Source organism: Benincasa hispida, chromosome 1, assembly GCF_027475165.1.
Source record: "Benincasa hispida cultivar pf3 chromosome 1, pf3_genome.v1.1, whole genome shotgun sequence".
NCBI classification, from domain to species: Eukaryota; Viridiplantae; Streptophyta; class Magnoliopsida; order Cucurbitales; family Cucurbitaceae; genus Benincasa; species Benincasa hispida.
This window is the reverse complement of record NC_143478.1, coordinates 70,036,684-70,180,862: the sequence shown is the minus strand read 5'-3', so window position 1 is coordinate 70,180,862 and position 144,179 is coordinate 70,036,684. Positions and strand designations below refer to the sequence as shown.

Here is a 144,179-nt window from a genome sequence, read left to right as displayed (position 1 = left end):
ATTGCTCACATACTTTCCCAAACTCGAAAACCTTGTGGACACCACCACAAGAAGCCTTCTGTATTCTCTGAGATGAGAATCCAATGAGTTGTGGGCTCTTGGAAAAATTGGAAGAGAGGGAGAGATTGAGAGGAGAGATCTTTTTGGGAAATTTTTTATAAAACTATCTCATTCAATCTTTTGTGAATAAGATGAAGACATGAAAAATTTAAAAACTGACTCCTCACGTTCTTCCATCAGAGAGAGAAAAAATGGGAGAGAATTACAACTCCCTCCCATAAATTAATTTAATAAAAAAAGTAACAAATTATTTTAATAAATTAAAATATATATATGATAACCACCTTATCATATAATATATCTTAAACTATATGTTACATCAATATAACACATAACATATAGATTTAATATTGTATCAAATACAATATAACCTATAGTTTTATTTCTCTCAATAATGGTATTTAATATAAATCACATTTATATTAAATTTAATTATATGAATCTAATTCATATAATTAATATTTGAATCATATTCAAATATTTATTTCCTCTCAAATAAATTTTAATATTATAATGTATCATATACATTATAGTAATTATACATATATATATATATAATTAAGTAAAATTAATTATATTACCTATAATTAATTTTCTCTATTAATTTAAACAATTTAAATTAATCCAAAATTGATTCTCATTTAATCCCTGTTGAGCTACAAAAGGGATCTCATGGACTTGTAGATTAAAGCTCAAGTGGTACTTGAATAATTAATTAAACTCTTTTAATTAAATTATTCATCCATTAACTGTCGAACACTCCACTAAAGACCGACAGCTGCACTGTTTACACTACAGATATATTTCTGTGTCTATTGGATATAACCAATCAATAGTGTAATGACCTTACAATAATTGCTCATAAATGCAGCTGAGCCAAAATTATCGTTTTACCCCTATAGTTATCTAACTCCTTAAGTACCACTTATCATTTTAATGAACAACAAGTCATAGTCCAACTATGATTAAACTCCTTTCGGGCCATGAAAGAGTGTGGTGTCACGTTGTTCAAGCCTCGGAATCAGTCCTTAAGGAAACAATTTATCTACTTACCCCGACGTCAGGGAAGGAGTGAATTTCGTCTTGTGTAACTGTGTTCTCAACTCCCCAATCAAACGAATCCCCAAAATAGTAGGCTTATTGAGTTGGCGATCTGGCCACTCTCACCCATACAAATCAAAGGACCGCCTTCATAGGCAGGACTTCACAACTCACTCAAGATTCAGGTCATGTCACCTATAGTCATTCTGCTGAAATATAAGTCTCTATTATGAATGGTGTTATTGACGGAGTTAGCTGCAATTAGTGGATGCAATTATAATCACTAAACACTCTAATTCAATTAATTTTAGCATCTAAGCAAGCATGTTCAAGAACTAAAATAAGGTTTCAAAAAACCAACCTTTGAAGAACTATTCAATCTTCAAATTCAACTTGATTCTTCATTCCAAATGTTGGTAGACCACCATTTGACCTTCCCTATATTCTCTTGGACCATAGATTGGAAGGTGGATTCCAAAATGAGCTGAAATTTGAGGAAATTTTGGAGAGGAAGGTTGAGTTTTTTTTTTTTTTTTTTTTCTTCCTTTCTTTCTTAAAAAACCAGCAAAGATTTACTTTTACATGAACTCCTTCTCAGCAATTTCCGCTCAAGTTTATTCAACCTGATCATGCAAAGTAAATTTATAATCTCTTGACATGAAATAGGTCAATATTCAGATGGGAATTGAGTGGTCAAAGTGGGATAAATCCACTAAAATGTATTTTATCATTTTTAAATTAAAATTCAATTTTCTTTAATTTAAATTTTCAGAAAATTAAAATAAGATAAAATTGAATTTGATATTTGAATTTTCATAAAATTCAAATTTCTAATTTTAAATAAAAATCAATTCAAATAATCAATTTAAAATAAAATTAATTTAATTTAAATAATTTAATTAATCAAAATAATTTAATATCCACTATTGAATTATTTACACCACCAATTCCATAATCATGAATCCCTATTCATATAATTTAATATTAAAATCATATTTAAGTATTATTCAATTCTCCAATTTTGTTTAATCCGATAATTAAACGTGCAGTTATATCGTACATAATTATTGCCTTAAATCGAATTTGAACGTTTCAAATTTACTCATCACGCTATTCTTAGTCTTAGTCTGTTTGTGAGCTAGTAGGGAACCTAATGGACTTACAAATCATGGGCTTCAACAATCCGAGATTAACCGACTAAACTCTTTAACCTAATTAACCAACATTTGTTAACTACCGGGTCATTCCACTAAAGTCCAGTAGTTACACTCCACTCGCTGTAGATATATTCGTGTCCACTCAATATAACCATAATCAATAAGTCAACCCTTTACCAATTGTTCGTAATCGACTGGGTCAAAAGCTATTTTACCCCCGAGATTAAATTTTGTTCCTTAAGTCTCACTGATCATCTAATGAACAATTGGTTTGTGATCCAATCACCAAACCGAGTCCCTCTCAGGTTAAAGAGAGGATGGGCCCCTTGTTCAAGACCCTAAGTCAGCACTTAAGGGAATAACCTTTCTACTATCCCTAAAAGTGGGTAGGAGTCAATTCCGTCTTACACCCTATGTTCCCAGCTATCTATCCAATCTTACCCCTGAAATGGAATGCTTATTGAGCTGGTGCTGTTGAGCCAACCCTCACCCATGCAAATCTAAAGATAATCCCGAATAAACAAGAGTTCATAGTTAGCTCAGGATTAAGGGGTCAAGTTACCTAGGTCATCACTATGAAATAGTCAATCTTAAGCAGTAAACAACGTTATAAAATAAGAGTGACTTATTTCTTGGTCCTGGTCTTATACAAATTCTTTGCATAGGACACTCCCACTCGCATGTCTCCACATGAACGAATCAGGAACATATCGTTTGTACTAAATACAAAGTGGACCACATCCGATAGTGTTCCCATAATAAGGTACCCAGCCTTATCCGTATACTTATATACTATTTTGGCTATTTATTCGAACTTGATCAACTTTTATGTCTCCACATAAAGTCCAAGTACTTATGTAATAGCCATGAATCTTAGTTTATTAGTGAAGTTTATATATTCTATAACAGTTTTATTTAACAAAACCTTAATAACATCTTCATTGCAAATAGAATATATTTAATCTTACAAACTGCAAGTTTTAAGACATACAATCCAATAGTTATATATGAGACTAATCATTTCCGGATCCAGTCTTATACAAACTCTTTGTATAGGATACACCCGCTCACATGTCTCCACATGAATGATCAGGATTAGATCATTTGTAGCACTTTACAATACTTGTAACATCTACAAAGCGAGTCGTATTCGTAGTTTTATAGGATAAGGTACTCAACATTATCCATCTACTACAGACCGTTTAGGTTATCAGTTAAACATGATCCATCTGTAAGAGTATAATAGCATGCTGCGGAAGTAACAAGGATTAATAAGTATTCTAATTCATTAATTTTGGTATAAACTAAAGCATGCTCATCAAATATAAGAGGGTTTGTAGTCATACCTTTGTAGACTATTCAAGATCTTGATCCTCGGCAGTTGTCTTCTCCAAAACTTGCCATGAACTCCCTCAAGATCTTCCCCACTATCCTTTGGAAGCTTTAGAACGAGTTGTGGGACTCAAGAACAACTTGAATGAACGGAAAACTTGGGAGAAGCTCATTGCATCAGTTTGTTTGAAGAACTCTTTCTTTAACACGAATTCTTCTAAAAAGCCTCTTTGAATTTATGCCTCAAATCCACTCCAATCTTCTTTATTTATTGCAGATCAACATGCAAAAAAGATGGTTGAATGAGATGTAGCTCATGCTTGGAGTGATTGAAGAAAATGTGAATGGTTTTTGAGTGAGCTAGTTGAAAATGGTAATGGAAAAACCCATTTTTCTATTTTTTTTGTAATTTTCCAATTTTTCTATTTTCATCAAAAAATGATTTCAAAATCAATTTGATTTTAAAACTGAAAAATATTATTAATTTTATAAAATTAATTTCATAAATTATTTTTCTAATAAAATTAATAAATAATTATTTAAATAATTATAATTAATTTAATATCAAATATTAAATAAATTTTTACACAAATCCATCTTCATATATTTAAATCATATTTAAATATAAATTCTCCTATTCCGTTTAATTCTAGTTTGAATGTTTCAAATTAACTTATCATGCTACTTTAAAGCTTATCCATTTACGAGCTAGTAGGGGGACCTCACAGACCTACAGATCATAGGCTCCAACGTTCCAGATTAATTGGCTAAACTCATTATACCGAATTAATCCTCATTCGTTAACTAATGGGTCACTCCACTATAGCCCATAGTTGAACTCCTCTCACTGTAGATATATTATATCCACTTGATATAATCATAATCAGTAAGTCGATCCTTCACAGGTTGTTCGTAATCACAGCTGAGTCAAGATCACCATTTTACCCCTGTGAATACATCTTGTTCCTTAAGTTCCTACTGACCCTCTAATGAACAATTTTGATTCATAATACCTATGAATCAAGTCTTTTCTCTATCATGAGAAGGCGGGGCCCCGATTGTTCAAGACCTGGAATCAGTACTTAAGAGAACAACCTATCTGCTAACCTTAAATCGGGTAGGAGTGAATTCCATCTTGCAGGGCTATGTCCCCAGCTATTCATCTGGTCTTATCCCCAAAACGGAAGGCTTATTGAGCAGTGTTGTTGGACTACTCTCACCCATGCAGATCAAAGGATAATCTCGAACAAACAAGAGTTCATAGCTAGCTCAGGATTAAGATCGAGTTAACCTAGTTTACTTTATAAATGAAATAGTTTGTTTTAACAGTAAACGGTCGTTATAAAGAAAAGTGACTATTTTCGTGGTCCAGTCTATATGCAAACTCATTGCATAGGATGCCCCCACTCACATGTCTCAACACAAATGATCTGTGGATCACATCATTTGTAGCATTTTACAACTTCTTGTAACAACTATAGAGTGGGCCACATCCAATAGTGTTATCAGGACGAGATACCCAATTTCATCCATGTACTTATTGAAGGAAATCGAGACGATGATTTCCATGAGCAGCGGAAGCAAGACTATTCCAAATTACAATCATGAATCAAAAATACATTTACAGTCGACTTCAATACCAACGGTTATGCAAATATACAGAGAAATTACAGCATGAAACAACATAAAGAACAGAGAGCAAACTGAATGCATATAAGAGGACGCGTCTCCACACTCCGATGCACGACTCTGATCGAACAACTGTAATCACGAGCGCTCGATCTACACGACCGCAACACCGTATGGACACAGCACGAACTCTCCGCGCTCGTTCTTAACAAACTCCTCAGTCACGAACTCCTCCACAACAGTGAATGGCCACCACAGCACCACGAACAGCCTCCAGAAAACCTCGAGGGTGTCGAATTGAGTATGACACCACCAACAAGGCGACCTTGGTATTCTCGGTGTGAGAATCCAGAGGGTGGGCTCTGTTCAGACTTGGTGTGAGGCAGACAAACGGAGGAAAGACAGTTCGTGTATACGACTGAGTAAGTGGGAATCGGAGACCTATCGTATAGGTTGATGCCCAATGGGCATCGTTTAGATATAACTATGCGATCGTCTAGCAAAAGCCATGCGATCGTTTAGCTCGGTCGATTCTACACGATCGTTTACCTTGGGCCAACGATCGTCTAGCAAAGCTATACGATCGCTTAGTAAATACTGCACGATCGTTTAGCTAGCACCTGCACGATCGTTTACCTAACCCAGCCGTCGTTTAGTAAATCTATATTTACTTGACGACTTCCGTGAGTTTCTTTTCACCAGAGAGAAAACTCAAAACTTTTCAAACTTTGCAAAAACCTTTTTTTTTTCAAAATAGGAAACCGATTTCCTTTTAAAACCTCACGGTTACCATGATCAATAACCACAAACTACATTTGGTTATTTAAAAGAAAAAGTATTAATTATCTAATAATCAATATTATTATAAATATAAATGATAACCAACTTATCATACTATATTTATAACCCATAATTTTAATATTTCATCTCATGAAACATATAAACCATAGTTCTTTTTCTATTCTATGGTACTTAATGTAAATCTCATTTACATCAATCCTCCACTAGATGTATCTCATACATCATACCGATTATATCACATATAATTAAAATACCTCTTGTCAATTTGAACATTTCAAATCAACACAAAGAACCGATCCTTCACATGAATCCAAGCTACCAAGGGGACCTCATGGACTTGTAGATCCAAAGCTCCAACGATACGTGAATAACTGACTAAACTCTTTAGTCACGGGATCCACCATCCGTTAACTGCCAAGCACTCCACTAAAGACCGACAACTGAACTCTCCTCACTACAGATATATTATGTGTCCATCTTAACCAATGAGCAGTGTGACAACCCTTCACAGATCGCTCGTAAGTACAGCTGGGCCAATAGCCGTTATACCCCTATAGTTACATCTGTCTCCTTAAGTACCACTGATCCTTCTAATGAACATAAATCATAGTCCTACTATGACCGAGTCTTCTCTTCCAAAGAGAAGTTGTGGCCACTATGTTCAAGTCCCAGAATTAGCCCTTAAAGGAGCAATCTCTCTACTTATTCCTGCTTCGGAAAAGGAGTGAATTTCATATTGTGGATTGAGTTCCCAGCTCCCAGATCAGACAAGTCCTAAAAAAGGTAGGCATGTTGAGTTGGCAATCTGGCCACTCTCACCCATACTAATCAAAGGACCGCGCTCAAAGGCAGAAGTTCACAAAAAACTCATGATTGAGGTCGTGTCACCTATGGTCGTTTAAGTGAGATGCAAGTCTCTAGTATCAACGACGTTATATACAAAATCTAGTCATCTCGTGGTTCAGGTCTTATATAAACTCTTTATATAGGACACCCCCGCTCCACGTCTCCACATGAATGGTCAGGATCAACCATCTGTAGTAGTTTACAACACTTGCAAACCTCTACAAAACGGGCTGTATCCGTAGTGTCACAAGGATCAGGTATCCCACCTTAATCCTTATACTACAAACCGATTTAGATTATCACTTAAGGCATGATCCACTTGTATATCACATATACATGCTTAAGTTCACATAAGATAACCAAGGAGCTTTGTTTATTGGATATGAGTAAATGTCAGAATTAAATAACACTTATTTTATTCATTTAACAATGTGCATCTTTACAAAACAACGAGACTCCAGGAGAATTAGGATACCATCCCAATACTTATTAGATCATTTAGGCTATATACTGTTAACTTGATCCAGTTTATGTCACCACATAAAGTTAAAGTATTCAAACTATAGCCATGGATATGTTTATTGGATTGTCACAATAGAATGCAAAAACAACAACTTATTATTTTTTATAAATAAAATGTTAACACAAACTGCGAGTTCTAGGATATTCTCAACACCACTTGTATGTCTCTACATACATGTTTAAATTACATAAAATAACCTAGGATCTTAGTTTATTGGATTGTGTATATGCTCATAAAATAATTATTATTTTATCAATAACAATTTTTTGTACAATATTTACAAACTACGAGAATACAAGAGAGATTTAAGACACCAATCCCAACACCCCATTCACCTAGTATGGTAATAGAAACAAGAACCTTATAAGGGAACGACTATACAGGTTTTTATGTAACAATATATTATGGGATATTTTTTGCCAAATCCGGGTTAATCACAAGGGCTGGCTTTTCTCTAACCATAGGCCCATTCAGATTTCTCTTGATACACAGTCTGGAAGGAAGGGGAAAAGAAAGAGAGTTTTTATGTTTGAAGAAACATGGACTAAAAATGATGATTGTCATAAAACTATAATTAATTCTGGTGGCAAGGATGAATCTTCTGTCACAATCCTACTTGAGGAAAGCCTTAAATGGTGCTTTAACTCTTTATTAAAATGGGGAAATGGGACCTTTAAAAAATTAGCATCAAGAATTGAGAAGTGTAAAAAAACCCTTCAAACTACTTAGATAATCCCCTAAATATAAACTTTGATCAAGTTCATCTTGTTGAGTTTGAATTAGAAAGGCTTCTAGAGGAAGAGGAAATTTATTGGCACCAAAGATTTAGAGAAAATTGGTTAAAATGGAGAGATCGAAACACTAAATTGTTCCATAAAAAAGCATCTTTGAGGAGGAAAAAGAATGAAATGCAAGGCATTGAAACAGAAGAATGCTCTTGGTCTGAAGATGATTTGGTTATCAAAAACACTTTTCTTAACTGTTATAAAAATATGTTTTCCTCTTCATTCCTCAGTAATGACAAAATGAAAATTGTCTTAGATCATATCAAATCTAAAGTTATTCCTGAAATGAATTATTACATTACTGCTCCTTTTATAGGTGAAGAAGTAGAATATGCAATAAAACAAATGTTTCCCACAAAATCTCTTAGCCCAGATGATTTTTCTGCCACATTTTTTCAAACTTATTGGGATGTTGTTGGTAAAAAAACAATTGAAAGCTGCCTTGAGGTTTTAAACCAGAATAAAACCATTGAGAATTTGGAATTCTACTGACTTAGTTTTAATTCCCAAAATTCAGAACCCTAGAATAGTAAATGATTTCAGACTTATTAGCCTTTGCAATGTTATTTACAAAATAGTGACAAAATCCATTGCTAACTGGCTCAAAATTGTTTTAAATAAGATCATTTCTTAATTCCAGTAAGCTTTTGTCCTTAGAAGAACTATCATTGTGAAGGAATCTCGACATGAGGAGATCCTTGAATAGAAGCGGATCGTCCAAATTTCATTAATCATTGAATACAAAATTTACAGTAAATAAACAAATAGATATGCATTCAAGGTTAAATTACAACATGCTTTTACAAGGAAAATTAGGTTTTAAGAAACCTCACCTTTGAAGAACTTTTCTTAAAGTAATCCCTCGTACTAACCACGAACAGAACCTTTTCTTTGTGGATCTCCTTCTTTAGAAGTAGACACTACCAAGCGAGAATCCCCTGTATTCTCTTTTGGGATTAAAGGATTCAAGCAGGAGTTGTGGACTTTGCTTGAATCTTGGAAGAGAGAAGGAGAAGGAGAGGATAAGAGGGAAGTTTTCTTTAGAGAACCTTTCTCTTTCAGATAAAATTTCTCTATATGTTAATTCCTCTAGAAGAAGATGATCTCTCAACTTCTTTTATCCCAAGTTAGTTATTGAGAGAATAATGGGAGTGAGTTATAACTTATTCCCTTTTATTAATTTAAAATAAATTAATAAAATAGAATATGTAATAACTACTTTATTATATATACACTATATGTTATATTAAATATAACATATAGCCTATAATTTTATATTGCATTACAATATAAACTATAAAATAAAATTTATTCTCTCTCAACTATACATGACATTTAATATAAATCACATTTATATTAAATCTATTTATATGAATCTCATCCATATAAATGGTATTTGGATCATATTCAAATATTTTAATTCCTCTCAATATAAATCATATTTATATTTAATTACATGAATCTCATTCATATAATTGATATTTTAATCATATTCAAATTCCTCTCATAATGTATCAAATACATTATAATTAATTATATCATATATAATTAATTCTCTCAATTAATTTGAACACTTCAAATTAATCAATAACTAAATTCATGTTGAGCTACAGTGGGGACCTTATGGACCTGTAGATTAAAGCTCCAACGGTACTCGGATAGTTAATTAAACTCTTTAATTAAATTATCCAACATTCGGTAACTGTCGGTCACTCCACTAAACACCGACAGTTGCACTCTTCGCACTACATATGTATTTATGTGTCCATTGGATATAACCAATCAACAGTGTGATAACCCTTCACAAATTTCTCGTAAGTACAATTGCACCAAAATACCATTTTGCCCCTATAGTTACATCTAACTCCTTAAGTACCACTGATTCCTCTAATGAACAATAAGTCATAGTTCTACTATGATTGAGTCTTCTCTTCCAAAGAGAGGGTGTGACCACTATGTTCAAAACCCGGATTCAGCCTTTAAGGGAGCAATTTATCTATTCGGCCTGGGGAAGAAGTGAATTCCGTCTCGTGGAGCTGAGTTCCCAACTCTCAAGTCAGACAAATCTCTAAAATGGTAGGCTTGTTGAGTTGGTATTCTGGCCACTCTCACCCATACAAATCAAAGGATCACCTTCATGAGCAGGAGTTCACAACTCACTCAGGATTAAGAACATGTCACCTATGGTCATCCTAATGAAATTTAAGTATCTATTATTAAGGGTGTTATATAAAGGGACTAATCATTTCGTGGTCCGATCTTATACAAACTCTTTGTATAGGATATCCCCGCTCGCATGTCTCCACATGAATGATTAGGATCAGATCATTTGTAGCACCTTACAACACTTATAACACCTACAAAGTGGGTCGTATCCGTAGTGTCACCAGGATAAGGTACCCAACCTTATCCATCTACAACTGACTATTTAGGTTATCATTTAAACAAGATCTATTTATATGTCTCCATATACTTGTTTAAATTACATGAAATAATCTTGGATCTTAGTTTATTAGATTGAGTATATTCTAAAGCTTAAGGAGACTAATGTACAAGGAGATTTAGGACACCATTCCCAAAAATCTCCCACTTATTCTAAAGCTTAAGAAGACTAATGTACAATAAAAATAAAGTACAAAATACAATAAACAAGCGCATACACTATACCCCAGTAACATCTCCCACTTGCCTTAAACAATGATCCTCGATGCACAATCTCCTGAATCAAATGATATTTTCGTTCTATGTGCTTGCCTCTTCGGTGACTCCTAGGTTTCTTAGAATTTTTCACAGCACCACTATTATCACAATAAAGTGTGATGGGCAAATACATATTTGGAACAACTTCCCAATCAGTAAGGAACTTCTTAAGGCAAACAGCCTCTTTAGCAGCTTCACAAGCAGCTACGTATTCGTCTTCCATAGTAGAGTCCGTGATGCATCCTTGCTTGATGCTTCGCCATACTATAGCTCTTCCATTTAGAGTGAACACTGACCTTGATGTGGATTTCCTAGAATCCCGATCAGTCTGGAAGTCAGAGTTTGTATATCTTATAAGGATCAAATCCTTATCTCTATACACGAACATATAGTCCCTCATTCTCCTAAGATCCTTGAGGATCGTTTTGACCGTCATCTAGTGATCTAATCCTGGATTGGACTGATATCGACTGACAATCCCTACTGCATAGCAAATGTCAGGTCTAGTTCATAACATTGCATATATAAGGCTACCAATAGCTGATGCATAGGAAATCTGTCTCATTTCCTCAACCTCTTGAGAAGTCTTAGGACATTGTTTCTTAGACAATATAATTCCATGCCTAAAAGGTAATAAACCTTTCTTGGAATTGTGCATCAAATATCTGACAAGCATCTTCTCAATAGAGATGTCCAATTTCCCACCGGGGCGGGGATTCCCTGATTAGGCGGGGAATGGGGGAGGGAGTGAGGGAAAAAAATCCCGTGAGCTAAACGGGGATGGGGACGTTTCCCGTCCTCACTTCGATTAGCTTTTACATATTTATTTAGTATAGTTCTCTAACGTTATGTTATTATTATTATTATTATATAAATATTACATTTAAATTTCAAATTTGATTATTTATTGGGAAAAATAATGAATATGTTTAAATTGAATGTTTAAATTTAGTTTATATATGTGAATAATTTGATTTATGTTTATTTCTTTCTACTAAAAAAAATTAATTAGCTTTTTTAGGCCAAATTTTGAGTAACTTATATTTAAATTTAAATTGTCATATAAGACTAACCATAATAAACAATTTAGTGATAAAATTAATTATTTAATTAAAATTTTCTCACATTAGTGAATTAAATTAATTGGCTTTTTACAAAAAAAAAAAAAAAAAGATAACGGGGAAAAATTACCCGTAGGGAATCCCCGCCCCGATCCTTGGGGAATTTCACGGGGATGGGGAATGAAATGGGAAGCGGGGACGGGATGGGGAATGACATCCCCGGCCCCGCCCCGCCCATGGACATCTCTACTTGTCAATATACGATGCTTGAGACAAGACTAACCTTTTGTTCTTACGATCCCTTATAATCTAGATCCCTAGAACAAACTGTGCCTCTCCCAAATTTTTCATTTGGAATTGGGTGGCTAGCCATTTCTTAACATCAGTCAGAAAACCTACATCATTCCCAATGAGTAGGATATCATCCACATACAGCACGAGGAAAGCTACTGAGCTATTGATGAATTTCTTGTAAATACAAGACTCATCAACATTCTAATCAAATCCATAAGATTTGATCGGAGTATCAAATCTTATATTCCAAGATCAAGATGCGTGTTCCAGTCCATAAATGGACCGATTAATCTTGCAAACTTTTTACTCTTGATCTTGTTCAATGAATCCTTCTAGTTGAATCATGTAGATGGTCTCTTCAAGATTACCATTCAAAAAGGTAACATTCACGTCCATTTGTCATATCTCATAGTCATAATATGTGGCTATGGACAAGAAAATCTTGATAGACTTTAACATGACAATAGGTGAGAAAGTTTCTTCATAGTTCACTCCCTCAACCTGGGTATAACCTTTTTCCACAAGCGCAACTCTAAAAGTCTGTACCTTTCCATCTACACCTCTTTTCCTCTTGTAGATCTATTTACAACCTATAGTTTTTACCCCATCAGGTCTACAATCTCCCAGACAAAATTGAAGTACATAGACTCCATTTCTTGATTCATGACTTTAATCCATTCATCCTTGTCAACATCTTCCATTGCTTACTTATAAGACAATGGATCCTCAACACCATCACCAGATATGATGTTTTGGGCTTCTGTTAAACCCATATAGTGTATAGATAGGTTCATAACCCTCCCACTACGTCGAGGCAATCTCAACTCTTGAGATGGATGACTAGATGAACTGACATCAACAACCCTTGTTGATTTATCAGCTTGTTCAACAACTCTTGATGAAGTCTCAACAATCTCATTAGAAATCTCATTTAAAATAAGTTTAATTCGTGGTTTATGATCCCTCATGTGGTCTTCTTCCAAAAAAGTAGCATTTGTTGATACAAACATTTTATTCTCACTTGGATCATAGAAGTATCCACCTCTCGTTTCCTTGGGGTAACCTATAAATAGGCACACTTTTGAACGAGGTTTCAACTTTTTGGGGTTCGCCATAAGCACATGGGCTGAACATCCCCAAATCCTGAAGTGGTATAAACTACCATTACGACCTCTCCATAACTCAAAAGGTGTTTTAGAAACACTCTTTAAAGGAACATTGTTCAAAATTTAAACTGCAATCTCTACTGCATATCCCTAAAACGAGTCTGGAAAATGAGCATAACTCATCATAGACCGAACCATGTCGAACAGGGTTCTGTTTCTCCTTTCTGATACACCATTCTGTTGAGGTGTACCTGGGCTAAGAATTAGGACGTGATTCCATGTTCTATCATATAATTATGGAATCTTAAGCCCATATACTCTCTACCATGATCAGATCGTAGTGTTTTTATCTTCTTACCTAACAAGTTTTCAACTTCAGTTTTGTAGACCTTGAACATTTCAAGAGCTTCATACTTATGTTGTATTAGGTATAGATACCCAAATCTAGAATAATCATCTATGAAAGAGATGAAATATTCATACCTACCTCGTGCTCTTACATTCATCGAACCACAAAGGTTGAATATATAAGTTCCAAGGTTTCCTTGGCTCTATAACCTTTTCCAATAAAAGGTCGTTTGGTTATTTTACCCTCAAGGCATGACTCATATACTGGTAAATAGTTTTCTTCTAAATCATTTAGAAGTTCACTTTTCATCAACTTCTCAATCCTATTGAGATTGATATGACCTGACCTTAGATGCCAAAGATGGGCATTTTCTTTTGGAGAAATTCTTGGTCTTTTTACAGTTGTTGTTGTTTTGAACATTTTAGTACTGAGCACAACTTTTATGACTAACGACCTTAGTACATACAAGTTATTTTCCATTGAACTAAAACCTAACTCCATTCCATTCTTAAAAATACACTTTCATCTCAGAGAAAGAAATGGAATAATTTTGTTCAATCAGACAGGAAACAGAAATTAAGTTCCTCTTGATATGAGGAACTATATATACATTATCTAATAGCATATATTGTTTCTTGTCCAAAAATCACCTAAGCCTGCTTATAACAACCGTTGAAATAGTCTCACCAGTACCGACTCTAAGAGTCATCTCTCCGGCTTCCAACTATTTCCAGGAACTAAATCCTTGATGAGAAGAACATATGTGATTAGTAGCCCTATAATCATCTATCCAGGTAGAATCATCATTCTCTACTAAGCACGTCTCCAAGACAAATAAATCATATTTATTGTTTTTGGAGTTCTTTCTTTTCTGGAGAGTAGTGGGATCAGTACTAGAACCCAAATCATGAACTCCAAGTTTCATTTCAGAGGACAATCCTTGTCGATGAACTTCATTAGAGTTAGCAACAATTTCTTTCTATATAATCCCTTGACATTCAATATGAACTGGAGATTATCTTGTGAACTGAAACTACTGGTTTCATTGTTATCAATCTTGTTTTGCTTGAATTATGAGAACTTTCGTTCAAACAATTCTTGCATTCATTCCATGATCTCATGTGCAATGACCATGTTCTCAAACCTTTTGGTCAACGCATCTGGTATGCTTGCCAAAATGTGAACTCGTGCCTTCAAATTAGCCTTCATCCACATCTCATATGCATTACGAACATTTTGTGGTGCATCAGGGGTTAGGACTTGAGGACAATCCCTATTCATGACAACTTCAAGGTCGTTTACCATGAATTTTTTTTAATGGATTCTTTCCACGTCATGTAATTAAAACCAATCAAACTTGAAAAAGCAACTAACGGAAAATCACTATTTGACATATTGCTGAAAAACCAAACATATTGATATACATTAGATTTTAACATAATCTTTTGAAAAAAATCCAATCAATTTTAGCAAAATCTAAATGAACCCCATTTAGTATCTAATTTTGCAATGACGCTCAAGTGATTTAGGACAAAAGCCACTGAAGGGTAGTCAGTTTCTCCCTTCACTGAATTTAGACATCTCAACTAATCATTACACTAGAATAACTCTTATTCCCATAATGATCAATCATAATTTATTTAGTCAAGAAATCATTAACTTGCTTAATAATTTCTTGTAAGTGTGACCCTTCATTTTAGATCCTAGAGTTCCACCCCAATGAGTCAACCAAAGAGAAAAACTGATTGGGGCAAAAACTAAAACGACCCTATCCATTTTTGGAGTTCGTCTTGATATTGACCAGCTGCACAAACCATCCAAAGAAGAATGCTCCCAGGGCGCCTCGAGGTTGTGCAAGAAGGTCTCACGATGCAAACTAATGAAAGAGACCGTAGGACATGTTGATACACATCCTTCTCCCACTTACTATAAATACTATCATCACCTTGATATTGACCCATGCAAACATCATCTGAAAGGGGACACTTCCAGGGTGCTTTAAGGCCAAACATGTGTCTCACGGTGTGAATATTAAGGGAGAAACATGAATGGAAAAATGACATATCATATATATCTTTTCCTCCCACAGAGTATTTTAACAATCTAGGGTTTAATTTACTTAAGAAAAGTACGACTAATTATTTTTACTAAGTGATCATTTAAGTTTGCCCAGAAGTAACACTTATTTTGGAAAGTTAAACAATTTTGATTAATATTCATTAAACACTGTAACAAATGTTAATTGACACTTGCATGCTTGTAGCAAATCTATCTAATTCACATTTCCAGGTAGATTCCCAGGTAGGGGTGTTCTATTTCTGTCAGCTTAAATACCCTAACCTAGCCAGAACCCGCCTTAGACAAAAGGTCCCTTATAGATATATTTATTACAAATTTAATCTTTTATTGAAATCAATTTAATCATATTAAACCGGTTTAAAAGATTAATCTAATTTCTAATCTCATTAGAAATTTGTGAACTTAGGTCTATCTCAATCATATTTTAAAACTATTTGAAAAAATGATTTTACCAAAGTTTGCATGCAACTCTTGGTTATTGATTTTAGTTTCTAATTTCATTTATTTATAACTCTTATAAAGTAAATGAAACAAATTAAAACCTACATTGCAAGCATTGACATACTTTATAAAATTATAACGTTTATAAGATTACCTAAAGTAATGTGATGCATAATGCAATGTTCATTCATTACTAATATATAACAATTATAGAACTAAGTAATGAACCATGCTATAGCATACATTCCATACAACCATTCAACCTTATATTATAACTGTAACGACCCGACCCCCTAAGATTCAAGCTAGGCCATTACCAAATACATGCATGCATGGAACTTAAAACGACACATTTTTATGGTGAAATAAATGCTAAATAAATAAGGTAAGTTCAAAAGCCCTTCATTAAATTCAAATATTAAAAACAACAATAGGGTACCCGTAAATTATAATTGTTAATAAATAAGTCTGAAAACAATTCTTACTAGTAAGTTTCAAACATTAAAACTGAAAGTTAAGCAAAACATGAAAAGAAATCTAAATCTCATGAGCGGAAGCATAAAATTGGTCCCAATGGCTCGATCACGAATTCCGCTTGTCAATCGTCGGTGCGACTCTACCTTTACCTGAAACAACAGCATGAGAAAGGATGAGTATAAAATACTTAGTTAGTAACCCCACTACTGGGGTCAGGCTAGGCACCTATGTTCCCTAGATGCCTACCTCTGGTGGAACATATAAACTGCTCTAGTCCTCATGGGACACATACATACATGAAAAACTGATTTCTATCCTACTGTAGTTAACTATGCCTACTACCTCTGGTGAATCCCGAAGGAAACATAACCCCTGGTGAATCCCGAAGTAAACACAACCCCTAGTGCATCCCGAAGGAAACATAACCCCTGGTGAATCTTGAAGGAAACACAATATCTAGTGAATCCCGAAGGAAACACAATCTGGTGAATCCCGAAGGAAACACAATATCTGGTGAATCCTAAAGGGAACACAATATCAGGTGAGCATTTAACTAATCAGTGAGGACACTATCACAATCTCAACATCACAAGTATCACAACATGGTTCTATAACATACATATAGATCTCATCATCATGATTCTACAACGTACATATACCTCTTGTCATCCTAGTCTCATAAGATACATATACATCTCATCATCATGGTTCTATAACATACATATAAATTTCTTCATCATAGCTCTATAACACACATATGCATCTCATCATCATGGTTCTATAACACACATATGAATTTCTTCATCATAGCTCTATAACATACATATGCATCTCATCATCCTCAAATTCAGCAGGATCTCCAATAACAATAATATACTCAAATCATACTAGTATTCAAACATCTCTGTGCGCAACTAGTCTTTTAAACCCTCATGTCAGCAAGGCATACATAAACATCAAACTATCAATATATCCTCAATAAATCATAATTATCATTGCCTGGCACTAGGGCAGTTCCTGTAGTAAGATTACTTACCTCGATACTAGATTCAGATATCGATCCAAGCGGCAGTCTTCAATAATAAATCTTTGAATTCAATTCCCCAATGAAGCCTGAGCAACAACCACCCTCAAGATTCCAATCTCCAAATTCTTCCTTCAATTAGACCCTGATTTCAACTTTTAATCCCTTTCTCCCTTAAAATTTTCAATTCACAAAGAATTTAACTAACCCTCTTCCAAAATGAAATTAATTATTGACATTAATTTAAAACTATATTTGTGTGATATAACCCCCTTCCAAAACGAAATTAATTCCTGCCATTAATTTCCAAATTGAATAATTCTACGTCAATAGTTAAATTCCTGTAATTACACTTAAGTCTAAAAATTCCAAAAATGCCCTCAATTAATAATAATTACTAAATTTACATAAATAATAAAAATTTGGGATGTAACAATAACATTTATAATATAAATGATGCATGGATATGCTATAATGCATGCATACATATACTATAACTCTTATATTATATGATGCATGAGCATGCTTTATGTAATTTAAATCATGCATACTAGTATATTATAATACTTATAATATAAAATGATGCATGAAAATAAATGCATAACCTATGGTGAGTTATAAAGCTATATGACATATAATATAAACATACATCACATGTATATTAATATTAAAGTTGATGATTTTTGGGATTGGTGTCCTAATTCTCCTGGTAGTCTCGTAGTTTGTAAATATTTTGTACACACATTGTTATCAATAAAATAAATGTTATTTTGTAAGCATTTACTCAAATCCAATAAACTAAGATCCGTGGTTATTTCATGTAACTTAAGCATGTGTGTGAGACATACAAGTGGATCATGCTTTAAGTAATAAACTAAATGGTCTGTAGTAGATGGATAAAGGAGGGATACCTTATTTTGGTGATACTATGGATATGGCCCACTTTGTAGATGATACAAGTGTTGTAAAGTGCTACAAATGGTTTGATCTTAACCATTCATATGGAGATATGCAAGTGGGGGTATCCTATACAAAGAGTTTGTATAAGACCAAACCACGAGATGATTAGTCTCTTTATATAACGCTGTTGATAATTGATATTACATTTCACTAAAATTTCCATAAGTGACATGACCTTAATCCTGAGAGACTTGGAAACTTCTGCCTATGACAGTGGTCCTTTGATTAGTATGGGTGTGAGTGGCCAGATTGCCAACTCAACAAGCCTACCTTTTTGGGGTAAGCAGATAAATTGCTCCCTTAAGGGCTGATTTTAGGTCTTGAACATAGTGGTCACACCTTCTCGTTGGAAGAGAGGACTTAGTCATAGTAGGACTATGACTTATTGTTTGTTAGAGGAATCAATGGTATTTAAGGAGTTAGAAGTAACTATAGAGGCAAAACGGTAAATTGGCCCAACTATACTTACGAGCGATTTGTGAAGAGTCATCGCACTATTGATTGGTCATATGACATAGAAATATATCTGTAGTGCGAAGAGTGCAACTGTCGGTCTTTAGTGGAGTGACCAACAGTTAACGTATGGTGGATCTCGTGTTTAAAGAGTTTAATCAGTTATTCACGTACTATTGGAGCTTTAAACTACAGGTCTATGAGGTCCCCTTGGTAGCTCAATTGGTTCAAGTTGAGAATCAGATTTTGGGTTAATTTGAAGTGTTCAAATTAACTAGAGGAAATTCAATATAAATATGATCCCATAAAATAGAAAAAGAACTATGATTTATATGTTTCATATGATGAAATAATAAAACTATAGGTTATAAATATAATATGATAAGTTGCTAATTATATTTATTTATAACATATTAATTATTCTTTTTCTCTAATAACCGAATTGAGTGGGAGGATATTGGAAGTTTTATGGTAACTGTGAGATAAAAGGAAACTGTTTTCCAAAATTAGTAGATGATTTATTCGGAATAATCTCATTTAAAAATCTATAAAGTAAAAAGGTTTTACTAAGCGATAACATTGAAAGCATACACGATCGAGCTACAAGTTGACTATACGATAGTTACGCGCTTGATCGTTGCTACACAATCGAGTAGCAAAGTCTATACGATAAGCTTCATCTTTTAAACGGTCGAGTATATCATCTATACGATAGACAATATTTATCTCCCACTTACTCAATCGTCTACCTCCTGTTTTCTTCAATCCAAGATCATACAGAGCCCACAACTCCTGGATTCTCACATTGAGAATACCAAGGTAACCATTTTGGTGGTGTTCTAAATCCGTTCGTGTATCGAGTTGGACTCAATTGGGATTAAGGCTCATTCAGATGTTCGTTGAGACCGTGTTCTGTTCGTTGCGTTCGAGTGCTTTTATGAACGCATTGGAAATTGATCGAGGGATCCTTAAAGAAAGGTTCTTCAAAGGTTTGCATACTCCATCCTTTGTATTTCCTTTATAAGTAGCATGCTGTAATTTCTAATTATGTATAATTTGTTCGTTTCTGTTTAGATTCTAAATGTTTGTGTTCATTCTCAATGAAATTTGGAACGATCCACTTCCACTGCTCAAAAGATCTCTATTTAGATTTCCTTCAATTGGTATCAGAGCCAGGTTGTTCTGATATTCCAAATTCCATTGCTGTATTGAACTTCTTTTACAGTCTTAGTGGGTTTTAAGTTTTCTACAATGCGTTTAAGAATTAAATGTGTTTGTGGATGTGTTGATGGATGTTTAGGGGATGATTGCCTTGGTTTAAAGCTTTCTTCAAGTTTACAAAGTGTTAATTTGTAAGGGCCCCTGTGTTTTTGGGCATAGTTAACAAGAAATCGAGTGTGTATTCAAAGTGTTTGAAGTTTTTTGAGTCTTTCGTGATGGAGTTTCGAAGCATGGAGATGTTGTTCTCATCGAGGAAAAAGGCCAAAGGTTGGTCGCATCGTGTAGCCCAGGCTAATGTTCAGATTTGGTCAAATGATCACGTCGAAAAGTTCTACCCGATCGTGTAGTATTTACTAAACGATCATATAGATGATTCTACATTATTGAGTAAAGAGTTTACTCTATCGTGTAGTGTTGGCTGCTCAATCGCGTGGACGCTTGGGGTAAACAACGCTTAGAGTTGTTGACACTCGTCGTTTAGAAGACGTGCGCACTAAACGTTCGTGTAGTTCTACATGCTTCATTGCATAGTCACTGACTACATGATCACCCGGTATACGACACTTAACGCTTGCTCAGCGATCGTTCAGACAATCATGCTTTACCGCATAGTTGTCGTCTACTTGATCGTTTAAGGCATGTGTTACACGATGTGCGTTGCACGATCGCGTGACCTTCATGCTTCATTGCATAGTCAAATGTACTCAATCGTAGCTAAATGATCGTTTACGCTCACATAACATTGCTAGACGATCACAAGGAGCTATTACACGATCAGGGAGACGCAACTTCACTCGAACGATTTAAGACCCGGTTTTCCTGTTTGAACCGGTGGACTCAATGCTCTTTGTAATAGTTAGCTTTAGTTTTTTAGGATTTGAGGCTAATTATCCCGGTTCATCAACTTTTATCTAATATACATGAGATGTATGTTTGTTTATATGCCATAGTGTATGACATATAGATTTAAAACCCACCTTAGGTTATGCATTTTAATCATGCATCATATATTATAAGTGTTATAATATAGTAAATGACATGATGAAATTACAAGAAAGCATGCTTATGCATCATAAAATATAAGAGTTATATTTATGCGTGCATTAAGCATATTCATGCACCATCTTTATATTATAAGAGTTATAGTATAAGGGTGTATGAGAGCATGTATGCTTGTTTCATTACTTTGTTATATAAGAGTTATATAAAACAATAGGATTAAATATATAGGGTTTTAAAATTTGATTGAGATAGACCTAAGTTCATGGTTCTAATGAGATTAGAAACCTAAGTTTAATCTTTTAAATCGATTTAATAGGATTAAATTTATTTCCATAAAAGAACAAATTTGTATTAAATCTATCTATAAGGGACCTTTTGTCTAAGGCTGGTTCTGGCTAGGCTGGGGTATTTAAGCTGACAGAAATGGAACACCGCTACCTGAGAACCTACCTAAAAAGGTGAATTAGATAGATTTACTACAAGCATGCAACAGTTGATCAAAGACTTCATTAAAGTGTTTAATGAATGATGATCAAAAGTTGTTTAACTTTCCCAAGTAAGAGTTACTTTTGGGCAAACCTAAAAAGTCACTTAGTTAAAATCATTAGCCGTGCTTTTTTTCTAAGTAAACTAAATCCTAGGTTTTAAAATACTCAGTGGGAGGAAAAGATATTTATGATATGTCAATTCCACTCACGTTTCTCCCTAAATGTTCATACTGTGAGATTCATGCTTGGCCTCGTGGTGCCCTGAGAGCATCCCCCTTCGGATGGTATTTGCATGAGTTAATATCAAGGTGGATGGAGAGAGTATTTATAGTAAGTGGGTGAAGAATGTGTGTCAACATGTCATGCGGTCCTTCATTGGTTTTCACCGTGAGATATTCTTGCACGGCCTCGTGGTGCCCTGGGAGTGTCCCCCTTCGGATGGTTTGTATGGTTGGTCAATATCAAGGTGAACTCCATAGATGGATAGGGTCGCTTTAGTTTTTGCCCCAATCGATTTTTTTCCCTTCGGGTTGGCTGCTTGGGGCGGAACTCTAGGATCTAAAATGAAGGGTCAACACTTACGAAAAATTGTAAAGCAAGTTAATAATTTCTTGACCAAATCAATGATGGCTAGTCGTTATAGGAACAAGAGTTCTAGTGTTAATGAGTGGTTGAGAGTGTCTCAATTCAGAGGAGGGATAAATTGACTACCCTTCAGTGGCTTTTGTCCTAAACCATTGAAGCATCATTGCAAAATTAGATGTCATATGGGGTTCATTTAGATTTTGCTAAACCAGATTGGATTTTTTTTCATGAGTATTTGCTAAAATCTAATATAGATCAATGTGTTTGTTTTTCAGCAACATGATTTTTCATTTGTTGCCTATTTTATTTTGACCAATTACATACATTGGAAAGAGTCTCTTAAAACATATTTCGTGGTAAACAACCTCGATTTTGTCGTGGTTGAGGAGTGTCCTCAAGTCCCAACCCTTGATGCACCACGAAATTTTCATAATGCATATGAGGTGTGGATGAAGGATTATTCGATGGCCCGACTTCACATTTTGGCTAACATATCTGATGCATTAGCCACAAGGGTTGAGAACATGGTCATTACACGTAAGATCATGAACTCGTTACAAGAATTGTTTGAACGTCAGTTCTCACTTTTTGAGCAAAAAGGGATGGATGATAAAGAAACCAGTAGTGTCAGATCCCAAGATAATCTACAGTCTTTCTTGAATGTCAAGGGACTAAAGGAGAAAGCAATTATTGCTGACTCTGAAAAAGTTCATCGACGAGAATTGTTCTCTGAAATGGAACTTGGAGCTTATTTAGGTTCTAATACTGATCCCACTACTCTCCAGAAGAGGTTGAAGTCTAAAGACAGTTAATGTGATTTATTTTTCTTGGAGACGTGTTTGGTAGAGAATGATGATTCTGCATGGATACTTGATTCAGGTGCTACTAATCACGTAAGTTCTTCTTACCAAGGATTTAGTTCCTGGAAAAAGTTGGAAGATGGGGAGTTGACTCTTCGAGTCGGTACTAGTGAGGTTATTTCAGTTGTTGCTGTAGGCAGATTGAAGTTATTTTTGGACAAGAAACGTTATCTAGGATAATGTTTATGTAGTTCCTCATATCAAAAGGAACTTAATATCAGTTTCTTGTCTAATTGAACAAGGTTATACCGTCTCCTTTTCTGAGAATAAGTGTTTATTTTCAAGAATGGTATGAAGATTGGTTTTAGTTCAATGGAAAATAACTTGCATGTACTAAGATTGTTAGTCATAAAAGCTTTGCTTAATATTGAAATGTTTAAAACAGCGACAACTGCAAAAAGACCAAAGGTTTCTCCTAAGGAAAACGCCCATCTTTGGCTTCTAAGGTTAGGTCACATCAACCTTAATAGGATTGAGAAGTTGGTGAAATGCAGACTTCTAAATGGTTTAGAAGAAAAATCCTTGTCGGTATGTGAATCATGCATTGAAGGTAAAATGACCAAACGACCTTTTACTGGAAAAGGTTATAGAGACAAGGAAACCTTGGAGCTTATACATTTAGACCTTTGTGGTTTGATGAGTGTTAAAGCACAAGGTGGGTATGAATATTTCATCTCTTTCATAGATGATTATTCAAGATACGGGTATTTATACCTAATGTAACATAAGTCTAATGCTCTTTAAAAGTTCAAGGAGTATAAGGCAGAAGTTAAAAACTTGTTAGGAAAGAAGATAAAAATACTACGATCTGATCGTGGTGGATAGTATATGGACTTAGAGTTCCAGAACTATACGATAGAACATGGAATCACATCTCAACTCTCGGCCCAAGTACACCTCAGCAGAATGGCGTATCAGAAAGGAGAAATAGAACCCTATTGGACATGGTTCGGTCCATGATGAGTTATGCTCATCTTCCAGACTTGTCTTGGGGATTTGCAGTGGAGACTACATGTTACATTTTAAACAATGTTCCCTCAAACAATGTTTCTGAAACATCTTTTGAGCTATGGAGAAACCGTAAAGGTAGTTTACGCCACTTCAAGATTTAGGGATGTCCGATCCACGTGCTTGTGGCTAACCCTAAAAAGTTCAAATCGCATTCGAGATTTTGCCTCTTTGTAAGCTACCCTAAATAAATGAGGGGTGGATACTTCTATGATCCAAGTGAGAACAAGGTGTTTGTATTGACAAATGTTATCTTCTTGGAAGAAGACCACATAAGGGATCACAAACCACGAAGTAAGCTTGTTTTAAATGAGATTTCTAATGAGACTATTGAGAGTTCAACAAGAGTTGTTGAACAGACTGACAGATTAATAAGAGTTGTTGATGTCAGTTCATCTAGTCAACCATCTCAAAAGTTGAGACTGCTTCGACATATTAGAAGGGTTGCAAACACACCAGAACGCTATATGGGTTTGACTGAAGCCTAAAACATTATTGGGAATGTCTTAGAACTCGCAGTTCGTGTTAAACATTATATTTTTATCAATAACAATGACTTGTTAATTTTGCATCTTATTATGAAAATCCAATAAACGCATCCTCAACTATAGACTGAATGCTGTAACTTTATGTAGTGACATAAATAGGATCAAGTTGACAGTATATAGCCTAAATGGTCTAATAAGTATATGAATGAAATTGGGTATCTCATCCTGGTAACACTATTGGATGCGACCCACTCTGTAGTTGTTACAAGAAGTTGTAAAGTGCTACAAATGATGTGATCCACAAATCGTTCATGTTGAGTCATGAGAGTGAGAGCATCTTATGCAATGAGTTTGCATATAGACTGGACCAAGAAAATAGTCACTTTTCTTTATAATGATCGTTTACTATTAAGACTGACTATTTCATTTATTATATAACCTAAGTTAACTCGATCTTAATCCTAAGCTAGCTATGAACTTCTGTTTGTTCGGGACTATCCTTTGATCTGCAAACGGTGAGAGTAGTCCAACAACACTGCTCAATAATCTTACCATTTTAGGGATAAGACCGGATGAATAGCTAGGAACATAGCCTTGCAAGATGGAATTCACTCCTACCCTATTTAGGGTTACCTGATAGGTTGTTCTCTTAAGTACTGACTCCAGGTCTTGAACAATCGGGGCCCCGCCTTCTCATGATAGAGAAAGGATTTGATTCATAGAGATTATGAATCAAAATTGTTCATTAGAGGATCAGTAGGAACTTAAAGAACAAGATGTAGTCACAGGGGTAAAACGGTACTTTTGACCTAGCTATGATTACGAACAACCTGTGAAGGATCGACTTACTGGTTATGGTTATTAAGTGGACATAATATATCTACAATGAGGGGAGTTCAAGTATGGGCTATAGTGGAGTGTCTCATTAGTTAACTTATAGGGGTTAGATTGGATTAATGAGTTTAGCCGATTAATCTCGAATCGTTGGAGCCCATGATCTGTAGGTCCGCGAGGTCCCCCTACTAGCTCGTAAATGGATAAGCTTTAGGGTAGCTTGAGAAATTAATTTAAAATGTTCAAATTAAACGGAACAAGAGAATAAATATTTAAATATGATCTAAATAAATAAAGGTGATTATTGTGCAAAAATTAATTTAATATTTGATATTAAATTAATTAATTTTTAAAATTAATTTATGAAATTAATTTAAGAAAATCAATTTTTGAATTAAAATGATTTTAAATCATTTTATGTTTTAAAAAGAAAATGGAAATTCGTTTGCATGTTGCACAAAAATGGAAAATGGGTTTTCTCCATTACCATCATCTTTATGCTAACACAAAATGCATTATCTTCTCTACTATGATTCTCTAAGCATGAGCTGCAAGCCATGCACTCTATCTCTTTACATGTTCATCCTTTTTATATAAAGAAGAGTGGAGTTGTTGGAAAAAAGAGAGTACGGAATTTAAGAGAAAATTTTCTGAATAAGAAGTTGTCTTCTTCAGTTGGGCCGCTATGAGTATTTTTTTATTTATTCACATCTTCAAGCTGTTCTTGAGTCCCACAACTCTACCTAAAGCTCCAAGAGCATAGTAAGGAAGGCTTTGAGATGGTTCACGTTGATAACAAGTGAAGACAGCAGCTGAACAAACGTTTTCTTGGAGAGTTCATCAAAGGTATGTTCTGAAAATCCACTTTTTGAGAAGAACATGCTTTAGTTTTTTCCAAAATTAGTGAATTAGAATGCTTATGGATCCTTGATACTTCCGCTGCATATTGTTTAACTCTTTCAATTGGTATCAGAGCATCTTTTAAGCTTTCAATTCGGTTTAATTTTGGCAAGGTAGGTGTTTTTTCATGAGATATATGAAACTGATGCACTGTTATAGTTTTATCTGTTTTGTCATTTTAATTCTCTTTAGTTTCTCAATTAAATTTGTAATTGGCTCTTGTTTGATGAGCATTTATGTGTTAGCAAGAGTGTAATTTATTTGGAGTCATTAGAGTTGAAATTTAGATGTAATTAAAGAAACAAGCGAAGAAGGTAGAGCTGCTGTTCGAGATTTTTTAGCTTATGCTTAAATTTGTTGTTGAGGTCCAGTTGTTAAACGATTGTTTAACTCCAGACATTACACAATGAGAAGAAAAGCTAGACGATCGTTTAGTAATATGCGCTGGTCGTTGTGATATTGAACGCTAAACGATCGTGTACCTGTGGGAGCTAAGCGATGCGTTCATTTGCTATACGATAGAATTACGCGATCGTTTAGTTTTTTCGTGGGAACTAGACGATATGTTGATTTTACTAAACGATGGCGCTATATGATCGTTTAGCAACAATGCACGTTAAACGGTGCGATGAAGTGCTATGTGATAGTACTGAGCGTTCGTTTGGTCGCGGAGCTAAGCAATCGTGTAAATAAATGCTATACGACGCGATGATGTTCTATACAATGGAGCTATGCGATCGTTTAGCTGCGGCGGATACTAAACAATGACTTGAATGTGCTAGGCGATGGTGTTATGCGATCGTTTAGTTATATGGGATGGAGCTAAGTGATTGCACTGCGATGGAACTAAACGATCGTCTAGTCCTATGCGATAGAGCTAAACGATCGTTCAGGTTTCAAGAAACACTATGCGATCATGTACTTCCTCTCAACCCCAGGCAATGATAGTAGACGATTACATCCAGGTGTTATACGATCGGCCTTAGTAGCATATTGAGGTTGGATTGAGAGCAACCAGTTCGATCGATTTACTCAAGGTTCAATCCAGTTCAGCCTCAAATGGTTGTGGTTGGTCCGGTTCAGATTCGTCAAGCCCGGTTCAAGTTGTTTTGGGTTTAGTTTAGAGTAGTTCGATCAGTTCCAAGATGGTTATGAAGCTTTTTGTAATAGTTAACTATTTGTTTGCTTGTTTATGCCAAAACGAAAACCATAATAGTTAGTATTTAATTGTTTATGCATGAGATGTATGTGATAATTAAATAAATTCATGTATATGCATACAATATGCCATGTAGATTTAAAACACCACTATAGGAAGCATGTTACATGCATTGACATTATGTTATAATTTTTATAATATATAGTATGCATGCTAGGGTTATGTTTAATATAATAGTTATATTAGATACCTTTGTTGAATGTTGTGGATGTTAAGCATGTCTAAATTTTATATGTTGTTAGAAAATTGGTTAGACGTTTAAAATCCATAACAAAGAACAGCTACATGCTCAATTAGGTTAACAACTAATTTTAATCGTTAAAATAGATTGTTGCCTTATAAAATACGGTCACAAACTCATATCGATTCATAAACCTGTCTAAAGCTAGGGGTACTTAAGTTGACAGTTTATGGAACACCTCTTACCTGGGGATTATGACCGAACAATTGAGAGTTGTTAACTAATTTTATGAGCTTGCGTGAGTGATATGAGGTAATAAAATGGTTTATCACCTAGACATTGTAGGTTAAATCCACTTATAAGAGTTATATTTGGATAAACCACTTAGACTTAGGTTGTATGAAATTAGCCGTCATGCCTAAGCAAAATTACCCTATCATTTAGAACACTTCAGTGGGAGATTAACAATATATTTGATATATAGTTATTAGCTCTCATGTCCTCAAAAGTTCACACCGTGAGATTTATGCTCAGCTTCTTGTCGATTTTACCTTGACCGCTTCAGACAGAAATTGTTTGCATGGGTCAATAACAAGGTGAATGAGGGAAGTGGTTCATAGTAAGTGGGTGAAGGAAATGTGTCAACATTATCCTACGGTCTCCTCTATTAGTTTAAACTGTGAGATTCCTATGTTGCGCCTGCTGTCGTTTTTATGCGGCACTAGCTAGTCGTTAACCGCAACGATCCCTACGGAGGGTTGAAACATAGGATTCAGAACAACCCAAGCTATTCTGTTGACACTATGGATATGGACCTCTTTATAGATGATACAAGTGTTGTAAAATGCTACAAATGGTCTGATCCTGACCATTCATATGGAAACATGCAAACGGGGGTATCCTATACAAAGAGTTTGTATAAGACCAGACCACGAGATGATTAGTCTCTTTATATAACGCTGTTGATAATTGATATTACATTTTACTAAAATGACCATAGGTGACATGATCTTAATCCTGAGTGAGTTGGAAACTCATGCCTATGACGGCGGTTCTTTGATTAGTATGGGTGAGAGTAGCCAGATTGTCAACTCAACAAGCCTACCTTTTTGGGGATTCATCTGATTAGGGAGCTGGGAACTCAGCTACACAAGACGGAATTCACTCCTTCCCCGAAGAAAGGGTAAGCAGATAAATTGCTCCCTTAAGAGCTGATTTTGGGTCTTGAATATAGTGGTCACACATTCTCTTTGGAAGACAAGACTTAGTCATAGTAGGACTATGACTTATTGTTCGTTAGAGGAATCAATGGTAATTAAGGAGTTAGATGTAACTATAGGGGCAAAACGATAAATTGGCACAACTATACTTACGAGCGATTTGTGAAGGGTCATCGCACTATTGATTGGTCATATGGACACAGAAATATATCTATAGTGCGAAGAGTGCAACTGTCGGTCTTTAGTGGAGTGACCAACAGTTAAAGGGTGGTGGATCTCGTGATTAAAGAGTTTAATCAGTTATTCACGTACCGTTGGAGCTTTAAGCTACAAGTCTATGAGGACCCCTTGGTAGCTCAATTGGTTCAAGTTGAGAATCAGATTTTGGGTTAATTTGAAGTGTTCAAATTAACTAGAGGAAATTCAATTATATGTTATATAATTGATATGATGTATTAGATACATTAATTGGAGGATTTAATATAAATATGATTTATATTAAATACCAAAAATAGAAAAAGAACTATGGTTTATATGTTTCATATGATGAAATATTAAAACTATAGGTTATAAATATAATATGATAAGTTGCTTATTATATTTATTTATAACATATTAATTATATGATAATTAATTATTCTTTTTCTCTAATAACCGAATTGAGTGGGAGGTTATTGGAAGTTTTATGGTAACTGTGAGATAAAAGGAAACTGTTTTCCAAAATTAGTAGATGATTCATTCGGAATAATCTCACGAAAAAATTTATCAAATAAAAATGTTTTACTAAGTGATAACATTGAGAGCATACACGATCGAGCTACGAATTACTATACGATAGTTACTCGTTTGATCGTTGCTACACAATTGAGAAACAAAGTCTATACAATAAGCTTCATCTTTTAAACGGTCGAGTATATCGTCTATACGATATACGATAGACTGTAAATGTTTGTGTTCATTCTCAATGAGATTTGGAACGATCCACTTCCGCTACTCAAAGGATCTTTGTTTAAATTTCCTTCAGATGGATCGGGATAGAATATCTCTAAAATGGAAATAAAAGGCTAATCTATTACAAATATGAGTCCACCAGTTCGGAACAAAATGAACTGGGTCTTGAACCGCTCGCCTCGAACTACTCCACTAAGAACCCATGCAGTTGATCGTGTAGCAAACGCCTGATCTTCGAGTAGCAAGTAGACTATCGTTTATATGCGATCGCGTAGCTTAGGACTATGTGATGAGCATGAAAGTCTACGTGATCGTGTAGTGAACATCAATGCATCGAGTATCATATACTATGCGATCGTGTAACTAATGACTATGCGATGAGCATGATAGTCTACATGATCGTGTAGCAAAGATCCATGCGACGAGTATCATATACTACGCGATCATGTAGCTAATGACTATGCGATGAGCATGATAGTCTACACTATCGTTTAGCACGCAAGGATGTGTCAAGTATCCAATACCGCGTGATCGTCTAGCAAGTGAGCGCCTACGCGATCATGCAGCCAACGCAATACAATCGTTTAGCAAATGCTACACAATCATGCAATAAACTCTACATGATCACATAACAAAATCTAAACGATCATTTAGCTTTAGCTACACGATACACCCTCCGTTTCATGCCCAAAAATGCAGGGGCCCTTACAAATTAACTTTGTAAAATTTAAAGAAAGCCTTAAAACTGAGACTTCTATCCTATAACATCCATCAATAATACATCCACAAACATTTATCACATAAACGCAATGCAGATTATAAAACCCACTAGAACTGTAAACGATTTAAATACAAGAATGGAATTCGGAATCAGAAACCAACTACCCTGCTCTGATACAAATTGAAGGAATCTCGACATGAAATGATCCTTGAACGGAAGCGGATCGTCCAAATTTTATTGATTATTGAATACAAAATTTACAGTAAATATACAAGTATACATGCATTCAAGGTTAAATTACAACATATTTTTACAAGGAAAAAAAGGTTTCAAGAAATCTCACATTTGAAGAACTTTTCTTCAAGTAATCCCTCGTACTAGCCATGAACAGAACTTCTTCTTCGTGAATCTCCTTCTTCAGAAGCGAACACTACCAAATGAGAACCTCTGTATTCTTTTTTTAGATTAAAGGATTCAAGTAGGAGTTGTGGGCTTTGCTTGAATCCTTGGAAGAGGGAAGGGAAGGAGAGGATGAGAGGGAAGTTTTCTTCAGATAACCTTTCTCTTTCAGATAAAACTTCTTTGTATGTTAATTCCTCTAGAAGAAGATGATATCTCAACTTCTTTTATCCCAAGTTAGTTATTGAGAGAATAATGGGAGGGAGTTATAACTCCTTCCCTTTTATTATTTCAAATAAATTAATAACATAGAATATATAATAACTACTTTATTATATATACACTATATGTTATATCAAATATAATATATGACCTATAGTTTTATATTGCATAAATATAGAATTTATTCTCTCTCAACTATACATGACATTTAATATAAATCACATTTACATTAAATCCATTTATATGAATCTCATCCATATAAATGATATTTGGATTATATCCAAATATTTTAATTCCTCTCAATATAAATCATATTTATATTTGATTACATGAATCTCATTTATATAATTGGTATTTGAATCATATTCAAATTCTTCTTATAATGTATCAAATACATTATAATTAATTATATCATATATAATTAATTTCCTTAATTAATTTGAACACTTCAAATTAATCCAAAAATTAAATCTCTGTTGAGTAACAGAGGGGGACTTTATGGACTTGTAGATTGAAGCTCCACTGATACTCGGATAATTAATTAAACTTTTTAATTAAAGTACCCAACATCCATTAATTGTCAGTCACTCCACTAAAGGTCGACAGCTGCATTGTTCGTACTACAAATATATTTATGTGTCCATTGGATATAACCAATCAACAATGCGATGACCTTTCACAAATTGCTCGTAAGTACAGCTGGACCAAAATACCGTTTTGCCCCTGTAGTTACATCTAACTTCTTATGTACCACTAGTTCCTCTAATGAACAATAAGTCATGGTCCCACTATGTCCAAGTCCTCTCGGGCCAGGAGAAGGTGTGGCCACTATGTTCAAGAACCAGAATCAGCCCTTAAGGGAGCAATTTATCTACTTGCCCCTGCATTAGGGAAGGAGTGAATTCCGTCTTGTGTAGCTAAGTTCCCAGCTCCCCAGTCAGATGAATCCCCAAAATGGTAAGCTTGTTAAGTTGGCAATCTGGCCACTCTCACCCATACAAATCAAAGGACCGCCTTCATGAGCAGGAGTTCACAACTCACTCAAGATTAAGGTCATGTCACCTATGGTCATCCTAGTGAAATGTAAGTCTTTATTATTAACGGTGTTATATAAAGGGACTAATCATTTCGTGGTCCAGTCTTATAGAAACTCTTTATACTGCCCCCGCTCGCATGTCTCCACATGAAATGACTAGGTTCAGATCATTTGTAGCACTTTACAACACTTGTAACATCTACAAAGCAGGTTGTATTCGTAGTTTCACAAGGATAAGGTACTCAACCTTATTCATATAGTACAGACCATTTAGGATATCATTTAAACAAGATCCATTTATATGTCTCTACATACTTGTTTAAATTACATGAAATAACCTCAGATCTTAGTTTATTGGATTGAGTATATGCTTATAAAATAACACTTATTTTATTAACAACAATATGTTTATACTACGAGATTACAAGAAGATTTAGGACACTATTCCCAACACATTGGTAACATAATGATTGGACATGAATGTTTTCACTTTCTTAAGAATAAGAAAAAAGGAAATATATGAATTGCAGCTATTAAACTTGATTTTAGTAAAGCTTATGATAGGGTTGAATTGTTCTTCTTAAAAGATATTATGATTAAGCTTGGGTTTTATTCAAACTTTGTATCTCTAATATGTAATTGTATTTCCTCTGCTAAATTTTCTAATCATAAATGTTGATTCAACAGGTTTCTTTTATCCAAATAGGGGTATCCGTCAGGAGGATCCTCTTTCTTCTTACTTTTATCTTTTATTCATAAAAGGTTTAGCATTTTTTCTACAATCTCATCATCCTTTGGGTTATCTTTCAAGTCTTTATCTAAAACCTTCAAACCCTGTGATCCCCTTCCTACTTTTTGCCGATGATAGTCTTATCTTCTGTAAAGCTTCGAAGTAGGAATGTTTATTTTTAAAATATATTCTCAAGTGCTTTCAAGATGCTTCCGGAGCCAAAATTAGCTTTTCAAAATCTGCAATTTTATTTTCACCTAATGTGAATCATGACAGAGGCAATTTTCTCAGTAATATTCTTGGCATTCAAAAAGTGGAAGATCTACACCATTACCTTGGTTTTTCTTCTTTCATTCCAGAAGCAAAAGTAAAGATTTCATATTCATTGTTGAAAAATTTTGAGGGTGATGTAAGGCTGGAAATCCTCATTTTTTTCGTTTGGAGGAAAGGAAATTTTAATCAAGAGTGTCGGGCAAGATATACCAACTTATGGAATGAGTTTATTTAAGTTTCCGAAACAACTTTGTGTTGAATTAACTAGGATTTTCTCAAGATTATGGTGGGGCTCTTCTTTTTCTAAAAAAAAAAATACATTGGATCAAGCAGGTTGGTTTGTGTCTTTCTAAAGTATTGGGAGGTCTCAATTTTCGAGATCTTGAAGGATTCAACCAAGCATTGGTGGCAAAACAAGTTCGGAATCTCATCTCATAACCAAATTCTTTGAAGGCTAAATTTTTTAAAAGTATCTACTATAATAATTGTAGTTTACTGGATGTTGGGATAAATAGAAAAGCTTCCTGTTTGTGGTATAGCTTGGTCTGAGGTAGTTCTCTTCTTAAAGAAGGTCTAAGAAATAGAGTGGTTGATGGGAAATCTATTAAAAGGTTTCTAGATCCAAGGCTTCCTAAAAAGATCTCTTTCAAACCAACTTGTACTGATAACAGTTGTCTAAATTGTTTTCTAGCAGATTTTATAATAGAGGAAGACACATGGAGTATCAATCCCCTAAAAAAGAGTTACCTCATCAGAAGTTATTAAAATTATGAAAAGGATTCCAATAAATTTCAGCATGAAGGATAAGTTGATTTGGCATTTTGATAAGTATGGTGATTACTCTGTAAAATTGGGGTACAAATGGTTTTAACATTTTCATCTTTATTCAAGTTCATCAAGTGAAAATTATATGGAAAAGATCTAGAAAAATGTATGAAATTGGTCACTCCCTTCAAAAATTAAATATTTTTTATGGAGAGCCATTGAAAACATTATTCCAACAAGGGTCAATCTATGGAACAAGACTTAAAGCAAGTACCTCTTTGATAAATGAATGCATTGTCAATGAAGGAATATAACAGATTTTATTCAGTTTTTCTGCATTTTTCTTTCTCTGCTTCATGTTCCACTAATATGCAATTTCTCTTTCATGGTTGTTATTGTAAACCATTAATACTCTGCCATGTGGCACTGTTATGCTAATAAATATCGCTACACGACGATCGTTATCAATCGTGAAGGCCGATCATCTTACTCAAATTCTTCTGTCGTTTATGCTCTCTACCAATCGTGTAGTAATTTTCCTCTATCGTCAAAGTCCTATCGTGTACTCTCCTTCGTGTACATTTCAACCCAATCGTCTACTTTCAATCGTGTACTTTCTGTCGCCTACATGATCAACCTAATCGTGCAGTTTTCTACCTATCGTCTACACGCTTTCCCTTATCCTGTAGACGCTTGTTCTATCGTCCACTATTTTCTCAACGATCTTCTAGATATTTGACCACGATCATTTAGCCTTCTTCACCACGATCGTTTAGCTTTTCTCTCCACGATCGTCTAGTCTTTCTTCCAACGATCGTTTAGCCTTCACCTCTCATGATCGTTTGGTCTTTGACTACGATCGTTTACCTGCTCTTTATTCTTCAACCTTACACTGTTTACCCTGTATGTGCTTCGCTTGTGGAGAATACGGATCATATTCTGTTCACTTGTAATAGAGCAAGAGATGTATGGAACCAGTTGTTAATTGATCCTCTATTATCAGTTGATTTTTAATGGCAACTTTGTTGACAGATGGTATTCACTCATGGAAATCTATTCACCAGAGAAACTTGAAATTATATCCATCACTTGTTGGTCACAAACGATCAAATTCTGTTATTAATGGGAAGAACATTCTTCCTCCTCCAATAAAAAGCAAATGGATTATCAATTATGTGAAGGAAATCAATAGTTATGCTTCAAAAATAAAATTTAATACCTCGTTAAATCTTAGTAAATTAGGTTTAGAAAAAAAGAATTGGTCTTCTCCTCCTCCTCTGGGTTTTTTTTTTTTTTTTTTTAATGCAGATGTTGCATGGTTATCTTGTCTAGCATCAATAGGATTGGCTTCTATCATTAGAGATTCTAATGGTTTAATCATCGTCATTTCTGCCTCTCAGCTCAATATTGATTTCCCTTTTCCATTAGTTGAAACTCTTGTCATTCTTGAAGGGATGAAGTTAGCTTTATCATTGCAGATATCTCGTATTCACGTTCAATCAGATTGTCTTCGAACCATTTTGCTAATCAATGGAAAAAATCCCGCCCTAAACGAATTAAGAAGCTAGGTCGAAGTAATTAAATCTCTCGTAAATGCTTTTGAATGCATAAAATTTTCTCATATTCCTAGAGATTGTAATAGGATTGCAGATGTTTAACAAAAAACACAAGAGATGGACTTTGTTGTGGTGTTTGTTTGGACGATTTCCCTCCTCATATCATTAAATTGGCTAGGAAAGATAAATGTACTAATTTTAGCTCTTGAGGCGTTAATAGTAGTATTTAAAAAAAATATATCAACTTAAATCTCAATCTGAATCTTGACTGTAGAATTATTTTTCTTTGATTTAGGATTACTTTTTATATCATTGGTTGTAAATTGAATGTAGAAAGGTACTTGTTCACTTGTTCAAACAATGACTTGTTGTTGTAAATTTTCTTTTTTTTAAAAATTTAGAAAGGATTCTTGAAAGTTAAATTGTTGGTATTTTGTTCCTATAACATTTGATCTATCCATTTGAAAAAAAAAAAAAAAATCTATCAATGATAAATACAGATAGAAATCTATCATGCATAGTTTTTAAGTTTTTAGGTGTAGTTAGAGTTTCACTAATGAAGTTTTTTGGGCACGTGTATAGAATTTTTGGATGCATGAAATCTATCAAGTGTGAAGTTCTTGGCCACAGGTGTAGAATTTTTGTACACGTTGTGATAGAAAAGGATAGACTTCAATCAGTTTCTATTATGAATTTGTATGGCACACTGATAGAATTTACGAATTTGTTTTATATATGTCGTGATAGACACTGATAGAGTTCTATTAGTGTTTATCAATGATGGAAACAGATAGATTTCTATCAGTGTTTATCATTGATAGACACAGATAGACTTTTATCAGCGTCTATCAACGATAGACATAGATAGATTTATATCTGATATACATAGCTAGAATTTCTATCAGATAGAGTCTTTTACCTTTATTGTTGATACATAGTGGATAATATACTAGTATATAAGTGATTGATATAGTCTATAGTTGTTGCTTGGGTAGCTTTCCCACCATTCTTACTCTTCTTGCATGCAGGTAGATCAACATGTACCAATGCTATAACTAAACGAGTCTATCATTGTCTATCACGATACATACTGGTAGATATTTATTGATGTCTATCACTGATAGGATACTATCACTTTCAATCAGTGATAGACATTGATAGACTTCTATCAGTGATCTATGAGAATTTTTATATTCATTGATGGAGTTTTCTATCAAGTGCCTATCACTGGTAGTTACTTCGTTGTGCTTCTTCTAATTTAAATAAAAGATGAATATAAACAAAGATATTCAAGTATTGTATTGATTTAAAGATATTGTTCCATTTGTTTACAATTCAAGAAGAAACTAAATCAAAAAATAACTTTGATAATCTCCAATATCGATCCATTTAACAAATATAAGTAAAAAAGCAACAAACATGATTGCATCATTGATTAATTGGCAAGTTTTGAAGTCCTACAATTGTGACTTTTTCGATTACATTGACTACCTCTTGATGAACTTTTAGATTCAACTATAGATAGGATACTTTATTTTCTTGATCGTCCAACTTGACGTTTAATGATAGGAGGTAATGTTTTAATTTGGTCATCTACAACCTTCCAATCTGAATGAATTCCAACAAGTTGAACAAAAATACTGCAAAATGGAAAAATATTGTATAAGAAATTAATAGTAAAAATATCAATCACAGATAGAAAGAGATAAAAGCCTATCACTGTCTATCACTGATAGACAGAGATAGAACTTTACCACTAGTAGACAGTGATAAGACTTTTATCTTTGTCTATCACTCATAGACAAAGATAAAGTTGTTATGAAGAATATTGTAAATAAATTTAATCAATAGGAAGAAGAACGAGAACATTATACAAACATAAACACAAACAATACAAACAAACCTAAAATAGAAATTTAAAAAAAAAACACACACACACAATAAATCCATGGTACAAATTAACATACAAGGTCTATCTTTAACTTATATCACTGTCTATGGTTGATAGACAATGATAGAACTCTACCATAGTCTATTAGCCATATATAGTGATAGAGCTCTATCAATATCTATTAGAATTAGACAGTGATAGAACTCTTCTTGCTTTTCAATCTTATTGAGTCTTCAAACCACAACAAAAAAGGAAAAAAAAATAAGAAGAAGAGTTTTATCACTGTCTATCAATGAAAGAAAGTAATAGAACTCTATCACATACTATCCAATTTTAATTCCAACAATTGATAGAATTTTCTCACTGTCTATTAGTGATAGATAGTGATAGAATTTTATCACAGCCTATCCGATTGGAATTCCAATAAGAAAGAAGAATAATTCTATCGGTGCCTATCGGGGATAGACAATGATAGAGCTCCATCATTGTCTATCCTATTGGAATTTCAACTGGAAAGAAGAAGAATTCTATTACTATCTAGAATTATTCTTCTGATAGACGGTGATAGGTCTATTCCATTTGAATTTGAATCAGCCATTTCGATCTCTCCAATTTGAATTACAATAAGCCAAATTTTTATCAATCCAATTAATTGAATTGAGATGAAACAAATCGAATTCTTACCGATTAAAGAAGAGGAAGAAGATCAAGTAATTAAAAAGAAGAAGAAGAAGATCATAAAAGAACAAAAAGGAATACAGAAGAAGAGGAAAAAGAAGAAGAAGAAGAAGAAGAAGACGAGTTATTCAAAACTGATTATATTTTGATCGATTGAAGAAGAAAAGAAATTATTGAGGAGGAGGCCTCCTCCTGTTTTTTTGCTATTATGCGTACATACTTTGATATTTTTACCATTTATGACCATTTATTTATAATTTTTTTTCATTTCTTTAACATTATTTTAAAATTATATAGTTTAATCCTTAAGTCTTAAAAATTACGACTAATAAATATCTAAACTTTCAATTTTATCTCTAACAAGTTTCTTAAAAATGTTTAATATATATATAAATTTTCAATTTAGTATCTAAAAATTTCATAAAATATTAAAAATGCTTAAAATTAATCATCGTATTAGACATAAGACAAAATTTTGTCTGAAATTGAACCTCAAATTTTCAATTTTGTAGCCAATAGTTACATTCTTTTTTTTTCTAAAAAAAAAAAGTAGGTACTACTTATTAGATACATAAATCAAGATTTTAATGATTTATATATATTTTTTCAAGTTCAAGAACTATATACGACACAAATTTAGAAGTTAAATGGGCTAAAATTTTATTTAAAGTTGTGCATCCTAACATGAAATTTTAGATATGTTATTGTTGGTTTGTCTTAGTTATGCTCACTTTGGCAGTATTATATGATTTGAATATTATATCAATGCATCTAAAATTTAATGTATAGAAACTTGTACCCCTTAGATAAAGTTGTAGATCCATCATTATACACATCTCTACCAAATCCACAAAATGACCTCTCGAATATGTGGCACATTTGGACGCTAAGTTTATGTAGTCATACGATATATGATTAATATGCACTAATACGCATGAGGTAAGGGAAGAATGTCATTTGGTACTCGAATACGAAGTATGAGCATCTATATTATACCTATATTATAAAAAATCTAAAAATTGAACAAATACCAAAATATCATAACTTGACATTACATAGCCTACATTGATGAAGTAATATAAAAAACATCAACAATCTCTCTCTCTATCTGTTTTTAGTTGAAGTAGAATGTCAACAACATTAACCCATTCAAATTATACTTGATAGATATAAAGGTGAAAATTTGAACATTCCATACAAACTTTCATAAGGTAACCTAATAGTCATTAGAATATATATACACATATAGCACCATTACAAAAAAAATATAAAAAGACGGTGATTCAAACATTTTGCATAATAAAAACCACTACGAATTGATCTAGTGGTCATCATACTAGTAAAAGTGTAAACTATTTAAACTCCACGATATTAAAATCTTAGGGGACATTTGAGATATTGAATTGGTTATTATAGTCCGTCTATAAGTTATAATAATTTGCGTGCAACCTATTTTAGTATGAGTTAGTGAGGATGAGAGAGAATAGGTAATAAATTATAAACATTAGTGTATGCAAATTAGTGTTGTTCTTGTATAGAAGAACTTTGATTTAATGATGCTAGTGTAAAGTTCACTACTGACAAGAAGTAAATCAAAATAATGATCACTGGTGAATTTAGTAGGCTTAGGGAGGGCTCAAACCCCTCCTCCAACTTGTTCTTTATATAACATATATATGTATATGTATATATATAATTGATACAGTATTAAAATTATTAGTTAGTCTAGTGGTAAGTTTATCTTCTTTCATTTCTTATATTTATTTTTACTATAGGCTCATCAATTATGTTCCCGTGAACAGTATATTTGACACATGAATTTTTTTTTGTGGTTGTTGGTGAATATCGTATAAAATGCAAAGAGAAAAAGAATAATAATATTGACAATTGTAGAAAAAGATTGGGACCCAAATTTTAAAAGAGAAAAATATGAGATTGATATGAACTGTCCAAACATCAAATTATTCATTAAATTTTATTTAATAATTTGATGTCTCAACCCAGAGATGATCTAGATATGGATTCCCTCATTAATTCCTTTATTAATTAATTAAAAAGAAATAATATTCAATTTTCAACATTAAAAAAAATAATATCTAGCGAAAAAAAAAAAGGATATCTAAATATATATTCCCCATATAAATCGGGCATATGGTGCGTATAGAGTACATGGAGGGGTAAAAACGAAATATACGGTATAATTGTTAGGCCCCACTTATCCACCTATAAACATTTTTCAAAAAATAAAAGAACAATCTAGCAAAATCAACTCCCATATTCCACAATTTATCACATGGAGTAATATATAATAATTCATTTTACCAATTTGAAGTTGCGGCTTAAACAATCTTTTATAACTATTATGTGATATTACTAAAAATGCGCACAAATTCGTAGAAAAAAATAATAACAATCTATACTATCTAAAATGAGCTATAGAGGAGAAACATTTGATTTCACCTTTTGCCCCTTTTAGTAATTGGTTATAAGGTTATATAATATAATTTTGCATTAAAATCATTAAAAAATAGTTTATAATTCACCTAAATTAAATTTATTGATTCTAAAATTTATCATTAAAAGAAAACATATTATTCACGTAAAATTAATCTCATTCACCTAGATTTCAAAAAAATTATCATTCATATGGATTTTATTGGTTTAAAATTTGATTTAAGATCCAAAATTTGTCATTAAAATAAAAATTACATGTAAATTTAATTGATTTAAAATTTGGTTATCTCTCAAATTTGATTTAAGATCAAAATTTATTATTAAAGAAAGTTATCTCATACACGTGGGTTCCAAAAAAAAAATTCACATTTAATTTTTTTTTTAAAAAAAATACTCTAAATCATAACAAACTCTATATATCATCACGATAAAATAAAATAAAATAATTAAAAAACAAACTCTACATCACGTTGAAAGGAATATACATATAGTATATAACACCATTTAAACCTAAAAGGGTTTTTGAAAAAAAAAAAAAAAAAAAAAAAAAAAAAAACTATAGTTTTGATATCTAAATTTTCTCTATAAATAACTAAATTAGACCTTTCATTATTGATTAGGTAACTCTCTATCTTTTCTTCTACTATTATTTTTTTCGTTCTCTCCAATTTATTTGCTTTATTATTGTTGTTTTGCTTTATTATTATTGTGATAGAAAATTTGTTTGCAGTATTATGGTACGTTATTTTTTAATTTAATTAATAGCGACATTGTTCCTATGTGTTGAAGATTTTTTTTTTCCAATTTGTTTCTAGTATTAGGTCTAGAGGGAGATATCTATATTTTTTTTTTATTAACATAAGTTCTATCATTTTTTCTATACACGTTTGATTCACCTATTGAATAAGGTGGATGTTTAGGGAAGACTCTTGCTTTTAATCAATCAAGAGGTTGATGGATAAAAAAGAGACGACGTTTTATGTTTTTTTTTAGTTTTTTTTTTTTTTAAATTTTGTAAACTCACACCAATGAATTTAAAGGTTTATAATAATTTATTATTATTATTATTTAATTTTCGCTTTTAAATTTTGTTGTAATTATACACTAACTCTGTGTCTTTATAATTTTGAAATAGTTTAAAATCACAATCATTGTAAAATAAGTTTATGTTAATGTTTGCATAAAAGAATAGTAATATTTTGGTTTAAATTAAATTTTGAAAAAAACTTAAACTATGAGCATAATCAAAAAATATTTTTATAATCTTTTTTCAGCGAATAAATTTTTATATAAAAATAGAAAAAGAAAACAATAATTTTGTTAAGAGAATAATCAAACCATTCAATTCAAAATAAACAAAATATAGAAAAATATTAGTGTGATCAAATCATATAATAATTTCTTTTAAATAAAGAAGGATTATCACGATTTTTTCTAATATTGGTTTAAATGAAATTTAAAAATTAAGAAGTTAATCAAATCTAAACTAATCAACTAAGAGACAATTATCATAAATTTTTGACAAGATAGAGAAGATATTTTTGTTTCATTTAAGGTTTAAATCTAATAGGGTAATCAAAAGTCCTCTAATAATATATATATGTTTTTTAAATAAGAAAGGATTATGGAAATTAAAAAAAAATGGTTTAAATAAATAAGAAAATAATCAAATAAATGAAGTAAGGGACAATTATCTATAAAATGATTTTTTTTATCAAGATTTTTTTTTTTTTTTTTGGCAAAGGATCACAATTCTTTTAAATTAGTTCATAAAAAAGTTTGAAATTAAATTATATGAAATCATTCAAATAAAAATAGGATATGAGTTATATTCGTAGGTTTAAATTCTAAAAATGAATCATCTTCAGATCTCTCATAATTGAATTTATTTCCTAATTTGAATAATTTTAAAATTTAAATAAAAATATCTCCATGATTTTAATTATTTGGGTGACATCTATAGCTTCACAATAAATTATATATAGAAAAAAAATCTATCGATACTTACGTAGTATTTTTGTATATTCAAATATTTATTTTATTTAGTATATAATAATGTACAAATATTTTTCTTCAAATTTTGTGGATATATAGATATATGTCATAATTTTATTTATTATACCAATTAAATAATTTGTAACCACATTTAATTTATCTTTGATTTTAAAATATTAATTACTATTGTTTTTAATCACTTCTAGATTTATTTTTTTAATTTTCAAATCAATTTTTTAATTTTATCAACCATCATATTAACCAATTCAAAAGATTTTCTCCTTAAATTTATATTTGATTTTAAAATCTTCATTTTTATATTTTTTTTATGATTAATTTTTTATTCATTTTTATTCATCACGTTCATTCATATGAATTTCTATTTTTTTTTCAAACTCTCCTATTTATAAATGAAAATTGTATTATTAAAGCTTATCTGGTATCCATTTTATTTTTTGTTTTTAAAAATTAAGCCAATGAACACCATTTCCAAATTTCTTCCTCCGGATATTGGTGCTCCACTAACACCGAAGCAAGAGAATGGACCTGAATTGTCCCTCATTGAACGCTCATTGAACTAATAAAAGGAATGAATAAAACAACCATAGAGAGTTTGCTTAGCTTATAATAATGTGGATGAAATAAGCTTAATTTTAAAAAAATGAAAACAAAAATCCAAGTCCCTGTTTGGTAACCATTTGATTTATTGCTTTCGTCCACATTTCTTGAGGATAAGAGTTGAATTCTTAGCCAAATTCTAAAAACAAAAGCAACTTTTTACTTTTTTTTTTTTTTTATAGTTCTCAACATTTGAATTGATTTTTTAAGCCATTGATGGAAGAAATTTGAGAGTTTAATAGTGTTCATATGCTTAATTTTAAAAAACAAAAACAAGATTACCGAATGGGGTCAAATAATTATCAAACTACATCTAAACTTATAATTCAATTCTCAATTTAAGCCTCACATAACACAACAACGTACGTAATTACAAACTAGTGATATTTAAAAAAAAAAAAAATAGAAAGAGAAAGAGAGTTGGTTAGGTGTATTGAAAGATTAGAATGGACCGAACCGCGGCCTAAACGAAACTAAACCACTTGAAAAATCCAAACAGTAACTCCACGAAAGAGGTCCACCAAAGCGGATAACGTGTCATAATATGATAGGTCCATTCCCGAACGTTGACTTTTTGGTTTGAAACCGACCCAATCAGCTAATGACACGTCGTTCAAAGCCGAACCCCCATCTTTACATCCTGAACCCGACCACGGCCACCACCGTCTCTTCCCCTCCTCCTCTCCGTTTCGAATCCCTCTCTCCTTCTCTCTCTCTGCCACTTCGATCAAATACCCTCCTGATTTCCTTTTCAGTAAGTCTCTGTTTTGTTATCTTAGAGTGATTAATTAATTAACTTTTAACTCCCGTTTGTGAACTCCACCGGGTTTTTGTATTTGCAATCGACATTTTTGTCTTCGTTTTGATTTTGGGTCTTTTTGGTTTGATTGATGGTTTATGGGATTTGGGAGTGAGTTTCTTTTTTTTGGTGGGTAATCGTGAAATTTTGTTGCCGTTTTGTGTGCTTTCTTTGTTTGGAAGATTGGGGGAAAAAATTAGGGATGTTGTTTAAATGGAAGGAATATGTGTTTGTAATTTGTTTCTTGAAATTAATGATTGTCTCTTTGCTGAAAAACGTGGATGGGAATTGAATGAATGTTATGGACGTTTGAGAATTTTCTTTTCTTTTTCTTTTTCTTTTTTTTTTTTAAATTATTTGAATCGCTTCTGGATTTGGTGACCTGGGTCCTGTTGCTTTCCCTTTTTGAGTTACTTTTGTTTATGGAGATTGCATTGAACTTTTTAAGGATTTATAGTTTGTTGGCATTTATTGGAGGAATAAACTCATCAATCAATCAAGTAGAGATATTTTCTTGGTTTAACCATTTAGACAGGGCATATACTGTCTTAGTTACCGTATTAACTTGTGTCATGTCTAGCTTCTCACCCCCGAGTGAACAGAATATGCTTGTATACATGTTTTTTTTTTTGGTAACTTTTTTGTTTCTTGCAAGATCAGTCTTCATTGGTTCTTTTATTTTCAATTTGGTTATGGCATTTTCTGAAAATGGTTTTGATTGTTGATTGTAGTGGAGTTTGGGGTTGATGGTGATAGTGAGGTGGTGGGAAACTCGACTCTGGTGGAGGATAGTAAACCTCTTGATGAAAATGAAACAGGTGTAAGTTCTATTGAAAGGATTTTCGATCAGGACCAGGATGAGAAAATAATACAAGATTCATCTGGAAGGAATGCAATTTTGGATTCAGTTCCTGGATTGCCTGTAGTTCAAGCAGATGAACCGTATGTTGGTCAGGAATTTGAAAATGAGGCAGCAGCTCATGCATTTTATAATTCTTATGCTACACGCGTGGGATTTGTAATTCGTGTTAGCAAGCTCTCCCGATCAAGACGTGATGGGACAGCTATTGGTCGTGCACTAGTTTGCAACAAGGAAGGGTATAGAATGCCGGATAAGCGGGAAAAGATTGTGAGGCAGAGGGCAGAGACGAGGGTAGGTTGCAGGGCAATGATTTTGGTGAGAAAAGTAAATTCTGGTAAATGGGTTGTCACTAAATTTGTAAAAGAGCATACTCATCCTTTATCACCTGGGAAAGGTCGAAGAGATTGCATATATGACCAATATCCGGTAAGTTCTTCTTCCATATACCAACGTTTGCAATGCATATTCATTTCTTGACACGGTGGCACATGTTCTGATCGTAATCATCTGGCTATTTACTATTTAAGCTTTCTTCAGTAATTGTTAAGTGAAAATAGAAGTAAAATGGTCAATGCAGCTATTTGAAACCAGTATTTTGTTTATCATTGTTACTTTACCTGAGGCAGGTATAGTTACCAGACATCCTCTATCCTCCATCTTCAACTCCCCCATCCTCCATAGAGGTGTCGACACAGATAAAGAAAAACTTAGTGTGTCGCATTTTATAAGATTTGAAGTATTTCATTAAATAGAATTCGGAGAGGCAGGACTCTTAGTTCCAGAAATTGGTCTACCATAATGAACGAAAATCACATAGCGCCTCTTGTATGGATGATAGATCAATGGCACGGTTTCCTTTTTAAAAAAAAAAAAAAAAAAAATGTTGTGCTTTTTATCATTGTTATCCTAATTCCTATCAAATATCTAGAACTTCTTATTAAAAATGTAGAACTTAGTGACGCGGTTGAGTGGACTTGTTGTTCCCTATTCTGGCCTGCTCAAGTCTCCTTGGACCTTCTCAAGATTTCACAATCTAAATTTGGAAGCTTCAGGGGAATTATTTTCTGGTTTGGCGTTTAGTTATCTGTTGCAAGCCTGCGAGTAACTAGAGTCATGAATCATGATTTGACTATGTTAAGGTTTTAATGGTAATCAGAAACTCTCATGAAAAGATGATAGAAAGGAGACAGAAACTCTCAAAGATGATTAGGTCTACAAAAATCTCCCCAATCAACAGAATTGAAGAGACATCATAATCACAATAAGAGAAATGATATATGAATTTGACACCAAGAAAAAGCTGCCTAAATATAGTTTTTAAGGCCCATCAGAGTTTCTATAAATCCCCCAGGGATGATTTTTTTTTTTAATAGTAAACAAAAATTTCATTGATGGGATGAAACTCCAAAGAGAGGGTCCTATCGTGGATTACAAAAAGAAATTCTCCAATTGGCCATAAGATTAGTTAAACTAAAGTTACAATAACGGGAGCGTGATTTACATCAAGAGAAAGAAAAGTAGTAGAAGTGAGAGTTGTATAGAAGCCTTGTTCCTTATCTAGAAAGACTCAGGGATTCTATAAATCCCCAGGAATGATGTTCTGCACTTTTCTAACTATATTTCCGAAAAGAAGCCTTCAGGGAATGAACCATTGGTGCTTTGGAGGTCAATATCCTCAAAAATGATCCAGTTTTCGTGTGGATAGTGGAGATAATTTTACTCTAGAACGTTTAAACTATTTCCCTCTTTAATCATTGCTTCTTGAGCCTCCAATTTGTGCATTTGGTGGAAAAGCATGTGAATTTTTTAATCCTATGTTTGTATATTATCTAAGGAAATGCTGGGAGATAAAGGGAAATGCTTAAACGCTTGTCAATTTCTTGGAAGTAGAAGATTTAGTAAGCTAGTGGCCACGGTCCATTTCTCAAGGAGACACCTAGTATCTCTATTATTGAATTTTATCTTTGCCACACAGTTGGAATTGAAAATTTAGGGATTGGGAAGCTTGTGAAGATTTTGGCGGGGATGGGGGATATACAGGTGGGGTTTGGCATCATGTGTATTTTAGAATGTCTCTTTGGATTTCATCACCCAAAAAATAAAAAAAGTTCTAGGCATTTAGGTTGAAGTTGACTTCTCAGGTGCTTGAGTTGAAAAATGTAAAAGCTATAACTATTACTTCTCTGATTGAATGATATTTTCTAGTCAAAGAGTAAACTTGAAGTGGTTACGATTTTCTATTCGAATGTGGTTCCTCTGCAAACTTTTATGTTAATGTAATAACTATTATGATGACCTTAGCATTATCAATTAGGTTGCACATTTCTCATTAATATACTAAAAGTATGGTTCATGTCGTCTCTTCCCTGTTGAAGCTGATTTGTACATCTTTCTTTCAATTTGAACATATAGTTTTTTAATAAAGAAAATGGTGGTGGCCATAGTTGGTTCTTCCACCTTTTCTTCATAACCGTGCCTTAGATAACGAGGTTTTATTTTTGGTAACCATAGACTTGGTTTAATCCTTCAGGATTGGAAGGCGGTGCTTCACTAGTTTTTCTTTGGGAGGGACCGCATCCCCCTGCCCCAGACTGTTTTTGTCCTCCTTTTTGTGATCAACTCCATATTTCTGTTGTTTCATATCAAACTAATAATAATCATAATAATAATAGTAGTAGTAGTTAAGAAAATATATAAAATTTGTTGTCTTATATCTGTTGCATGTCTTGCCATAAAGATTACACTCTTGATCTTATCTTATGTCTGACTAGTTCTTTAGCTTGTGTTATGCCATATGTGCATTCTAATCTGTGGGATTTTTGCTAGTGCGTTTAAAATGGCTAGAAACTGAGCTTTTGAATAGTGATACTCAAGAGGAGGATAGAGCTTGGTTGATGTAACCAACTTCCTTGCTCGGAATCCACTTCCCATTTGAGATCCTTGGCTTTGGTTTCTTTGTTTTAGCTTAAGCTTTTGGCTCATAGAATATCGCATAATAGGAAGTGGAGGGATTTGAAACTTGAACCCCCTAGAGGAAGTTGGAATACCTTAACCGTTGTGCTAAGCTCGTGATGACACACTTGATTTTTCTTGTTAATAAATATTAGTTATATTCTAACCATTTTTTCATAGTAAACAGAGCTTTTAAATCATAAAACAATGCATACTTCCCTTGACTAACATGAAGCACCATGTAGAGGGTGTTATTAGATAGCTCAATTATATGACTGGTTTTTTTCCAGTCTCCTATATTGTAATTGTAAATGGCATTCAACAGGCATACATTGTATTATTCTTTAACTCCAACTTTTGCCATCCCTGTGTTGCAGAATGAACATGATAAGATACGCGAACTGTCTCAACAGCTTGCAATTGAGAAAAAGCGATGTGCAACATATAAAAGGCATCTAGAAGTAATATTTGAATACATTGAGGAGCATAACGATAACTTGTCGAGAAAGATCCAACATATAGTAGACAATGTGAAGGAGATGGAAAGCATAGAACAGCAGAATCATAGATAGTATTTGGCTATACTTTTATACTCCCAGTTTCAGATTCCAAAATGAAGATGATGGTATAGTTGCTGGATGAGTGAAGAAATTTAGTTCTGAATTATTATGATATGTTCCAGCATTTAGATGTCAATTCAGTTTCACAAAAATGGAGTATATTTCCCATGGTATTCATTGCATGTAAATCGCAATGTATGTCATGTTTTGTACAGCATTCGAACAATTTGTATCCTATTTTCATTAGTCTCAGTTTTTTTTCCCTTAATAATTTTCACGTTATTCATGAACTTGTCTTTGTAGACATCATAGGAAGAAAAATGATTTTTGGCATTCACATCACTTCCATTTATCTTCGAAAAGAAACAAGAAATGAGACATGAAAGGAAAAAAAAAGCTTATCGTGTTTTAAATTGCTTGCTGCAAAATCATTTGACAGGTAATGCAACAAAATGATATGGATGTTGACTCATGTTGATGATTTCATTACACGAGTCTTTAATCTAACCTCGTAAGATGTTTTGATAGGACCTATACTCGTCTTTATGAAGGTTCATTAGTTATTTATGAATGATTTTTATATGATGGTGTTATGATAAGGAGGTCCTTTTGTAGCTTTAATTCTAAAATAAGAGTTAGTTACTCTTGGTCACTTTAAAAATGTAAATTGCACATCCAATCCTTACAAAGTATGTCATACTAGAGTTAGACCAGTAGAAGTGAAATATAATATATAGTATTTATCTTTTTCATTACATCAAAAGAATGAAAAAGAATCCCTCACTTGATTAGGATTGTTACAGTGCTAATTGTATTATTATTGTAAATATTTATATCATATTATTCTTTATTGTCTTCTTACCTTCTCCTACTTAAAGTTAACCCTTGTACACTTGTAATATACATCTCTTCGGTAAATGGAATAGGTTATTTTGGCTCTTTTGAATCTTAGTGTTTACAAAGATAAAATGCATATTCTAGAGCACTAAAAAACGTGCTAGCAAGCTCAATGGATACAAATAAGATATCGATGATATCTCAAAAGTCAATGGTTTGATCTTCTGTCCCTACAATCGTTGAACTAAAATAACAAAAAAGAAAGTGATTCCACAACAGTTCAATAGACCATGTCCAAAGAAAAATAATTTAGTAATGAGCATAAATCTTAAAAATGAATAGTTATAATCACCGTTGAGTTCTTACTTCTCTTCTTAAAGAGTCACCTATTCTCGAGTCAAATCTTTCTATTTCATCCCTTCATAAATATCCACTTTTGTCATATCCATCTACTTTAGTAGATTCAAAGCTTGCTTAAGGAAGATACTAATCGTAGGGAAAATGGAATTTCCACGATGACTGCAAACCCTTTGAGAATAAAAGGAATTATGCCTTGCTTAAGATCCAAGAGTTTTGAGATTTTGCTCTTATCTCATAAGATTCTACTATCTAGAATATTTGGAATAATGGTAAATCCCATGAAAGTTTGCCCTTTAGTTGGGTTGTTCTTCCCCTTTTTAACCAAGATCGCAATATCACTTTATGTGATGAAATGTGCTATCAAATGAAAATTTAGATCCCCATATCGTTTTAGGTTGTCGCCATATATTTTTAAGTTCTAATTTCTATTTAAAATTCAACGAAATTTATACTTCAAAAATAGTTTTGAAATGTTTATAAAAGTTGAGAGGTAATATTACAACTTTTGAAAGTATATTTTTGAAACAAATAGTAATGTTAAGGGGAAATTATAGTTTAACCTTTAATTTAAAACTCTCAAAGCATACCAACCTTTTTCTGCAGAATTTTGATCGCATAATTAATATACAAGATAAAAACTAGAATAGTGTCGGAAGTAATCTATCATAAAAACTTGAACACTGTCACAACATTTTATATTACTGTAATCTATTTTAGTCCCAATTTCCAATATAAAATTTATTCTCTAACGAATTTATTCTTCAAAGCTACGTAAGAATTCAATATTTCCATTTGTTTCATTCCTATGTTATTGGCAACTTGTTACAAATTGTCGCTCAAAATACATATTTTAGTCTATAAAGTTGGAAGTTTCTTCTCATTTAATATTTTTTTTTAAAATAAAAAAAAAAGGATCCATTTTATCCCACGAATTAATCTTTTCAACCATGATGTTAAAGGAATGACAATACAAAAATCCTCCATATTTTGATTTAATAAAATACGTATACTAAATTTCTTTAAAGAAAATTAGGAAATATTTTACCCATTAAAATTCTATAAAATGAAATTGAAGCCTTTTAAAAAAAACAAAAACAAAACAAATGAAAACTATTTCATTACACTCCGACCTAGGGAGGTTCATGGATTGAGTTAAAGATTTTTTAGACCAAACTCAAATATTTAGGTTGTAATTGAATCCAACCCAACCTAACCATAAAATATTTGGGTTGAGTTGATTCGGGATAGTTGAATCATTTGTTTAAAATTTTATTCTAAAAAGAAACAAAATGTAAATACATAAAAAAAATTAATTTAATTATTTCCATATGTAGAAGAAAGACTAATTACTCAATTTTAATTTATATAATGAAAATTTTCTTTTTAAAGTACAAAGAAACTATCTTTAAAAGTTATTGAATAATAAATTATTCAAAAAAATATTAAAATTAAATAAAATTTATGTATAAATAATTATGTTATAAATCAAAAAAAAAAAAAAAAAAAACTAAATTAATAATAAATTCAGGAACCAACTCAACCTATAAAATTTTCATTTTTTTTTTAATCCAACCCAACTCAAACCTCATGGATTGGGTTAGGTTGATCGATTTTTTCAGATAAAAAAACCAACCACACAGAGGAGGGTAGAACAGAAAAATCATCATTAATAACGTTTAAAACCCAACCAAGGAAACAGAATTCCCACGAGCTTTCGAATTGGAAAAAGAAAAACCTAAATGGGATAAAAACTCAACTGCATAATGAATTTCGCTACACAGTGAGTTGCCCGATTACAAACACAAGGGCAAAAAGAATCTCCTAACCACCTCGTTAAAACAAACCATCTTTACCTCAATAAAATCTGACGAGTAGTTGTTAATTAGATTGACTACCTCCAAAAATCCAAAACAGTGAGCTAAAACATATTTAGATTAATCCAGCCCTAAAATAGGGAGCCACTAATATTTCCAAATAATATATATAGGTCATTCAAGAAAAGAAACTATGAACACAATTTAAATTAGAAGAAAAAAATAAATAAAATAAATAAAAACCATTTTTTTTCACTCATAATACTTTTTAAAATGGCTCCAAAACCAGTTCAGACCTCTGTTTCTTGGCAACGTGATAGTTTGTACTTTGCAAGTGTCCTAAGCTAACTTAAGAGTAGTCTTTTTCTTTTCTCCAAAAATAAAGAAAATAATGATAATAAACAAATCTTGTTCCCCATCCCAGAAGAAGCAAAAAATTTCTTTCATTCTACATGTTACAAGGCATAGAAGAAGACTGTGAAGGATTTTGTCTCAACTGCATTACTTTCCCATATGTGATAGTATCCTGCTTATCAAGGCTTCCTTCTTTCCAGACACAGGAAGATCATGTGCTGTCAAATAATACTTCAACTCGACAACCGACAATTCCTTCAACTGCAAAACACAAACCACATTTTTTTCATATCGTCGATACTGCAGGATCATGAGAACATCACATTCATCCTAACTATGCATATAAGTTTCAACCAAACCTGAAGTCATGGAGAAAACATTTAAAGAGGTCGAAATAATGTGGTGGGTGGTTTTGTACCATGCAACGAGAGAAACAAAAAGTTCTGGTTTAACCATGCAGTAGGCAACCACGACGTGGCGTGGCGGCTACATTGAAAAATTTCCAAGGTTATAAATCTGTGGACCCTACCCATTCCCCTTCCTACAGAGACGAAAAGAAGACAGGTATGGGGAAGAAGAGATGGAGTTGTTTCACCTTTCCATTGTCTGCAAGGTCAGCCCAGTCATATTCCTTACACTTTTGAGAAGCAGTCTCAGATACTGCTTTTCTCTTTTTTGAAGCTTCACTCACTTTTTCTTTTTCAGCTTCCTCCTCGTAATTTTCCCCATAAACCGATAGTTTGAATTCTTCTAATGCCTTTACCACCCCAGGTCTACAACAAAAACATGTTATTAAATCACTGATTGACCCAAACTCATTGATGAAGGCAAGTTTAATATTATATCATCTAACACTCTCCCCACTCTCCTCACTTGTGGGTTTGAAATATATTTAAAGATCCACCAAGTGGAAATCAATATTAATTGAGGAGGAAATAACATTTCTGGGGTTGAACACAGGACCTCTTGGACCACCTGCTCTAATACTACGTTAAATCACCAATGATCCAAAAGCTTAAACCTATGGGTGAAGGAAAATGTAATATTATATCATCTAACACATGCAGAAACAGAATGCCTTAAAAGCAGATAAGATTAGCAATAGCAATATATTATACAATTAAGCAGTAGTTAAAAGAAAAGAGGTAGACAAACCGATACATCATACCTAGACATTCCTTCTTCATCAGGGACTGTTTCGTCATTAACCTCAGGCATCTCATCTTCTTCCAGGGCTAAAGCCTGCAATACTGCATAATGTCTCTGCAAGGCTGAAAGTTGTCTTCCATTAAAGATGTCTCGCAACATAAAAGCGAAAAGGCTAACATCAAAACCAATTTCACTAGGCCTGGACTAAACTGGCGATACCTTCAAGCAACGAGAATCCAAATTTTGAAAGGGGTAAAAAAGCATTTAAATTAGGGGACCATGCATTCTATAAGAGTTATGTTGCAGCATGACAACATAAAATTCTACCTTCCCTGTTTGGTAGGGAAGGATAAATTCCATCAATAAAAATTGAAATTAATTATTGTCGCCTCTATAAGAAAAGGAGAATATGATTATCATAATTTATAATATTTAGCTAAGTGCTTGAGAAACTTGAAAATTTCCCCTTTTTTTTCACATTAATAATATTTTCTATCCATTTCCAGTTCAATTTCTGGTTCGTATGAAATTACAAGATTCATCTGTAACCATACCAGGATTGGCAAACTGGCAAACTGAAAAGTCTTTCAAGTCGATGCGTTTCATTAAAGCAGCAGCCTTTTTTACTTGATCATCAGTCGCTCTAGGTGCAATGTCTGGATCCGGATGAAGCTGCAGCATATTACAGTATATAATTAGCATAGCAGCAACTTCAAGAAAACTACTCTAACTAAAACATTTTTCTTGCCTCCTCAACATGTCGGATGTCATCAGCATAAGGCAGATATAACATGTTCATTCCTGGTGGCTCAACCTGTCCCCCAGCAGTAATGATCTCATCCTGTGATGTTTCAAGTAGACAAGGGCATTGAACTGAGAAGTTAGAACAAGAGACAATTGATAATACCGAATATTCAATCTTTTTTCCATTAAGTTTGGTGCAGCTTCTGCCGTTGGTTGGATAGTTAGTTCCTCTAAATAGTTGAATGGTTTCTAGGCTCTTATAATTTTTGGAGTTTTGTTGTTTCTTTTGGGTTCCCCCTCCATTCCCTTGGGGAGATTGTTTCCTTGTGAAAACTAAAATTTCAAAATGCAACAATAACAAATTCCATTCTGGAGCTTGAAAACAACTTCTCAACTTCAGTGATCTGACTGACGTCCATTAAATCAATAACACAAATAAAAAGTGGTAGCCTAGATGAGCAAGCAGAAAGAAGAGTAACATAAGATGAAAGAGATGCATTAGATTGCTGACGGCTTTACAGAAAACGCTACTACAAAATGAAATATAGCTGTTAAAATATCGTGCACAAAAGTCCTAAAAATCATGAATTCAACAATCTGTCCCAGTGCATTTATTTACGACAGTGCTAGTCATTTTGTGATTGACATCCCAAGGAAAATCGTACATATTATCACAACTATTATTTCCTGTAATCCAATGTTCTTATCAATGAAGTTTTTATATAAAACATAATAATAAGGACCAGCACTTTATATGAGGCATTCCTCATTGTAAGAACTTTTGAGTAAGGTAGGATAGTTTCATCTTACTTGGGCCACAAGAGCAACTAGCTGGGGGCGAGATGGACTACCAAAAAACGCAACTGCAAAACTGGGAAAAAGAAAGGATATAATTTTCACAGACCCACATCAATTACAAAATTAAAAAATCTGCCATTTATCAATAACAAATGAGAATTAAACGTTCACTTCAGTGACAGAAGCCAACACTTAATGGACAAGGTACATCTCTGGTTGGATACATGGCAAACCACATATCACAACAGATGGATGTGTAAATAAATCATTCCTAGTTTTTCCAGAGAATGTTAGGCATGGAACATTACAAGGAATTTCAAACTTAAAATTTATTCATAAAGGATAAAGAAGAAACAAGAGATGAGAAAAAAATGTCAATAAGCTGCACCCACATACAAACTTGCAATAGCTTGAATCAATGTTCTAAAAAGGTTTGTTCTCATTAACTACTCTTTCATCAATCGGGAAGAACATAACAGAAGATCTTTTTTCTTTGACTAGGAAACAAAACTTTTGAATGATTTTGTGAAGAGTTACAAGTGAGAATATAAATTGCAAGCTTATTGATAATCCGGGTCAACTTCCATCCGTAGTACAAGTACCTAACTCCACGGGGGAAGTAGTAAACCCATGGGATACAGTTTCATCCAATTTCTCTGAGTCTTAGGGTAACGGGCCATTTCATCTTTTTAGCCCTAAAAGTTTTCAACAAACAAGATCCATTCTGTTTACTATCTAAGTGTTCAGTCTGGAAATGTAGAAATGTAGAATCATGATAGAAATGTAGAATCATGATAGAAATGTAGAATCAAAAGAATCAAAAAGCGAAATCAATTCTTTACTTCAAGATAGAAATGTAGAATCAAAAGAATTTTGAATCTCTCAAAACTGAGACTTTGCAGCTACTACTTTCTTCATTAATCTTCTATCCCTAGTCCCTACTGGCCTTCCCTCATGAATCATGATATCCAACATGAAACTGGTTGTTATTAGTATAAACCTTATCAAACTTGCCTCAGCGCGACCTCTCAAATAATCCAGTACATTTCCCTGTTTTGTGCTGGACTCTTACATGTGCAGAAATTCATACAAGTTTGCCACAGCAATCTTGCCGCATCTATGTTGTAGTGTCTTGAAAAAGCATGCTCAATGCACATGTACTCAGCACCTAAACTCCTCTTTTTCATTTTTCTTTTAAAAAGAAAGCCATTATTTATAAACTATGAAAGTCTCTTAACAAATGCTCATTTTATGTACAATAAATTTTCTAAAATTTACATTATCTTGTGGGCTGATTCATAATATTATTATTTTTTTCATATCTACAGAAGTGTTCACATTTTTCTATGCATTTCTCAAACATAAAATACCCTCATTTTTCTTTGTGCTTTGCACTGAAGCCTCAAAGGACTATTGCAGGCACACAAAAACATTTGTATGTTGTACGTGTTGACAATCATACAACTATAATTACTGTGAGAGGGAAAAAACAAGGAAGAAAAAAAAAAAAAAAAATTTTACTACTATAAAAGATGAATGACAGAACGATTTTTGGAACAATGGAGAAAAAGTATGGCATCAATTAGATAAGGTAAGGATGGGGTTATATGTACAAACCGATTGAGCTTCACCATGGACCTGTGGAGGGCAATGAAGATGCAAGTGCTACCACCCAGTTCCTACATTACCGTCAAATTCCAAATAAATATTTTTTTAGGTAGTGATGATATGGCACATTTGAACAGATCACCTTTCAATCAGTATAAAAAAATATTGAGGATCATGGAAACCATCACATGTAATATCCGTTGCATTGTTTATGCATGTGAGTGGTTGTCATAAGGAAGGAAAGTGGCCAACGGCATTCATTGTAAGAGAAACAAACATGTGAGAAATATCAAGAATGGTATGCAGACAGCACCTAAATTCACAGTTTTGAAAAACCTACGAATATAAATAAAAGCACAACAAATGTGATGCAAGGGGAAGAGAAAAAGACAGAGTAACCTCATCACTAGGATATAAGAATGTTGATGGACGTAAATTGTGATGATCTTTTAAGCAACTCAATGGCTTGAAACCTAGAAGCCGAAGATGTCCAGCAGATACTCTCTTGATTTCAGATAACTCCTCCCCAGAGAATTTAATTACCTGACTAGATATTGAGCAAAATTATTATACAGAAATTCACCAAGTAATATACAATGTATTGGGCATGCAATAAAAGCAAAAATATTTTCCACTTTCAATATATGTCGTTGCTTCAATAATTTGAAATTTTGCATAGTCCCAACCCCTTTAAAGTAACATGCAATATAATTTGCCAATAATTAGCAATTTCTACAAAAAGCTTCTCTCATTTTATTTTATTTTTTTCATTTTGCTTATATATATGCAAGATAATTTGCCAATAATTATATTTCTTACTTCGATCAAATCAAAGGAAAAAAAATAATTAGCAATGAGAGAATTAATTTCCGGAAGAAACTTTATGTTTAATAATAAGGAAGGCTAATGTATATAAGACTTACTTTCTATAAAGCTGAAATCGCTTTGAAGGTTCCAGAAATAATGCACCTGTATCCGCACAAATGAATGACATCTCTGTCTGCATAATTCCAACAAAAACAAAATTTGACTTGTTAATAGTGCTCAGTGTAACGGTCATGCTTGTCCAGGGCCTGTTGCCCATGGCCGCATGCCCAATCCAATCCCCTTCTAGCATACTTTCATATCCTGTATTGTATTAGTTTAGTTAGCTTGCTTTCTTTACATTTTCATTGTAAGTGACCACTCGCCCTTTTGCATATGCAAGGGCGCCAGTTGGCTTTTTGTTCAGAATGCACTATATGGGGATAAGACTAACCATCACTTTCTCATACCCGGAGTAGTACTCTATAAAGCCGTTGTTGTTGCTTATTGCTTTCTAGTCTACTACAATCTTTCTTTCTTTATTCACACTCACAAATCTTCTTACGAAAACCTTTTCTATAAACCCGTTTTCTAAAACCGTTTTCCCTCAAACGGGGGTAGAGGTTGCAAGAGGCACTCGGTGTGCCATCGGCAGTCCGTATTCGAGTTGGCTGGCTTGTTCGTGAGCGGGAACAAGTGCCGCACAATCGCTAAGAGAAGCTTCCGAAAGAGCGATTGTGACAGTTGGTATCAGAGCCAGGGTTGGCTTATAGAGGGAAGATCAGTGATCATGTCGGCGACGAAGAACCTGAACAAGTCCCATGTGGACAGATTGGTAGAGATGGAAGAACAAATGCTCTACCTGAGAGAGGTCCCAGATAATGTTCGTTTCCTTGAGACTCGGCTACAAGAAGTTGCCGAGAAAGCCGATGGAATTGATGCGGTGGTAGGCCGCCTAGACGGATTACCCGTCAGAGAATTGATGATGAGGGTAGAGACCCTCGAGACCAAAACAGTACGGTCCGGCAGCTTTGAACGAGGCGATAGCTCCTCGGGCTCTGTTGCCCACATAGAGGAGCGTGTCGAAGAGCTGGACAGCTCCCAAAAAGCAATACTTCAGATGGTAACCGACTTATCTGAAGACTTTCGATCGGCCCTGGATGTCGTCAGAGCCGAGATAGCGGATGTGAGTGCTAGGGTGAATCTCACCATCCGAGCGGTAGGGAACCAAGCCCCACCTGGGGGAGCAATGGCAGTAAGCCGAATAAAAATCCCAGAACCGAAACCCTTCTGTGGGGTGCGAGAAGCGAAAGCCCTGGAAAATTTTATCTTCGACCTTGAGCAATACTTCAAGGCGACGAACACAGTGACTGAAGAGTCGAAAGTCACAATAGCAACGATGCATCTAATTGAAGATGCAAAACTGTGGTGGAGATCACGATTTACAGACATACAGGAAGGACGCTGCACTATTGATACTTGGGATAGATTGAAACAAGAACTTCGTTCGCAGTTCTTCCCTGAAAATGTCGAGATCTTGGCTCGACGAAAACTCCGAGAGCTAAAGCAAACAGGTAACATCAGGGACTACGTAAAACAGTTTGCAGGACTCATGTTGGACATACGAGATATGTCTGAAAAAGACAAGGTCTTTTGCTTTGTGGAGGGGCTGAAACCGTGGGCGAAATCAAAACTATATGAACAGAGAGTACAGATCTCCCCTCTGCCTATGCGGCAGCTGAACGGCTATACGACCTTAGCACTGACTCACAAGATGTGAGGAAGCAATCAACTTCCTCAATGAGGAAACAGAAACAGCCGTTCCAGTCCTCCCAGACCTGGGGGAGGAGACAAGAACACAGGGGGGGACCGTAAATCATCCCAACCGAGATCAGGAAACAACTGGCGGGGGCCGCCACAACAGCATAACAATTACAATCGCCCCCTGTCTTGTTTCATATGTAGAGGGCCACACAGGGCGCGTGAATGTCCAAATCAAACTGCGTTCAATGCTTTTCAAGCCACATTAGCCTCTACCTCCGGAGACGAGGCCGAACTAGAGGAGACGGTAACCGAGCCAGCGGCAGAAATTGAGAATCCCAGGATGGGGGCATTGAAATTTCTGTCTGCACTCCAGAAGAATATGGGAAAGGCGACGGAGCCACTAGAGAAAGGTCTCATGTATGTGGACGCTTGGGTCAACCAAAGATCTGCCAAAACCACTATGGTTGACTCTGGGGCTACCCATAACTTCATGGCGGAAACGGAAGCTCGCCGCCTGAACTTGAATTGGGAAAGAGATGCAGGGAAGATGAAAGCTGTGAATTCCGCAGCCCTACCGATTACGGGGATAGCGAAGAGAACTCCGGTAAAGTTAGGAGACTGGAAGGGCCTCGTTGACTTCGTGATTGTCAAGATGGATGATTTCGATGTGGTACTGGGGATGGAATTCCTACTTGAACATAAAGTCATACCAGTGCCCCTCGCCAAATGCTTAGTCATTACCGGATCTACACCGACCGTAGTCCAAGCCAGTATCAAGCGGCCAAATGGGGTGAGAATGATCTCAGCCCTCCAATTGAAAAGGGGCCTGGCCCACGACGAACCCACGTTCATGGCCATCCCGATAGAATCGGTTGAGTCCACTGAAGAGGAGATCCCCCAAAACGTTCTATTTGTCTTGGAAGAGTATCGGGACGTCATGCCGAAAAGCTTGCCCAAGTCCTTACCCCCACGAAGGGGGATTGACCATGAGATTGAGTTGTTGCCAGGGGCAAAGCCGCCGGCCAAGAATGCATATCAGATGGCCCCGCCAGAATTGGCTGAGCGTCGGAAACAGTCAGACGAGTTGTTAGATATGGCTCAGCTCAGCTTCAATAGCCAGCAGAGTTCCGCGACCGGAAAAACGCCCTTCGAAGTGTGCGGTAGACAGCCACTCAGGCCACACTTGGTGGACCACCCTTATGCAGGCAAAAGTCCTCAGGCACATAACTTCACTAAAGAGTGGAGCAAAACCTCTGAGATAGCTCGCGCCTACCTAGAAAGAGCTTCAAGGAGGATGAAGAAATGGGCTGGTAAGAAGCGGAGGGCCCTTGAGTTTCAAGCTGGGGACAAGGTCCTGATCAAGCTACGACCGGAACAGTTTCGTTTCCGAGGCCGGAGAGACCAACGGCTAGTAAGGAAATATGAAGGTCCAGTGGAGGTAATTGAGAAGGTCGGGAGAACCTCATATAGGGTTCAGTTACCCTCATGGATGAAGATTCATCCTGTCATCCGTGTGAGTCTCCTGAAGCCCTATCACCCCGAACCCGAGGATGAACAGCGAAACATGCTAAGGCGCCCACCGGTCACGATGAAGAGTTCTGCTGAGAAAGAAGTGGCACAAATCCTAGGTAAACGTACGCGCCGTAGTGGAAGACCCAGACGAGAACTGACAGAGTTCTTAGTGAAATGGAAGGATCTCCCCGACGAAGAGATCAGTTGGGAGCGGGCCGAAGACTTGAAGAATGCAGCTCCAGCCATCGCAGGTTTTGAACAAGGTCGGTTGACGGGGACGTCAACCAATTAAGTGGGGGAGAATGTAACGGTCATGTTTGTCCAGGGCCTGTTGCCCATGGCCGCATGCCCAATCCAATCCCCTTCTAGCATACTTTCATATCCTGTATTGTATTAGTTTAGTTAGCTTGCTTTCTTTACATTTTCATTGTAAGTGACCACTCGCCCTTTTGCATATGCAAGGGCGCCAGTTGGCTTTTTGTTCAGAATGCACTATATGGGGATAAGACTAACCATCACTTCCTCATACCCGGAGTAGTACTCTATAAAGCCGTTGTTGTTGCTTGTTGCTTTCTAGTCTACTACAATCTTTCTTTCTTTATTCACACTCACAAATCTTCTTACGAAAACCTTTTCTATAAACCCGTTTTCTAAAACCGTTTTCCCTCAAACGGGGGTAGAGGTTGCAAGAGGCACTCGGTGTGCCATCGGCAGTCCGTATTCGAGTTGGCTAGCTTGTTCGTGAGCGGGAACAAGTGCCGCACAATCGCTAAGAGAAGCTTCTGAAAGAGCGATTGTGACACTCAGCATCACCAGCATTAAAAAAGTCAGGCTAGCAAAAAAACTGAAAGCAATCTATTTATTGAGAGGCAGAGAATATAGCAGGAATAGCATTAATTTTACAGCAAGTCACATTTTTAAACAGCTAAACCTTAATTTTGGTACTAGTGCAGAACTCCTATAGAAGTATATCCTTCTAATTTCAAAGAGAGTAGCTTTCATCGTTACTATTACGAGGCATGACTAACCTGCCCAAGTATTAGAGAAAATGATGGGATAGCAGTTTTATCCCAAAACTAAGAGGGGAAATGTATGGAAAAAGACATTATTCATTTTTTCAGGGACCTAGTGTAATACTTCAATGGAGGCAACATCAAAAAGTTATTCATCTCAACCTTGATATAGCACTTGCATGGTTTCAATTAGATAATTCCGCTGCAGAACTGCAACATCAAAAAAACTTTGAAACGCAGGCCAAACTTTCGGTTTCTTTACAAATTACACATGGTCATACTTCTATGAAAACAAAATCCTACAGCAATCCCCTTCTTGAAGACACATCCATGTCAGAACTTTATTAGATTGGTCCTTGTCATCTTCTCTAATAACAGTCACTTGAGAAAACAACAACTAATTTGATAGCTCTTAACGTACTCTGAATTTATGGGTTTTGAAAGCTGAATCTTCTCTAGTTCTGGTTGTTCCGGAGCAGAGGTTGAGTTTCAAAAAAGTTATTGAAATGGATACAAAGCCTCAAGTACGATTCACCTATGCAAGGAGGGAGGTGTGTGCTTGTGGGCCTCAATTAAGTAGCAGTTTGAAATCGTCTGTTTGTGGGGAGGGTGTATTTTGAACGGGGGATCCCTTGCATGGCCATTCAATTAGTTTGGGCATTTTGGCATAGAACTTATCCTAGGAGGTATAATTCCAAGCCTATTAAAGAGCTTGGTTCTTATATTTTGTGTGTTTGCTTGTGATAGGTCACCTGAGACCTGTCAGCCAACAAAGAGCAAGTTCACTAGCATGAAATGCTATTACCAAACCTTCCTCTCTTTCTTGTCAAAGCCTTCCTTTATATTTTAGCATTTTGTGAGTACTGGTAACTGGAGAGGCCAGAGCTACCAAAACCTCCCTTGGCAATGTATTTCCAAGATTTTTAATCAATCTTATATTCCACAATTGATCCCTCATAAGTCATAATATACTTTGAGAGGTGTAGGCATACAGATGAGATGATTCTTACAAGTCCTCCATGCTGAAACATAAAAAACACCTAAGGTATAATTGAGTGCCAAAAAAGTGCATAGTTCACTACTGAGGAAGTAAGAAGGATTTAGAAGCAAGATCAGATTCAATCTATTCTCAAAAGCCATTGAGAAAATTTTAAATTGATCCTTTTGTCTCAAGGTATGATAAAATACAATGATGACCAACTTTTTTTTAATATTCTCCTTTTTTCTTTTTTCTTTTTTTTTTTTTTTTGAATAGATGACCAACTCGCACCTGTACAACAGAATAGTGAAAATTAAATAGGATATTGTTACCTTCAGTGGACGATTTGAGATAGAATCAAGCCAAGTGATTGCTCCTATAAATCAAGACGAGGGAAGAAATCTCAAGTATTAAAGCCACAAACATGCATAAGAAAATGTTCCAACCAAAATATAGCAGAATGCTGGTACCAGGAAGGGTGGGACGAATCAATGCATAACTATTAACATCAATTGACAATTTATTGGTGATAGACAATTTGAGTCTCCTGACTATACGTTTCTTGAACATTCGTTTCTTCAGTTGATCCTTCATATCTTGTAATCTGATTTTATGGTTGATAAGAAAACAAGTGGGAGAGACACGTGAGACAGTTAAAGGATGTGAATTTTACAAGAGATGAAGGCAAGTATACCATAAGAGGCATCCATATTAATCTCACAGCACAGAGACTATCTTTTTTGGATAAGAAACAATTTTATAGACAGTATGAAATTACAAATACTCCAATCAGAAAAGAGAGTATAATAGCAATTGTGATGAAGGGGAGAACAGTTACACCAAGAAAGAACCAAAAGAACTGTAGCATAAAAATATAAATAAATAAATAAACTATGCCCCATGCACCAAAAACACACAAACCAACAGTCTGAGTATAGGAAACTTCGGGGGGGGGGGAGGGGAATATATATCATTTAGGGACCAAATAGAAAAAAAAAAAAATTACAAAGGTACATCACGCATTATTGCCACTATATTGTTAATAAAATAGTAAATTGACAAATATGCATTTCACCCTCATCATTGGGCCGGGCCGGCCCTAAAAAGTGAAGGCCCAAGCTTGACCCAAGTCCAAGCCCAAGGGCCTAAAGCATTGTTTAGGCTTGGATCGGACCAGCCCAATCTTCAATAACCAAGCCCATGACCAAACCCTTCGGCTTGGCTCTTTGGATCAAAGTTTGGGCCGAGTTTGGGTTGAGCGTGGGCCAACCCACTGGATTAGCCCATTAAATATTAATTATTTAATTATTAAGAAATATATGTATATTTTAGATTTTCTTAAAGAAACATTATTAAAATTTATTAAATTTGTATTTTATTTAATTTATTTCATATTTTTATTACATTTTTTAGATAAAATTATTGATATTATAAGGTTTTATTTAGTATTTAATTGTCTTGAGAAGTTTTATTAGTTTTTAACACTTTAAAAAATTAATGTTAACTAAAAACTACAATATAATTAAGTGTATTTAAAAAAGAATTTTAAAAATTTACATTTTTAATATATATAATATAATATATGAAAATTTCTACATATGTATACAGAGTTGGTCTAATGATAAGCTAATTGAGCTGGCCCTATGGACCGATCCAAATATGGCTCAAACTGGTCGACCCATGGGCCAACCTGATTATCAAAATGGTGGTCCATATCCAATCCAAGAAATAAACAGGTTGGGCTAGGCTAGGCTAACATTGACATTGGGCCAACCTTTGAGCTTGGGCCCGTTGATGAGGCTGATGTGCATTGCACATAATATAGAACATCATTTCTAGAATATTTGTGTTAATCAATAATTATGTGAATGGTTTTTCAAATTCGACCAATAATTTATTTGGGTTGGTTTTCAAATTCAACTAATAATCATGATTTATGTGAATGGTTTTTCAAATTCGACCAATAATTATGATTCAACCAATATCATACATATGTATACATATTTGAGTTGGTTCAATGATAATCTCATTGGGTTGGCTCAATAGGCCGATCCAAATATGGCTCAAACGGGCCGACCCATGGGCCAATCCGATTATCAAAATGGTGATCCATACCCAATGCAAGGAATAAACAAGCTGGGTTGGGCTACGCTTGGTTGGGCCGGTCAAATGTTGACTTTGGGCTGGCCTTTAGGCTCGAGCCCGTTGATGAGGCTGATGTGCATTGCACATAATATAGAACATCATTTTTGGAATATTTACCTAACACATGAGGATATCAATAATTATGTGAATGGTTTTTCAAATTCGACCAATAATTATGATTTATTTTTCGTATTAAACAAAAGAAATTAATGTACCCTGTTATTTTTATTATTAATAAATCAAAGATTTTTTATATTGGTGTATTTGTTGGTTTGAAAAGTAAAATTACAAGTTTAGTCCCCCATAATAATTTTAAATTAATTAATAGGCATTAACGTTTAGGACTGAAAATTAAATTTAATGAAATTTTTTAAAAACAATTTATAATTAATTAAGTTTCCCTAGTTTTAAACGCTATTAAAATTAAATTTAAAATACCACTTCATAATTTTTTCTTTCAATTAATTAATATTCATTAATACTAAAGACTGAAAATGAGTATTTAGTGAAAATTCAAAGTTAAAAAGTGTAAATCTAGCAACCTAGAGACCAAATTGAAACAAAACTCAAATCTCAACTTAAGGATAATAAGAAGCACAGACATACATACAGTTACTAAAATATTAAGATACAAATATGTTGAAGAGACGTTACTTTATATATATGATGAAGCCCAATAATTGTTATAATATTTATTAAGATTTAAGAAGAGAGTGAAAATTGAAAAAAAAAAATCCGACAGCATCGAGTGGTGGTTGAGAATGAAGTTGAGGATGAAAAGGGAGTGAATCATGATTTAGATAGTGAGAGAAGAGAGGAATGAAGATTTAATTACGTTTCGGATTTTTTCTTTTAATTTTTTTATATTTTTATTCTTTATTGTTTTTATCATTTTAGTTTTGGATTGCTAGATTTAAGTGGACTTTTAAATGAAATGGGTTGTGGGTTAGGTTTTTTAAGTGGTTAGGCTTAAATTTGAAAAAAAAATGACCCAATGTATCCCTTCACGTATCTAGTAGCAGATATGCGTATTTGAAAACTAAAAAATAAAAATAAAAAGTAAAAATAAAAAATCAGATACTCCAAATCACGTGCCTGTCACGTTTCTGGACGTACCTATATCTGATACCGATTCTATGCACAATTAGAAGTATCATTTTGAATATCGTAACATTCTTAAATTTAAGAACTAAATTGAAATCAAACTTAAAATTTAGGACTAAAAGTATAACATTCTGAAACCTAGGGATCAAATAGAAACTAAACTCAAAATACAGGGACCAAAAAGATATTTTTCCCATAAATTTACTAAAGCAGAGGAGAAAACTCCAGCCACCAAAGGTAGGCTACACCACTGAACGCAAATAATGACAGAGTTGTTAAACTTCAATTATAGAATGAATTTTGTTAGGAATATTCAAATTGAAATATTATGAGTGTTAATAGGATATAAGTGGTGCTGGCATAATGGTAACTACTTGATGGTAAAGAAGTTGTAAATAGAGAGAGTTAGAGAAATGAGGGATGGGCAAGAGAGTTGTAAAAGTAAGACATAGATAGTCCTACAAATTCATAGATCCCTCTCCCTAGCGAAATTCTTCTTTACTACATCAGTCACCTTTTCTAGGAAAACTTAGGAGGAAGTTGGTGGAGGGAGTGAAGGGTAACAGCAGTTTTTGATAAGTTGGAAGTTTGGACTTCCTTAGCTGATCTTGGACCAGCTTTGCCAGCCAGTTGAGTGACTTAACTTCCCCTCATTCTCATTCTGCCTACTAAGACACTCAGGAAGGCAGAGCAAATTTGAAGAGACTCAGGGGTAAAAGAGAACAAAGGAACTTCTATAGCTTGGTCAATTATGAGGGATCAGAAGCAAGCTCAAAAGGAGGTTTTATTGAGGGGTTAGAGTCCTTGCTGATTATTCTCAAATGTTAGAGGTCCGAGTTCCCAAACTTAGTTAAGGATACCTTGTGCAAGTTTGATGCTTAGATTTTGTCATTCTCACTGAAACTATACTCGAGTCAATTAGTCTGAGGATTATCATATGTATCCAAAATTCTATAGGTACCTCATCTTCTCATGACGTTGTTAGGTCCTCTACAGGTATCCCTATCCTTAAATACTCATCCAACTTTGTAAAACTGGAAGATCAAAGGAAATGATAGTATTACATACTAGCATCAACGCAAACAAAATAATCTACCATTTGACCGTTTGCTGTAATTTAGAAGTAAAGAGAATCTTCTCCCATGATGTACTCATCACAATATCAAAATTGTTCAGAAAAATACCAACTACCAATTAGAAATAGGCACGGAACATACCTATCTCCTGCCGAAGGCAAAAATTGAGCAAGCTCCCCCCCTTCTAGTCCAATCAAATCCTAGAATCCAAAATATTCAATCAGTTGGTAAAATGATGTACATAATATCATTTACATCCTTATGATATCAACTGTGAAGATACACATACAGCATAGAAAAGAGAGAGATTAAACTGCTCATTAGGGCAACTCAGCGGGAAAAGTTCAATTGAAATGCCGAGATCTTGAGCATCCTGGAAAAGAGAAACAGATAACTCTCAGTGAATGTACTTCCACAACCAAAACCCACAAATATCAAGCATTAAAAACAAATGCACCTACCTTAGCCCTCTGTAATGTAGTTCTTATCAAATCAAATTTAGTAGCACCTTTGATACTTCCAAACGGATCATCTTCATTTGTAAACAAAAGAATCCGCTTATCAATTGTCTTTGCAGATCTGAAAAAAATTGTTTGTGAAAACATCAAGATAGCATTTCTCTTTTGTGTGTCAGTGATGGGTGGAGGAAGAGGTAGGGGGTTGGGGTTGATATTCCACCAATTGTACTATATTTTCTAGATCAGTAAGAAAATATACAGAATAAACAAGTTTTCAATTGTGATAGCAATGTACTACCCTTTCCGCAGCAGTGCTTGCGCTGCCCATAAAGCATTGTAAAGAGAGTTCTCACGAGAACCTGAAACAATACCGTACTGACTTCCAATCTCTTTCATAAATACTTCTGCAAAGATATTGATGATTGCATTAAAGAATCAGATATACTTCTATTAAAAATCCAGGGAAAATCATCGACCATCTAAAACAGTAATCTCCATTCTCCGGTAACAGCGTAAACAATGATGAATATTTCTACCAAATATGGCAAATCCATAAGCAGTATCCTCCTCTCTCAGTCATGCTCACAGTACTTGACCATTCCAAAATTAGCAAAGAAACAAGAAAGTTAAAAGTCTCGTTTGATAGCCATTTGACTTTAGGCTGTTTTTTTTTTAAATTAAGCATCTAAGCACAACTACCTATGAGTTTCTTTGTTTGATTGGTTACTTTTTCAAAACAGAGTCAAGTTTTGAAAACTTAACAAAAGTTGTTTTTAATAACTTGTTTTTGTTTTTCGAATTGGGTAAAGAACTAAAATGTTTTTTTAAGAAATGTGAAAACGAAAGACAAAAGGTTGTGAGGAAACAATCAAAGTTTTTGAAAACAAAAGACTAAAAAGAAATTGTAATCAAACAACACAAATCCTACTTTTTTTTCTTTTTTGTCTTTTTTTTTTGGGTAAATCATGTTGTAGCTTTAAGTCATGAAATAACTCTACTTAATTCGTCTCCAAGGTACAGATTGATGTAGTAGGTTTAGGATAAATTAGGATATCTTGATCAAATTCTTAATTGATTAGGATTAGAATTAGTATGTATTCCAATTCTCTATAAATAGAGGGATTGTCTTCATGTATTGATGACATTCGATTCAATAATAAAGACTTTCATTTTATTATTGGAGATTTCTCTCTTTTTATCCTTTAGGCTATATCACATGGGGAAAATCAGCAAAACCGAAGTTTTGTGCAAAAAGAAAATTTCACATATATTTTTCCTTGATAGAGGAGGTACCATACTTCGTTATATTCTTTTGTAGATATAAGCATATCCATGAATTTGATAGTTTGCTGTTCATATTTTCCTTTTGCTGAAGTTACTCTAATTATTTACTAGATATCAAATCCCTGCAAATATAAGAGCTTATACCTCTAAATATAGATGATATCAACGAGCTGACTAACTAACAAACTAACAAAATAACTAATCCAACAATTAGTGGAAAGCGATTGGCAAACTAATTAACAACAAACATTAACAAAAGTCACAAAGCAATCTCCTATTTCACTTACTACATCAACTAGTTATCCCTATGCCCCAACAACATAAGTAACTTATGTAGTTACCCTCTATGCCATCAATGGTTTTTAGAAGCCTTGCTGTTGGTCGATCAAGATCTTCTCGCTCATTGACATTAAGCACAAAGACACCATTTAGATCCTGCAAATTCTTCTTTTCCCTCTAGAAAGAATTCAAATCAGGAAAAAAATAAATAAATAAATTAGGCTTCAATTTTTGGCATGCCATGAATAGAATACTTTTGGAATACTTGACCATGACTACATTCAAGAACATAAGATGCAGGTCATATTTTCTTCAATTAGAAAAGGAAGGAAACTGGATGGCACAAATTGGAATGTAAAAGCACTAGATGTCATAAACTGAATCACACATTCCAATCAATTCCCAATTAAAGCATAATTACAAGAGGAAGACAAAAAAAAAGTGGGGGGAGGGGGAACAAAAAACAAAAAAACTCTAGATTGAGGTAAGTATTGTGTGGATGCATCTTATACGATTCTAATGGACCACGTGGAAGGAATGGAACAATCGAATTTTTAATGAAAAGGGAAGCACTTTTTATAGTTTTTTTGCAAATATTATCTATCTTGCTATGACTTGGTGCAAATATATATTTTTCTATTACTCTTACAATCTCTCTACCCTCTTGACCAATTAGAGAATTCTTTTGTAACTCCATTGACCCGAGACTTTCGCCCATCTTTTGTAAATTTCATACATCAATGAAATTTATTTCTTATTAAAATTAAATAATAATAATAATAAATAAATAAATAACTAAGGTAGGATGAGAAAGGTGAATAAAGCCCCTTAGCAAGATATCCTTTTGTGACCCCTTGGTTTTATGAGATTTACCTTTTTTGTATAATTTTTCTTATCGACAAAATTGAAGCTGCTTTTTTTGTTTAAAAAATAAATCCGCAGGTTGTGCAACCCAGCCCTTTCCCCTTCCCATTGTATTATTTGCAGAGAATGTCCTAAAGATCTTGGCCACGTTTTCCTTAGATGCCACTTTGCTAACAGGTTTTGTGTGACCCTCCTAGTGACTCTCCATCAGAAAGTGGCTTTCACAAAAAGTATCAAAGTTTTGTGGAGCCATCCATGGTCGATTACCCTTTCAAAAAGGAGAAGAATACTCCACCTACAATTGATGCAATCTTCCTTTTTCGAATCTTGGTTAGAACGAAACAATAGAATCTTTGATGATATAGAAAAAGCTGTAAATATCTTTCTTGACAATGTTTTTTTTTGTTCGCCTTATTAAATCACCAATCAACCCAAAAGCTTAAGTTGTTGGGTTGTGGTAAATTTAATATTATATCAATACTCTAACACTCTCCTCACTTGTCAGCTTGAAATTTGTCAAAGGCTTAATAAGTGGAATTCAATATTAATTGGAGAGAAAATGACCTTACAGGGTTCGAACTCAAAACTTCTAATGCTTTGTTAAATCACCATCAACCCAAAAGCTCAAGTTCTTCGGTCATGGTAAATTCAATATTATATTAACACCCTAACAAGCCTATCGTGGTGAAAAGTATATCCCTAATTCAATAGTTACAGCCTATGTGATCTTCATACTGTTTGAAAGAGTTGTCCATTATCTTCCTTGGTTTGGGATTTGGCTCTCACTCCTCACTTTTTTTCTAATTCCTTATAATCTATGAGATTATTAATTTCCCATCAATATAACCATATTGTTTCTTTTCATGCTAAATTAACCAAAAACCAAGGTAGACCTCCAACAGGTCAAATACTCTTGAATCCACAAAGGAAATCTAAGTAAAAACAAGTCAGGTTTTAGGCCAACATACTGTGTTAAAAAAGCATATAGCAACTTCATCATAGCTTCTGTTAATGATCTGCGTCTTCAATGACTGCAAAATGCAGCTCAAAGCAACTTGAAAATGGGTTTCTTGCTTTTGATCTTCCTGGAAGCCAAAAATGTAGCATTGAGCAGTCAGCACATGTAGCATTGAGCAGTCAGCACATACTGGATATGCACATTTCATTCATCAATAGCACATACTGGATATGAAAATAAATAATTCTTCAGAAACCATGAAGCACTTTAAGCATGGAGCAAGAGTCTAATAAGAGCTAGAAATCAAAAAAAGAAAATAACAGCGCAGTGTGTTAAAATTATGAAGAAAAATTACAATACCCCAAACAGATTGAAAGGTCTGGAAATGGACTCTCACAGAAAACTACTATTTAAACTCTGCAACCTCTAGCCCCCTAATTCACTCTACCCATCATCATTCTTCATAACCTTCCTAGCTAATGACAAACATATCTTCACAATATCCTAATAATATCAGTATATCACTAATATTTCCCTATTAACATTCTCAACAGAAATCCAGCATACTCAATGAAGCATAAAAACAAAATTTACTTGGAATAATCACAAAGGAACATCATAAGATGACTTTTAAACTTATCATCCTACTGTGATAGTATTCTTGAAATCTTTAGACCGTGTAACGAACAAGAGACAATTATCAAAATCCAAAATGAAGAATATTAAGAAGATTCTTCATATGCGCCATGGAAGACAACATTACACTAAGCACGGCACGAATGAGGTAATGAAAATTTTTCTACGCAACAGTTGAGGTACTCAGAAACGATCAAGCAACAAAACTCCTTTTCCTTTTTTGCTCTCTTAGCCAAACGTCACCTCTCACTATTCAGAAGAAATTGTCATTTTCAAAATCAATCTTAAACATATTTTCCAATCATTCATAACTCATTTTGATGATATGAAAATTGCATTTAACAACGTAAAATTAAATATTAAATTAAATTAATTTTGAGTGATGCATGTATTTCAAACTCATTTTAAAAATGTCAAAAAAGTAATTTTAACTCATTCCAACTCACTTCCAAACATGCACTTACAGAATAGAACAGAGACTTTAACCATCACTACCGGATTTCACCCTATCAAGTCGTTTTCGCCTAAATACCTAAAACAACGCTCACTTCAAGCTAAAGAAATTGATAAAATCCGAAGAGCGTGTCCAGCCATTACAGAATCACAATAAGCTTCAGCAAGGAGATTGAAACAAAGAGAAAATCAAAGTAGAAGCCAGCAAGAGGAACAAAAAGAGTGGAAAAAGAACTCACGGAGGGGCAAGTCGTGCTGAACATTTTAGGGGAAGCATCCACCAAGTAAACCGCCAATTCCTTCGTCGACTCCCTTTCCTGTTGACCAAATTAAGTAGAGAAAAACGGAATGGAACTAAGGAAATGGAGTAAGAAGAAGAAATACATGCATGATGTTATTGTATTGTACAAACCTGAAAGAGTGGATTGTCGGGATCGTCATCGTCGTCTCTGAAAACCTCATCTGGGTCCAAATCCATGGCGAGTTTGAGAAGAAGAGGTGAAGAGTTCTTTCCCGTCGCAGCCTACTGCTTCTCTTGCAAGTTTCGTCTCTTACAAAGTGACAACGGTCGTTTAAATGGATTTGCAAAATTTGGATCGCCGCTCGGTGGAAATCGAAATTTGGTCAAAAATTTTTTATTTTTCTCCACTTCGTTTGTTTAAATTTTATTTTTGGGAAAAATATTTTTCTTACTTCGTTTGAGGTCTAGTTTTTATTTAATCTTTAAATTTTAAAATATTACGTATATTTACGTCATTATAATAAAAAAAATGGTATAAGCATAATGAATTTTAATTGATGAATCAATGATAATGGACCTCAATTGTAAAATAATTAGATTACTTTTTAAACATGTTGACTTAACTATTTTGTAAACGTAATTTAATTATTATTGGTATTGTTTATTTAACCATTACTATTGGTGTAAACCTAATGGATTTTTTTAACTTTTTTTTATCGATATCATTATCGAACAAACAACCTCCCATAATTCTGGATTTTTTTTTTTTTTATTTTTCTATTGTATCCAATAAAATTTCGAATTTTTTAAATCTTTTTATCAAGCAAATAACATCCTAAAATTTTGGCTTTTTTCGGATTTTTTTACCGATGCGTTATCAATAAAATAACATCCCAAATTATTTAATTATTTTTGGATCTTTTTTCAATATGTTATCAGCAAATAACATTCTAAAATCTGGATTTTTTTTTTATTTTTTATTGATATTGTTATAGGGAAAATAACATCGATAAACTAGGGTTTCTATTCTCTGCTTAACAAAATTTCTCCCTCTAATTTGGCTCATATTCTCTCACTCAACAAACTTTTTTTTTAAAAAAAAATATCATCCATTTATTTTGCTTTGATTTTCTTTACCTAGAAAGAAAGAACGAAAAAAAAACATGATTTCAAATTAACCGGTCTTACCGATATCGATCATATCCCAAAATTTTCGATTTATTTCGTACTTTTTTTATGGATAGACCAAATACATCAATAATATGGTTTTACCGATAAAATTTAGCGATAACCCAAAACACAATACTTGAGACAAAATATGAAAATTGTTGAAAAATATTTTAAAGATACGGTGGGCCCCACGTAATTTTCAAAGGTAATATGATTGATCATCTTTTAGTCCTCAACCAGATTACAATATTTGATTACCTATTTTATGGTAGGACCCACTTTTTATTACGATTATAAAATACTGTAAACGTCAACAAACATAATTAAATGAGTCTCACCTTTTAAGTTACGATTGATGGACCAATGCCGCAAACGTGGCCTTAGTCCTTAAGTTTTGAATTTTATTTCAATTTAGCCCATTGGTTTCAAATACTACAATTTTACCCTTGACATTTGAGTTTTGCTTCAATTTGATTCATATGTTTCAATATTTACACTTTTAACCTCTCACTAAGTACTCATTTTTCGTCTTTAGAGTTAATTTATATTAATAAATTAAAAATCTTTTAAAGAATTATAACTAATTAAGTTTCACAATTTTCATGACTTTTAAAATTAAATTTAAAATTTTACTTTCATTATTTTTAATTGATTAATAGAAATTGACGCCAATAATTGAGAGTGAGTATTTAATAAAAATTTGATATTAAAACTTATGAACTAAATTAAAACAAAACTCAAAACTTAAGGACTAAATATGGAACATTTTAAAACCTAGAGACCAAATAGAAACTAGAGCTAAACTTAAGAACCAAAAAGGTATTATTCCCTTTAGTTTTTAAAGGACTCTTTAAATACTTTGGTCCATGTAGTTTCAATTTTGGTTCAAATACTTTAGTATTGTTTAGCTCGCCAACTTGAGTTGAGTTGATAAAAATTACCAACTTAATGTTTGATCTGCCAACTTTAAACATTGGTGGAGTTGAGTTGATTAAAAACAACCACTCAACACAACTCTCTTTCCCTCCAATATTTTCAATGACTCACTCCTCAACCATTGTCAACAACTACCACTGTCATACTCTAGGGACATGCTCCAATGACCAACTCTAATGATCACTTTCGTGCAACCAACTCTCATGATCAACTCCAAGCTTTGACAACCACCACTAACAATAACTATAACGAAGACTACCTTTGACAACCACCTCGAACAATAACTTCGACTATACTAATTTTGGAGACAACCACCTCTAACGACCAACATGGATGTTCACCTTAAGCAACTAGCTCTGGCGAAACCACCTCTAATGATCAACTCCGACGACAACCACTTCTAGCAACCAACTTTGAAGATCACCTCAAGCAGCCAACTCTAACCACCAACTCCATCATTCATCTCCAACTACTAATTTTAATGACCAACACGATCGATCATATACTATAAGAAAAAAAAATCAATTGACAAAATTATTTTTAAAAACAAATTTGAAATTATTAGTTTATAGTGTTTTTTAGTGTTTTTTTTAATAGTAATTTGATATTGATGTATTGTCCGAAGATGATCGGGTCATCTTTATAGACTTAAAAGTCACAAACATTCAGAAGAGCGACTACTTGTTAACAATCCCACCACAATCTAGGAAAAGGTATTATTTGCATCTACTGGTATGACTAACTAGCTTGACTATATAAATTAATAATATATTTTTTTATGCATAAAATCGGCCCATTGGTGGGCATGTTTTTTTTTTTTTTTTTTTGTGATCATGTAAATAGGCGGCGGATGAAACCTTCTTTTGAGCATGTAACTATTAAAGTATGTTGTGGGGTAATCAATTAAATAAATAATAATAAATTGTCTAGATCAAGTGCAATAATTACATGTAGAAAATTGTAAAATATATTTTTATTTATTGAGTTCACATCTCGAGTGAATGTTAAAATTTTGGGAAGATAGGTGTTGTCACAACGTCGTCGCGATGCGGAGCAGCCGAGGTCATGAAAGGTTTTGGGTCAGCACCAATCATTTTAAGATGTAATTAGTCACACATTAAAAAAAAAATTAATGAAATTAAACAAAATACAACTAAGGAATAGTTTCCAGGTAGAGGTATTCCCTTACGGCCAAGTTAAGTACCTCAGCCTAAACAGAACTCATTGCATATAGTCGGTTTTATTTAAAATTCATTGTCAAACTTTGTATTATTTTAATAATCTAAATTAGAAGATAGCATTTGATTAACACATAAATATCAAAACTTAATTTGAATAGTATCTCACTAAATCACATTCTAACTTTAAGAATAAAGTAGGGTTGCATTATGTGAGTGGACAAACATCGGTCACTTTATTATCCTGTTGAAAGTTTGATGTTCCCAACTCATGATATTTAAGAAAATGTCTCATGTGAATCAATTCACATTTGAGAAGTGAACATGTGAATTAATACTTATTAATCCCTTCAAAGGAAGATTGTAATTCATTTTATAAGTCAGAGTGAAAACCAAATTGAAATTATACTTAAAAGCATTCAAATATAAATGAAATTGAAATTCATTTGAAAACTTTGAATTAAAACCAAATTAAAAATTCAAAATCAAATTCAAATTGTTATTGCTTTTAAGTTTCTAAATTGTAATGATTCAAAATTCATTTAAATCAAAATTGAATTTTATTTAGAAAACTTCAAATTAAAACAGATTTAAAATATATTAGAAATTAAACTTGAACTAACATCGAAATTCGATAGACAATTTTGAATTATGATTAAAAATTATTTATGAAAATATAAAATTAAAGTTGATGTTAGAAGGTTCATTTTTTTTAAAACTTTAAATTAAAACAAATTTGAAAAAATTCATTAAAACAAAGTGGAGGGCTTGACACAATTGATATTGGAGTAACAAGTAAACTCCAAATTGAAATTAAAATGACCCTTGAAAAACTTGTATTGAAAGTTGAAATTAATTGAAAATTTCAAAATTAAAAATTGAATTAAGTTTTATTTAAAAAATCTGAATTAAAAATTAAATTAATATTTGTTTAAAAAATTCAATTAAAACTAAATCGAAATTCCACTTACAATTTGTAATTAAAATCAATTGGAAATTTTTATTTAGAACTTATATGAAAGTTAAAAAATTCAAATAAAGTTATATGAAAATTTTCAAATTGAATTGAAAACAAGATTTTGGAGAATAAATGAATTAAGAAAAAATAACAAAAGAAATAATAGAGAATAGACAAATCAAGAAAATAGACAAATTAATAAAAAAAAAAAAAATTAAGTGGAACCACAACTTATCTTTACAAATTCCACTACCCTTTTCTCTTTTCTCTTTCGTTTCTTCTTTCTTAATTTCCCCCTTCTTTTATCTTCTTCTTCAACCTCACAACTTCTTCTTCACCTTTTTTTCTTCTTCCATCATATATGTGTTTCGTTCCTTTTATAAGCCCTTAGTAAAGCTCAAATTAATTTAGGTTGTTGAAAATATGGGAAGCGAGTTGAAAAAAATGGGGAAGGGTTTGAAGAAGAACAAAGGAGGAGAATGAGGAAGACTAAAATTATTTTTTTTATTTTTTTATTTTTACTTTTAATAGGGGTAGACAAAAAAACTACTCAAACCGAATCGAATTGCAAAACCGAACCGATTTATAAGTAAAATCGAATTTTTCGGTTCGTTGGGGTTCATTGGGCTGGTGAAACCGAATTTAAATGGTTCGGTTCGGTTCAAAACTTGAAAATCGATTTCTAAACCAAACCGAACCGTTTATATATATAATATATATATATATATATATATATATATATATTAATATTTATTTAATAATAAATAAATAACCTATTTTAAACTCACTTTACTTTCTTCAGCACTGTCGAGCGCTGCCCTCCACCTTTAACATTTGGCATTTCCATTTCGCAACAAGGGTTTCTGTCGTGTCGTCGTTCTTCTTCTAGTTCTTCGTCGTTGCCGTTCTTCTTCCAGTTCATTGACGACTCGACCAGACCATCTGGGCGTTTGGTTCTTCTTCGTCGACGTTCGACATTCATTTCTTCTTTCGTAGAACCAGTCACTAGAGTTCACTTCTGCCGCTGTTCTTCTTCATCGAAGAGAGGTAAATAACTAAGAAAAAAAGGTCAAACCGATTCTTGAAACCGAATCAAAACGAATTGAACTAGTTCGGTTTGGTTTCATGTATATACAAAAGCGGTTCGGTTCGGTTTGGCCATCAAACCGAACCGAACCGAATCGATTCCACCCCTACTTTTTAATACATTTTTATCTTTAATTTAATAATAATAATAAAATCTTTTGAAGAAAAAAAATAAAGGAATTTTTTTTTCTTTTAACTTTTAATTTCCTCTTTAAAAAAACATTAACAAAACAAAATAATAATAATAATAAAATAAAACATAGTTTAAATTGAGCCAAAGCAAATAGGATGTCTACGGGTGTGTAGTTGAATGGTGGAACAAAAAGTTAACAAAAATTAAATAAATAAAAATGCACAGTTTAAAAAATTTGCACAAGATACCCATAACAAATATATATATATATATATATATATATATATATATATATATATATATTTTTTTTTTTTGTGTTTTGCTTAGGTCAAATATGGACAAAATTACCAAAATCACCCCGATCCTTTCTTCTTTCTCCTTCTCCATTCTTCTCATGCTACTTTAGAAGGGAATTGAATCTCAATGGAAGTGTATGGTCACGTTCTTTGATTTCTTGAAAGAATTAAAAATACAAAAACTAGAACAACACCATACCTTTGTTGATCAACAACAACAGCAAAATCTTCGCCTCAAACTGGTAGTCTTCTCCTTGAAGTCTTCCTACTACACGAGATCTTCGTTGCTATGACTCTGGCAAGAATCTGACTTGTGGGAATCACTCTTGAAATATGAGAGGGAATGGGGAAGAAGAATTTTTGGGGAGTCTTTCTCTAAAAAATGGGAGAATTTTCTTGGGAGAGAAATCTTTGCATAATGGTTGTAGAGATTATGATCTAGAGTGTAGAGAGTACAAGTGTGTTCCATGAGAACTCCCTAGGATCCTATTTATAAATATCTATAGGGTCACTTCTAATCCTATTAGGAGAATTCTTAGGAGATATTTTAAATTAAATAGTCAATAAAAAACATATCTTTTCATTTAATATCACATATTAAAAATTTTAAAATATTTAAATCATATTTAAATATTTATCTTTCGCATATTATCTTTAGTTTAAATCTCATTCAAATTAAATAAATAATTATTTGAATCATATTCAAATACATTAATGGAAAATTATTTTAAATGATAAAATTGTTGAAAATATTTACAAGATATAACAAAATTTTAAAACTATCAATGATAGACATTGATAGACATTAATATACTTCTATCAGTGTCTATTCGTGACAATGTCTATCAATGTCACTGATAGACACTGATAGAAGTCTATCAGTGTCTATCAGCGTCTATCATTGATAGTTCTAAAATTTTGTTATACTTTGTAAATATTTTGATTCATTTTTCTATATTAAAAACAACCATAAATTAGTTTTCTAAATATCTATTTAATTTGAATCTTATTTAGATTAAATAATTTATTTATTTATATGTATCTCATCCAAATAAATAATTAATTATTTGAATCATATTCAATTAAATTAATTCTTCATATTATAAATTTATAATTTGAATCTTATTCAAATAAGCTTTATAATAAATCATGCAATTAATTGTATCTAATACGACTAATATTTTCCCTCATAAATTTGAACATTCCAAATTTTCTTTGAACATATTTGATCCTTGTTAGTCCGTGGTGAGCTAGCAAGGGGATCTTATGGACATGCGGATTATAAGCTCCAATGATCCAAGATTAATTAATTAAATTGATTTTCATTCATTACTACTGGGCAAATCACTGTAGACCCATAGTTAAATTCTTAGCACTATAGGACAAGTAGTGTCCATGGATATAATCGAAGTGTTTTAATCGTTATACCTAACAAGTTTTCAACTTCAACCTTATACTTCTTGAACTTTTCAAGGGCTTCAAACTTAAGTTCCATTAGGTATAAGTAACCATACCTCAAATAATCATCTATGAAAGAGATGAAGTATTTGTATCCTCCTCGAGCTTTTATATTCATTGGACCACAAAGATCTAAATGTATGAGCTCTAAGGGCTCTTTGACTCGATAACCTTTTCCACTAAAAGATCTTTTAGAGGTAATGAATCATCTTCTAACTCACTTAGAAGTCCATTCTTTACCAATATCCCGATCCTATCGAGATTTATGTGACCTAATCTCAAATGCCAAAGATATGTATTATTGTTACGTTGAGAAATTCTTTGCCTTTTTGTTTGAGTATTCACAGTTTTAGACATCTCATGATTTAAAAGTGCTTTTGATTCAATAGGTCTTAACACAAATAAATTATTTTATAGTTTAGCTGAACAAATAGTCACACCTTTTACATAATGAACACTTCATTCAACGAAAAAGAAACAAAATATGATTGTTCAATTAAATAAGAAGTAGATACAAGATTTCTCTTAATTTTGGGAACACAAATTATCTGAAATTAAGTATCTATTCCTAAAAAACAACTTAGCAACTCCCACTGCACGAACTGAAATTGTCTCCCGTTCCAACCTTGAGTGTCATTCTGAAGGAAATCAGAACTCAAGATTTCCATGAGCAACGGAACAAGACTATTCCAAATTACAATCATAAATCAACAATACATTTACAATCGACTTCAAAACAAACGGTTATATAGTTATACAGAGAAATTATACATGAACAATACAGAAGAACATAGATCAAACCCTATACGAACATCGACAGAAGTGTCTCCACGCTCCGATGCGCAACTCTGATCGAACAACAGAACCACGAGCGCTCGATCTACACGACTGCAACACCACACGAACACTTTGCGCTCGTCCTCAACGATCTCCTCGGTCACGAACTCCTCCGCAACACGAACGGCCTCCACAGCACCACGAACGGCCTCCAAAAAACCTCGACGATGTCGAGTTAAGTCTGACACCACCAACAAGCGACTTTGGTATTCTCAGTGTGAGAATCTAGAGGGTGGGCTCTGTTCGGACTTGGTATGAGGTAGACGAATGGAGGAAAGAACGATCTCGTACACGACTGGGCAAGTGGGAGAAGGCAGAGACCTATCGTATAAGTCGATGCCCAATCGTTTAGATAAAGCTATGCGATCGTCTAACAAAATCTATGCGATCGTTTAGCTCTATTGTTTAGCTCGGTCTATTTCATACAGACACGATCATTTACTTTGGGCCAACGATCGTCTAGCAAAGCTATGCGATCGTTTAGTAAATACTGCACGATCGTTTAGCTCGCACCTGCATGATTGTTTAGCTCGCCCAACTGTCATTTAGTAAATCTGTATTTACTTGACGACTTCCGTGAGTTTCTATACACCGAGATAAAACTCAAAACCTTTTCAAACGTTTGTAAAAACATCTTTTCAAAAATAGAAAACCACTTTCCTTTTAAACTCACGGTTACCATGATCCAATAACCACCCACTACTTTGGTTATTTAAAAGAAAACGTGTTAATTATCTAATAATTAATATTATTATAAACATAAATGATAACCAACTTATCATACTATATTTATAACCTATAGTTTTAATATTTCATCTCATGAAACATATAAACCATAGTTCTTTTTTTATTCCATGGTACTTAATGTAAATCTCATTTACATCAATCCTCTACTAGATGTATCTTATACATCATATCAATTATATCATATATAATCAAAATACTTCTTGTCAATTTGAACATTTCAAATCAACACCAAGAACTGATCCTCAGCTGAATCTAAGCTACCAAGGGGATTTCATGGACCTGTAGATCCCAAGCTCCAACGGTACGTGAATAATTGACTAAACTCTTTAGTCACGGGATCCACTGTTCGTTAACTGTCAGGCACTCCACTAAAGACCGACAGCTGAACTCTCCTCACTACAGATATATTATGTGTCCATCTTAACCAATCAGCAGTGCGACAACCCTTCCCAGATTGCTCGTAAGTACAGCTAGGCCAATAACAGTTATGCCTCTGTAGTTACATCTGTCTCCTTAAGTACCACTGATTTCTCTAATGAACATAAATCATAGTCCTACTATGACTGAGTATTTTCTTCCAAAAAGAAGTTGTGGCCACTATGTTCAATCCCCAGAATTAGCCCTTAAAGGAGCAATCTCTCCACCTATCCCTGATTTGAGAAATGAGTGAATTCCATATTGTGAATTGAGTTCTCAATTCCCAGATCAGACAAGTCCCCAAAAAGGTAGGCATGTTGAGTTGGAAATCTGACCACTCTCACTCATACTAATCAAAGGACCGCCCTCAAAGGCAGGAGTTCACAAAACACTTAGGATTGAAGTCGTGTCACCTATGGTCATTTAGGTGAGATGCAAGTCTCTAGTATCAACGATGTTATATACAGAGTCTAGTCATCTCGTGGTCCAGGTCTTATACAAACTTTTTGTATAGGACACCCCCGCTCCACGTCTCCACACGAATGGTCAGGATCTACCATCTGTAGTAGTTTACAATACTTGCAAACCTCTACAAAGCGGGCCGTATCCGTAGTGTCACCAAGATCGGATATCCCACCTTAATCCTTATACTACAGACCGATTTAGATTATCACTTAAGGCATGATCCACTTGTATATCACATATACATGCTTAAGTTCACATAAGATAACCAAGGAGTTTTGTTTATTAGATATGAGTAAATGTCATAATTAAATAACACTTATTTTATTCATTGAACAATGTGTATCTTTATAAAACAACGAGACTCGGGGAGAATTAGGACATCAATCCCAACAATTTCATCCTCCTCGATTTGCTGGAAGGAATTAATTCCCTGTAAAAAAAAGTACAGACATGATTAGTGACTCCTGAATCGAGTAACCAGGCATTATGGTCATTTTCCACTAAATAAGTTTCTAGAACTAGTAAATCATATTTACCTTCATTCTCTTTCTTCTTCTCGGCTAGGTACTTGGGGCAATTGCGTTTCTAGTGATCATCCACATTGCAGTGGAAGTATTTGTCCTGGTCGGCCACTTTGGCTTTGGCCTTGGCCTTGCCTTTCCCAGCAACGGGAGACTTTCCCTTCCCTCTTTTCTATTTCTGGATCTTCTTATAAATAGAAGATGAGGGAACAAACTTAGTTCCAGAGGATGAACCCTTGTGAAACTTCTTGGAATGGGCAACATTTTTCTTTTCTTCTATCGGTCCTTTACATTTCATAAGAGACTAATAAGTCTGTAACTCATTCAAGAGGGTAGTTATGGTGCACTCTATTTTATTCATAATCGCATTGCTACGAAATTGGAGGAAACTCTTCAGAAGAGATTCCAGAATAAAAGACATCTGACTCTGCTCATCGATGACCGCACCGTTCAGCTTGGCAACATTAAAGTGGACCATCGGGTCAATAACATGTTTTCTCACTAATTTGCCTTCCTTCATGCACGCGTTATAAATGTACTTGAGAACCTCGTGCCAGATCTGAGAGGACAGTTGTCCAAACATCTCCTGGAGGGACTCCATGATCTGACGTACAGTAATCATAGCCTCGTGTTTCTTGGTAAGAACGTCAGAAAAACTTGCCAAGATATATACTCAGGTCTTATCATTGACCTTCGTCTAACAGTCATAAGCATCCCTAACTGCTTGGGATGCATTATGAGCAGGAATTGGAGGACATTTCTCCATTAAGACGAACCGTACATAATTTATAACTAGAATCTATTCAAGTTAGATTTTCAGGCCGCATAATTTTCACTGGTTAGTTTTTCGTTCTTAAGCAAGGAAGTTATTGTGGAAGACATGCTGAAATGAATAACAAACAATTGATCGTATTAATTTATTTGTTTTAACCCATTACACACAAAAAAAAAAAAAAAAAAATATCCAGTCAATTTAGCAAAAGCAAGCAATCATAGAACCCTAATTAAACTAGTGATTAAGTTTTTGCAACGATACTTCAGAGGTTTAGAGAAACAACCACCGAAAGGCGATTAGCTACCCTTCCCCTGAATTGAGACAATATCAACTAGTTGCTAATACCAGAATAACTCTTGCTATAGCTCTTAGCTACCTTTTTTCGGTCAAGGATTTATTAACTAGTTTAATTCATCCTGTAAGTGTGACCTTCCCATTTTCGGATCTCAAAGGTACGCTTCAACAGGCTATCGTAAGGAAAAACAATTGTTGAAGATTAACCTAAGTAACCTTATCCATTACTGACGTTTGCGTTGTTCTGAATCCTATGATCAGACCCTCTAAAGGGATGGTTGCTCCAAGACGACACGCAAGCGGACCATAGAAATCTCATGGTGCAACCTAATGGAGGAAACCATAGGATACGTTGACATGCGTCCTTTTCCCCACATACTATGAACACTTTCCCTATTCACCTTAGTATTGACCCATCCAAACAATTTTTGAAGGGAGGCCGCACCCAGGACAACGCAAAGCCAAACATGGATCTCAGGTGTGAACTCTTAGAGACATAGGAGCTAAAAATTGATATGTTCTATATACCATTTTTCTCCCACTAAAGTATTATACTATTTTAGGGTTTTTTTTATACTTAGTTAAATTTCGGGTAATGAAGCTATCTAAGTCTATGCCTATTATAACTCTTATGATAAGGTATTTACTCTAATGTTCTAGGTGAATTAAACCATTTAGTTAACTTAGTGACATTGCATGCTAACAGGATTAATTCAACTCAAGTTTCGGGCTAATTCCCAGGTAGGAGGTGTTCTGTAAACCGTCATCTTAATAATCCCCAACCTAGACAAAACTTCATCGGTTTAGTTTCCTTATAACTTAAAGTCATGTTTGTCCTATTAATCACATTTTAAATCTATTAAGACAAATAGGACGTAATTTTAATCTTATTAGAATTAATGTGATTTAAGGTCTATATTAATTTTAAACAATTTGAAAATAGATCCAATTTCCTAAGATCCTAAGTTTGTATGCAACTCTTTATTATAGGTTGATGATTATAAATATTAATTTTATAACAACTACAAAATTAATTACTAGCCCTATAAATATGTTCTCTATAGTTTACTTGAGTAATAATAAAAAACTAATTAACAAGAAACTATATGACATGCATTTCATGACTTTAATATAACAATTATATTAAACTATGGATACGTCATGCTTAATGCAAATTGATTTTCAATTTTATTAATATAACACTTATATTAAATAAATCATGAAAATCTACCAAAAATATACAAGACATTATAAATATAACTCTTTATATTTACCTAAGTAATGCCATGCATCATGTTTTCACAATTCCATATATTTAACATATCATAATACATTAGATAACTCATGAAATCACATCCAAATCATGTATTAAAACCGTACATTATAATACTTATAACATATTAAAAACGCATGATCATGCTTAACCTATGGAAAATTTATCTAAATGACATTCATAAAGCATTTAAATAGAAAATGAACTGGTAATTTTGGGCTCTAGGATAAAATAAAGCAATAAATTACAAAAATAATGTTAATTTTATCCTAAAATAAGTTTCTGTCACTCCAGAATCGGACCAAACCAACACGAACCAACCTAAATCGCTTCGAACCGGACTCCAAAACCACGAACCAAGTCATTCCAGTGCTAAACAAGACCAAATCACTTTGAACCGAAAAAACGGAATCGAACACCCTAGACCGTTGTTGAACTGCGCATAACGCAACCCTAGCATTTTTGCAACACTGCGGCTCCAGGTTGCATTTTTGGGCAAAATTTGCGACTATTCTTCGTTTCGACCAAAAATGTTCTCGATCTTCATTAATCACAACTCTAATTCTAGATGCAGACTTACAAAATATATCGAATTCCATGATAAATGTCCAAAAAAGCAGGTGCCTTTACAATTTTTTATTAAATCAAAACATGAAAATCTATGGCCATAAAGATTACCGTAAATATTCATTCGCAAAAATTAACATTCACAATGCAATTTAATCCCACCAAAAACCCAGTGTAAATTTCAAAAAGCTAAATTAATATAACGAGATGGCTCTGATACAAATTGTAAGGATGAAAGTCCTAACGCAGCAGAAATCATAGAACCAAACATGTTAATAACTTGGGATTTCTGAAATACCCATACAATGAGCAAGTCATAAATAATAAAGAAACCAAATTAAACGAAAAATTAGCCTAGTGTATAATAAGAACCTAGGTTAAGCATGTTTAAAAATAATTCTACAAAGAAAGGGAGAGGAAACCTTTACCTTTGTATAATCCAACAAAATCAATTCTCCAATTGATTTAACGAAATCAATACCATCACAAGTATTACCTCCCTATCCTCGAGGGGTACTTTGAGGGCTTTTGACTTGTGGGAACCAATTAGGAAAAATAAAATGAGGAATTTTTTTAGAGAAAACCAAAAGTCCAAAACTCTTTTATAGAATCTCACATCTCTGTGATCAAAAGACAATGCTTTTAAGCAACGTAGAGGGAGAGATAGAGAAAGAAGCGTGGGATCACCCACATTTCAGATAACTCCCCTAGTGGGAATTAATTGATTAACTAATTAAATTAATTAAATTTTAATTAATGATTTCATTTAAATCATATTAAATGAAACATCTTTCACATAACCTATAGTTTTAATTCAATTAATTTAATTTAATAAAATTAAATTAAGTTAATTTAAATTTAATTAAATAGTTGTTTAATTCTCCAATTAAATAATTACTAAATTAAATATCATAGTCTACATCTAAATCATATTCAATTGGATTTCTTTCATAACCTAGAGTTTTAATGTGCATCAAATATACATCAATTTTAACATATAGTTTTAATATGAATCCAATTCACATTAAATTAATATTTGAACTCCTTCAAATATTTAATTCTCCCATAAATTAATTTTGAATCATATCCAAAAGTTAATATTATAAAGTTTAATTAAAATATAAACTTTATATTATAATGCATCATTATACATTATATTATTTCCCCAAGTGAATTTGAATATTTCAAATTCAATTCAAGACATAGTTACCTCAACTCTAGTTACGAGCTAGGAAGGAGGCCTCATGAACCTACAGATCAGAAAGCTCCAACGTTATAAGATTAATTGGCTAAACTCATGAGCCAAATTAATCGACATTCGTTAACTGTGGGTACACTCCACTAAAGATCCACAATTGCACTCTTCTCACTACAGATATATTTCTGTGTCCACGGATATAGACTAATGATAGTAAGTTAGTCCTTCATAAATGTTTGTAACACCAACTGGGGTCAAATTATTGTTTTACACCTAGGTTACCTCTGTATCCTTAAGTACCGGTGCTCCTCTAATGAACAACATGCTTATAGTCCAACCATTAAATAGAAATCCCTCTTGGACCAGTGAGAGGGTAGGATTCTTTGTTCAAGTTCGGAGACACTACTTAAGGGAACCTCATCTACTTACTATAAATTCGGGAAAGAGTGAAATCCATCTTGTATTATTATGTTCTTAGCTCACCACCCGATTTTGTCTCCAAAATGATAGGCTTATTGAGTCGAAAAACTTGCCACTCTCATCCATACAAATCAAAGGACAATCTCTCGTGAACAAAAGTTCATAATACACTCATGATTAAGACTAAGTTGCCTAGATTATCCTATTGAAATAGAAACCTAACTAGTTAACGATGTTACATCTAGTGGTTAGTTACTATTTCGCGGCCTTGCAAACTCATTGCATAGGATACTTTCACTTGCATGTTACCTACACAAATATGTTGGATCATTGAATTTGTATCAAATACAAAGTGGGTCGTATCTATAGTGTCACTAGGATAATGTATCTAGCTCTATCCCTATAATATAAACTCTTTAAGTTGTATGTTGAATATTGAACTCTGTATGTCTCCACATACAATTCAAGACTCATAAGACAGCCTAGGATATTAGTTTATTGGATTTAGAATTATTAAGACAAAATGGATACACCACAACCAATAACACTTATTGATAATTCTTTGTTGATGACAATCAATTATTTAAATTTATTATTTACGAGTTTTAGGGTACAAAAACCCAACAATACAAATTCTTTGTATAGGATACCCCACTCACATGTTTCCATATAAACGATTTGGATCAAACCATTTGTAACTATTACAAAATGGGTCATATCCATAGTGTCACAAGGATAAAGCACCTAATCTCATCTATATACTATAGACCTTTAGGTTATTTTTTGAACACGATCCATTCGTATATCAACTACATACATGTTCAAGACTTCATGTAACATCCTTGGATTTTTTTAGTTAATAGATAAATTAATATTGCATAATTAAAAATTAGATAAGTCAACTAATAAATTACGAGGCTTTAGGGCACAAATCCCAATATTTTGGTCATCCATCTGGGGAAGCCTTTAATCTTTGTATTTTTCACTTCAAAACAAAAATCCTTGTTTTTTGAAAGATAAGTAATGATCATTTTATCGTTATTATTAGTAGTTGACAAACTAATAAATGAATTAGGGTATGTTTGAATTAATTTTTTAAGTGTTTAATTTTGAAAATAAGTCATTGTTTTGCAACTACTCAAAATAATAACAATATTCGCTTTGGTTGCACATGTTGTGTTTACTTACAAATATTTTGTAATCTACATAAGTTAAAAAAATTATCATTTTGATCACTATATTTTAGATTCCATTCCACTTTAGTATTTTTTTTTTTTTTGTACTTTCAATTGTCCAAATAAAGTACATTTACTTTCAAAAAATCTTAAATATAATACAATTAATCATAAATTTAGTCATGAAAGTTAATTTTTTTATTAAAATTGGACATTTGAAATTCTATGGATATATATATATATATATATATATATATATATAACTCCCAAATATAGAGATTAAAGTGGTATTTTATCCTTATCATTATTTATCAAGTATTTATTATTTGTCTTTGATTACCTAATATTTCATGTGGCTTTAAATACTAGTTTGTTTATTCATATGTTGTTTTTTGACTTCAAAATTTATACTCTTTTTTTCTTTTGATTTAGTGAAAAGGGAGTTCCTCCATATCATTATAGTCAGCATAAAACAATCACCACTAATAGCCTTAGGAAGCAAGAGATTGTCACCTACAACTTGACTTCTTGACTACTCCTTTATTTATTGCATCTTTTGTTTCCTTTTTATTTTTATTAAGTAAAGAGATTGAAGAATACTATTTTTAATATGAATGTAATTCCCTACATGTTTCATACATCTCTTTCTTCTTCCACAAGCATGGGTAGCTAAATTATCTATGAGTTGAGGGATAGTAGTTAACATTTTTCACTAAGTCATGCATAAGTAGGCATTCAAATTATTCTAACATGTGCCTTTTGAATTGCTGAGATTAAATCAAGATATTGATTTAAGTACAAAACATTCAATGCCTTGAAATAGGAAGAGATTGTGGAACCAGTTTAACAAAGAAAGAAATAACTTTAGAGATAAAGATAGTATTTCGCAATCAAAACTCATCGCATGCATCCTAGAGACAAGATAGTGTGGCATCAAAAACTAAGAGGTGAAGTTTGTTAATTATGAGTTTTTGGCATGAACACATAACTTATGCATTGCTTAGAAAAAAAATGTTGGTGAATCTTTCTCAACCCTATTCATCTATTGTTATTTCATCCGTTCTCGTCATATACTGCTTTAATTTGAATTGTATTATCATCGCATCCATTTCTTCCATCCTATCACCTAGATTAAATAGGATAGTTAGATGCATACATTTCTTTCGTCTACTTTATAATAAAAGCACTGCGTCAAGATCAAGCAAAACATTATCGCAAATTTTAATCACATGTCCCTAAGTTTGACACTTAGATTTACACATGGATTTAATTAGAGAAAACATTGTATCTAGATTAAGAAATATTCATATTGAAAAGCACAACATAAGACATTTTATCGCATTAATCTAGCATGGCAACATTCACATTGACCTGTATGGAGATCTAAATAAGACAATAACGATGCAATCTATGTAATTTCTTTTTCCAACTTCTGAATTCCCCCCCTAATGTTGGAAAATTTATCTCATTAAAATGAAAATCAACAAATCGTGTAGTAAATACATCATTCGTCAGGGGTTCAAAATATTTAATAATTGATGGGGAATCATATCCAACATATATATATTCCTAACCTCCTTTAAGGACCCATCTTAGTGCGTTGTGGTGGAGTAATTGAAACATAAACTACACATCCAAAAATTCTTAGATGGGAAATATTTGTCTCGTGGCCATGAGCTAATTGTAATGGTGAGTATTTATTATAAGCTACTGGCCTAATGCGTACAAGTGACGTTGCATGCAAAATAGCATGACCCCATACAGATGTAGGAATCTTATGATAACTTGTAGAAATACAAGTTATTGTTCTCTAAAAATTGGAATCATCAGGATTATAAGTGATGTAAACACATTCTTAATAAAGGAAAACACATGAAATCTATATATGCGATAAATTCATACAAAAGTATCCTCTTAAGTTAAAACTACTTCACTGATGCACTTCAATGCAGAAATCAGAAAAAAAATCTACTAAGTGTTGCAGACAAGGCCAATGCAAGGGGTATGCATCCAAACTACTCGATGCATGGAAGATACATTTGGCTCGTGCAATCCACGTCAAATCACAACTTACAGGCATGGGCATCTGACTAATGACAACGTCTGATCGAAGCAGAGTAGCAATCGGCTGTCTCAGGGTATGTAATTTAATGCAATCACATCACCAATGTGGCTAAGCGAATGCCTATATAAGAAGAAGCTACCTGGAAAACAAAGAGTTAGACAGTAGACAGTTAGTAAGTAGTTAGTCATTCTTCACCTCTACTGTCTGCAAGCAAAGAATAGGAGGGACAAACTCCATTTTCCACTGTTGATAATGAGGTGCTGCCGGAGAGAAGCTCGAAAGAGACATCTTCTTTAACTCCTCCACCGAGTTGGTCACAACAAGCATTAAAAACAAACCAAAGAGGACAAGAAATTGGACTTTGCGGCTTGACTTCTTATTTTCTCTTTGCATTCTCATTTACCACTCCACTGATTAAACTAAGATTGTTTGTATCAAAACTTGTATCTTTAATTCAATCTCATTTTCGACTATTCTTCTCATCTCCATCTGTTTATTTTCTAAGTTATTTATGTTTATAAACTTTACAGCTCGATGAATGCATAAAGTTTGTGTTTGAATCCACCTGATCAGTTGGTTGAAGTGAAAAAGCAGTTAAGTCACTCGAGAGAATAGTTAATTGTTGAACGCATCAAGCTAGGGTGTGAAGTATAGAGATAAAATTGTTCAGGTCTTTTGTCTGTTCTTTGTTACTAACACATGCACCCTAGAGATAGGATTAAGTGTGCCATTTGTATCGAGAGATGTTGAACATGAATTAAAGAACAAATTTCCAACGCATCACACATACACTTAGATCTTAGCAGACATCTGTACCATCTCCATATTCATTATCATTGTGCTCATATAGGCTTGTTGTTTCTACTAGGTGTTGGGGTTGAAGCCCTAAATCTCGTAGGGTCCTATAGTTTATAATTGTATTGTACAAACATCTTATTTATTTAATAAAATATGTGATGTTTTATTTGATATTTAGTTGCGTCAAACCCACAAACCAATAAACTAACATCCAAGGTTATCTTGTAACTTAAACATGTATGTAGAGACATACGGGTGAATCATGTTTAAGTGATAATCTAAATGGTCTGTAGTAGATGGATAAGGTTGGATATCTTATCTTGGTGACATTTCGAGTATGACCCGCTTTGTAAATGTTACAATTGTTGTAAAGTGCTACTATAAATTATATAATCCTGATCATTCATGTGGACACATGTGAGTGAAGATATTATATACAAAGGAGTTTGTATAAGACCGGACCATGAAATGTTTAGTCTTATTATATAACACAGTTCATAATAGAGACTTACATTTCACCAGGATGACCATAGGTAACATGACCTGAATCTTGAATGAGTTGTGAACTCCTACCTATGAAGGTGATCTTTTGGTTTGTATGGGTGAGAATGACCAGATCACCTACTCAACAAGCCTACCATTTTGGGGATTCGTCTTATTAGGGAGCTGGGAACACAACTACACAAGAAGGAATTCATTCATTCCCCGACGTTGGGGTAAGTAAATAAATTGTTCCCTTAAGGACTATTCTGGGGCTTGAACAATATGGCACCACACCTTCTCCTGGTTCAAGAGAGTTTTAGCATAGTTGGACTATGGTTTATTTTTCATTAGAGGGATCATTGGTACTCAAGGAGTTAGATGTAACTACAGGGGCAAAACGGTAATTTTGGCCCAGCTGTACTTACGAGCAATTTGTGAAGGGTTATTGTACTATTGACTCGTTATATCCAATGGACACAGAAAAATATATATAGTGCAAAGAGTGCAGCTGTCGGTCTTTAGTGGAGTGTCCGACAATTAATAGATAGTGAATACTTTAATTAAAAGAGTTTAATTAATCATTCACGTATTGTTGGAGCTTCAAGCTATAGATCCAAAAGGTCCCCTTTGTAGCTCAATGAGAAGTAGTGAGAATCAAATTTTGCATTAATTTGAATTGTTCAAATTGATTAAGGGAATTAATTATATGTGATATAATTATTTTAATTTAATTATATATGATATAATTACTATAATGTATTTGATACATATAATATAAAGTTTATTTGAGAGAAATTAAATATTTGAATATGATTCAAATATTAGTTATGTGAATTGGATTTATATAATTAAATTTAATATAAATGGGATTTATTAAATATTGTTGTTGAGAGAATTAAACTATAGGTTATATTGTATTAGATATAATATTAAACTATAGGTTATATGTTATATTTGATATAACATATAGTTTAATATATATTATATATGATAAAGTTTTTATCATATAAATATATATTAAAGTTTTTATTAAAATTAATTTGTTTGATTAATTATAATTTTTTTTTAAAAAAAAAACAACAATAATTTTTGGGAGGGAATTGTAACTCCCTCCATTTTTTTCTCTCTAGAATGTGAGAGTGGGTTTTCAGTTTTGTTTTGCTGGTTATTCATCTTCTTCTTCCGGAAGAAAAATTACAAAAAGATTCTGTAAGTCTCTCAAGCTTCCCCAATTTCTTTCTCCCATCTTTCTATTTTTCCATCTCTTCCAAAATAATCAGCGCCCACACCTCCTAGACTCTCACTCAAAGAATACAGAGGTTTCCATTATGATGGCATTCGTTTGATTCAAGGGTTTTCTTCTTGAAAAATCGGTCTTCAAAGGTAAGGGTTTCAAAACCCACTTTTATTCTTCTGCAATCTTCTCAAGCATGCTATAAATTAATTTTAAATGCATAATACGTATGTTTTGTTTGTTGTAAAATTTAATTATGTAAGTTTTTGGGTTTGGGTCCGATCCCGTTTTCCGTTCGAGGATCTTTAATGGTTCCTTCACTAGGAAATCAACACTATACCATCCACACTTAAGGCATTCATCCACGAACCCTTTTTCCCTCTCTGAACTCCTATATCGTCTTGCATGTGTACCAGTAGTTAGTGTAAATATCCAAATGCCTATCAAATAATTAGGAAACCTCTGAAATAAATTCAAAGGTCAACCCTGCGTTAGTATACTTTAAAGTCCCTACGTTCGACTTGGGCTTATCAGGACACTTAGGTTAGATTTATACTTGGATCTAGCTTAAGAGAACTTGTACGCACTAGTAAGGTGTGCACACATATAAATCTATCATTAGTTCAACATATAACATCTTTTGCATATCAATAGAAAGATTAAATATTCTCATCATTTACCATCACAGTCATTCGTTCTCATCATCATTCATCATTATAAACACGATAGAGAACTAAAGAGCAAACAACTCAGCTCTCATAATCAATGGTCTAGCAATTAATTGCAAACGTTTTATAAATGATTCTGCTAAACCATTTGTGTATGAACATGAGCTTCAAGATGTTCAACACTTATTCCAATTGACATATAATAATTATCAAAAGCTTAGGATGTAAATTCACCAGTATTATCAAGACGAATGGTCTTAATTGTATAATCAGAAAATTGTGCTCTCAATTTGATTATTTGTTCAAGTAATCTTGCAAATGCAAGATTTTGATTTGATAATAAGCACGCATGTGACCATCTACTGGATGTGCTTATTAATACCATAAAGTATCTAGATGATCAACTTGGTAGGTTAATAGATTCACATATATCACCATGAATTCGTTCTAAAAATGTAGGTGATTCAATCCCCACTTAGCTGGTGATGGCCTAATTATTAATTTGCCTTGAGAGCAAGCATCACATGATAATTCACTAGATTAAAGAATCTCTCGATTCTTCAATTGATGTCCATTTGAATTCTCAATAATTCTTCTCATCATTATAGACCCTGGATGACCCAATCTGTCGTGCCAAATAGTAAATATATCTGGATTCATGAACTTCAGGTTGCATATGTTTCAATTACTTGTATATGAGTATAATATAATTTAGAAGATAAACCAAGTAACTTTTTCAATATACGTTTTTTATTTGCGATAGTAGAGATAATATATAGATATTCCACATCATTCTTACTATTAGTCTCAAATGATAACTGTTGAAACGTATATCTTTAAAACTTAGCAAATTTCTCTTTGATTGACTAGAGAATAATGCATTGTCACTTATAAATTTTGTTCCTCTATACAAAATAATATTTGCTTTTCCAAATCCTTCAATCAAATTCCAGAACCTGATATTTTATTACTTTTGATTCCAGCATTGTCAATTTGGAAAAGTATTTTTTTTACTTATAAGTATTGTGTGTATAGTTGCACTGTCAGCTGCCAAACATAGATCTTCTTTGCTCATATTTAAATCACCCAGCATATGAAAACGATTCATGTTTCTTCATTAAAACAATAATTACAATAACAAAAAAAACATTTGGAATATATAAAAAGTTAATATTTAAAAAATTGAAAAAAAAAACATTAAGTCTAGATATTTTCAAAGTCAAAAGAAACATTTAATGTTTCATCAGCTGTGTCGATCTTCTCTTCAGGAGATTCCAAGAAGTCCGTCATATCCAAATTTGTCATATGAGATGGATCTAGTATATCATTATCCTAGTATGTCAAATTTACTTCCACATTTTTTTCTTTTTTCCTTCAGGGAAGCTTGATAAAGATCAACTAAGTATTTTGATGTACAACAAATACATAACCAATGTCTAGTCATACCACATCAGAAGCATTTTTGTTCATCACCTTTTGAATTTTTATCTTGTGGAACTTTTCCTTTATGATTATCATTTCATGTGGTTCTCTTGAAATTTGGATGATTATAATGTCCACCATAAAAAGAAAAATTATTTCTTCCACTACTGTGGTCACAACCTCGAGCACGATTATTATAAAATTCACAATATTCACTTCAGAGAATGATGTCATTCCGGTTGGTTGAGATTCATGATTTTTCATCAATAACTCCTTATTTTTTTCGGTCACGAGAAAACATGAAATTAGTTCAGAATATTGTTTAAAACCCTTCTCTCGATATTGATGTTGCAGGAGCATATTCGAGACATGAAATGTAGAGAATGTCTTCTCTAACATATCCGCATCAGTAATTTTCTCTCCGCATAACAACAATTTTGAAGTGATTTTAAATAATGGAGTTGTAATCACTGGCTCATCAGAAGTCTTGTAGCCTCAAATGCTTCCACTCATAATGAGCTTTAGGAAGAATAATTGTTTTTTTTATTATCAAACTTCTCTTTCAATTTTTTTCCACAAGATACAGAGATCTTTTATCATAGGATACTCCATTTTCAATCTCTCGTGGAGATAATGACGAAGGAAAATCATAGGTTTTGTTTTTTCCTAATTGGATGTCGTATTTCCTTTTTTAATTATTTTCTCAAAGTTCATAGCATTTAGGTGGATTTCTGCATCGAGTACCCATGACAAATCATTATTATCATTAATGTCAAGGGCTGCGAATTCTAATTGAGTAAGGTTTGTCATGGCAACAATATCACAAAACATTGTATTTATATTAGGAATTTGATATGTGCTAAATATACAAAATAACATTTAATTTATTAATTATAACAAAGAGGGGGAAAACAACATACTTTTAGGATCTACCTTCGGCAGGAGAAATGAAAGAAGCTCCTGTTGATAATGTGTTGTAAAATTAAGGAACACAACGGTACACAACGAGAACAAGAATATAGAGAAAATATGATATGATAATAAATAAATATAATAATAATATATAAAAATAAATAAATAACAAAAATGAATAGAATGACAAAATATGAATTTCTCCACTGACTCCTATCTTTTTGGACTAATTACCAATGTATGTGTGTTCTGTCAAGCTCCACCAAATACCTCTATTGATAGGCAAAATGGCAAGTAGGAGATGGATTATTATAGAAACCAATAATATGTAGGTATGGGATACATGGATAGAGTGACACATAGTTAGGGCATCTAATTACACCTAATTTAACATATTTCTAATAATTATCTCGTATGTCCAGTGAAACAAATATAAGAATTTGAATGTCTAACTCATGAAAACACGAGATTATGGTGAAACATGGTAACATACTTCTCCCAAGATTTCATTTGCTTACCAAAAACAAAAATCAAGAGTGAAAATAAATTGAAATCAATCAAAGTGACAAAAAAGTCGATACCAATCCATATGGATATCATATTCATAGTTTTTTATATTTTGGACAAACGAATAAATGAATTAGGCTACTTTTAAAATAATGTCTAACAAGTGTTCTTTTATATTCACTTTAATATGAACCATATTAGTGTTTGGTAAATTTCAACTTTATATTTGAACAAGTTGGTTGCACATATTTGGTAAATAAATACTAAATTATCGTGTTTTAGATTTAATAACTAAAATGGACCTTAAAAAAAACTAAAATGGACTTAATATTATATATATAATTTATAATTATTAAATATCATTTAAAATAGATATGTAAGATAAACTTTTATTTTAATTGATAAATTTAAAATTTAGGTAAATAACAGATTTTACAAAGAGCGTGAAATGAGCAAGTGATTTAAAAGTGATTCTAGTGGATCTAATCATTATAAGTTTTACTAGACGAAACAACCGTTGAGATTTTGTTATAACTACCTCTATTTCTCTTAAAATCAATTCCAAACATAACCTTATTTCAAGACGAGATAGAATCGACCCACTTGAGAATTTGGAGATGGTCAAATCTCTTTTTTTTTTTTTTTTTTTTTTAACATTTGCTTGAAGAATTGGAAAAATTACTCAACCGTTTGGTAAAATAATTTATTGTATAAAAACTTATAACTACTATCATTTAGATTTAACTTTCTTAAAAAATTGTTACCTTCCTAACCATTTAAATTTTAATATATTATAACAACTATATTAATATATTTTGTCAAATCTATTTTCAAATTTTAATTGATTCAATTTTTTATAACAATTATGTTTCTTAAACTTTTATCAAATAATCTAGATTAAAATAAAATTATTTGAAATTCAAATCATATAAAATTTTAAATAATAATAATATAATAAAATTTAAATTATATCAATATGATAATAGTTGAAATAATAAGCTATTTTGTTTCATATAACTAAATTACACTAATATAGTATTAATCTACGAAACACCATAACTAGTTTTTTGTAATTTTAAAATTAAAATTCACTAAACTGTTCATCATTGATCTGTTTAGAAGCACAATTACTAATAATTATTTATTAAAAACGGTGTTATACCAACTAACACCCTTATAAAAAGTTATAATTTTTAAATTCACACGTCACTTTTAATATTTAGTAATAATGACAGTTTGTCAAACTCAATTGTTCAAGATATTTGAAAATGACAATCGTAAGTTAAAGATTCAAATCTTCGTACACAATAAATACATACAGTAGTAAATCACAGCATAAGATTATATGAAATTTAATGACTACCATCAAAAAGAAGGTTGTCAAGATTACTTTCACCGTTACAGGAAGAGTATCCATGCTAACTCACAAATATGATTCAATTCAATCTAGAATCACAAAGTAAAATTAACAAAAATATAAAACATCTCAAATATTATATAGCTAGCTAACGCCATATTTGAGAGTGATTTAAGTTCAAACTTAAAAAACATTTCTATTTTGTCGTTCTATAACCAAAATCACTTTCAAACACGTCTTGGTACCTGCCTACATCATCGACTCTTTGTAGGTTCAAATTTCAAGTTGCATGTTAGGTAGAATTCTAATGTCACTGGAATAGTTCAGTACTCTTTTATGAACCATGCTGACTGAAATTTGAACTTATGCCGGCTGCCGACAGAGGGCTTAAGCACTTCTTAACCCCACGACAAAACAAATGGGAGAGAGGAAAACAAAAAGACAGATACTAAAATATCACTAATATGAAGATACCTATTAATAAACAAGAGTTTTAACTTGTATCAATTATGGTTTATTTATGAATATCCATCCACATTTAACATTTCTACCCATCTAAAAAGCACAAGTAGGGATTAAGATACGAGACACAAACACGATGACACGCCATTCTTTAAAAATCTAGGACACGATATGGCAAGAACACGTTTATTAAATTATATATCATTTTTATACCAAAAGAAAATTCAAAGAAAATGAGTTGATGCATTTATATGTTTTAAAAACTTAGTTTGATGTATTTCACACTCAAAATTTATTCTATTGATATAGATGTGTCTTTTTAGTCTACTTAACAAATGTTCTATGCATGTCTAACACATTTGTTGTACTAACAAGTGCTCAATACGTGTTCAACAAGTGTCGGAGTGTCCAAGTATTCGACATGTATTGGACACGGACACGCTAGCCAAACTAAAGTGTCCATGTTTGTTAGCTACATATTTGAGATATCAATTTTATTCTTGGCAACTCTAATAACCCAACCCCACCAACAACCAAATAGGGAAAAAGAGAGAAGAACAAAGAAAAAGTATGAAAGGACAAGGTAGATAGACACTGCCATCAAACAAAGAGGACCATGTCGGCAACACGCATTTCGACCAAAGAAATCAAATTGTTTCACAGTAATACAGATATATTACATACCAAGCGATTCATTGACATCTCAGAAACACAGGAATCCTAGGAGTATAAATTATGACAAAAAGAGAAAAAAAGAATACAGATTATTCAATCCAAACATACTGATCGTTTGACTAATTTACTGCACACATTAAATAATTGTATAAGGATGTCTTGGTTCTTACTTGGGCTAATGGTATTTCTTGATGCTTTCAAACCATTGTGGTGGATGAATCTCAAGAAGATGAAGTTGGGGCGACATAAGTTGGATTAAACGGGATCTGTTCGGCACATGAAAGTGTTTCATGAGTCCCGGACTCATCACGACTGAGACCCATCAAATCGAGGTAATATTGGTAATGAGAAATAATGTTGTTCATGGGGTCAATATCACCCTTCCCACAGATGGAATCACCGTAGAGAATATTCATGGTTGCGCCAAAACCGGGGACCCTTTTGGACAAGGTGTCGTTCTTGGTGGGTTTCCAATTGCCAACAAAGACATCATGGGGTGAAGGCTGTGACTTTTTCACTGGGTTCATCCACATCCATATTGCAGTTTGGAATCCAATGGTAGCATTCTGCTCAACATATTCAGGATGGTTCAACAGGTCAAGCTTCAATGCATCCCCAATCTTGCCATAATTGTAATTCCTACAAAGGAAAACAACAATAAGAACTCAGTCAAATTTGGTAGATGTGTCAAACGTTTCTCGATCGCACTCCATATCCATAATACCTTTCCATCAAATTTCAAATAAATATGGCAGTAGACAAAGTTTCTAAACAACGTTCATACTTCTTTCTAACCTAATCAGTAATCAACAACTTATAAGATTAGTTCCTAATCTAAACGTCAAAATGTGATATGTTAGATTAGAGACCTGCAAGTATCAATTTATGAAATAGAGGGGAAGGGATTAAGGCAAAGAACATAGTGGACTCTTATTTATGCATAAACAAGGAACAGAACTATAAATCAATAATGTTAAAAGCCAGTTTACTAAACAAAAGCCACTGAAAAAGAAAATGGGGATAGAAAACTTCAAACCAGTAAATGGGCAGAGCACCACGGCCATAATATTGAGCACCAGGAGCACAAGGATAAGTGAGCTTGAAGTAGTCATCGCAATATTCCTGGCTTGGACTCATTTCCTTGTTGAAACAGAGTCCCCAAGAAAGTGGCCCTCCAGTGACCACTCCATCACCACCTACAACCAGCATTTCACTCAAAATCAACAATAAATCGAGTAAAGAAACTTGTCTAAGAAAAATTGAATTCCAACATTGCATACATCAGTCATTTACAGAAAACCCAAGTCCACAAAAAGCAGAGAGAAGTGTTTTTTTTTTCACTTACAAGAGGTCTTAGAGCCGACATGGCCTAAGAAAGCAGCAATCTCTTTCATCTGCATCTTCTTATCCCCAGTGGTTCCAAATCCGAGCGGCTCGAACTGGGCGGCGGCGAGAATGAAGGAATAGAAATCCCAGAAACCGACGGCATGAGCCGCCGGCGAATTACGCTTAGAGAAGAGATTCTCAAATTGATAGGTTTGAAAGTAGTCGGAAATGGTCAAATTGCAACAATAAGTAGACCAACTGCACTCCCATCCTCTATCACAAAGCTTCTTCCCCTTCACAGTCTTAACCTTCGGCTTAATCGGGGGTTCATCCCCACTCACAACAGACGCCATTACAATCAGCGCCAGTATCACCAGAAGCGAGCGATTCAAAGCCATTATCACCTCTCCCACTGCAAACCCAGATAGAAAAAATCATGAATTTATTGCAGATTTAACTAGATTTCAATGAGAAGAAAATGAGCTTTTCTTCTTACCTCAAATGGCAGCGGCGATTGGACAGATCTGAGGAGGGTGTTGTCTTGAACTTGCAAATGGGCAAATGAATGAGAAGGAGAAGGAGAAGGAGAAGGAAGAATCGTTAAAGGGAGGGGTTAGATCGAGCGTCTCTTTCAGCTTGTAGACGCTATTGATTGGAAGCCATTTGAGCTCTGGAAGAAGGTACAGGGGGAGCGGGGAATGTGGACCGTCCGATTGAAGATTGATGGTCAGAATTTCCAGGCTGGAAAAGGGACCCACTGAAATGCTGCACCGACACTCAAAAATCATTCAAGGAAAAAAAATAATAAGCGGTTGATGTTATTATTATTCTTATTATTATTTGCTAAATTATAAAACATGTCTTATCAATTTCTCAAACATATTTCTGAACTTCTAAAAAATTTCAAAAATACTGTTAAAATTTTAGAAAGAGTTCAAAGATGCTTTTACCATTAATTTTAGAGGAAAGTTGTTAGTATTTTATTAAAAGCACCCTTAAAAGAAAAGTTGAAAAATATATTTATTGTAGCCAACAAGAACGTAACTTAACTGACATATTACTTATATTTTCAAATTTTGTATTAGTATTCTTACCTTCAAATTTTTTTTTTTAAAAAAAGGTTAAAAATGACTTTACCGTTCCTCTATAATTTATCATTTCCTCCTTCCATTTCTTCTATCTCCCCTACTTCAATATATGATCCAAGGGTGTGCAATAGTTGGTGGGAGTTGATTTTTCGACCGAACTAGCATCAAACCGACCATGGTTGATTTAGTCCCCAACCGTCAAGAGTACAAACTGGTTGTTGGGGTTTATTCTTTAAAAAATTATTAAAAATGGTAAGTTTTTTTTTTTATATATATATTTTCTTGTGAGAAAATTGGTGTAAGGATTAAAAAAAGAGGAAAAAATAGAGTATTTGTATGAGGAAAAAAAAGATATCTATGTCATTTGTTTTCAAATTGGTGCTTTTCAATCTCAAAAAAATCAAACCAATCACTATACTAACGATACAAGCATCATCATCATCATAATTATTATTATTATTATTATTATTATTATTATTATTATTATTATTATTATTATTATTATTATTAATATTGATTCATATGCTAATAATAAGAGTGTTTTTTAAGTTTAAGAGTATTTTCTAAAATTTCAAAAAATTAGGGGATGTGTTTTAAACAAAACTTTAATGATTTCAATTCAAAATTAATAATAAGGTGTATTATTGAACTTTTTTTTTTTTAAAAAAAAGTCTAAGAATATTTTTGGAACTTTTGAAAATTTAAAGGTATTTTGTATAATTATACTTTTTTAAAAAAATTGATATATTTTCTTTTGCAATTTTTTTTTACAATATGTATCGTTGGGGTGATCTTGAAGTCAACCGTACATACTTGATGTTAATTAAGTTATGTTAATTTTGGATTGCAAAAATTAATTTATACTATTAGCAAAGACCTAAAACGATTATCTCGTGGAAATTGAAGGTTTAATGGATGCTTATTATTATTTTTTTTAAAAAAAAATTATACTTATTTTCACCTCCTCTAAAAATATATATTTGAATCCTAAGTCAAATGTAAAAGAAAAAGTTATAGATGGTTAGAAATTCTTTTTTTTTGTTTTTAGTTTTCAAACTTAGTTTTTAATTTTTTTTTTAAAAAAATAGCAATAAGGGATATATATATATATATATATATATATATATGGGAGTTTGTATCTATAAAAGTAATTAAAAGATAAATATTATCAAACCAGCCTCAATTATTTCCATCTGGTTTTGCTAGATATAAATGTAAATAAAATGAATGGAGTAGTAACTACTACTTTGCATCATTACATTTTTTGATAAATTGTAAAAACCATCGGTAATGTATGTTCTATCTAAATTTAAAAATTAAACTCTTACACTTAGTGACAAAATTGGATCTTTATCTTTATAATTGTAGAAATTGGATCTCCTTAAAAGAAATCGAACCTCAAATTTATATTAGAGTTGAAATTGGACCCTAATCTTGCAATGGTGTGGTAAAAAATACATTCTCTAAACTAAACTATGATAGAAAACATATGATCAGGGTCCAGACTCAATCATGAAAATACTTGGAAAGAATGTTCCAAGCTTAGAAATAAAATATAAAAATCATATAAAGTAATAGTATCCAAGCCAATTGAAAGAATCAAACAAGTACCTAGAAATGCGGTTTCGTCAAACCATAAGAACGCCAAAACTGGTTACAAATTTCATACTAATTAATTTTTTTTAAAAAAAAAAAACCTACGAAGGTATTAATTACAGCGCTAGTACTAAAAAAAATTAGTACACTGTGTCCAGTTAATGAATTAAAGTGTGGGGTTCAAATTGTGCAGAGTTAATTAAGTAAAAGGTAAAATCTACCCTTTCTGATTTTTTTATAAAAAAATGTTATCCTTACTACATATATATCTTTGGTTTAAATACTACTTTGATTTTTATATTTTTTATTTTTGTTCATATTGATCCTTCTACTTTCAAAATGTTCCATTTTGATCCATGTACATTTGGTTCATTTTGATCCTTACATTTTTTAAAAAGTGACCATTTTAATCATTTAAAAATGAAAATGAAGAGACTAAGATGGTAACTTTTTAAAAGTATTAGGACCAAAATGAACATTTTTAAAGTATAGAAACCAAAATAAACTAAAGTTGAAAGTATTGAGACCAAAATGAATTTGAAATATAACGACCAAAATGAACCAAAACCAAAGGTATAAGGACTAAAATAGTATTCAAACCAATAAAAACCCTAATGAACCTAAAAAAAGGATATATCTTTTTACACAAGGATCAAAACCAGCAAAGGAAATGAGTTAAACATAGCTGTCTAAATATATATTTTCAAAAATAGCTGTCTAAATATATCAAGCAAAACTCGATTAATAAACATATCAACAGACGCTTAAAAATTCGAAATTGGCATTAAATTTGTCATTTCATCGTCCAGCCCTCTAGTGAAAAATGAATTATTGATTGATGAAAATTTTGGAATGGGGACAGAGATACGGCCTCTAAAAACTGCAACAGCAGTTAGATTCTGCTCAAAATAATGTGCTGAATGATTAACTAAAGAAACTGAGAATTCAACACAAGGAAAAATCATGCAAGCAAAGAACTCCACTATGTTTCTACCAGAGCATTGAGGACAAAATAACCACCAGCCCAGCCAAGTCCTCTCAATCTACTCTCCTACTGTCAAACCAAATCCAAATTTGTAGTCTTTCTTCCTGTGATCAATCTGCATTACATAAGATTCAGCCAAAGTGAACAAGTTAAAAAAGTGTCTGCTGTTTACAAAAATTAACTTATTTCCACATGAATCATTGTTCTGTTATCTACTTCTGAAGAACGTTTTCAAAATCCTGACCATATTGGAAGTTAGAAAAACCTTTTTTAAAAAAAAAAATTCTAATTACTCTTTTGGTGTTATTTGTGATCATTGAAAGGGATTCTTGTAGCCCCCATTGGTCTTTTGTAAATTTCGTTGAATTAATGGAATGAACTTCCCTTCAACAAAACAAACAAACAAACAAACCAAATATTATAAATTTTTAAAAAAGGAAAGGAAAAAAAGTCTTCAAAAACCCGGCCTTATTTTTTAAAGTTAATAATGAATACATGAATGTTTTTAACAAATGTGATAAATGGTAGAAACAAGCATTTTCTTTTTATATTTATGAGTTTTAGGGTCAACTTGCAGTCCCATATGGTCATTATTACCATGGCCTAAACCCATTCGGTCTGAGCCTTTATTAGGCCAACCCAAGGTAGTTGAAGGTAATGTAAAGAAAACTATATAACTCAATACCTCTGCGGAAAGGATGAAATTAACACCCATATTTAGCCGCTCTTCAAGGAAAGCAGCAACACAACCATTGGAATCAATCTTCCCTCTAAGACGACACTGCAACAATCACAATAATTACAAATCTTCAGTGACAGGGAAGTATTCAAACTGAACCTATTCGATGTTCTGCTAGGCAGATCAGAAGTCATCAATATGATTGTACGTGGGTTTAACTAGAAACGAAAAATCACCAGTCGAAACTAAAATTTGACACATTGATCATATAATACTTTGGTATAGAGAGTAAATAAAATGCAGAAAAGGGAACAATTCAGTACTCAACATAAAACATCAGACTAGTCTATAGTCATAACTGGCCCGAAATTCCAGCTAAATATCTAAACCATTGTTGTGTCATTGTGTGGCTACCTTACATTTGGTTGGGGAATTTGAATGAAAAAAACACCGAATCTTCAACCGAAAGGAGTGGGATTGTGGAGGAGTCTTCAAGTTGACCAAGTTCCATGGCTCTTCATGGTGTTCTCTCTACCAATTTTTCTTATGGAACTCTTACTGTTATCAACTCTAATTGTGGGGCTGTTTGATAAGCATGTGTTGTAAGGGTTGTGATTATTCATAAACGAATTGAGTTTGATAAGTGGTGATCTTGTTTGTATCTGTAGCTTGAGATTTCTGAATCGTTTTCCTTTCTCTACTCAATGCACACTTTCCAGTAGATAATAAGTGCGCTTCATTTCTCTAGAAAAAAGTGAAATACTCCACTGAGGACTTCTGCACGACCTAAACTTCCACATTTATGCCATAAATGCTTACCACTATCTTATGCTAGAACTCATTTGCCTCACTTGGAAGTATGTAGTATGTAAAGCCACTTGGATTGAAAGATAGCCCTTATTCTTTTTCCTTGGGTTTTCAATTCCCAGCCCTCCACACAGTTCAAAATTCTGGTCACAGTATACCAACCAATCATATGCAAGAGAACTCACCGTCTTCCTTTCATTTCCTTCCCAAGAAAAAGTTCTCATATTTTTCTCTCAACTCCCGTGCAAGCTTACTTGGCAAAAGGTTGAAACGGTTGACAGTACTACATTACTTGTAAAATGACCATATCAATTAAACATAAAATTTCTCCATTTTCCTAGCTTAATCAAAATCTTGAGCAACAAGGGTCCACAACAAGATTGGTGAATGATATTAGGGCATGTTGCCAAAAATCAGCTCTTCTAGCCAGCAGCATCACCAAATAATTCATAGAAATCTTCGATTTTGCTGCAATTTTTTAGTCACATTCTCAATTCTATTTCTCTTCTAGATCAGCTAGATATATTTTCAGCCATTATACCATAATCACAATAATACTATATCATCTGCAAAGTGTAAATAAGCCCAATGATTATCAACACAAAATACTTCAATCCCTCCAATAATTTTATTTATGAATTAAACAGTAGCAGAGGAAATGAATTATGGATAACATATATTTCATATTATGGAGCACTCACAAAACAGAAGCTACCTGTCGAAGAATGTAGTCGTAGCCAAGACTGGATGTTACATCTCTTGACATGTAGTTATACGTGAAATCAGTTGCCAATGAAACCTAAAATAAGGAATATAAAATGGTATAAGCTATCGTGAAAATTAAATTACAATGTTTGATGGTTCCACCTCTGTTTCCATCATCTTCATTGTACAGTATTCTTTTTTCTAATATTTTCTGGCTTGTTAGGTGGTTACGTTCCCACTTTTTGTGTGTAACGTAATAATATTCTGTTATTTACGAATATCTATTGTTTCTAGTCAGCAGAAATGTGCTGAAGCAATTTACTTACCTTCTCAGACACTTTTTGAACGTAGCTCAGAGCTACCATACCTGTGCTGGCAACTTGTCCAGTGGCAACCTGCAGATTAGAAAATTGAACCAGATTAAGGATCATTGAAGTCAATTTTGTATCGTTCTCAGGAGCAAATTTTTCACTTGCATGAGAAATTTCCAAAAAAACTGGCCGACAATCAATAAATATAAATTATAAAAAAACCAAATTAAATGCCTGGATACTATTACAATGGCACAAAGTAATCCAATATCCTCTATAAGATATTAATATTTAACGGAAGAATAGTGAAAATTTAATTTTGAATATCTTTCACTCTTATCGAAAGCATCACTTCATTTCATTATTTACATATTACATTTAAAATAATATATTGTTTATTTGCTAGTTTCTATTAATTGTTACTTAAATTACCATTTTATGGGTAAAAGCTTATGAAGGTATCTATTTAGTTCTTAAAAAAAATGTTCTAATAGTGTTGCTTGTTTGTTTCTTTGATATGAACCCTTGAAATTGTATTTCCATTGTATTTTTAAAATACTGGTCCTTGATTTTACTCTTGCTTTTTATTTGAATCTTTAATAGTTCAACGACATGAACATTGCTTAAATCAATGTACCTTAGAACTTCTATAGCCTTTGAGTCAAGGATATACGCTTAAAATCAATTGAGCTAGGTTCAGGCACTCTTTCCTTTTTTAAAAAAAATAATAGAGGTAGCAGGGGGGATGCCACACCTTGCAACATGCACATTGCTCACCTCTGCTAATCTCTTTAGATAACAAGACATTTTAATTTATTAATTTCTCCACCCAAAGCATTGCAGTCAAGACCTCCGGGGCCACCACTTTGGATAGTGGTTGAATTTTTATAAGTTTGATAAAAGAAATAAATGTTTCAACATTACAATCAACTAAGTTATTCTAATGTTTTTTTTAATTTTTTTTTGGATAATAAACACTTCATTGATGAAGAAATAATCCAAAGAGTACATAAAGAGAAATCCCAAATCGATACAAAGGAAGCCCATACAAGAGAGAGATTACAGCCAAAAAAACAAATGAAGCAAAGAGGAAAAATCTAGTCATTTACATATAACCTATACATAGTAATTAAGTTATTAAGAAGTCAAGCCAGGCTAAAAACGTTGCATGCATTGCACATGGTAATGAAATATAAAAAAAATTAAAGAAAAAGTCATAGAATGATGACAATCACTATACCATTTTATCTGTATTGTATCTTGCAGCATAACCAATACCAGACTTTCTATGCTGACCAGCCCAAAATACTTCACCACCCAATGATAGATGAGGTGATACACTCTGCAAAAGAAAATTATTATCAGCATAGTCTTTTGATGTCACACAGTTCAGAAGAGAATAGGTCAGGAAGCGTTAAAACATGACCAAATCTACTGATAATTGCTCCAATTGTCGAGGAAATATGCAAGAATGTCTAGACTATTGCTCCAACTCCACCTCTATTCTATTGAGGACAGTTCAATGTGAACATCTGGAGGGTTGAGGACACATTCTACTACGTCAAGGCATTATGTACAAAATGAAAGCTGCCTTTTCTTTTGTGAATAAAAAAGACATGTATAGTTATAGTGGAATAGAAACCAAGTAAACAAAAGTATCAAGATTAGTAGCGGTGGAGCGCCAAGAAGAACAAGAGTGGGGTGTGGTGGGTGGCTCTGAAAGAAGGAAAGAGCGGATTGTTATTAAAACAAAATAAGATCATTAATGGAGAGACCTAAAACACCTACATGTGTAACATGTGTAATTGGGTATTATAGTGAGCAAACGTGCAAAATTGTAATTGTATAAAATAGGATTTGCACCAGGTGGAAAAGGATATGATTCCTTATCAAGTACATTCTCTAGCAAAAAGGGAGAGAAAAAGTATGACAAGAAAAAGGTAATCCAGTAGTGAAAACAAATACATACTCCTAAAAGGTGGAGTAACAAAGTCCAGAATAGGAACTATAAAATGAGTTCAATCTCCAATTTAAGAAAATTCTATGCAACTGTTTGAAAAATTCTCCCAATACGAACTAAACTCCAAAACTTGTACAATGCCATCAAGAATGCTTGAGCAACCATAAAAGGATAGGATAACATAATAATATAAACCAATCAGTATTGCACCTGAATGTAACTGGCTCCAAATAAGGCACCATTGCCTAATTGAAACTGGGTTCTGAAGTCTCTGCCCTGATTCAAATATATTTTCAATTGACAAAAACAAACGCATTAATACTTTTTTATCAAAATTTTTAACCATTTAACTATAAAAGAATATATATATATATATATGAGAACATGAATTCAATGGCAGTCTTAAAAGTCAATAATAGTGGACATTATTCGTCAGCTAACATTGTCAAAATATTAGTGTAAATATATTTGTACAGTTTTTGGAAGAAGAGAAACCCTGCAAACGGAAGAAATCCAACAGAGACCATAAACATGCTTGTTAAGGAGAAAGATGTGGCACTTTGATGGGCATGAGTAGTAACTATAACATATAAGTCATATTCATAACAAACATTGGTCACTATGCAAAAAAAAATGTGCAAGATCGTAAATCTTCCAAGATTTATAACCTTATAATCGAAGTTGACCATGCCATGTGACATATGTGGCTCATTTGTCAGCTGAAAAAAGAGAGAGAGAGAGAGAGAGACGATGACATCAGCAAACAAAACCAAAGGAGAAGAGAGTATTACAGCACCTGATAATTAAATGATGGAAGAAACCACGATCACCTGTGCATTGGCCTTTAAAGTGAGGTTGTCGGATAAATCGCACTTCACTCTCGCATTCAGCCTGCCATCAGTGAGTATCCTCCCAAAAAGCATCAACTACACATATTAGTTGGCAATGCCATCACGTTGTAGTTCATTATGACAACGAAATAACAAAAACATTCAGTAAGTGGCGTTACCTTCGGATCTATAAAGTTGGCACCAAACTCGTAAGTGGCAGTAGGGATTTTGACGGTTTCGGTGGACTGGTTAGGAATCTCAATTGGTCCCATAAACACACTGATCGGTCATCGATGGTTGATAACGCATAGGTATCAGCTAAGTCAATACACTATGTGACCCAGAAGAAAAGACAGAAGGAAAAAAGTCTAAAGAAACTCATCACCAAAGCAAAACTACCTGTGGCTGAGGGAAAACTTTTGATTGAGTCCTTTGGTGAAATCAAATCGCATCCCTTCAAATAGTTCCGGTTTTAAGGACACTGCCAAGGCAAATCAAACATGTAAAATAATTCAGTCGCACAAAGCATAAAACTCACATTTCCATATTCCTTGTTTCCACTAAAAAACTACGAAACCCACCATTGCTACAAGCATTCCACACCACAAGAAATAAAAAAATTTCAAAAAAGAAGAAGAAGAAAAATCAAACGATCTCCGATATCCTCGACGCAGTAACAAGAGCAATCAAGTAATCGTGAAAGTGTAGCTAAAGGGGGGAGGGGTGAGAAAAGAGAATTACTGAAAGCTTCACGGTGAATCTCCTCGTAGGGGATCGGACAAGGGAGGTTCAAGTAATCGACCTTCTCATCCTCGGTCTTCTTGGGTGGGACAGGTAGGGGATAAGCCGCAGCCGCAGCCGCAGCAGTGGCGGCGGTCGGAGAAGCAAGGCCCGCCATTGTGTAGAATCAGTTGAAGGGAATGGCAGGGAATCAAGCGTAGAAATGGCGATGGGACGATCGAAAAGGCAATGCGAATGAGACTAATTGTAGCGATCAGAGAACGAGAGAGAGAGTAGGGTTATCTCTCTCTAAACCCCGGAGAGAATGCAAACGCTCTAAAACCCTAGCACCAACTTCCGGGTTGTAAGATTTTCCAAAGGAAAAAATTAATAAATCAATTGTTATGTATATGCTTTTCTTTTCTTTTCTTAAAAATAAAAAAATAGAATTTGTCACAGAGTAAAGTTTGGTAATAAATTCACAGATTAAACCATAATTTAAATAAACTTTTTAAATGTGATTGAAAATACTTGGTTAAATATATTCATTTTCAATCACATTTCAAAAATTTATTTATTTTATGTTGTGATTTTTGTATAATTATTATTTTGTAATTTTATATAATATATATATATATATATAATACATTACATATTTAAAATTTAATAAAAATAATTGAGTTTATAACATGAAATAATATAATTGTTATTGTTTTATCGTTTTCAATATAATTCTACATTTAAAATTTTGAATTCAATTTGAACACACTGAAAATATTAAAAAGTTTTTTTTTTAAGAATTTCACTATTTTGATCATAAAATTTGAAAACATTTTTAGAAACAACATACAAACGACCAACCAAACACATATTCGTTTAATCTTACAAAAATTCGTTTGTAGTTTTTTCTTTTTTATAAATGGACTATTTTTTATTGCATGAAAATTCTTGTTGTGCAATAAATTTAGGCACAGATTAACTTTGAGTTACTATTATTTTCATCATATTTCAGAAAGGAAATTTTATTCGTAAAATATAAAGATAATTTAATTGATTTGTAACAGGCTCTAATGTATAATTTAATTGGACTCTATCACTCTGGGGTATGTTTATGAGTGATTTTGAGATGGTCAAAATTTCTTTTTCTTTCGCCAAACTCACTTTTCTTTAAAATTGTGGTGTTTGGCATAAGCTAAATTTGATTTTAGAAAAGTCTAAAATCATTTCAAATAACTTTTTAAGGAATTAGTTTATAGATGATTTTTGTTAAGCTCGACATCAGTCTCAAAATAGTTATATAATATAGTTCATTAAAATATTGTTAGATACTTTTTTGTGGAATCATTTTTTATTTTAAATATTGTAACAAAACATGACGGACACATTGTCGGTCATCAAATTGTTAATAAAACAAACAATTATATATTTTTTGAATTTTCTTTCAATATTTATTGTAAACATTCACCTTACTCAAAATATATGCATATAAGAATTTAACAATCAAATAAATACAAATAGATATTTATCATAATTATTTAGTCAAATAATAAACTTTCAAATATAAAATACTCTTTTTAGTAATTCGGTAATTTTAAAATCACTCTTAAAATCAAACATAATAATTCAAAATCGCTTTTAAATATTTGAAAATCATTTTAAAAAATTTGGAAGCAAACATAAATTTGATGGTATAAAAATCAATTCAACCTAAATCTATTTTTCTAAAATAATTACTCCAACTATCACTCCCAAACACATTCTTAATGATTGCATAAATGTTGAAAATCTGACCTTCTCAATTTATAGAATTTTGGAAGACCTTTATATGATGGCTTGGAGCCAACTTTTGAGCTTAGGCTTGACCCAATATTTTTTAAATAAACTTCACTTAAATCTAGTTCAATCCATTTTAGTTAGCCCCGACTAACTTAGCTTCGAGTCCAACTATTAGGTGACATTATTTGAGTGGATTAGCTGACATCTTCTGAGGGATCAATATGGTATTATTTTATTTTACTTTTTTATGTTTTTCTAATATAATTTGACCACGCGTGTAAGTTGGTGTCAAATATATCGATTATTAATTTAAATTAATGATGTAGCAATTTGTCACTAGCCAAAACTTTTGTGTTCAATAACTATATTTAAGACTTACGTAGTATGATTATAATGGAATTAAACTCAAAATACATGGATCAAATTGCTATTTTTTTATTGTTTTTCTCTTTGATAAATGTTTTAACGTTGTTTTTAAGTACAACACTGCTATTAAAGTTTGCATATTTATCTAGAGCTTCATTTTCCCATGTTTTTCTACTCTTCGGATTGATTAAGGAACTACATCTTTTCCTCTATATCTACTTTTCACATTTATCAAGTAACTTCATCTTCCTCTCTTAATCTACTTTTTACAATTATCAATAAATTTCTTCTTACAACTTTACATTCTAGACACAAACTTACTAACTTCAATATATTAAGTCTAGACTTACAAACTTCATTCAGTGGCCTAAATATCCCCCAAATCTTAAAATTTATTGTGTGTGGCATACTTCTAATATTTAGTGGACATGTATTAATTGAGAGCTTTAAAAAAATTGAAAGTTGTACATGCTCCTCATGAATTTAGAATAGTAATTAAATGTTATCGTCCTTTAGTGGACTAAATGACCTTCTAAAACTCGACTCTTTATATACTAGGTCATCGTCCTTTGATATTAACGTCTACCAACATAGGAGTATAATACCAGAATGAGCATAGTTCAATTGCCTTAGTACTTATACTATCAATTCAATGCTAGATGTTCGATTTTTCACCTCATACATTTAATCTAATACGTTTGAAAAGAGAAAACATAGGAGTATAATGATTAATTTGACATTTTCAAATGCTAAGTCTGGTGTGAGAAGACACTTCTTTCTCAAAAAATAATAATAGAAAAGAACTAAAACCCTGGGCTGTGACCAAAATGAACATGGTTAGAGTATATTTTTGGTCTCTATACTGTATTTAAAATCATGATTTAATTCTTGTACTTTCACACTTGTAACAAATATAGCTTTTTTAATCTATTATGTAATAATTTAGCTCACATAGTAAATTCTAAAAGAAGTTTACCGTAAAAAGTTGTCGAATTTTAAATAAAGTGTAAAAAGTCTAACATATAAAAGTTTTAGAATTGTTGTAAAATCGAGGAGCACGATAAGAATATAGATAAGGAGAGAATATAACATAATAATAAAAAAATATATATAAACAAATAAAATAAAATAACTAAATAACTAGATTTTAGAATAAATAAATAAATTTAGGAAATTAGGAAAATATGGAAATTTCTCTCTTTATTTTCCGCCAATATGCATATAGCCAAGATACACAAAATGACCGCTATTTAAAAAAAAAAAAAAAAAATTGGCTACTAGGATGTGGTATTACATAGACACCAAGAGTGTGTAATTGTAGGACATATAGACAACATGTATAAAGACAAGTGAGATTAGTGGAAGAATGTCATTTTTTTAACACTGAGCATGAGCATCTATCTGACATCTATATTAAAATATTTATAATACTCTCCCTTGGACGGTCATTATATATGAAATATGTCTCGTTAAAACCTTATTAGGAAAAAACTTAATGGAAATAATTACAGTAAAGGAAAAATAGTACATATTTCATATAATCTAATACTCTTAAAAGAATACAATATATTTGTTCCTCCTCATGGAAACATCATTTGAGATCTCTGAGTCGGCGCATTCCAACATCGTATACCATTTTTTCAAAGGTTGTGGTAGGTAATACCTTTGTAAATAAGTCAGTCAAGTTATCCTTCGAATAAATTTGTTGTATAGTAATGTCATCATTTTCTTCGAGATTATGAGTGTAGAAAAACTCTGGTGAAATATGTTTTATTCTATCACCTTTAATATATCATCCTTTGATTTGGGCTATACATGTTGTATTGTCTTCGTATAATATCGTTGAAAGACTTTTACTAGAAGACAAGCCACGTATTCCACGAATGTGTCGAGTCATTAATCTTAGTCATACACATTATCGACTAGCCTCGTGTATTGCAGGGATTTCAGCATGATATGAGGAAGTAGCTATTATGGTTTGTTTCATTGATCGCCGTGATATAGTCATTCACTCACATGTGAATAAATAACCTGTTTGAAAATTAGCTTTTGTGTGGATTAGATAAATATCCATAATATGCATAACCAACTAAATCAAAATTTGATTTGTTTGAATAAAACAAACTCATATCAATCATTCTTCGAGATAACAAAGTATATGTTTAATTCATTCCAATGTCTTTTTATTGGAGAAGAATTGTATCTGCTAATAAATTTTCTGAAAAATGTAACATCTAGTCTTGTATTATTAGTGATAACTTGTAGAAATACAAGTTATTGTTCTCTTAAAGTTAGAGAAAAATACATGAAATTTCATATATATAGCAAACTCATACGAAAGTATCATTTTTAATAAAAAGTTGCTTCACTAACGCATTTTAACACAGGAATCAGAAATTTACTAAGTGTTACAATGAAGGCCAATGCAAGGGTACGCGTCTGAGTCTGTTCGACGCATGAAAGATATAGTTGGTTTGTGCGTTTTATGTCAAATCGCCACTTGCAAGCATAGCTTCTAACTGACGGCGTTTGAGCATATCAGAAGTGGTAGGCAGTTGGTCCAGGGTATAGAATTTAATGCAAGTCTAATTATCATGTTGTTGAGATTTGCCTATAAAAGAAAAAGTCAGTTGCTGAAGCAAAGTTAGACACCTTAGAGAGCTAGACAGTTAGAATTTTGTTTAGTAGTTAGACTTTTCTGTTTGTAAGCAAAAGATAAAAGGGAAGATTCCAGTCCACAGTTGATCAAAAGGAGTTGTTGGAGACAAAGCTCAAGAGAGAAGATCTTTATTAACGTCTTCACCAAGTTGATTGAAACAAGTATTAAAATCAAGTCGAAGAGGACAAGAGAGATTGAACTCTATGGCTTGACTTCTTCATTTTTACATTTCATTCCCCATTCCATTTTATCAAGTTGAGATTGTTGTATAATCATTTGTTATCCTTAATTCAATCTTATCTTTGACCATTCACCACCTCTCCAACTATTTACATTCAAACTTGTTTGTGTTTGCTAGTTTACTAACTTAATGAGAACTTGAAATCTATGCTTAAATCATCCTGATCAATTAATTAAAGTTATTAAGTAGTTAAATCACTCGAGAGCGCAATTTAACTACAGAACGCGTTGAGTTAGGGTGCATAGTAGGCTTAGAGATAAAGTTACTTGCGCATTTTGCCTATTCTTTGTTGCCAACGCATGCACCCTAGAGATAGAATTTTATGTGGCATTTACATTGAAAGATGTCGAAATTAGCATGATCTAAAGAAAAAAAATTCTAACGCATAACACATACATTCAATTTGTAAACAAGCATCTGTATCATCTTCATTGTGCTCCCACTGCTAATCCTGCTTGGAATCATCACAAATCACTTACGCTTAAAACCATTCATTCATAAATCCCCCTTTCACTCTTAACTTCTATTTCTTTTTGCATGCATGCCATGAATTAATGTAAATAACCAACACTTCAGTTAAATTAGAAAACCTTTGCATTAGAACTGAAAACAAAGTATGCGTTAGACCGCTCTAGAGTTTCTGCGTTCGACCTTAGACTCACCAAGAAACCTAAGTTAAATTTATATTTGGGTCTAATTTAGGAGAACTTGTACGCATTTACAAGGTGTGCACGCATCCATTCTGGCGCATCGCCTACTTTTCTTGCTAAGAGAAGAGTTAATCCGTCATCCATCTTCATTCATCACCATTCTTCCTCATCATTTTTAGCACTTTTAGAATCAAATTACGATGTGAACAAGTTTTTGGCATCTTTGTCAGGAATTTCTAGCAACGAAGCTGACCAGAATTCCGTTTTTGTATCTTTTGCAGAAATTTTCAATCAAAGGAGTATTACAAGTTAAACCAGAACTCGTGAACGTTTTATAAGCAAAGAGAGTACTCCTGAACTCATATACGACCCTGAAATTGAAAGAACCTTCAGACGAAGAAACAGATTGAATCGTCATCGAAGGTTAAAGCGACAAAAACAATAACAAAAAATGGCAGACGACCAGCTTAATCAGAACATGGCTCAACAACTTGCAAATGCTGCTCTGAATCCGATCCTAATGGAAAACATGTCAAGGGAATACAAATGCCCTAGTTTATTGTATTTTCTCTCTATTTTCTTAACATTGTAAACATTATATATTTATATATATTTGTAACTTACTGGAGTATTTGTCTAAGTGGGAGATTGTTGGGAATGTCCTAAAACTCGCAATTCGTAAATGTTAACATATTTTATTTATCAATAAAAGTATTATTGAGTTTTTCATTCAATAAATAGTTATTGATATTGCATTCTGTTATAAAAATCTAATAAATAAATCCATGACTATAATATGAATACTCTAACTCTATGTGGGAGACATAAAAGTGGATCAAGTTTTAAGTATATAGCCAAAATGATCTATAAGTATATAGATGAAATTGAGTACCTCATCCTAGTGACACTATTGGATGCGGCACACTTTGTATACTGATACAAATAATGTGATCCCAAAATCATTCATGTGGAGACATATGAGTGGAGGCATTCTATGTAATGAGTTTGCATAAGACTGGACCTCGAAATAGTCATTTCTTTATAACAACTGTTTACTGTTAAAACTGACTATTTCAAATCAATGACTTAGGGTAACTCGATCTTAATCCTGAGCTAACTATGAACTCATATTTATTTGAGATTATCCTTTGATCTGCATAGGTGAGAGTAGTCCAACAATACTGCTCAATAAGCCTCCCGTTTTGAGGATAAGACCGGATAGATAATTGAGGACATAATTCTGCAAGATGGAGTTCACTCATACCCGACTTAGGGTTAGCAGATAGGTTGTTCTCTTAAGTACTGATTTCTGGTCTTGAACAACAGGGCTCCACCCTTTCATGATCAAGAGGGTCTTGGTTTATTAGTTAGACTATAAACCAAATTTTTCTATAGACGATCAGTGGGAGCTTAAGGAACAAGATGTATTTACAGGGATAAAACATATTTTGACCTAGCTGCAAATACGAACAACCAGTGAATGATTGACTTACTGATTATTTACTGATTATGGTTAAATGGACAAAAATATATCTACAATAAGAAGAGTGAAACTATCGAGTTATAGTGGTGTGTCTCGGTAGTTAACGAATATTGATTAATTTTATCTAAAGAATTTAGCCAATTAATCTCAAATCGTTGGAGCTCATGATCTGTAAGTCTATAAGGTCCTTCTACTAGCTCGTAAATTATATATTGAATTAGTGAACTGGGCAGATTTGAAATATTCAAATTCGAAATTAGGGTTTTGAATTTGAAGTGTTCAAATTCAATAAGGGTTTTAGTTAATTGTATTTGATACGATTAAAACGTTTAATTTTGTTGAAACTAAACAAAATTGGAGAGTTAAAAAATATTTAAATAATGGATTAAATATTTGATTAGATGAAATATAATATTTTATATTTTATATTAAATTAAATTAATTAATTATCTAATTTAATGAAATTCAATTTTGAAATTTGTGTTCAAAATTAACAAATTAATTAATTGCATTTTTGAATTTTTTGAAAATTCAAAATTATAAAACTTAATTTTAAAATCGAATTTGAAAAATAAATTTTAACATATATTAAGTTTTATTTAACTTAATCAAATTTTATTTTAAATTGGATTAAAATAGAACCAATCCACCTCATGTCACTTCAATTTCAATGGAAATCGAAATGGCATCACCTTTGCATTATGAAATGCATCGTCTTCTGTTATAAATTGAAGAAATTGAGTTCAATTGGACTCTCATGCATGCTGAAATCTATAGAAATTCTGCTGGTTTTTCTTCTCACAAAACACTCTCTTTTCCTTAATCAATTGCCCTCAATTTATTGTTACCACCACACAACCTAAGGCTGGGGATAGTAGAGAAGTTCCTATTGGTGGTCTGCCGAAAGATTGGAGGACAAATTCGTGGAATTCAGCTAGAATTTAAAAGGGTTTTCATCAAAGGTAATATGCTCATGAAACCCTCTTTTGAAAATTGTTTCAATGAATGTTTTTAAACTCAAATTAAGTGTGATTAGAGTGCTTATTATTCTAATTTCTTCCACTGTATGTTAATTTACTCCATCAGAACAATAGCACGTATCCAATACGTGAGCATGCATCACCAATACTATTTGAATTTTGCCAAAGATCATCTACCCAATGCTTGATGGGACAAGGTTTGAGATGAAATCAGTGATCTCCAAATGTTGCAGACAGCAGGGCAAATTGGAGGTGCCCGCGACAAGGATCCCCATGCTCATATGAAACGCTTATTTATAACATGCAACTCATTCATGATTCCTGGAATTGCACCAGAAGCTATCAGACTATCCTTATTCCTCTACTCACTCTATGATGATGCCAAATAGTGGGCGAGCTCTCTAAAGCCATGTGAGATAACGATATGGGATAAGTTGGTGGAGAAATTCATGCTGGCATTTTCCCCTCCCACAGTCAATGCAAAGAGGCGTTGGGAGATCATGAATTTTAAGCAATGAGAGTTCGAAACCTCGGGCACCACATGGGAGAGATATAAAGGGTTGGTCAAGAATTGTCCCAACCATGGACTACCTTTGACTGTTCAAATGGAAACTTTCTATGAAGGGTTAAATAGACCTTCCCAAATGATAGCAGATGTAGCCGTAACAGGCAACATAATGGATAAATCATATAATGAAGCCAAGGAAATTCTCGATCAGATTTCCAAGCATAACATGAAATGGGTTGATGACACCTACGACTCTAGAACAGACAGTAGGAGGCGTTCACAGAATACGATTGATACCAACGCAGTGGTCATCTTTCTGCACAAGTGGCTACGATGACAAATATGTTGAAAAATCTATCAATGAACAATGCAACACAAATACAGAGTGTGCACCAGGTGGATGCATTTTCCTAAGTTAATTAACCTTAGCTAGAACACTCAGTGGGAGGAAAATGGGGTATATGATACTTCATTTTAGCCTCTACATTTTTCTACCTAAAAGTTCACACTGTGAGATCTACTCTCGACATCGAGGAATCATGGGTGTCCCCTTACGAGTGACATTTGGGTAGGTCAATATCAAGGCGAATGGAGAGAGTGTTTATAGTAAGTGGGAGTGGGATGTGTGACAGCGCATCCATCGTTCTCTCGTTGGGTCCTGTAGTTTGTAAACACTGTCCTGAACAAATGCTTGTGATGTAATAATATATGATATTTTCTTCATTAATGTCTATGGAACATTGGATGTTTTAATTGCTTTACCATAAACCAATAAACTAAGATCCCTGGTTATCGTTGTAACTTAAGTATGTATGTGGAGACATACAGGTAGATCATGCCTTAAGTGATAACCAAAATGGTCTGTAGTATATGGATATAGGTGGGAAACCTTATCCTAGTAACGCTATGGATGCGGGCTTTTTAGAATAGTTACAAATGTTGTGACTTGCTACAGATGATCTGATCCTGCTCATTCATGTGGAGACATGCGAACAGGGGCGTCCTATACAAAGGAGTTTGTATAAGACCAAACCACAAAGTGTTATAGTCTCGATATATAGCGCCGTTCATGATAGAGACTTCACTTTACAAGGATGACCATAGGTAACATGACCTCAATCCTGAGTGAGTTGGGAACTTCTGTCTTTGAAGGCAGTCCTTTGATTTGCATGGATGTGAATGGCCAGATCGCCGACTCAAACCTACCACTTTGGGGATTCGTCTAATTTGGGAGCTAGGAACTCAGCTAAACAAGATGGAATTCACTTTTTCCCCAAAGCAGGGGTAAGTAGATAGATTGCTCCCTTAAGGGTTGATTCCGGGGCTTGAACGATGTAGCGCCACACACCTTCTCATGGCTCGAGAGGTGTCCACACATAGTAGGACTATGTTATATTATTCATTAGAGGGATCAGTGGTACTTAAAGAGTTAGATGTAACTTTAAGGACAAAACGGTAAATTGGCCCAACTGTACTTACGAGCATCTGTGAAGGGTTATCGTACTGTTGATTGGTTATATCTGATGGACATAGAAATATATTTGTGGTGAGAAAAGTGTAATTGTCGGTCCTTAGTTGAATGTCTGGCAGTTAACGGATGGTGGATCTCGTGGCTAAAGAGTTTAGTCAGCTATTCACGTACCGTTGGAGCTTCGAGCCATAGGTCCATAAGGTCCCCTTGGTAGCTCAATGAATTCAACTTGAGAATCAGTTTTTGGGTCAGTTTGAAGTGTTCAAATTGATAAGAGATAGTTCGATTATACATGATATGATTGAACTGGTTAATTATATATGATATGGTTGACTTGTTGTAGAGATACATTGAATGGAGGAAAAGAATATAAATATGATTTATATCTAGTGGAGGAAAAAAGGACTATGGTTCATATGTTGCATTAATGTGATATTAAACCATAGATGATAAATATAATATGAGTATATTTATTTTTTAATTTAACAATTATAAGATAATTGTTGGTGGTTTTTTCTCCGTAACCAAATTAAATAGAGGGAGGTTACAATCAATTTTCGTAACTGAAGGACAAAATGAAAATTGCAAAAAAATCGGTTAATCGCTCCTCGATTAGTACACTGCCCATCGCCTAGCAAACGAGAGTATACACGATAGCTCAAAGTTTACTAAACGATCGTGTACATGCGTGCTTTTCCTAAACGATCACATAGTTTTACCTAAATGATCGTCTAGCTTTTTCTAAGTGATCACGCACCCGAGCGTTTTCCCAAACGATCGTCTAAATGATCAAGCCTCTCTTACTACACAATCGTGTACCTTTACCTAAACGATCAAGCATCTGTCTATACGATAGACTTCAGATATCTCCCACTTGCTTGGTCGTGGTAAATGATCGTTCCTTTCTCCTTCCCTTTACCAAATCCAACAGAGCCCACAACTCCTAGATTCTCACTCTGAGAATACCAAGGTTTCCGAGTGGTTGTGTCCTCCATTCGTGAGGATTCCGTTTGGTGGTAGACGATAGTGAGTTTTGGTTGACAATAGGCTTAACGATCTCAGCGACAACGAGATTGGCTGGATTGATGAGAGCGAGATTTAAAGCGAAGAAGAGTTCTTCAACTGGTATATATCTCGTTCCCTTTGTTGTTTAATAGTTCAAAACATGTCATAATTTGTTGTTAAATGCATAACTTGTATGTTTGATTGTGAATGCGGTATTTTTGTCACAATGAGTTTGGAACGATCTTGCTTCCACTCAGAGGTACACTTTGTGAAAAGTTCCTTCAGGTTGTATTGCATGACGCTTTATTTGATCTCTAGAAATGGATAGGGTTGCTTTAGTTTCATGTTCAAATCGGCTTGGCTCATTGAGGTGGAACTCTATAACCTAAAATGAGGGGTTATATTTACACAAAATTGTTAAGGATGTTAACAAATTCTGGACCAAACAATAGTGACTATTAGTTACAGTGACAAGGAGTTGTTTCTGTCTAATGATTGAGAATGTCTCATTTCAGTGAAGGGGCACTTGATCACCCTACAGTGGCTTTTGTCCTGCCTCACTGAACCATCATTGCAAAATAGATGTCACTTAGGGTACACTATACTATTTTGCTAAAAATTGATTGGTTTCTTAAAAGTGGTTAATGCAAGTAGATTAAAATAGTTTGTTCTTTTTCAGCAATTTCATTATAATGGTTACCACTACCTTAAGTTTACTAGCCGCCGATAAGTTAACGGGAGAAAACTACGCTAGTTGAAAAAACACAATCAATACTAATCTAATCATCGATGACCTTCGCTTTGTCCTGATGGAGGAGTGTCCTCCCATTCTACCTGCCAATGCTCCTCGAAATGTTTAGGAAGCATATGAGCATTGGACAAGGGCAAACGAAAAGGCACGGGCATATATCTTGGCAAGCCTTAATGAAGTCTTAGCCAAGAAATATGAGTCCATGCTCACTGTATGTGAGATCATGGAGTCCTTGAGAAGAATGTTCGGACAACCGTCTGCACAACTCAGACATGACGCTCTCAAGTACATCTTCAATGCCCGTATGCAAGAGGGGGCATCAGTTCGAGAACACGTTCTCAACATGATGATCCACTTCAACATGGTGGAGATGAATGGGTCAAGCATCAATGAGGCCAGCCAGGTTAGCATAATATTAGAATCTTTACCTGAAAGTTTCCTGCACTTTTGTAGCAATGTTATTTTGAACAGGATTGACTACAACCTGACTACCCTACTTAATGAGCTAAAAACCTTCCAATCCATGTTGAAAAGCAAGGAGAAGAAGGGTGAAGCAAATGTTGCTTCATCTTCTAAAAAGTTCCACAAAGGTTCGACCTCTGGAACAAAGTCTGTACCTTTTTTCCTCCAGCACCAAAAAGTGGAAGAAGAAGAAGGGTGGAAAGGAGAAGGCTGGTAGCCCGATAGTTACTATTAATAGGGGTAAACAACCCGTCAAGACTGACAAAGGAAAATGTTTCCATTGCAACCAAGATGGGCACTGGAAGAGGAACTGCCCCAAATATTTGACAGAAAAGAAGAAGGTCAAACAAGGTAAATGTGATTTACTTGTATTGGAAACTTGTTTAATGGAGAATGATGATTCTACCTGGATTATTCACTCTGGGGCCACTGACCATGTTTGATCTTTATTTCAGGAAATTAATTCCTGGCGGCAACTAGATGATGGATAAATGACATTGCGAGTTGGAACCGGGCACGTCGCCTCAGTTGTGGCAGTGGGAGGTCTCCATTGACTTTATAGATAAGTTTCTTGTTTTAAAAGATGTATTTATAGTTCCTGAATTAAAAAAGAATTTAGTTTTTGTAAAGTGCTTGTCAAAACAATCCTATAATATTAATTTTTCTTTTAATAAAGTGTTTATTACAAAGAATAGTGTTGATATTTATTCTGCAAAACTGGAAAATAATTTGTATGTGCTAAGGCCGTTAGCAACAAATGTCCTCCATAACACAGAGATGTTTAAAACTGTTGTAACTCAGCATAAAAGACTTAGAATTTCTTCTAAGGAAAATGCCTAACTTTGGCACCTAAGACTATGACACATCAATCTCAATAGGATTGAGAGGTTGGTGAAAAATGGACTTCTAAGCGAGTTAGAAGAAAATTCTTTACCTGTGTGTGATTCATGCCTTGAAGGCAAGATGACTATAAAAGGTCATAGGGCCAAAAAACCTCTAGAGTCTAGTACATTCAGACCTCTATGGTCTGGTAAATGTAAAAGCTAGGGGAGTTTATGAATATTTCATCACTTTTACTGATTACTATTCAAGATATGGGTACATTTATTTAATGCAACATACGTCTGAATCTTTTGAAAAGTTCAAAGAATTTAAGGCTGAAGTTGAGAATACATTAAATAGAACGATTAAAACATTTCGATCTGATCGAGGTGGAGAGTTTATGGATTTAACATTCCAAACTATATGATAGATGATGGAATTGTATCCCAACTCTCAACACTTGGTACACCTCAGCAAAATAGTGTATCAGAAAGGAGAAATCGAATCCTGTGAGATATGGTCTGGTCTATGATGAGTTACGCTTCCTTACCTGATTCGTTTTGGGGTTATGTAGTAGAGACTACAATATACATCCTGAATTGCGTTCCCTCCAAGAGTGTTGTCAAAACATCTTTTGGAGTTATGGAATGGTCGTAAAGCTAGTTCACATCACTTCAGAATCTGGGGTTACCCAACACATGTACTTGAGGCTAATCCTAAGAAATTGGAACCACGTATTTTTTATATGAGTTGAAGTAGGTTCATCTAGTAGGTAAAATCCACCTCAAGTGTTGAGGGAACCTCGACGTAGTGGGAGGGCTGCGGACCCACCTATTCGCTATATGGGTTTAACTGAAATCCGAACTATGGTAGTTGATGGCGAAGTTGAGGATCCATTGTCTTACAATAAGGCAATGGAGGATATTGACAAAGATAAATGGATCAGAGCGATGGATCTCGAAATGGAGTCTATGTACTTCAATTCCTTATAGGATCTTATAGATCAACCTGATGGGGTTAATCCTATAGGTTGTAAATGGATTTACAAGAGGAAATTGGGTGCTAATGGGAAGGTGCAAACCTTCAAGGCTAGACTGATGGCAAAGGGTTATACCCAGGTAGAGGGAGTCGACTATGAGGAGACTTTCTCATCTGTTGCCATGCTTAAATCTATCCGGATCCTTCTATCCATTGCCTCATATTATGACTATGAGATTTGGCAAATGGATGTCAAGACTGCTTTTCTGAATGACAATCTTGAGTAGATCATTTATATGGTGCAACTTGAGGGATTCATAACCCAAGGTCAATAGCAAAAGGTTTGCAAGCTTAATCGGTATATTTATGGACTGAAATAAGCTTCTCGATCTTGGAACATAAGGTTTGATACTGTGATCAAATCTTATGGTTTTGATCAAAACGTTGATGATCCTTGTGTATACAAGAAGATCAACAACAATTCAATAGTCTTTCTAGTATTGTATGTAGATGATATCCTACTCATTGGGAATGATATAGGTATACTGACTATAGTTAAGAACTGGCTAGCGACCCAATTCCAAATGAAAGATTTGGGAGAGATTCAGTTTGTTATGGGTATTCAAATCTTTAGAGATCGAAAGAACAAAATGCTAGCACTGTGTTAAGCGTTGTATATCGACAAGATGCTTGTCAAATATTCGATGCAGAACTCCAAGAGGGGCTTATTGCCTTTCAGGCACAGAGTACATTGTTTAAGGAACAGTGTCCTGAGACACCTCAAGAGGTTGAGGAGATGAAATGGATCCCCTATGCATCTACTGTGGGCATCTTGATGTATGCGAAATTATGTATTAGACCTGACATCTGCTATGTAGTGGAGATAGTCAGTAGATATCAATCTAATCCAGGATTAGATCACTGGACAGCCGTTAAAAACATCCTCAAATATCTACAAAGAACAAGGGACAACATGCTTGTGTATGGTTCTAAAGATTTGATCTTTACGGGATACACGAACTCTAATTTTCAGACTGATAAGGATTATAGGAAATCCACATCAGGATCAATGTTCACTCTTAACGGATGGGCAGTAGTATGGTGAAGCACCAAGCAAGGGTGCATCGCTGACTTCATCATGGAGGATGAGTATGTAGGGGCTTGTGAAGCTGCTAAAGAAGCCGCTTGGCTCAGGAAATTCTTGACTGATATGGAAGTTGTTCCAGATATGTCAAAGCCCATCACACTTTATTGTGATAGTAGTGGTGTTGTGGCTAATTCCCGACAACCTAAGAGTCATAAGTGTGACAAGCATATAGAGTGGAAGTATCACCTCATCTGAGGGATTGTGCATCGAGGGGACGTGATTGTCACGCAGATAGCTTCGGAGCATAACATTGCTGATTCATTTACAAAGGCTCTCACGACTACGGTGTCGAAGGTCTCATGCAGAGTATGAGTCTATGGGACGGACCACGTCTCGACTAGGGCAAATGGAAGATATTGTACTGGTGCGTGTTATGCCCTAGTTTATTATTCGTGTACTTTGTATTTTTATTATATTGTGCACCTCACTAGTTTTAGGTCAAGTAGGAAATTGTTGGGGTTGATGCCCTAAATCTCGTAGGGTCCTATAGTTTGTAACATGGTTGAACAAACTGATTATGTATTTAATAAAATATTTGATATTTTATTCACTGTCTATAAAATATATGATATTTTAGTTACATTAACCACAAACCAATAAACTAACATCCAAGGTTATCTTTGTAACTTAAACATGTATGTAGAGATATACGAGTGGATCATGTTTAAGTGATAGTAGATGGATAAAGCTGGGTACCTTATTCTGGTGACACTACGAGTATGACCCACTTTGTAGGTATTACAGTTATTGTAAAGTGCTACAGATGATCTAATCCTGATCATTCATGTATAAACATGCGAGCAGGGATATTCTATACAAAGGAGTTTATATAAGACCAGACTACGAAATGTTTAGTCTTATTATATAATGTCGTTCATAATGAAGACTTACATTTCACAAGGATGACCATAGATAACATGACCTGAATACTGAGTGAGTTGTAGACTCCTATGTATGAGGGTGGTCCTTTGATTTATATGGGTGAGAGTAGCCAGATTGCCAACTCAACAAGCCTACCATTTTAGGGAGTCGTCTGATTGGGGCGCTGGGAACATAACTACACAAGATGGAATTCACTCTTTCCTCGAGGCAGGGGTAAGTAGATAAATTGCTCCCTTAAGGGCTGATTTCGAGTCTTGAACAATGTGGTGCCATACCCTATCCTAGCCCGAAAGGGGTTTAGTCATAGTTAGACCATGATCTATTGTTCATTAGAGGGATCAGTGGTACTTAAGGAGTTAAATGTAACTACAAGGGCAAAACAATAATTTGGCCTAGCTGTACGTACGAGCAATTTGTGAAGGGTCATCGTACTGTTGATTGGTTATATCCAATGGACACAGAAATATATCTATAGTGCAAAGAGTGCAGTTGTCGGTCTTTAGTGGAGTGCCCGACAGTTAACGGATGGTGAATAATGTAATTAAAGAGTTTAATTACTTACTCATGTGCCGTTAAAGCTTCAATTTACAGGTCCATAGGGTCCCCTTGGTAGCTCAATAGGACTTACTCATGTGCCGTTGATATAATTGTCATAATGTATTTGATACATTATAGCTTAATGAGAGGAAATGAGTATTTGAATGAAATTCAAATAGATTCTATTTAGAGATAAAAAAAAAGCACCTATGACAAGTTTTCCAAGTACTTAAGGAGAATGAATTATACGTGAAGAAGGAGAAGTGTGCTTTTGCACACCATTCAGTCATGTTCTATCCTTTTGAACAACTCGTTATAATAGAAAAGCCTCATATCTTGAAATTAATTCATCAAGTTGATGATGGATTCATAGTTGTTAAATTTAATATAAATATGATTTATATTAAATTCCATACTATAGAGAAAAAAACTATAGTTTATATTGTATGTGACACAATATTAAAACTATAGGTTATACTTTTTTAATAATAAGGAAGGGAGTTACAACTCCCTTCCCCATGTTTTCTCTCTACCCACATTAGTGGTTTTTTCATGGCAAGTTAAAAAGATTTTTTTTCTTCTTCTAGAATGTTGTTGGTTGAACGATTGAGAAAGATAGAAGTGTTTTGTGTCTTTGAGTTTTTTGTAAAAGTTCTCAATCTTCTTCCTCTACACATTAAGCTTTCCCTCTTAACCAAAATATTCGGAGCCCACCACCCATAGGTTCTCACCTTGAGAATATCAAGGTATCCATTGTTGTAGTGTCCGGTTTGGTTCCAGGTTTATCTTGAAAAAGGTCTTCAAGTTATTCATGATTCGTTCGGGAAAACATGAAGAAAAAGGTCTTCAAAGATGAGGTTTCTTGAAACTCTTTTCCTTTAAAGCATGTTGTAAGTTTTAAATACATATCTTATTGCTTGTTTACTGTAAAACTTTGCATTCAATAAATTATGGAATTTGGTCGATCCGCTTCCGCTCAAGATTCTCCCATCAGAGTTCCTTCATATATAGCCCAGAATGATTAGTTGCTAAAAAGCCAAACATCATCAATCAGGAATTTAGAGATGCAAGTTGTGCAGATTGCCAGCGAGATGAAGAATCGGCTGCATGGAGTATTGCCTAGTAACACTGAAATGCCAAGAATTAACAATGGAAAGGAGCAATGTCATGCATTGACATTGTGAAGCGGTAGACCTTTGATATAAAGGAATAAAGACCTAAGAAATGATTGTCATCTTTCAAAATTTGAGAATACAATACAAGCAATTGAGGCATTTGAGAAAAAGCAACAAGAAAGAGCATCTGCCACTGTTAATCATTCGCAACTGAGCACTTCTAACGTAGAGGAACCTGAGGTGCATCTGAATGCGCCATTTTCCCGAAGCCTGCAGAGGAAGAATGACGAGAAGTAATTCAAATGTTTCCTTGAGATTCTTAAGCAATTACATATCAATATTCCCCTCATAGAAGCATTGGAACAAATGTCTAGCTATATAAAGTTTTTGAAGGATGTGACAGAGAAGAGAAAAACCAGTGAGCTGAAAGCAGTGGTGTTAACTCAGGGATGCAACACATTGATCAACAATAAAGTTCCTAAAAAACAGAGAGATCCAGGCAGTTTCACTATCCCTTGCTTAATAGGTGGAATAGACATGGGGCATGCATTATGTGATTTATGAATTAGTATTAATTTCATGCCCCTCTCTATCTTTAAGAAACTTGGAATTACTAAAGCTAGGCCTACCACGGTAACACTTCAACTCGCTGATAGATTAATCACATATCAAAAAGGAGATCGAAGATGTTTTAGTAAAGGTTGATAAGTTCATATTTCCGGCTGACTTCATCATTTTAGACTATGAAGCTGATAAGGATGTTCCAATTATTCTAGAATGCACATTTCTAGCCATTTGGAAGGTTTTTGATTGATGTGCAAAAGGGGAAACTTACAATGCTTGTGGATAACCAATAAGTCAAATTTAACATGTTGCACGCATTAAAGTTCCCATACCATGCACTGCCTAGTCAACCTATTGATTCAATTCAACTGCCCATGGAAGAGGAATAAAAGGTGGACTAAATCTGTGAGGTCCATGCATTGAGCAAAAACTCAAGGAAGTTCGAGCCATTAGGCTTGGATGAGCGACAGACCAAACCAACGCTTCCATCTCTAGAGGAGCCACCAACCTTGAACTCAAACCTATTCCAGACTATTTAAAATAAGCTTTTTCTTGGAAATAATAATACGTTGTCAATAATAATTTCAACTACACTTTCTCACTGATAAGGATGTTCCAATTATTCTAGAATGCACATTTCTAGCCATTTGGAAGGTTTTTGATTGATGTGCAAAAGGGGAAACTTACAATGCTTGTGGATAACCAATAAGTCAAATTTAACATGTTGCACGCATTAAAGTTCCCATACCATGCACTGCCTAGTCAACCTATTGATTCAATTCAACTGCCCATGGAAGAGGAATAAAAGGTGGACTAAATCTGTGAGGTCCATGCATTGAGCAAAAACTCAAGGAAGTTCGAGCCATTAGGCTTGGATGAGCGACAGACCAAACCAACGCTTCCATCTCTAGAGGAGCCACCAACCTTGAACTCAAACCTATTCCAGACTATTTAAAATAAGCTTTTTCTTGGAAATAATAATACGTTGTCAATAATAATTTCAACTACACTTTCTCAATCTAACGAGCAACTTCTATTGCAGATATTGAAAAAGCATACACGTGCAATTAGATGGATGCATGTAGACATTTGAGGGATTAGTCCATCCTACTATATGCATAAAATCAGGCTGGAAGAAGGGAAAACTGGATCAATCGAGCCTTAACGCAGGTTAAACCTAATAATGAAAGAAGTGGTAACGAAGGAAATTATAAAATGGCTCGACGTAGGGGTAATTTACCCTATTTCAGACAACAGCTGGGTAAGCCCAGTTCAACCCAGTTCAATGCGTGCTAAAGAAAGGCGCATAACTGTAGTAGTCAATAGCAACAATGAATTAATCCCATCCAGAACTGTCATTAGTGTATATGTATGGACTACAGGAAGTTAAATGTGTCGACAAAGAAAGACCACTTCCCATTTTCCTTCATTGATCAGATGCTCGACAATCAAATCTTAATTGCTCCTGAGAATCAAGAGAAAACCACTTTTACATGTCCCTTTGGAATGTTTGCGTTTTGGTACATGCCTTTTGGGTTATACAACGCACCTACAACGTTTCAAAAATGCATGATGGCTATATTTTATGACTTTCTTGAAAACTTTGTTGAAGTTTTTATGGATGACATTTTAGTTTTTGGAGACTCCTACCAGTCCTGCCTCAACAACTTAGAAGTCGTCCTCACTAGATGTGAGGAAACAAACTTGGTACTGAACTGGAAAAAATATCACTTCATGGTGACAGAAGGCGTTGTTCTTGGGCATAAGGTGTCCAAAGCAGAGTTTGAGGTGGATGAAGTGAAAATTGATGTCATTGCAAAATCGCTCGCACCTACGACGTCAAGGCTCTGAGGAGCTTTCTAGACCGCATAGGCTTCTTCATAAAATTTGTAAAAGGATTTCCCCAAATTCCACGTCCATTAAGCGCATTACTAGAGTTGAACATGCCTTACATATTCGATGAAGATTGTTATCGAGCGTTTGTGACCTTAAAGTATGCGTTAACCATAACGTCGGTATTGATAGCTCCACACTGGATGAAACCCTTCATTTTAATTTACGACACAAGCGACGTAGCAGTCGGAGCTATGTTGGGCCAAAAGAAGGAAAACCTGATACATCCAATTTCTTACGCGTAAAAAACACTCACTGAATCCCAAAAGCATTACACAACTACTGAAAAGGAAATGCTAGCGGTAATTTTGCTATTGAGAAGTTTAGAGCTTACTTGGTTGGTGCATCAGCAACCATATACGTTGATCACTCTGCTATAAAGTTTTTGATGGATAAAAAAGACGCGAAACCCAGCTTGTTCACTGGGTGTTGCTACTACTTGATTTAGTAATCAAAGATTAAAAAAAAGAAAAAAAAAAGGGTATTAAAAACTAGGTGGTTGACCACCTATCAAGATTAGAGAATAAGAAGATGTAGTTAGGCCAAGCTGAGATTGAAGACATATTCCCTGATGAATGCCTGCTCAAGATTGAAGATAAGGAGTCGTGGTACGTAGAAATTCTCAATTACCTGACCACAAGACAAATCCCATAAGACTTCAATGCCCATCATGATTGAAAATTCTACTTTTGGGATGAAGAAAGGCCCATATTCCATCATGCGTCGATGTGTCTCCGAGATTGAAGTGCAATGCATCCTATCTGAATGCCATGATTCTTCTTACGGAAGTCATTTCGGAGGATAGAGGACAGCTGCAATGGTTCTCCAGAGTTGTTACTTTTGGCCCACCCCTTTCAACGAAATAAGGGAATATGTTCTCAAATGTGACCTATGCTAACGCACGGGCAATATTTCATCAAGGGACGTAATGCCACTAAACAACATACTCGAAGTTTAACTTTTGTATGTTTGGGGCATTAACTTCATGGGGCCTTTTCCTCCATCTTGTGGCCAATAGTACATTTTAGTAATAATGGATTATGTGTCTAACTGGATCAAGGCGTTGGCCTGTGCGAAAAACGATGCGACAACTGTTTCCAAATTTCTTACCAAGTACATTTTCAACTGTTTTGGGACACCAAAGGCGTTGATAAGTGATGAAGTACACATTTTATTTATTGCATCATTTCTAAATTACTTTCTAAGTATAATGTCAGGCACAAAATGGCTACTGCATACCACCCACAGATGAACGGGCAAGCAGAAGTCTCCAACCGAAAGATAAATTCAATCTTAGAGAAAGTTGTCAACGCATCCAGGAGGGATTGGGCACAGAAGCTAGATGAAGCTCTTTGGGTATACAAGACTGCATTTAAAATGCCCATAGAAATGTCTCATTATGTCTTGATATTTGGGAAAGCATGTCACTTACCTTTGAAATTGGAGCACAAGGCGTTTTGGGCAGTGAAAAAGCTGAATTTGGATCTGAAAGTCGCGAGGGAAAATCGAAAGCTGTAACTCAATGAATCGATGAGTGGCAGCTGAATGCATATGGAAACACAAAGATTTACAAAGAAAAGACCAAGCGGTTGCATGACTAGTGCATCGGTAAGAAAAAATTATTTGTTGGTTAAAAGGTTTTACTGTTTAACTTGTATTTGCAACTATTTCCAGGAAAGCTTAAGTCCAAATGGTCAGGACCATTCGTGATAAAAATAATCTTTCCTCGTGGAGTTGTGGAGCTCACTCGAGAGGATGACACTAACACCTTCAGTAAATGGGCAGAGAGTAAAGCCATACTTTGAAGGATATATGGAACGTAACAAGACATCCATCAAGCTATACGAGGTTGCCTGAGGCTCGCGTCAAAGTGTTCTGCATGAAAATAGACATATACTTCAAGGACGCTTCCTCTTTCTTGCTTTAATTTTTTTTTCTGCTTTATGTATACCAAGTGTTTGTTTTTTGTTCTTTGTTTGAATTCTTGTTTGGCATTTGAAAACTTTAAGTTTGTTCCATGTTTATTAACCTTGCATGCTTTTGAATGGTTGTTTAATAACCAACTTTGTGAATTTCAAAATTTAGGGAAGGCACTAAAGTAGAGGTGTTAGAATCTAGCGAATGCATACCCATGTGTTGGAAGAGGAAAAGACTTTATATGGGGAGCTGAACCACTCGAGTGGTTGAGGGATCCGAAGCGCTTTTTCAAATTCGCATTTAATGTGTAGCCCAACCGTCACCCGCAGTTGACACCTGTCAACTTTGTCCCCCCAACTCTCTCTCCCTTACGTTGCTCTATAAAAGAGGTTCAATAATCCCTTGATCTTATTCTTTCTTCTTCTAACTCCTGAGCCCTAGAGTTTCAAAGCTCTCGAACTCTCTCTCATCGTCCGTTCAAGCTTTCAAGCCCTTTTCATTAGAGAAAATGTCAAATATTTCAGACAACCAAAATGCTTCTCTAAGCTATGCTGGAGATTCGTCGTAAGTTCCTTCTCATCCTTTTCTGTATCTCCTTCATCATCGTCCTTACCAACCCCTCCATCAAAGCATATTGTTTTAACCAAACCATCTAAGGTCCATCTTTCTCTTCCGAGAAAACCACTGCCCAGCCTAAAATTGCCACCCAAAAAACTCCAACAAAGTAAACCCCACGGCCGTTCACTTCTTAAAATCCCTCGCAAAACCCTCTGTCTCTTCATCAGCCAAAAATCCCAAGTCACCAAATCCTCCTAAATCGACGCGGTAGCCTATGTAGAAAGGCCTTACCAAATCCATTACCGTAAAGCCTTATAAGAAACCAGCCCCCTCACCGACCATCTCAACCATCACACCCTACATTTTGATGCATGACCCAATTCCTGAATATCTTTGAACCATTCCATTGTTTGTCGTGCGTCCGATAACCCCTCTAACCACTAAATCCCTAACTACCATCTTCCCTACCGAAATGTCCCAACCTTCACGTATTTCCTCACTGGGCTCGCCATATACACACACCAACACCCCACCTGTTACACTACACTCCCATCTGACGAGCTTTCAAGTTCCAACAGTCTTGTGTTGGAACCAACCCCACAACTTGACCCCAATGAGCTAGCCACAGAGATGAACAAGAGGTTTTTGAACCAATTCTAGCTAGTCTTGACCAGAGACTAGAAGATGAGATGGACCAAATGCGGCATCGAGATCACACTTACGCATTGGTTGAATAAGAGTTTGACCAACAAAAGGGCACCAATGCCTTGAGTCCAGTGGAGGAAGAGATGGACGAGGCTGATAGATACACCTTAATGTTAGAAGAAGAAATGGAAGAAGAAGAGAGAATGTGAGAAGTTAGCCTCGATGCATCAGTGTTACACATAACAGATGCGAGTGAAGGGTCATCAAAACAGACGTCATGAAGGAAGATGCGTTTTATAATTGAAGAGGAAGATGAAGAAGAAGAAAATAAAATTGCAATCAAACTTATGGTTGCAACAGAAGAAAGCAGCTCCTCAAACTCGAGTAAGCTAGAACGCAGGCTGGAAGAATACAGACCTTTGCGACCAGGATGAAGGAAGTCTACTCTTCAAAGAGAGCTTGAGGAAAAGCCAAAGGTGTTGACCCAAGTAGCAAGGAGTTATAAGAAAGGTAATAAAGGCAATAAGGTGGCAGTTGTGTCACTAAAACCAATAAAAGGAAGAAAAAGAAAATTCAACGATATTCTCGTCGAGAAGGGCTCCTTTCCTGAACGCAAACCATTGCCAGAGTACATCACTGACACGATCGACGTAATGAACCAGCGTCAGCTCTACGTAGGCCCTACGAGAATTGGCCTCACCTCGTCTGAACATTCAATGGAAGTGATTTTGATGAAGAGAAGGATAGAACGTTGGTGGAAGACGTGGTGGTTCGATTTTCTTCCAAAATTATAAACAAAGTTCTCGATGCGCAAAAAAACCCTGGCACAGATGATAACCGCATCCTTGAGTAGCCAATTCCAACCCAACTAGAAGATGCGGTGAGAGTAGTGGCAAAACCTAGGAGTTTGTGGCAAATATCTCAACGTGCATCATGACGATGACTCCTAGGAATTTCCTCCCTTATGCTAACATGTGGCTCTATCTGATCAAGAATCGCATTATGCCCATAACGCATGATGAAACTGTTTCACGAGAGTGAATCTTAGCCATTTACTGCATCATGCAGTACATTCCCCTTGACATTGGCAAGATCATTGTAGAACAAATCAAGACAGTCAAGGGGAAGCCACATGGGCAACTTTACTTTTCGTGGCTCATATGTGCACTATATACACGCGCGAGCATCCTTCTAGGGGATGTCTTTGAAGAAATGGAAGGTATAATGGATATTAAACTTATCTGACGTTTGCTTAGAGGCTCACCCAACCAACCACATTTGCCTCCAAAGCCCAAGGCCTTAAAACTGCAACCTTCCAAACACGCAACAAAGAGAAGGCACGTTGAGACCTCTAATAATGAGCCAAGCAATGAAGTTTCACTGGAAGAACAAGAGTCTGAAGCTGAGCTGGCGATAGAACACGAAGATGCCAATACTATAGACCTCAACCTGCCTTCTCTATCTTTACCTTGTCTTCTCTTGTTGATGACCCAATCAATCCAATGCCCCAAGATGAAATGCATAGGGATCAGATTGGCGAGACTCAAAAGCCCTCAACACTCTCCTCTCTACTCACCTCTACTTTCTTTTAATCCTCCCACAATCGTCTATAAACCACCTGGGTTGGGAATCAGCAACACCCAAACAACTAATAACCCAGTTGGAGAGATGCGTGAAACCCAGCCTCTCCAAGCCAACACAACCATACCTTCTATGCCTCAAACCAATATGGATGGACTTAAAGAATTCATCCAAGCCTAAATCAGACCACTAGGTGCGTCCATGGAAGCACTTCATCTACAATTGGCAACACTGCAACACTAGAACGTGGCTCTAAGGGATTATTTGCGCCAACAAATGCAGAGAAGTCAAGGCCAACTCCACTTTACAATGCAATACATCGACCAGGTCTTGGTGGGAATATTCGCCCTGCCTCCTCTGCCTGCACACTTGATCAACCCGCTTAGATTCATGGATGAAAACCTTGCACCTAATTGCAGGGACGATGCGCCAACCTCGTAATAAAATTTGGGGGTGTTGGCTTTTGTTTTGATTCCAAAGCTATTCACTTTTGTATGTGTTTATATATTTTTGGAATTTCATGTAAAATTTTGTAGTAATGAATGAAGTTAAATAATTTTGATCCTTGCATTTGTCTTTAGTATTTTGTTTATACTTTTTTTCCTATTACTTTTATGTCTTGCGTCGAGCTTTGATACCTCAATGACAAAACTGATGTTTAATAAACTTACATGTTTAGGTGGGTGTTATAAATCTAAGTCTAGAATCTTACGACATGAAACATATTTTTTATTCCCCGTGCGTGCAAGCCTCAACTCAAACCTCATTTTGCAATTTCTAAGGCATTTTTGTAGTTCTTTTTCAACAATGAGGACCTTGTTAATCTTCAAAATTTGGGGGTAGGGGAGGTCCAAGTTGATGCGTTATCTGGTTTATAAAAATATTCTTATTTTCTTTTTCAATTTAAAAAATAGAAAGAAAAGAGATTTAATAATTTTGGACGTAATAAGCAAACTCCACTATCAAAGCAAGAGAAATATCCTAGCGATATGAGTTAAGATTGGATGGCACTTACTCGTAGTTGGATGCTCACATGACACCTGTAGGGGTAAGCCAAAACGAAGTTAAGTAACCAAGACTATTACGTCCCAACTCTGTTATCTAAGCTAAAGTAGAAAAATACAATGCATATATGCTTAAATAAGAGTTAAGTTGTGAAGGGTATTTGCTTGTAGTTGGATGTCCATATGACACCCGTTGAAGAAAGCCAAAACGAAGGTGAGTCACCTGAATTGACGCATGGGTAGTCCCAGAAGAGAATAGTTAACTTTACTTAGAAGAAATCTATTAACAAGAGAACCTTCTAACACATTACTGGTTTTGAAAGATTGAAATGTTTTAGAAAGCAAAACGAGTTTTGAAGAAAGTGCTTGTTGCATAAGAGATCAAATATATATTTCTTTATGAAAGGGAACAAACTTGTATTTTCAAATGCCAATTTCAAACGCTTGTAGGTTTGAACATGGTAAGAGGTGGAGCCAGTGTGTTAAGATCATGAAAGTAGGTTAAGGAATTATTTTGGGAATGTTCTAGGACGAGCATTATTCAAAATTTGGGTGTGTGATAACTTGTAGAAATACAAATCACTGTTCTCTCAAAGTTGGAATAATTAGGCTATTTAATAATGAAAACACACTCATTGTAGAGAAAAACGCATGAAATTTCATATATATAGCAAATCCATACAAAAGTATCTTTTTTAGTAAAAAGTTGCTCCACTAACGCATTCGAACGCAAGAATAAGAAATTTACTATGTGTTGCAGTGAAGGCACACGTAAGGGTACGCATCCGAGTCTGTTTGACGAATGAAAGATACAGTTGGTTTGTGCATTTTATGTCAAATCGCCACTTGCAAGCATGGACTTTTGACTAATGACGTCTGAGCATACCAGAAGTGGTAGATGGTTGGTTCGGAGTATGAAATTTAATGCAAGTCCAATCGTCAAGTTGTTGGGAATTGCCTATAAAAGAATGAGCCAGCTGCTGAAGCATAGTTAGACACCTTAAAGCGCTAGACAGTTAGAATTTTCTTCAGTAGTTAGACTCTGTGGTTTGCAAGTAAGAGATAGAAGGGAAGATTTTAGTCCATAGTTGATCAAGAGGAGCTGATGGAGACAAACCTCAAGAGAGAAAATCTTTATCAACATTTTCACCAAGTTGAATGAAATAAGCATTAAAATAAAGCTAAAGAGGACAAGAGATTAAACTTTACAGCTTGACTTCTTCCTTTTTTCATTCCCCATTCCATTTTATCAAGTTGGGATTGTTGTATAAACATTTGTTATCCTTAATTCAATCTTGTCTTTGACCATTCATCACTTCTCCATCAGTTTACATTCAAAGTTGTTTGTGTTTGCTAGTTTTCTTACTTAATGAGAACTTGAAATCTATGCTTAAATCATCCCGATCAGTTGATTAAAGTTATTAAGTAGAATGCATTGAGTCAGGGCGCATAGTAGGTTTAGAGATAAAGTTACTTGTGCATTTTGCTTGTTCTTTGTTGCCAATGCATGCACCCTAGAGATAGGATTTTATGTGGCATTTGCATCGGGAGATGTTGAACTTAGCATGATCTATAGAACATAAATTCTAACGCATAACACATACATTTAGTTTGTAAACAAGCATCTGTATCATCTTCATTGTGCTCACACTGGCTTGTTAATCTTCCTTGGAATCAACGCATATCACTTACGCTTAAAACCATTCATTCATAAATCCTCTTTTCCCTCTAAACTTCTATTTCTTCTTGCATGCATGCCATTAATTAGTGTAAATAACCAAAACTTCAGTTAAATTAGGAAACCTCTGCATTAGAACTGAAAACAAAGTTTGCGTTAAACCACTCTAGAGTCACCTGCGTTCGACCCTAGACTTACCAGGAAACCTAAGTTAGATTTATACTTGGGTCTAATTTAGGAGAACTTGTATGTATTTACAAGGTGTACACACATCCACTTCGACGCATCGCCTACTTTTCTTGCTAAGAAAAGAGTTAATCCGTCATCTATCGCCATTCATTATACTTATTCATCATCATTCTTCCTCATCACTTTTAGCACTTTTAGACTCAAATTACGAGGCAAACAATTAGCAAGATACATAAGTGCACCAATTGTACTAAGATATGGTACTTCAAGATCAAGTAGTTCTTCATTATCATCTCGAGGTTGAAATATATCTTGATTCACATCCAGTGAACGAACTTCCACTAGAATGTTTAATGGATGTGGTTTGTCCATGTAAAACCTTTTTAAAAAAATTTATGTATAAGTTGACCGATGAACAAATATCTTATATGTTAAATGCTCAATTTACAAGACAAGGCAAAATTTTGTTTCTTTCAAGATCTTTCTTTTCAAAATATTTCTTAAGATATTATATTGCATTTGAAAGCTCTGTAAGAGTTCTAATTATATTTAAGTCATCAACATATACAACTATAATAATAAATCTTGGTTGTGATTTCTTCATAAAAACACATGGACATTTTGGGTTATTCGATATCATTCTTTCAATAAATCTCTACTCAGGCAATTGTACCACATTCGTTCTGCTTGTTTAGTTTCATATAGTGATCTTTGTAACTTTATTGAATACAATTCTTGAAAACTTGAATTATATGTTTCAAGTATCTTAAATCCTTATGATATTCTCATATAAATGTCATTATCAAGAGATACATATAAATATGTTGTGACTACATCCATAAGATACATGTCTAGACTTTCATACACGGTCAAACCAATTAAATATCTTAGTGTAATTACATCCACCGCCAGATAATATGTTTCCTCATAATCAATACCAAGTCTTTGTGAAAAACCTTGTGCAACTAATCTTGCTTTATATCTCATGACCTCATCATTTTCATTTCGTTTTCTTATAAATACTCATTTATATACCATAGGTTTAACACCTTCTGGTGTTCGGACTGCTGGTCAAAAAACCTGAAATTTTAAAAGGGAGTTTAATTTTGCCTCGATTGCTTATTTCCACTGAAGCAATCTTTTATGTGTCAGCACTCTTCAACTGAGTTTGATTCAAAGACCTCATTTTCAGATATAATATCAATGGCAACATTATTCACAAAAAATGTTGTCAATAATCACATTAGTTCGGTTCCATTTTTCCCCCTGTCATGACATAGTTTATTGAAATTTCCTTATTATCTTTACTGGTCATATCAATGATTTTTTTCATGGGTATTTACATTATCAACCAATTTCTTTTGACTATTAACTATTTTTCTTTTTCGAGGATTTTTATTTTTGAAACCCATTGATCTACCATGCTTCTGGCATGTCCCATACTCATTAGTGACAACTTGTCGTGATGGGACATTTGCAGCTGGCGTATGTGACTTAGTTACTTTCTTTGCATCTTTAAATGTATCTAGTAACTAATTTGCTCTATTTTGCAAATGAATTATTTTATGAACTTCTAGTGTTGACATTGATCTATACGATGATATAAATTAGACGATAACGATGCATTCCATGTAATTTCTTTTCTAACTTTTTAATTTCTCCCCCTAATCTTATAAAATTTGTCTTATTAAAATGACAACCAGCAAATCATGCAGTAATTACATCACCTGTCATGGGTTCAAAATATTTGATAATTGATGGAGAATCAAATCCAATATATATTCATAATCTCCTTCGAGGACCCATTTTAGTACACTATGATGAAGAATAATTGGAACATATACCGGCACATCCAAAAATTCTTAAATGGGAAATATTTGACTCATAGCCATAAGCTAATTGTAACAGAGAGTACTTATGATAAGTTATTGGTCTAATGCGTACAAGTCACGCAACATGCAAAATAACATGAACCTATATAGATGTAGGAAGCTTAGCTCTCATAAGCAATAGTCTATTAATTAATTGCAAACATTTTATGAATGGTTTTGTTAAACTATTTTATGTATAAACATAAGCTACAAAATGTTCAAAATTTAACCAAATTGACATGCAATAATTTTCAACATCTTGAGATGTAAATAAAGGAACTCTTGAGTTCCTACAAGCGAAAGCGGATCTTTCCAATTCATCGTGACAGAATTACCACATATATATTCGAACATACCAATATGCATTCATAATGCTAAAGAGATCAAGAGATCATACGAATTGAAGATTTCTTCTTCACAGCGAGCCTAAAACCCAACCGTCTACCTCGAACAATCACCACTCGAACAGAAGGAAATGGAGATGACACCACCACTCAGAGCCTTCAGTATTCGTGGAGTGAGAATCCAAGGTGTGGGCTTTGTTCAGATTTGGTAGAGGGAAGGAGGAAGAGAGACCGTACACAACGATCAAGCAAGTGAGAGATGAGGTCGTCTAGCGCATAGACAAGATGCTTGATCGTTTAGGTGAAGTATACGATTGTGTAGGAAAAGGTAAGCGATCGTCTAAATGATCGTGTAGGAAAGAGTAAGCAATCATCTAAATGATCATCTGATCAAAGTGTTTTTATTTGTCTATCCAAAGCATTCTCAACTTCGGCTTTAAATAATTTGAACTTTTCAAAAGATTCATACTTTCGATGCATCAGATAGACATACCCATATCTCGAGTAATCATCAGTAAAACTGATAAAGTACTCATAGCCTCATCGAGCTCGCACATTCATAGGACCACAAAGGTCAGAATGTACTAATTCAAGAGCCTCTTTGGCTCGATAACCTTTTCTAGTAAAAGGTCTTTTAGTCATCTTACCTTCAACGTAAGATTCACACACCGGTAAAGAATTTTCCTCTTACTTGCTTATAAGGCCATTCTTCACCAATCTCTCAATCCTATTGAGATTGATGTGCCCTAATCGAAGGTGCCAAAGTTGGGCATTTTCTTTTGGAGAAACTCACTGGCGTTTAGAATGAGTTACAGCAGATTTAAACATCTCTATGTTATGAAGGGAACTTAAGGCTAAAGGTCTTAGCACATACAAGTTATTTTCCAGTTTAGCTGTACAAATTTCAACACCATCCTTATGAATAAACACTTTATTCAATTTAAAAGAAAAAGTGTAATTGTATTGTAACAGACACTTTACAGAGATAAGGTTTCTTTTTAGTTCAGGAACTACAAAGACACCTTTTAATATAAGAAACCTATTATGTAAAGTTAATTGGATGCCTCCCACTGCCACAACTGAGATGACGTGCCCGATGCCTACTCACAACGTCATCTCACCAGCCTCCAACTGTCGCCAAGATCTAATCCCCTGAAAAGAAGAACATACATGATTAGTGGTGCCTAAATCTACTATCCAAGCAGAAACATCATTCTCCACTAAACAAATTTCTAATACAAGTAAATCATATTTACCTTTGTCTGCCTTGGCCTTAGCCTTGGTAGCCTTCTTTTCCTTCAGATAACGAGGACAATTCCTCTTCCAGTGTCCGTCCTAGTTACAGTGGAAACATTTTTCTTTTTCAACCGGCGGTGGACGCTTCTTTTAGGCGACAAGTTGCGGGTTAGCAGGCGCATTCCCTTTCCCTTTACCACTCTTTTTCTTCTTCCCCTTTCCAGAGTTAAAAGTTGAAGGTGCAGACTTCGTTCCTGAGGTTGAACCTCGATAGAACCTTTTAGAGGACGAGACAACATTTGCCTCACCTCCCTTTTTCTTCTTACTTTTCAACAAGGATTGGTAAGTTTGCAACTCGTTGAGGAGATTGGTAAGGGAGTAGTCCACTTTGTTAAGAATCGTATTGCTAATAAAGTGGAAGAAGCTCTCCGACAATGAATGTAGGATAATGCTAACCTGACTGCGATTATCGATTTTAGACCCATTCATCTCCGCACATATAGATAAATCCCACTGAACCTAGGTCGTGCATATTCTCTTTATTATAAGTGTTATGATTTAGTGAAGCATGATTTAATTTACATAAGTGCATGCTCATGCATCATATAATATAAGGGTTATATTTATGAATGCTTTATTTATTTAATGTTATATTTATAAGCGTTATAAATACTTCGTTATGTGGCATGAGTGTTTTAGTTGTTTTTCTATAAATGGTTATAAAATGAAATTAGAACTAAAATAATTAGTAAAAGATTAAATTATAGAACTAAAATAATTAGTAAAAAATTAATATGTAGCAATCTATCTATAATAGACCTTTTGTCTAAGGTGGATTCTGTCTAGGCAGGGGTATTTAAGATGACGACAACGAAACACCCCTACCTGGAAAGGTAATTTAGATAGATTTGATGCATGTATGCAAATTAAGGCCAGTCCATTAAAGAGTTTAATGTGACTACTTGGATTTGTTTTTTTTTTTTTTTTTTTAAATTTCCAAGACAAAAGTTGTTTTTTGTCAAACTTAATAAATGACTTAGATTATTATCAGTAGCCGGATAGTCTAGGTTAATAAACCCCTAGTTAGAACATTAAGTGGGATGTATTTGGGGCATTTAATGCTTCATTTTCACCTCTCGCGTTTCTCCTTCATAGTCCACACTGTGAGATCTACCCTCGGCCTCGAGGCACCTTTGGTGTGTCCCCCTAATGGATGGTGTTTGGGTAGGTAAATATCAAAGTGGATGGAGAGAGTGTTCATAATAAGTGGGAGCGGGAAGTGCAACAACATATCCCTCGGTATCCCTCGTTGGACTGAATAAAGTTTCTGCGCATCGCCTTGTGGCACCTTGGGTGTGTCCCCCTATAGGATGGCTATTTTGCGTGTTTCTATATTTAATCTCCTGTAAGAGGATAAAGTTACTTAGTCTCTTGTCCTGATCCACTTTTTCCCTACGGTGGGTGCATTGAGGCGGGACTCTGGGGCCGAAAATGAAGGGATACACTTACGCGGGATTATTAAGGGTTAACTATTCTAGACCGAACAAATGATGGCTATTAGGTTTAGTTCCAAGAGTTAGTTCTGCCTAATGGTTGAGAATGTCTTATCTCAGTGAAGGGACATCTGATCACCCCACCGGTGATGTTTGTCCTGCCTCGCTGGGGCATCATTGCAAAATAGAAGTCTTTTCATTTAGGGTACTTGGAATCTGTTTTTGCTAAAACTAATTGGTTAAAAAATGTGGTTTTTTGCAAAGTCTTATAAAAGGTTATTCGTTTTTTTTCAGCAACGGTTTTTAATGGCTTTAGCTACTATCAATTTACTTAGTGCCGAAAAACTCAATGGCCAAAACTATTCAAGTTAGAAACATATACTCACGACGATACTCATCATCGAGGATCTAAAGTTTATCCTTACAGAGGAATGCCCTCTTATTCCACCTCAGGACGTTACTCGAAATGTTCGGGCGACAGACGAGCATTGGACACGGGCATACGAGAAGGCCCGAGCCTATATTCTGGCCAGCCTTAGTGACGTGTTGGCCAAGAAACGCGAGTCCATGGTCTCAGCTTGTGAGATCATGGAGTCCCTGTGGGGAATGTTTGAACAGCCGTTTGGGCAGCTCAAGCATGAGGCTCTGATACCAATTGAAGGAACTCTTAATCAAGAGTTCCTACGAGTGGAAGCGGATCTTTCCAATTCATTGTGACAGAATTACCACATAGACATTCGAACATACTAATATGCATTCATAATGCTAAAAAGATTAAGAGATCATACCAGTTGAAGATTTCTTCTTCACAGTGAGTCTAAAACCCAACCGTCTACCTCGAACAATCACCACTCTAACAGAAGGAAATGGAGATGACACCACTACTCAAAGCCCTCAGTATTATTGGAGTGAGAATCCAAAGTATGGGCTTGTTCGGATTTGGTAGAGAGAAGGAGGAAGAGAGATCGTACACAACGATCAACCAAGTGGGAGATGAGGTCGTCTATCGCATAGACAAGATGCTTGATCATTTAGGTGAAGTATACGATTGTATAGGAAAGAGTAAGTGATCGTCTAAACAATCGTGTAGGAAAAGGGTGAGCGATCGTCTATACGATTGTTTAGTAAATATTGGGAGCTAAACGATCGCTTAGGAAAAGGTAAACGATCGTTTAGTTAATAGCGTGCGAAGGTGTAATCAGTAAGTGATCGTTTAGTAATATCGTATATGTAAGCGATTGTGCAGGCACTATCATATAGGCTTCTCATACTTAACACACCGTCAGCTATTTATGCATCTCAAAGTGATCTTTCAATACACTAATTCGTTATTAGAACAGAAGAGACGCCGCCCCATTTCCTTTATAACCATCCAATGAATGTGATCTCATCATATTCATAACATATAAATTAATATAATATATTAATTATAATATTTTCTTCTACCAGATATAAATCATATTTATATCCAATTTCCTCCAAATTAATGTATCTCATACATAAAGTTAATTATATCATATTTAATTAACTCGTTCAATTATATCACATATAATCGAACTCCCTCTTGTCAATTTGAACATTTCAAACTGACCCAAAACTAACTCTCAACTTGTATCCAAGCTACCAAGGGGATCTTATGAACCTATGACTCGAAGCTCCAACGGTATGTGAATAGTTGACTAAACTCTTTAGTCACGACAACCACCTTCTGTTAACTACCAGGCATTCCACTAAAGACCGACAGTTGAACTCTTTGTATAGGACGTCCTTGCTCGCATGTCCACTACACGAATGATCAGGATCAGATTATCTATGACAAGTCACAACATTTGTAACAATTCCACAAAGCATGTCGCGTCCGTAGTGTTACCAGGATAAGGTTTCCCTCCTATATCCATATACTACGGACTATTTTGGTTGTCACTTAAGACATGATCCACTTGTATGTCACTACATACATGCTTAAGTTACATAAAGACAACCATGGATACTAAGTTTATTGGTTTGTAGTAAAATAAAAAAAAATCTAAATATGCAAAGTCAAGAAGTGAAGTAAATA

At 34.0% G+C, this 144,179-nt stretch overlaps 4 protein-coding genes across 7 annotated transcripts; 1 reads left to right on the top strand and 3 right to left on the bottom strand.

Annotated features, from left to right (window-relative positions):
* The first annotated feature begins 43,882 nt into the window (after positions 1–43,882).
* LOC120068706 (protein FAR1-RELATED SEQUENCE 6-like) lies at positions 43,883–48,854 on the top strand. Of its 2 annotated transcripts, none has more exons than XM_090310446.1 (3): positions 43,883–44,167; positions 44,944–45,500; positions 48,404–48,854. In XM_090310446.1, coding segments are annotated over exons 1-3 (753 nt in total). In that variant the 5' UTR covers positions 43,883–44,166; the 3' UTR covers positions 48,599–48,854. The 2 variants fall into 2 exon arrangements, with proteins under 2 accessions (XP_090166572.1, XP_038876355.1); XM_039020427.2 differs by lacking the exon at positions 43,883–44,167 and adding an exon at positions 44,184–44,341.
* Positions 48,855–51,824: 2,970 nt separating this feature from the next.
* KU70 (ATP-dependent DNA helicase 2 subunit Ku70-like protein) lies at positions 51,825–72,270 on the bottom strand. 3 transcript variants are annotated; one of them, XM_039043723.2, is made up of 20 exons: positions 71,992–72,204; positions 71,819–71,896; positions 70,501–70,617; positions 68,731–68,845; positions 67,404–67,509; positions 67,109–67,226; positions 66,937–67,020; positions 66,789–66,847; positions 62,793–62,926; positions 62,655–62,698; positions 57,174–57,250; positions 56,650–56,797; positions 56,260–56,321; positions 54,655–54,715; positions 53,849–53,941; positions 53,655–53,772; positions 53,120–53,222; positions 52,547–52,724; positions 52,311–52,437; positions 51,825–52,212 (listed from the first exon to the last, which is right to left on the bottom strand). In XM_039043723.2, the coding sequence occupies exons 1-20, from the start codon at positions 72,055–72,057 to the stop codon at positions 52,163–52,165; spliced, it is 1,938 nt and encodes a 645-aa protein (XP_038899651.1). In that variant the 5' UTR covers positions 72,058–72,204; the 3' UTR covers positions 51,825–52,162. The 3 variants fall into 3 exon arrangements, with proteins under 3 accessions (XP_038899651.1, XP_038899658.1, XP_038899663.1); XM_039043730.2 differs by lacking the exon at positions 52,311–52,437 and having other exon boundaries at positions 71,992–72,270; XM_039043735.2 differs by lacking the exons at positions 52,311–52,437; positions 52,547–52,724 and having other exon boundaries at positions 71,992–72,206.
* Positions 72,271–98,234: 25,964 nt separating this feature from the next.
* Positions 98,235–100,471, bottom strand: LOC120085997 (chitinase-like protein 1). The gene is made up of 4 exons (XM_039042373.2): positions 100,130–100,471; positions 99,653–100,045; positions 99,344–99,503; positions 98,235–98,946 (listed from the first exon to the last, which is right to left on the bottom strand). Exons 2-4 carry the CDS (start codon positions 100,029–100,031, stop codon positions 98,529–98,531), a joined length of 957 nt encoding a protein of 318 aa, XP_038898301.1. The 5' UTR covers positions 100,032–100,045; positions 100,130–100,471; the 3' UTR covers positions 98,235–98,528.
* A 2,605-nt stretch (positions 100,472–103,076) lies between these two features.
* On the bottom strand, positions 103,077–109,720 carry LOC120070163 (mitochondrial import receptor subunit TOM40-1-like). The gene is made up of 11 exons (XM_039022017.2): positions 109,336–109,720; positions 108,994–109,075; positions 108,774–108,873; positions 108,595–108,690; positions 108,433–108,483; positions 107,975–108,040; positions 107,045–107,146; positions 105,820–105,888; positions 105,504–105,587; positions 103,988–104,083; positions 103,077–103,417 (listed from the first exon to the last, which is right to left on the bottom strand). Exons 1-11 carry the CDS (start codon positions 109,490–109,492, stop codon positions 103,361–103,363), a joined length of 960 nt encoding a protein of 319 aa, XP_038877945.1. The 5' UTR covers positions 109,493–109,720; the 3' UTR covers positions 103,077–103,360.
* Positions 109,721–144,179: the final 34,459 nt, after the last annotated feature.

What these genes read in the sequence shown, in the direction of transcription:
- LOC120068706 (XM_039020427.2), top strand. Translation starts at nt 44,311, where the DNA reads ATGGGATTTGGGAGTGAGTTTCTTTTTTTTG. An exon ending in GAGTGAGTTTCTTTTTTTTG is followed by an intron (nt 44,342 to 44,943) that starts GTGGGTAATCGT and finishes TGTTGATTGTAG; the next exon opens with TGGAGTTTGGGGTTGATGGT. An exon ending in GCATATATGACCAATATCCG is followed by an intron (nt 45,501 to 48,403) that starts GTAAGTTCTTCT and finishes CCTGTGTTGCAG; the next exon opens with AATGAACATGATAAGATACG.
- LOC120070163 (XM_039022017.2), bottom strand. Translation starts at nt 109,492, where the DNA reads ATGGCGGGCCTTGCTTCTCCGACCGCCGCCACTGCTGCGGCTGCGGCT. An exon ending in GATACAATACAGATAAAATG is followed by an intron (nt 105,889 to 107,044) that starts GTATAGTGATTG and finishes TCTAATCTGCAG; the next exon opens with GTTGCCACTGGACAAGTTGC. An exon ending in TTCAAAAAGTGTCTGAGAAG is followed by an intron (nt 105,588 to 105,819) that starts GTAAGTAAATTG and finishes TCCTTATTTTAG; the next exon opens with GTTTCATTGGCAACTGATTT.
- KU70 (XM_039043723.2), bottom strand. Translation starts at nt 72,057, where the DNA reads ATGGATTTGGACCCAGATGAGGTTTTCAGAGACGACGATGACGATCCC. An exon ending in CTACATTACAGAGGGCTAAG is followed by an intron (nt 67,021 to 67,108) that starts GTAGGTGCATTT and finishes TCTCTTTTCCAG; the next exon opens with GATGCTCAAGATCTCGGCAT. An exon ending in ATCTCTCTCTTTTCTATGCT is followed by an intron (nt 66,848 to 66,936) that starts GTATGTGTATCT and finishes TTTGGATTCTAG; the next exon opens with GATTTGATTGGACTAGAAGG.
- LOC120085997 (XM_039042373.2), bottom strand. Translation starts at nt 100,031, where the DNA reads ATGGCTTTGAATCGCTCGCTTCTGGTGATACTGGCGCTGATTGTAATG. An exon ending in TGTCGGCTCTAAGACCTCTT is followed by an intron (nt 99,504 to 99,652) that starts GTAAGTGAAAAA and finishes TGCTGGTTGTAG; the next exon opens with GTGGTGATGGAGTGGTCACT. An exon ending in GGTGCTCTGCCCATTTACTG is followed by an intron (nt 98,947 to 99,343) that starts GTTTGAAGTTTT and finishes TTTCCTTTGTAG; the next exon opens with GAATTACAATTATGGCAAGA.